Raw genomic sequence first — 144,179 nt, 5'->3', positions numbered from 1 at the left:
TGCTTGCCTTTATTGGTCAGTGCATTGAGTATAGGATCTGGAAGGTCATGTTGCAGTTGTACAGGACATTGGTTAGGCAACCATGAAATACTTCACAAAATTCTGGTCTCCCTGCTATAGGAAGGATGTTGTGAAATTTGAAATGGTTCAGAAAATATTTACAATGATGCTGACAGGTTAGAGGATTCGAGCTGTGGGAGGGGCTGGTGCTATTTTCCCGAGAGTACTGGAGGCTGGGGGGGGCGGGGGGTGACCTTATAGAGGTTTATAAAATCATGAGGGGCAATGGATAGGGTGAATAGACAAGATCTTTTTCCTGGGGTTGGGAGTCCAAAACTAGAGGGTGTAGGTTTAAGGTGAGAGGGGAAAGATTTAAAAGGGACAATAAGGAGCAACATTTTCACCCTGAGGGTGGTGCACGTATGGGATGCGCTGCCGGAGGAAGTGGTGGAGGCTGGCACAACTACAATATTTAAAAGACATCTGGATGGGTACATGAATAAGAAGGGTTTAGAGGGATAAGGGCCAAATGCTGCCAAATGGGATTAGATTTATTTAGGATATCTGGTCCATATGGACGAGTTGCACCGAAAGGTCTGTTTCCCCCAAGACTCTAATTCACCTAATTCTATGTCCTACCTCATGAGCTTTGCATTCAAAGATCCCACAACACAAACCCCCCAAACACTTGCAGGAAGAGTCATATTAAACAGGAAACATTAAATCTATTTTTCTACCCACAGATGCTGACCGACCTCCTTATTTCTCCAGCATTTTCAGTTTTCCATTCAGAACTCCAGCATGTGCAGTACTTTGCTTTTAAGAAAAATTGACACATGCCCCAAAACAAGGACAACTGATGTTTATAATTGTGAAAAGCGGAAATGAAAAGAATTGACAGGCACAGCATTTTAAAATAATTGTGACGTTTAAAATGCACTTTAAGCCATTTCATGCAATTTACATATTTTGCTTAGTTAGCTGAAAGTCTTAGATTACAGCATAAAACTTAAATAAAAGACTGCTGGATAAACTCAAGAGGTCTGGCAGTATCTGTGAAAAGAAACAGAGTTGATATTTCACATCCAACGTATCGTAAAATCTAACTGCACAATTTTAGCATAGTGTGCATTTTTCCGTGTTGGTTATAATGTAAGAATAAAATTGTTTAAAAGCCAAAAACATGTAATGTTGCTGGACTAGTAATCCAGAGGCCCAGTTGAGTACTTGGGTCCAAATTTCAACAGAACAGAACATCAGGAGTAGGAGTAGACCACTCAGTGCTTTGAACCCACTCTGCCATTCAATGAGATCATGGCTAATTCTCTACTTCCACACTATTTTCCTGCAGTATTTCATATCCCTTGACATTTTAATATGTAGAATGCTATCAAATCTACTTTTAAATATACACTCAATGACTGAGCCTTCAGAATTCTCTGGGGCAAAAAATTCTAAAGATTCACTAATCTCTAAGTGAAGAAATGCCTCCTCATTTCAGTCTTCAATGGCCTGTCCCTTATTCTGAGATGGTGTCTCCTGGTTCTGGACTCACCCCAGCCAACAGAAACATCAGTCAATGACTATAAGGATTTTGTGCATTTGAATGAAGTCACCTATCATTCTTCTAAACTCTAGTAAATATCCCAGTCCATTCAATCTTTCTGGTGAGTCACAGAGGTCTACAGCATGGAAACAGACACTTTGGACCAACTCATCCATGCCGATCAGATAACCTAAATTAATCTAGTCCAATTTGCCCAAATTCCACTAAACCCTTCCTAGTAGTAGGACAAGCCATCCATCCCAGGAATTTAGATAACAAAGTGTGGAGCTGGATGAACACAGCAGCATCTTAGGAGCACAAAAGCTGATGTTTCGGGCCTAGACCCTTCATCAGAAAAAGGGGATGGGGAGAGGATTCTGAAATAAATAGGGAGAGGGGGGGGAGGCGGACCAAAGATGGGTAGATGAGAAGATAGGTGGAGAGGAGATTGTGGGTGGGGAGGTAGGGAGGGGATAGGTCAGTCCGAGGAGGACGGACAGGTCAAGGGGGAAGAATGAGGTTAGTAGGTAGAAAATGGAGGTGCAGCTTGAGGTGGGAGGAGGGGATAGGTGAGAGGAAGAACAGGTTAGGGAAGCAGAGACAGGTTGGACTGGTTTTGGGATGCAGTGGGGGGAGGGGAGATTTTGAAGCTGTTGAAATCCACATTGATACCATTGGGCTGCAGGGTTCCCAAGCGGAATATGAGTTGCTGTTCCTGCAACCTACGGGTGGCATCATTATGGCACTGCAGGAGGCCCAGGATGGACATGTCATCTAAGGAATGGGAGGGGGAGTTAAATGGTCTGCGAATGGGAGGTGCACTTGTTTATTGCGAACCGAGCGTAGGTGTTCTGCAAAGCGGTCCCCAAGCCTCCGCTTGGTTTCCCCGATGTAGAGGAAGCCACAGCGGGTACAGCGAATGCAGTATACCACATTGGCGGATGTGCGGGTGAACATCTGCTTGATGTGGAAAGTCATGTTGGGGTCTGCGATGGGGGTGAGGGAGGAGGTGTGGGGGCAGGTGTAGCACCTCCTGTGGTTGCAGGGAAAAGTCCCGGATGTAGTGGGGTTGGAGAGGAGTGTGGAGTGGACAATGGAGTCGTGGAGAGAGTGGTCTCTCCGGAAGGCAGTCAAGGGTGGGTTGGAAAAATGTCTTTAGTGGTGGGCTCAGAGCCTCCCATTATCTCCCATCCTAGGAATTTGATTGGTCAGCATATTAGTTGCAATCTCTCAATGCCAAGCATATCATTCTTTTGTTAAGGAGACCAAGACAGCACATAATACTCCAAGCATCGTTTCACTCAGGCTCTAATCGCAGCAGGATATCTTTGTTCCTATGTTCAACTTCTCCTGTATCAAACTCAACTAACTTTTTGTCTTCTTAGTTGCTTGCTATACCTGCTTGTTACCTTTCAGGTGACTTATGAACGGGGATACACAGGTCCCTTTCAAGTTCAATGCCACCCAGGCTCTTACAATTTCTCACTCGGCTGCATGGGCACTTTGGGCCACAGGGCTTGTTTCCATGCTGCAGACATCTAAAAAAAAATTAAGAAAGACTCCATCTTTATGTTTCTCCTAGCAAAGAGGACAACTTCACATTTCTCCACATTGTATTCCAATTGCCAATTTTTTGCCCATTCACTTAACCTCTCAAAATCCCCTTGAGGTGCCTCCTCAAAACCTCCGACTTCCAACCAGTATTGTCCAATCTGTAAATTTTGAGGTGTACAAGTAGTTCCCAAGCCCAAATCATTCATATTGATTGTGAAGATATAAGATCCATATACTGATCCTAATTTTGTTAACAGACCTCTTGTGTGGAATATTATTGAAAGCCTTCTGAAATCTAAATATGCCACATCCACCAGTTTCTCCTTATCTATTTATGGTCAAGTGACCACAGGAACAAAATTGAACATTTTAAATTGACCCAAAGCAGGAGAAATCAGGCCTGACAGAAAATTGGCCAAACTAAATTAAACAGCAGCTATCAGCGACAGAGAACATCAAAAACCAAGGTAAAAGAGGTCACAAAGATTGAGGGGAACCAGTTACAATCAGTCTGAGGGCTGTGTATTGGAGAAGTTCCAACCAGACATTATGTCACCTTGACTTCCAGCAAGAACATAATGAAGGGTTTTGGTGTGACCCTCAATGGAGGCTTTGAGCCCAGCTCATGACCCCATTGGCTAAAGGCCACAGAACATTCAGGAAGTTCCAGGGTGACAGGGATAAAAATACACACAAGGAAGCCACTCACACTTGAACCAAGGCTCGTGATGGAAGCATGTGCAGCAACTCAAGAAGACCCAGGAGAAGATCTGCCCTGACCTGCAAGACCCACCTCTGACAAAGACAGCCAGCCTGACAGTAGACAGGAAGAGATTTTAACAGCCCAGCTCAAACATGTGGATAACCGCAAATAATATCCTTTCTCAGATAGGTAGAGGTGAATAAAGAATAAATATTGTGTTGATTTGGGAAATGCTAACATCCCATTTTAATAAGGAATATTTTGTTAATAAAATTGAGTTGACCCTCTGTCCACCTCACCAACAAGGGGACTGCGGTAAAGTGATTTTAATACATAAACTGCTCAAAGTGTTCACAGCACAGTCAACATTTGGCACCCCGGGTGGTCTTTGATTATAAATGTTTGTATAACATTGAACTCCAATAACGTGGAAGTGTTGGACATCCAGCCTGAGCCTGATTAAGAGGTCAGGTGCCCCATGTAATGGAGCTGGATGAACACAGCAGGCCAAGCAGCATCATCAAAGCAGGAAATCTGACGTTTCAGGCCTCGACCCTTCTTCAGAAATGGGGGAAGGGGAGGAGGTTCTTAAATAAATAGGGAGAGAAAGGGAGGTGGATAGAAGATAGAGGAGAAGATAGGTGGAGAGGAGACAGACCGGTCAAAGAGGCAGGGATGGAGCCAGTAAAGGTGAGTGTCGGTTGGGAGGTAGGGAGGAGATAGGTCAGTCCAGGGAGGACGGCCAAGTCAAGGGGGTGGGATGAGGTTAGTATGTAGGAGATGGGGGCGTGGCTTGAGGTGGGAGGAGGGGATAGGCGGAAGGACAGGTTAGGGATGCGGGGACAAACTGGGCTGGTTTTGTAATGAGGTGGGGGAGATTTTGAAGCTTGTGAAGTCCACATTGATACCATTAGTCCCCCTCCACCCATACATCAACGAATACTGGTCACGCTTGGACATTGAGCAGTTTTTCCGCCGCCTCTGCACCTATTTCTTTAACCGTGAGCCTAACCCTCCCTCTACTGACCCGTTCTCCCACCTCTAACGCACTCCCTCCTCCTGAACACCACCCCAAGGCCTCCTACCCCCCCACGACTTCTTCATCTCCAACTGGCGTCATAAGATCAATTGCCACAACCTCTCCACCCCTCTCACCCACTCCAACCTCTCCCCCGGCAGAACGTGCAGCCCTCCGCTCCTGTCCCAACCTCACCATAAAACCTGTGGACAAGGGAGGTGCAGTTGTAGTGTGGCACACTGACCTCTACATTACCGAGGCCAAACGCCAACTCTCCAATACCTCCTCCTATCGCCCCCTTGATCATGACCCCACCCCCGAACACCAAACCATCATCTCCCAAACCATCCACAACCTCATCACTTCAGGTGACCTCCCACCCACAGCCTCCAACCTCATCGTTCCCCACTGCCTGCTTCTATCTCCTTCCCAAAGTCCACAAACCTAACTGTCCTGGTCGACCCATTGTCTCTGCCTGTTCCTGCCCCACCGACCTTATCTCCACCTGACTGGACTCCATTTTCTCCCCTTAGTGCAGGAACTCCCTACCTACGTCGGTGACACTACCCATCCCCTCCACCTCCTCCAGAACTTCCAACACCCCGGTCCCCAACACTTCATCTTTACTGTGGATGTCCAGTCCAAATACACCAGCATTACCCATACAGAGGGCCTAAAGGCCCTCCGCTTTTTCCTGTCCCGCAGGCCCAACCAGTCCCTTTCCACTGACACCCTCATCCGCTTAGCTGAACTCGTCCTCACCCTCAACAACTTCTCTTTCAATTCCTCCCACTTCCAACATTCAAAAGGGTGGCCATGGGTACCCACACGGGCCCAAGCTATGCCTGTCTCTTTGTAGGTTATGTGGAACAATCCCTCTTCCGTACATACACTGGCCCTAAACCCCACCACTTCCTCCGTAACATTGATGACTGTATAGATGCCATCTGGTGCTCCCTCGAGGAGCTCAAACAGTTCATCCACCTCACCAACACCTTCCACCCCAACCTCAAGTTGGAACCATCTCTAAGACCTCTCTCTCCTTCCTGGACCTCTCTGTCTCCATTTCCAGCAACCACCTAGAAACCGATATCCATTTCAAGCTCACTGGCTCCAACAGCTACCTAGAATACGCCTCCTCCCACCCACCTTCCTGCAAAAATTCCATCCCCTATTCCCAATTCCTTTGCATCCGCCACATCTGCCCCCAGTATGAGGAATTCCACTCCTGCACATCTCAGATGTCCTCATTTTTCAAGGACCGCAACTTTCCCCACTCAGTGGTCGAGAACACCCTCGACTGTGTCTCCCGCATTTCCTGCAACTCATCCCTCACACCCCTCCTCGCAATAAAAATACCAAAACAGAATCCCCCTCGTCCTCACGTACCACCCCACCAACCTCCGGATCCAACGCATCATCCTCCGACACTCCCACCATCTGCAATCTGACCCCACCACCAAAGACATTTTTCCCTCCCCATCCATATCTGCCTTCTGGAGGGACCACTCTCTCCGTGACTCCCTTGTCCATTCCACACTCCCCTCCAGCCCCACTATATCCGGCACTTTTGCCTGCAACTACAGGAAGTGCTACACCTGCCCCCACACCTCCTCCCTCACCCCCATCCCAGGCCCCAAGATGACTTTCCACATCAAGCAGATGTTCACCTGCACAGCTGCCAATGTGGTATACTGCATCTGCTGTTCCTGTTGTAGCCTCCTCTACATCAGGGAAACCAAGCAGAGGCTTGGGGACCGTTTTGCAGAACACCTACGCTCGGTTCGCAATAAACAACTGCACCTCCCAGTCGCGAACCATTTCAACATCCCCGCCCATTCCACAAACGACATGTCCATCCTGGGCCTCCTGCAGTGCCACAACGATGCTACCCGAAGGTTGCAGGAACAGCAACTCATATTCCGCTTGGGAACCCTGCAGCCAAATATTAATGTGGATTTCACAAAGCTTCGAAATCTCCCCTTCCCCTACCGCATCCCAAACCAGCCCAGCTCGCTCCTGCCTGCCTAACCTGTTCTTCCAACTATCCCCTCCTCCCACCTCAAGCTCCACTCCCATCTCCTACCTACTAACCTCATCCCACCCCCTTGACCTGGCTGTCCTCCCTGGGCTGACCTATCTCTTCCCTACCTCCCCACCTACACTCACCTTTAGTGGCTCCATCCCTGCCTCTTTAACTTGTCTGTCTCCTCTCCACCTATCTTCTCCTCTATCCATCTTCTCTCCGCCTCCCCCTCTCTCCCTATTTACTTCAGAACCTCTTCCCCCTCCCCCATTTATGAAGAAGGGTCGTGGCCCGAAACATCAGCTTTCCTGCTCCTATGCTGCTGCTTGGCCTGCTGTGTTCATCCAGCTCTAAACCTCGTTATCTCAGTTGCCCCATGTAATGGCCAGGATTCAAGTGGATGAAAGAGGGGGAAGGTTTCAGACGAGTTACTGAGCCATACGTCAAGTACTTGTAATGTGAAGAGGACAAACATCGTACGGAGTCCGGGACCCATAGAAAACAGAGACAAGGAAGTTGAATATTGTGTTAGAGGGCCAATGGAGATAGAGAAGCTAGAGTACAGTCAGAGACCCCCAAGGTAAGAGTTGGTGAAAAGGGTCAGGGACTCAAGAGTCACAGAGCAGTGGAAAAGTTTTGGAGTAGATTTGTAGCTTGGGTTGTGGGTGTTGAGGTTTGTTGGTTTGCCGAGCTGGTTTCTGGTTTCACGGATGTTTCGTTACCATGCTTAGTATCATCCTCAGTGCAGCCTCCGATGAAATGCCTGTGTGTTTTCCCGCCTGGTTTTTAAACTCTGGGGTTCGTTGAGATGGATTGCCTCACTTCCGGTTTTCCTTCATAGTGGAATGTATATGGGGTCGAGTTCAATGTGTTTATTAGTAGCATGTTTCAGGGAGTGTCATGCTTCTAGGATTTCTCGTGCCTGTCACTGCCCAGCCTGTGCCAGGATCTTGGTGTTGTCCCAGTCGAAGTGGTGGTTCTCCTTGTCCATGTGGATTGAGATGTGAGAGTATTGGTCGTGTCTTTTTGTAGACTGTTGGTGTTCATATACTCTTGTTGTTAGTTTCCTTCCTGTTTGTTCGATGTCATGTTTCTCACAGTCTCTGCAGGGGATCGTCCCGCCATAGACAGGACCAATGTCATCTACAGGATCCCCTGCAGAGACTGCGAGAAACACTACATCAGACAAACAGGAAGGAAACTAACAACAAGAGCACATGAACACCAACTGGTTACAAAAAGACACGACCATCATTCACTCATCTCAATCCACATGGACAAGGAGAATCACGACTTCGACTGGGTCAATGCCAAGATCCTGGGAAGGCTAGGCAGGACAGGCATGAGAATTCCTAGAAGCATGGCACTTCACGAAGCAGGCTATTAATAAACACATTGAACTCGACCCCATATACATTCCACTACGAAGGAAAACCGGAAGTGAGGCAATCCATCTCAACTGACCCCAGAATTTAAAAACCAGGTGGGAAAACACACCAACACTTCATTGGAGGCTGCACTGAGGATGTTGCCAAGCATGGTGATGAAACGTCTGCAAAACAACAAACCAGCTCAGCGAGCCAACCAACCTCAACAAGTGAAAAAGCAGCTAATGCAGGTCAGGGAGACAGAAAGCAGCACATTGAAAGGAAACAATAAGATAGCTGAGAGTAGAGGGGGTACTAAGAAAGTACCTAAATCAGAAGTGGCCCAGCTGCACCAACCATTTCAATGAGTAAGTATCAGGCACAGAATCCTTAGGACAAATGCTGGGAGTCAGTGCAGAAATTTGAGGGAAAGCATTCTTTAAAACTCAGCAAGGCTGTAGTGACAGATGCATGGAGCAGCTGAAATGTAGAGAATGGGACAAGATGAAGCTAAGTAAGTAGTTGGAGAAAGCAAAGCAGGAACTGGAGAAAGTAAGAATCAAAGCAGCAGAGCAGGAGCAGAGAAACCAAGTAAACGTGGTACGCTCGTGGCAGTTTCAGACCCAGAGCGTTAGTGTGTGGTCAGTGGTTGGAATGCAGCCCAAAAGCTGTAGACAATCTGTCTGCTAAATGCAAAAACCTACACAGTGTGCTGAGGGTCCTGCACCAGGCAGGCAAAGAAAACACAGCCTGTGCTGTGGACCATTCGAAATGCCACTGCGAGATTGAAAAAGTCCCAACTTTGCGTGCAAAAGGGGATGATATGTGCATTTGAGAAAACAGAATCAGAAGGGGACAGCAATTATGGGATAAATTGGAAGAACAAGCTTGTAGATACACCAAGAGTGGCAAAGCTTGGGAACCCCCACCCCTGTTTTCCAGAGGGAGGAAATCCTTCAGAACCCCTAGGATCTTACCCTACCCGATGAACCCACTTAGCACAACCCATCAGGACAGCAATAACAATCCAATTACTTACACAACCCTATTTCTCGTGGTGCAATTGGTGGAGATAGCAAAAAAGATCCCACAAGTGACCACCACCTCCCCTGCGTGTTTTTCGACAGGGCCCATCAACAAAGGGTTCTCCACAGACTCGATGACATCGAGGTGATAAAATTAATGTTAATGTCCCTGAGCCCTGAGATCCATTCGGCCTTCCCAATTCTCGGAATGTGGGAGGAGGGGGGCTGCAGGCCATGAAAATGGCAATCCTACCTGTTGTAGGATATAAAATTTCTGAAGAAGGGTCCACACCCAAAACGTCAGCCCTCCTGCTCCTCTGATGCTGCTTGGCCTGCTGTGTTCATCCAGCTCCACACCTTGTTCTCTCAATTTATCTTTTGAGCCAGCCAATTGTTGTATTTGAAAAAACGCCCGCGCTCGCTGTGGCCTTTACCCAGGGGGGTGAATTGTGGATTTGATCCATTGAAATGCCTGAGGATTCAGTAGTACAGTCAACTCTCATGGAGTACAAGAGCGCGCTTGTGAGTCACAAATACAACAGTGGTCATATAGAGGGCAAGGTAATGATGGACAGACCAGGTCCAAAGCCACAAACACAACACACTTTCCCTAAGCAGGCAGACAGGGAGGTGACCAAAATCATTTGCTGCTTGTTAAAGCACGGAGCAGTGTAGACTTTAGAGTTTACCAATAATTGTCAATATGACGGTCAAGAAGCCAGGTGGCTCTTGGTATCTCACCATTGATAACATGGAAGTGGTTTTGCCCCAGATTTACACCATCACATACTGAACTATTCAGCACAGAATTAAGGGAAATCCAGTTGCAAAGGACTTCTTAAAGGAAAAAAGGCTTTTCTGCATTTTTTTTTGTATCTAGTTAAATTGTATAATGTTAGTATGAAAATAGTTTACAGACCTTTAGAAACCTTGATGACAGGTTTAGAAAACTCTGTGAAGATATTTTATTCCCCCTTCAACTGGACATTTGCAGAGAAAGGTGAGAAGACAACAGCTAGCTGTTATGAAGACACTGCAGAAAGACAGGGAGAGATGTTTTTGATGCTTTCTCTTTGTAGATGTTTCATCTGCACTGACCAAACACAAGCCATAGTTACCTGATTGGGAGCTAACTGAAATATTGCTTTCAAACAATTTTTACTCCATACTTCGGGGAGATTTGATTGCAGTCAATAAAATAATTGGAAGAATTTTACTTCAGTGTCCTAACAGGCTTTTTTTAATTAGATAGGGGAGAGAGAAATAAGGAGGACATGTCCAGTTACTGAGCCAAGGTGTGATGACCCTCTAGAGACTTTATTCCTGGAATCATCACAAATGTGAAAGAAATGTCAAACTTTCAAAGTCTCCAACTGACCTAACAGATAAATGCTGAAAAAATGCTTATCAGGAATCCATAAATAGCTGCAGCTATTTATTACAAACAGATCATTTTTAACCAATGACATAAAGAAAACACAATTGGTAATTTACAACTCTACAATTTAAACTCTGCCAATTTAAAATACCTCTCTTCACGATCAGACAGACTTACAAAGACAGATAAGTCATGAATACTAAGAGTCAGACAAGTGAAAAATGAGGGAAATCACAGTTTGTTAGCACCAGTCTGGACCAAAGAATTCAATTTGTTCTTTTTTTAATGCTTTTGATTCATTGATTTTGACATAAGATTATTTGAACACATACATTTAATCTTTCTTTCACTGATTGATAGTTCATCCTTACAGTGTCTCCGAAGAAATTTTGCTCCTCCTTCAAATGGGCATTTACAGATAAAGGTGAGAGGATGACAGCTAGCTGTTTCTGAAGAAACTGCAGAAAGACAGAGACTTTTGATGCTTTCTCTTCGTAGTCTAGATGTTTTAACTGCACTGGCCCAATGCAAGATATTTCAATGAGGATTAGGAGCTAATTGGAATATTGTTGCCAAGCAATTTTCCCTAATTCAGCACCCATCATCCATTCTGTCTACTTCTGTTCTCACTGTTCCATGAAAAGGCAACATTGTACATTTCTTGCAATGTTCTTTGTATAAACTTGATTTTTAAAACCACAGTCTCTACACAGTCTCCTTGGTTTAAAGCAATATATCCCTTCTTCAGTCCATTTTACAAAACAAAGGAAATAAAAAGATGTGGCCTTTTACATAGGTCAGTAATGGGAACAACAGAACAGATTAATCACAGTCCAATGAAATAGTAGAACAATCTGGAACAGCTGAACTGTCTTTTATTGACGCCCCCTCCACCTTGTGCCACCACTATGTTCGTCACCCTGAAATAACCATGGGGAAGGGGTTCCATGAGCTCTGGGTCAGAAGAATTGCTAAGATGTAGTAAAACAGAATTAAAGTCTCACATGTTCCAGAGGTGTATAATAACATCTCTGAACAGGTAGATTTAAAAAAAATTAAAGTTAGTGGACTGGAAAATCAGGAACTATCACAGTCTGAAGAGGATGGAGTTTTGTGGCACAATCGTAAGGTCCCTACCTCTAAGCTGGTGGTGAGACTTCCAGTCCCATCCACATTGGAGGCATGACCGTGACTTAATTCATCATCTGAGGATACCATTTAGTACCAAGCTGAGAAGAAAATTCTTCATTGGAGTTGTAAATCTTTGGGATTCTCTATCAATGTGTCCTTAGTGGGAGCTAGACAAAGACCAGGAGCTGGGCGGTTGGGGGGAGGCCTTTATTGGTATTCTTGCAGGGTGTTCTGATGACTGCAAGATTGCATCTTTCTATATTCAACACACATTATATAAAATATAATGTTTGGCCTGAAGACAGTGTTAAATTAGGATTTTATTTGTATTACTAAAATGGAATTAAAATTTAGTCAAATCAGAATGTCTTAAGAATCTGCAGGAAATAAATCGAGCAAAAACTGGAACTGATGGAAAGATTTAGCAGGTCTGGTAGCAAGTGTGGAGAGAGAACAGTTTCAAATCCAATGTGACCTCTGTGGAACTGGAGAAGACGTGGCAATGCGACGAATTTTACACTTGAAAAAGTGGAGATTGGCAAAAGGAATGGGGGGGGGGGTCAGGGAAAGATCACAGATCAAAGGCAGGGGTTTTAGATGTCATGGGATGACAGACAAAGGGAGTTGCTGTAGAGAAGAACCGCAGCAATGGTCCCAAGTATAAATAAACAAAAGCAAAAACATGAATACAAGACACAGACTCACAGGAAGAAAAAAATGGACAAAATGAAGGGCAGAGTTGTTAACCTCAGTGTTGACGCTAGAAAGTGTAAAGTGTTTTATTGGAAAATGGGTCGCTGTACCTTCAGCTTATATTTGGCCTAAGACAGAAATCTGAGCATATGTCCACATCTCACCAGTCTTAATAAATTATATTGACATAAAACATTAGCTCTGTTTCTCTATCCAAAGATGCTGCCAAAAATGCTGAGTATCTTCAACATTTTCTGGTTTTTTTTCAGATCTCCAGCATCTGCAGGGACTTTGCATTTGATTTTAATTTAGGAAATAAATGAGACTTATTTTTAAAACAGGGTGCAAGTATTTTTCTCCTTAATTTTCAATGCATTGGAATCACACTGTTTGATCTAATAACGGAGACAGTGGGTCTATGAATATTCATCTTGTAATGTTTGATACTTGCAGAGCTTGACAAATTTGGTTTGACTTCGATCTTCACCTGTGGGTGGACTCTCAATAGATAGTCTCTTTATCCCAGGACTCGGGTGAGGGAATCTTCTTTGCATTGCTTCAAATGCAATTATGTCATTTCTTTAAAAAAAAAGGAAGGATAAAACTGCACACAGTACAAAGGAAAACAGAAATTGCTGAAGAAATTCAGCAGGTCCAACTGAATCCTTGAAGAGAAAACAAAGATAATGTTTCGAGTCCAATGACCCTTCTTCAGAAAAGATGGTCCTGAAGGACTGTTGGTGAATTTCTGCAGTGCATCTTTAAGACGCTGCTACTGTGCATCAGTGGTGGTGGGAGTAAATGTTGAAGGTAGTTGATGGGTGCTAAGCAATTGGGTTGCTCTGACCTCAAGTATTGTTGGAGTTGCACCCATCCAGGCATGTGAATAATTTTCCATCACAATCCTGACTTGTGCCATGGTGAACAGGCAGTGAGAGACAGTAAGTTGCTGCACATGTCCCAGTGTCTGATCTGGTCTTGTTGTCAAGCCCTTAATGACCCAGCCTCCACTATACTCATTTCCAGACTGGCAAACTGTAACTACCGGGTCGTCACAGGAATAAGTATTGAGCCCTGAAGTATTTACAATGTTTAATACTGACTTGGATGAAGGGACAAAGTGCATTATGTCCAAATGGCTGATGATACAAAATTAGGTGGGAAAACAAGTTTCAGCTGAGAAGGACACAAAGAGTGTGCTATTGGATTTGGAGTTGCAAGATTTTGGGATTCATGACCATAAGTTACTAATATGGGGAGGAATTTTCGGACAGTTTGTTAAGATAGTTTAAGAAGCAATAGTTTAGATGTGATAACAAGGTGTAGAGCTGGATGAACACAGCAGGCCAAGCAGCATCAGAGGAGCAGGAAGGCTGATGTTTTGGGCCACGACCCTTCTTCAGAAATGGGGGAGGGGAAGGGGATTCTGGAATAAATAGGGAGAGAGGGGGAGGTGGATAGAAGATGGATAGGGAAGAAGATAGGTAGAGAGGAGACAGACCAGTCAAAGAGGCGGTGATGGAGCCAGTAAAGGTGAGTGTAGGTGGGGAGGTAGGGAAGAGATAGGTCAGTCCGGGGAGGACAGCCAGGTCATGGGGACGGGATGAGGTTAGTAGGTAGGAGATGGGAGTGGGGCTTGAGGTGGGAGTAGGGGATAGGTGGGAGGCAGGGTGCTCCCAAGATGAGGCATTCCACCCTGCTCCTGGGATGAGGCATTCCACTCCAGTACGTCTCAGATCCGGCAACCACCCAGAAACCTATATCCATTTGAAGCCATGGCTCCCACGGCTACCTAGAATACACCTCTTCCCACCCACCTTCCTGCAAAAATGCCATCCCCTATATCCAACTCCTTCGCCTCTGCTACATCTGCTCCCAGGATGACACATTCCACTCCCGTACATCTCAGATCCTTCCTCCTACCTATCCCCTACCTCAAGCCCCACCTTCATCTCCTACCTACTAACATCATCCTGCCCCCTTGACCTGGCTCACCTTTACTGGCTCCATCCCCGCCTCTTTGACCAGTCTGTCTCCTCTCCACCTATCTTCTCCTCTATCCATCTTCTATCTGCCTCCCCCTCTCTCCCTATTTATTTCAGAACCCCCTTCCCCTCCCCCATTTCTGATGAAGGGTCTAGGCCCAAAATGTCAGCTTTCCTGCTCGGCCTGCTGTGTTCATCCAGCTTTACACCTTGTTATCTCAGATTGTCCAGCATCTGCAGTTCCTACTATCTCTGAAACAGTTTAGATGTGATATACTAGTTATTCATACAGAATACATATATGACCCTTGGCAGTTCAGCTGTACCAATTCCAGAGAATGGACAAGTGGGTGTGGTAGAGGTGGCTAAATATTTATTGCTGACACTTCAGTAGTGGCAGTCTTCACTCTCGCTTCTTTACAAATCTTCAAAGTTTGAGATGTGGGGATGTCTTCTTAACTGATTGCTTGTTATTCCCCCACTTTGTGCATACCAGTTAATATAATCTACGTTTGAAATTTGGTAATCCTTGCTGCATTACTCATATGTCTGAATGCTTCTAGCTAACGGACATGGAATGATAGGGAGGTGATGGCATAGTGGTACTATCGCTAGACTATTAATCCAGAAATTCAGTTTATGTTCGAGTACCTGGTTTTGAATCCTGCCATGGCAGACCATGCAATTTGAATTCAAGAGAAAAGTCTCGAATTAAGAATTTGCTGATGACCATGAAAACAATATCAACTGTTGAAAAAAACATCTGGCTCACTAGCATCCTTCAGGGAAGGAAATCTGCCATTCTCACCTGGTCTGACCTACCTGTGACTCCTGAACCACAGCAATGTGATGGACTGCCATTGAACTGCCCTCTGAAACAGACTAGTAAGCCACTCAGTTGTACCAATGTCTAAAAAGTCTCAGCAAAGAAATGAAATGGGATGGATACCTGACATTGGCCTAGGCACCGGCAAAGACAATGGTAGAAACAGCCTAGCCTGAGAGCTAATGCCAAGACTGGGACAGCTATCTCACAGACCAGTCACATAATAGCATGACATAGTCATCCACACAGAATCATACCTTACACACATTGTCTCATATACCACCATCACCACTCCTGGATATGTCCTGGCCCATTGGCAGGTCAGACCCAGCAGAAATGGAAACATTGTGGTATACAGTCAGGACGGAGTTGTCCTGGTGTCCTCAACATTGACTATGGACCTCATGAAGTCTCATGGCTTCAGGTTAAATATGGGCAAGGAAACCTCCTGCTGGTTACTACAAACCATCCTCCCTCAGCTGATGAATCAGTAGTCCTCCATGTTGAATAACCTGGAGGAAGCACTGAAGGTGGCAAGGGCGTAAAATGTACTCTGGGTAGGGAATTTCAATGTCCACCGCCGAGAGTGGCTCGGCAACAGCACTACTGATCAAGCTGGTCAGGTCCTAAAGGTCACCGCCGCTAGTCTTGATCTGCAGCAGGTGGTGAGGGAACCAACAAAAGAGAAAAATGTACTTGACCTCATCCTTACCAATCTGTCAACTCCACGTGTGTCTGTTCATGACAGTATTGGTGAGTGACCAGCACACAGTTCATATGGAGACAAAGTCCACCTTCACGTTGAGAATATTCTCCATTATGTTGAATGCCACTATCATCATACTAAATGGGACAGACTTTGCCCAGATTTAGCAACTCAAAACTGGGCATCCATGAGACACTCTGGACCCGTCAACAGCAGAAGAAATCTACTCCAGCACAATCTGTAACCTCGTGGCCTATCATATCCCCAACTCAACCATTACCATCAAGCCAGGGGATCAACCCTGGTTCAATGGAGAGTGCAGGAGGGCATGCCAGGGACAGCAACAGGCACACCTAAAATGAGACATCAACCTGATGAAGCTACCAAAAAGGATACCTGTGTGACAAACAGCATAAACAGCTAAGCAATCCCACAATGAACAGATCAGTTCTAAACTCTGCAGTCCTGCCACATTCGGTCATGAATGGTGTTGGACAATTAGACAACTCACTGGAGGCAGAGATTCTACACAAATCCCTGTCCGCATTGATGAAAGATCCCAACAAAGTGTGCAAAAGATAAGGCTGAAACATTCGCAGCAATCTTCAGCCAGAAGTCTCAGTCTCCTCCATTTCTCCCCAGCATCCCAAACATCAGTCTTAAGCCAATTTGATTCACTCCATGCGATATCAAGAAAAAGTTAGAGGCATTGAATACCGCAAAGGCTATGGTACCTGACGACATTCCGCAATAGTACTGAAGACTTGTGCTCCAGACCTTGCTGCTCCTCTAGCCAAGCTGTTCCAGCACAGTTAAAACACTGGCATCTACCCAACAATGTGAAAAATTGCACAGCTATATCCTGTACACAAAAAAAAGGACAAATCCAACCCCAGCAATTACCACCATATCAGTCTACTCTTGATCATCAGTAAAGTGATGGAAGGTGTAATCAACAGTACTATCAAGCAGCACTTGCTCAGCAATAACCTGCTCAGAGACTCCCAGACTGGGTTCCACGAGGGCTACTCAGCTCCTGACCTCATGGTTCAAACATGGACAAAACAGCTGAATTCCACACTTTAGATGAGAGTGTCAGCCCTTGGCATCAAGGTTGCATTCGACCGAGTGTGGCATCAAGAAACTCTAGCAAAATTGAAATCAAATAAACTCTGCACTGGTTGGAGTCATACCTGGCATATAGTTGTTGTTGGAGGTTAATCATCTCAGCTCCCGGACATCTCTACGGACTTCCTCAGAGTACTGTTCCAGTAGGCCCAACTATCTTCGGCTGCTTCATTAATGACCCTCCCTCCATCTTATGATCCAGAGGGAAGATTTTCACTGATGTTTACACAATGTTCAGCAGAATTCACAACTCCTCAGATACTGATACTTCAAATGCAACAAGATCTGGATAACACCTAGGCTTAGGATATATGCCAGGCAATAAGATGTCTAATAAGAGACAATCTAACCACTGCTGTTTGACATTCAATGAAATTACCATCACTGAATCCTCACTATCAATGGGTTACCATTGGCCAAAAACTCAACTGGACTCACCACATAAACACAGTGGCTACAACAGCAGATCAGAGGCTAGGAATTCTGTGGCAAGTAACTCACCTCCCAACTTCCCAAAAACATCTACGAGCCACAAGTTAAGAGCGTGTTGGAACAGTCCTCAAGGAGTATTCTTGAAGGACAAGAGCAGCAGATAAATGGGAACACCACCGAGTTATCACCCAAGCCACTCACTATCCTGATTTGGAAATATGAAGAACCATACCTTCAGAGTCATTTGGTCAAAATGCTGGAATTCCCTCCCTAAGGGCATTGAGAATCTACCTACAGCACATGGACTTCAGCAGTTCAAGAAGACAGCTCACCACCACCTTCTCAAGGGCAACTAGGGATGGCAATAAATCCTGGCCAGACAGCTACATCCATGCATCTAGAGTAAATTTTAAAAACAAAGCACAATGTCAAAATAACTATTGATCCCCTCTGTACCCCACTATGGCCTGCTTTATATCTTGATATCCATATTTTGAATGAGGCAGCAAAAGACCCCCAGAGATTTACAGGGGTTTCATTGTAAGCTTACAGTTTAATAAAACATCAGTTTTAACATTTTCCTTTTTGGGCCCCATCCCTGTCCCAAAGCCAACTTTTCCACTTCACAATGAAAATGCTCAGCTCTCTTTTGTAAATATAAATCAACTTCAGAAAAACTAAAACCGTCCACCAGGGGTCCATAATGATAACCATAAGGTAAAAGGGGAAAACTCAGAGAAACTAAAGACCATAAGACAGAGGAGTGGAAGTAAGGCCATTCGGCCCATCGAGTCCACTCTGCCATTTAAATCATGATTTAAAGCAAAATATCAACGGGATGTAATAATGCACTTCAGTCTCTGCCCTACCTATTTGTCCTAAAAAACTTCAAGGATACCAGTGTACACCACATGCTCCCACTCCAAGGGCACCCAGGCACTTTGTGAATGTTTCAGTGGAGTTGAGTTGTTACAAGTGGCAGGATCTGGAGTCTCTGGCTGATGTGGGACTGTGGTCAATCTTGGTGCTAGTTTGGGTGCACAGAAGACGGTTTAGTATTTGGTGATAATGGCAGAACATTCTCCCCAGAATGTCTGGCAGGACAGAATCTGGCCTCTCTCCATCAGCAGGGAGCCACACCACCCTCATACACTGGGGACACTCCAGCCGGAGCTCGTCCACTCCGTATTTTTTCCCTTCCTCCCTGTTTTCCTCCCTTCTCTTGGACTCAGACACCCAGCCATGGCCTCCAAAGTGGAGTCGTCAGAGACCGGTGGCCCGAAGCTGGGATGCCAGTGGTCCAGTGCGGAGCATGGTAGCAACCAGTGGTCAGACCATGTGGAGGTGCCCTGAACTGGTCTGCTGCAGAGAGCCCTTGGACAGAAACTATGATGTTTGTCTTTTTAACCTGCTTCTTGTCCTTCTGACGTATGGTTATCCTGTGTATAGCTGCAATGCAACTATTTTTTCTTCCCTTCTCTATTCTCTAACTAAAGATTGTATCTGGGTACTCTGTACCTAAGATAGCACCATGTGTTGGTAACATTGTTACACTATAAACTAATCCATAACTGAAGAAGCTGTACCTAGGTACCTTTGTTCCTAACATGGCACTGTAAGTGGCCACTTATAAACTTTTCACTGTACTCATTTGAGTTCATGTGACAATAAAGCTAATTCAATTCAATAAAAACGCAGCTCTTTTTCTTTTATTCAGAAGTGTTATTAGACACAACTGAATGGTTTTTTTCTCCACCACCAAATCTGCAACTACTAAATCACCTGTGTCTCCAATTAATTAATTAATTTGTGCGCAAAACCCAGAAAGGGAACTGCAGTATCACCAAACATGTGGGACAGGTAGGTGGAGAGGGAAGGGAGGTAAGGCATTCCATCCCCTGCAGTACCCATCTCTCTCTAGAAGCAGTGAGAGTATTGTACGCCATTTCCTCCCTCTCCAATGAATGTAGCCGTGAAATATGATCCCCTTCCCTGCCTGCTGCCTGGACCTGTAAGAACTCAGCTCTTAAATACAAAATCCAAACAGCATTTACAGCTTCCATCAACTCTGGAACTGTTCTGTTTAAACCTAAAAGGATTTCTGGAATTGTCCACATCCAGCTTGAGGTCAGGTTAACTATGCAAGAACAGACCCTTCAGAACAACTTGGGGCAGTGGGCATGAGTGACCCAGCAATCTTTATCTTTAACTGCATTTTGTCCTTGTTTGGATGACAGTATTCATATTTGGTCACAGAGAGAGATGTCGAAAGCTGTCCCAACCAAATTTGTTAGAATATTTGAACTTGGTGAAAATAAGGTTTCCAATTTCTTACAAGATAACAAAGTGTGAAGCTGGATGAACACAGCAGGCTAAGCAGCATCTCAGGAGCACAAAAGCTGACGGTCAGGTTAGATAGGTTAACTGAGTGGATGATTTGGCCCATAGTGTTTAATTAATACAGGTAAATTTGAGGTTACATTCTATTTTGGTTGCAAGAATGGAAAAGCAAAATATTATTTATATGAAGCAAGACTATGGAATGCAGCAGTACAAAGAAAGCTGACTGTTCTTGTACATGAGTCAAATGAAGTTAATGTGTAGGTACAAAAAGTACTTAACAAAGCAAATGTAATGTTGTTGTTTATTTCGAAGGGGGTGGATTATAAAAGTCGGGGCATTTTGTTACATCTGTCCAGGGTGCTTGAGGGACCACTTGTAGAATATTGCACACAGTTTTGATTTCTTTGACAAAAATAGAGATTGCTGGAAAAGCTCAGCAGGTCTGGCTGCATTTCTGGACAGAAAGGTTATGAGAAAGGGTCATTTGACCTGAAATGGTAACTCTGATTTCACTCCACAGATGATGCCAGACCTGCTGATCTTTTCCAGCAATTTCTATTTTTGTCTCTGATTTACAGCATCTGCAGTTCTTTCGGTTTTTATTTGATTTCTGTTTTTAAGACTTGCCATTGAAGTAGTTCAGGGAAAGTGCACGAGACTAATTCCTGAGACGAAGGGATTGTCTTGAGGAAGAGGTAAGCAGTTTTGGGCCTAATTGATTTGAATTTAGAACAAGAAAATGGTGATCTTACTGAGACAGGTAACATCCTCAGAGAGTTTGGCAGCGTTAATGCGAAGGATTATGTTTACCCTTGTGACGGATTCTAGAACTGGGGTCAAAATATTCAGAACAAGGGATATTATAAAGCAAGATGAGGAGGAATAAAGAAATTGGAGGGATTTAAATGTCATTCCACTTTTTTAAGATCAAAGGTAGGAAGTTAACAAGTACAAAAAAGTGCGATGATCGAGCTGATTAAATATTGTCGTTTGTTCAAAGGGGAAGATGTTAATTTTCAGTAACCCTAACCCTATCACCCCCATTTGCAGCACTGTGCTCAGTTCTGGGCACCACGACAGGGAAAATGTAGTAGCTTTCAGAAAGATGCAGTGTAGACCCTAGAGTGATATCAGGACTACAACTGTCACCCTGGTCCTATTCCCCGAAATTGACCCATGCATACCACACCATAAAGGAGACTCTATGCCTGAGCTCGGTCCAATCAATCCATGACCCTGTGATCCAGAATCAATCATCGTCAATTACAAACACAGGAGACCTGCTTCTTGAAACGATCATACCTCTTCAAGTTTATGAACATATCATTTTCCTTGGAAATAATTGTCAATGACATTCTCACTTTGATAGTCTTTACAATAATTCTTGACAATAACACATCTTCAGCCTACAACCTTGTGCAACTTCCATTCTCGGCCTATTTTACACAAACCCATCCATTCGCCAAGCATTTTGTAGTCATCAGCCTTCAACAGGTGGATCCCATGCCCAGCACAGAGTGCTTCTACCAAATTAACGTCTTGTGCCTTATCACAATTCTTCGCCAGACACTTGTCCAGTACCTTGACAGCTTCCCAGAGGACAACACAAGTCATCATGGATGTATGCAGTTTTCAATACTTCCTGAAGTGCAGTATTCACATCCACAACATTACCTGCAGTTGTACATACCTCAGCCCTTAGGACTGGTAGTGCTGGAAGGTGGGGGTTTCATGCACAAGGACAAAGAAAGGGGTAAGGGGACAAGATGGTAGAGAGAGGACCTATCACACTCTTATCCTACTCCCACCACAGACAGGATCTGATCCTGTTTATCCATTGACCCATAACAGATAGTACCCACCCTGAATAACAACACTTGTATCAAGATTGGTAGAATTGTCCCATAGACTAGTCAAGCAATAGCCTGACACAGGCATTCCCAAGGAATTGTACCTTATAGACAATATTTCAGACATCCCTGGGTATGTCTTTCCTGTCCTGTTGGTAGGATAGGATAGGACGTACCCATCAGAGGTGGCAGCACAGTTGTTTTCATTCGTAAGGGAGTTACTCTGGGATTCCACAACACTGAAGTCTCATGGCATTGGAAACAAAATTTCATCTAATTACCATCTACTCTACACCATCCTAACAGCTCACCCCAGCTTATGAGTCAATACTTTGCTATGTCAAACACCACTTGGAAGACACACTTAGGATGGCAAGGTCACAGAATGTACTCTATCAGGGGCTTCAATGTTTATCATCAAGAATGGCTCAGCCGCAGCAGTCCTGTTTCTGCCGCTAGACTGGGTCTGTTGCAGGTGATGAGGGGAACAACGAGACGGAAAAACATACTTGACCTCATCCTCACCCGTCTGCCTGCCACAGATGCAACTGTCCAGGACAGTACTGTTAGGAGCTGTCAGTGCTGAAAAAGAAGATTTCTTTAAAGGTCAACAAGGCCCAGGGGTTGACTGAGAATGGTTGACATTCATTGGAGTCTGTAATGAGGAGCGAGGTTCTTACATCCGCCACTCAGACATGCAAGGGAATACAGCAGGGAACCCCCGTGGAGAGTGCTCAATGTGGCGTCCTCCCATTTTCTATTGGGACCTCCGGGTGGACAGTCTTGCATGCAGAACACCTTCACAAGCACAGATTGTGGCAGATCGTGCCTTAATTGTTTATTTTGTGTTTAGTGTGGTTTTTTTGTGGTGCTGTGGAGTCCATGGACCATGTATACATTGGTTGTGGGTGATTGCACTCCCCTTTTTAGTTATTTGAAAAATCTTTTGTTGTGTTTATGGTTACACTTCAGTTCTATGTTCCTGATCTTTGGTAATGCAGTGCAGAGGAGCATGTACAGATTGGAGGACCTCCTCACAGATCTGCTCTCGGGTCTCCAGGCTGGCTCTAACCAGGCCTAGACAGGAGGCTGCAGAGGGGATCATATCTGCGAATACCTGTCCCCCTTCTGCAGGTCTGTTCGATCCCTTGGAGAGGGAGCATGCAGTGTCCATCAATGTACTTGATGCCTTTGAAGAGAGGTGGCACCATTAAGATTATAGTATTTTACTTTACTCTCTAACTCCATTTTGATTTAGTCCTTTCCTGGTCTCCCTACACCCCCACACATTTAATGGTTTTCATGGCTCATATTGGGCTTTGCATGTAAGTATCATTTGGCCAGTTTTGTGGTGGTCAGTAGGTTTAAAAAAAATTTAAAAACCCAAAAAAAGTCACATTGATTTTGGTGGTGGGAAAGTGGCCCAGTTATGCATAATAGGACTTCTGACTATAAAAGAATAAAAAGACAATGTTCCCAGAAGGGCTGTTGTGGTGCAGTCACAGTGTCCCTATCTCTGAGCCAGAAGGTCTGGGCTCAAGTCCCATCTGCTCTTCAAATATGTCATAACATTTGAAAATGGCAAAAAAGAGCAAGGTTCTTTGCTCTGGAGCTCTTTAGAGAGAACTGGGCACTATGGGGGAGAGAGTGTTTTACTTCCCACTCCAACTCCATTTTGGGGTCGTCCCTGCCCCCTGTCCCTACCATCCCACTCACCTTTGATGGTTGGCATTGCCCTTAGGTATTTACATGCAAATCTCATTAATTGGCCGAGTGAGTGTTTTATCAGTGGTAGTTAAAAGAGAAAAAAAGTGGTCACAGTAATTTTGGTGGGAAACTCATTTCTGGGCATAAAAGAGAAAAAAGCGGTGTGCTTCTACTCCATCAGCGGCCCTTGCCCCACAACCTGAGCCACTTCACTGGAGTGACCTATGTGTTCTTCCGCCTCATGAAGAGATACTTTTAGTACAGGCTGCTGCACACCTTGATTCTTACGGCCATCTCTCGGACACACTAGGCAACAGGGATCACCAGCGGAGGGCTCTCTGTATGGGACTCCTCCCTCTTTCTATTAAGGACGTGGGGTGGAGGGTGTTGCTTGCAGCAGTGCCTTACCACTGCAGATTCATAGGCTGGAAACAGGCTCTTCGGCCCAACACGTACACGCTGGCCCTTGGAACATCCCACCCACACCCATACCCCCATAACCTACATATCCCTGAACACTACAGGCAATTTAGTATAGCTAATCGACCGGACCTGCACAGTTCTGGACTGTGGGATGAAGCCATGACACCCAGGGGAAACCCACAAAGACACAGGGAGAATGTGCAAACTCCACACAGACAGCCCAAGGGTGGGATCAAACCCAGGTCCCTGGTGCTGTGAGATGACAGTGGTAACCACTGAGCCACCGTGCCACCCCAAACTGTGGTGGTTCACAGACTCCCAGTCCAACTATTTATTTTGCAGCACTTGGAATCTGAAGACCACATATGCATTGGTCGTGGGTGATTGCACTACCCTTTATAGTTATTTGAAAACTCTCTGTGGTGTTTTTGGTTGCACTTCAGCCCCATGTTCCTGATCTTTGGGCATCTGGTGAGGAAGGGTATGGGCAGATCAGAAGGATTTCCTCATGGGTCTGCTCCTGAGCCTGTCCAGGCAGTGGGCTATGGAAGTGCCCTAGTGTAAGTGTCCATACCTCTGAGGAAGAATGTCGAGATTCAAGACTCACCTTCCCACCTGCACCAGAGTTTTGTCATCTATTGTCTGAACATGGTTTTTTGTAAACAAAGAACTGCATTCTCCTGGACTGCATTCATTCCCACAGAAAAACCATTTCGAATGAGTCCCCTCACTTGTTTTGTTCCTCTGGGTGGGCAGAGTTTGTTGCGTGTTAATTGTAAAGATGGCACCTGCAGGACCAGCACCTATATGCTCTGCACCATGTAAAACTAAACATGTGCCGGAGTGGAGGTGATCCTCTCTCTCCTCAACCTCGCCCCTCCCATCCCAGGCACCCATGTCCCAGCCCCACTTTTTACTCTTTCCTGGAGATCCCCCTCTGCTTCTGTCCCAGCCCCAAACCCCTGTCCTACACAACCCCTCTTTCCCATTACCACTACCCCCTCCACCCTCTCTTCTGGACAGGCCATCTGCATCTCTCCCAAACACCTCCATTTCTTTCTCCCACTCTCCCTCTCTATGGGGTCCTCGTTCTCACTCCCACTTGCCCTCTCCCCTCCTTTCTTTTTACCCCCTCTGTCTTATGAACACTCACATTTGCTTTAAAACATTAACTCTTTCTCTGTCATTGCTGCCAATGTCCTGTGCTTCTTCAGCATTTTTCGTTTTCAGATGAGAACACCAGCATCTGCAGTAGAGTACGTTGCTTTTATTTGAATATTCCATGAAAGAGATGGTTCTGAGGGTGACTATGTTAATAACGAATGGCAAGAAAATATTATGTTTGTCATCAAAGACTTAAGTTGACCCAAAAGTAGCTTAGTTGCTGAGTCATTCAATTGTGCGGTACCAGATAGGACTGTAACAGTGTCTGGTGTTGATTGATTGAACTGTTGTTATAAAAAGCAGACAAAAATTACATCAAAGAATATGAAAGCACTACCTGCTTTTGATTAGGCGGTGATAACTCATTACCATCTTTAAAAAGAGTGGTTCACCCCTGCGAATTTGCAGGACACTGTCATCTCATAAGCACTGATGTCATTCAGAATGACATACCATGTTGTAGAATAAGTGTTCGATGAAAAAGCATTATCATTCTCCATGTCCAAACATGACTAAACATTTGTATTCAGTAAAGCTGTAAATTCGCAATTTACGGGATCCAGGCATTACTGTATTCCATTGAGACAATTCAGGATTTTCTCATCAAGGGATGACAGAAGTGTTATTAATATTTGTAGATATGAGTTTGGCAGATAAGATGATTATATGGAAATCAAATATACAATTTGCTCACCACTCTTCACAAAAATTACAGCTACTGCTAAAGGATGTCGGAATTGTAGGCAAAGAACAGGAAACCCTTGTCAAAAAAATCACATTGCATTGTGATATTAGTATTGAATATTGTAAGACACCACCATGCCTGGTTGTAAGCTCCTACAGTCTGAAATTCAATGAAGTAAAAGTTATGGATCTGAAGATATGGGTCAAAGATCAGAACGTCTATTAGATTTTGTAGATATGGTGACCAGGTTTACCATACACACAGTGATAAACAATAAGGGTAGGTGGACGATAGCGTAAAAAGACATGGAAAAGTGGGCCAGTACAGTCCTTGGGTCACAATGGATAATGAAGGTGAATTTGCAGATGACAAATTTGGGGACATGTGTGTGAATACAAATATTGTAGTAATGCATATTGTTGCAGAAAGTCCATTCAGCAACGGCTTGCATGAAAGAAACCATCTGATAGTAATGAGGCTCTACACAAAATATTGACAAATCAGTCAATCAGAAAGTTACAAAAAGCACTGGCAATCAGCAGTAAATGCAAAATGTTCTTTATAAATAGTTGGCAGTTTTAGCTCAAACCACTTAGTACATGCTCAGAATGTTGCCTTCAATACTGCATGATGATCCTAGAATATCTGGCAATCAGCACCAGTGTGAAAGCACTCATTAAAGCTGAAAAGGTTGGAGAGCATTGACATACTGCATCAGATGCTTTGGGAGAGATTTCAAATCCAGTGGCATGGTTTATGATAAGCCAGAAGGACACAGCAAATGCAAAGATCCAGCAAATGTTATTGGATGTGACAGGAGAACTTTCACAGGAATCAAACTATAGGAGTACATTACCCATGGCTAGTGGTGATAAGTTCAAAAAGTCATACAGTATGGAAGCAGACCCTTCAGTACAACAGTCTATGCTGACCATAATCCCGAACTAAACTAGTCCCATCTGCCTGTGCTCGGCCCATATCCCTCCAAACATTTTAAACATTGTAACTGTACCTGCATCCACCAATTCCTCTGAAAGGGGGAGGCAATGGCCTCATACTTTCATTGCTGGACTGTTAATTCCAGTGGCCCAGATAGCATTCTGGGGGCCCAAGTTAGAATCCTGCCATGTGCTCCTGAGATGCTGCTTGGCCTGCTGTGTTCATCCAGCCTCACATTTTATTATCTTGGAATTCTCCAGCATCTGCAGTTCCCATTATCTCTGATGCCATCCTTACCTGGTCTGGCCTACAAGTGACTCCAGACCCACAGCAATGTGGTTGACTCAGAACTGCCCTTTGGTTGATTAGTGACGGACAATAAATGCTGTCTAGCTAGTGATGCTCTCATCATGTTAATGAATTAAAAACTGCTCATTCCATACATGAACCAGTCTCTGTGTAACAATATTGCCCTCGTCTTTTTTTAAAATATTTTTCCTCTCAGCTTAAAAATATGACCCCCAGACTTGAAATCCCCGACTCTACAGAAAAGATAACTGCCATTCATACTGCTTATTATTTTATAAACTTCTAGCAGGTCACTTCTCAACCTCCTACGCTCCAGTGGAAAAAGTCCCACCCTTTCCAGCCTCTCTTTATAACCCAACCCATCCATTCCCGGCATTGTCCTGGTAAATCTCTTCTGAACCCTCTCCAGCTTAATAATATCCTTCCTAAAACAGGGAGAACAGAACTGGACATAGTACTCCAGAAGAGGCTTCACCAACGTCCTGTCCAACCACAATATAACGTCCCAACTTCTATACATAAAGGTCTGAGCAATGAAAGCAAGCATACTAATGTCTGCTTTCTATATGTGACACGAACTTCAGACAATTATTTACCTGAAACCCCTGGTCTCTCTGTTCTACAACACTGCCCAAGACCCTACTTTTAATTGTGAAAGCCGTGTCTTTATTTGTTTTCCAAAATGCAATGTCTCACATTTTTTCAAATTAAACTCCATTTGCTACTCTTTAGTACCCAATGATCTCTTGTAATCTTAGATAACCTTCTTCACTGTCCACTTTACCACCAATCTTGGTTTCATCCATAAACTTATTTAAAGTATTTCATTTATTCAAACTTCGTATTTTATATAAATTTTACATATGCAAAATTAGTATTTCTTCTTGCATATATTCACTCTTAATTCAAAAAAACCTGGTTATATGCACGTTAAAAAAGGAGTCAAGTCCATCTGAAAGATAAAGGGATCCTATGGATCCAAAACCCAGAAGGAGTGGCTGGACAAAGTGAAGCCAAGACATTAAGAGTTTGAGATTATCCAATGTGGGAACTTGCCCAGGATCTGGGCATAACAGGCACCAGGTAACAATGTCAGGATCTGAGAAGATCAAAAGTAATGCCTCAAAAGCACTCAAAATCAGTTAGAATTATTCTTGATATATGACAGTGAGGTAGGGCATTTAACCCAACAGGTCCATACAAACATTTATTCTCTACTTGAGACCCTCTCAACTTCAGTACTCATACAGTTATCTAGTCTCCCATTAAAAACAGCTATCATGTTCTCTTCAAAACTCACAGGAAGATGAATTTTCGGACTCTAAGAACATGGGCAAAGGCGTTGCCGGCAAAGAACCAGGTACTTTATGTACCCGTGAGTTCTACAAATTGGTGCTGAGGGGCAGGACCTAAGGGCTCAGGAAATACACACTGATAAAAGCACCAATCATGATGAACATGAAGAAGTTATCTCATGTGGGGATCATTTTCCCAAAATAAGTTCACAAGTGGTTAACTTGCCACTGATTCAGCTGAAGTAGGGTGCCACAATAGTGGGACGTGAAGGCAAATCTGTGGGAAAATATAAATATTGGCTAAATGGCCAAGACGAGCGACATGATCGATATGATCGGTATGACGGGTCGGCACAACATCGAGGGCCAAAGGGCCTGTACTGTGCTTTAATGTTCTACATTCTATGACATGAGGCTGTGGATTGGTAACAGGCAGTATGAGAATGAGAATGGAGAAACCCAGTTCCAGTTTGAATACTGATTCAGAAAATACATTTAGGAGGATAAAGCCAGATGCAATAATGAGGATTTCTGGCAGACATCCTCATAGGAGTATAGTGCAGAGAGATCCCAATGTTAGAATAGAAACTGCAGCTAAACAAGATGACTGGATAGCAAGGATAATGCAGACCTTCCTGGAACAACAGATAAAAGTCAATGTCCTCATGATCAGAAGATGTTTGCAGCTACAGTTAAATCCCCAAACCCTGACCACCATCTACAAGGCACAAGATAAACTAAACATTGTCTCTTAACACTCAATGGCATTACCATCACTGCAATCTCTACCAACATCTCCTGGGTCACCACTGGCCAGAAACTCAATTGGAGTAAGGTTGTAGGTTTGCTCACCGAGCTGGTGTGTTTGATTTCAGACGTTTTGTCACTCTGCTAGCTAACATTGTCAGTGCACCTCTGGTGAAGCTCATCTGAGCTACAAATCGTCTCAAAAAATTTCAACTGGAGTAAACCCTGTAGCTACAAGGGTAGGCCAAAAGCTAAGGATTCTGCAGCGATTAATTCACCTCCTGGCTCCCCAAAGTCTGTCCAGCACCTACAAGGTACAAGTCAGGAGTGTGATGGAATACTCCCCACTTGTGGATGAACGCAGCTCCAATGACACTCATGAAGCTTGACACCATCCAGGACAAAGCAACTCACTTGATGGGCACCACACCCACAGACATCCATTCCCTCCACCATCAGTGCTAAGTAGCGGCATTGTGCCTTCTACATGATGTTATACAGAAATGCGCCAAAATATCCTTCAACAGCACCTTCCAAATCCACATGAAGACAGACAAGGGTAGAAGATGGATAGGAACACGGCCTGCTGCAACTTCCCTTCCACCCTAACTAAGGTCGTGTTAGCGGGGGGTCGTAGGGTACGGCGCTGCGATAGTGACTGGAGCCCGGATAGGCGGGTAAATGTGGGGCGCAGTCTCCGTGAGCAGGGCGGGCCCAGGAGGCGGTGCCTCATGTGTATTAGGCGGGGCCTATAGCGGGTCGGTGTCCCGGCAGAAGGCGGTGGTCCCATGGGGAATGGGCGGGGCCTATAGTTGGGCAGGGTACCGGTAGAGGGCGGGGCCTTAGCAGGGCGGTGACCCCCGCGGTGGGCGCGGCCCCGTGGTCAGTGGGCGGGGTCTCAGGCCCGGTCCCAGTGGGTGCGGGGGGAAGGGGCAGGCCTCGAACAGAGAATCTCTCGTGTCCGTCATGCCGGCTACTGGGTGAGGTGCCGACGCTGCAGGATGTACAGTAGTGGGGAGCTGGTCGCTGATTTCCTTCGTTATAAACTGTCCCAGAGGGGCCACAACTGGAGATGGCTTTGTGAGCAGAATGGAGCGGCGGGCCTGGGGACACAGCCCGAGCCCGGAGCGGCTGTGTGCAATGGCAGGCCCGAGGCTGAGCGGGCCCGCCAGGCCCTGTTGGATGCCGCTGAGGAGTTCGAGCTGCGCTACCGCCGGGCTTTCAGCGATCTGTCGGCGCAGCTCCGCGTTACGCCGGACACGGCATACCGGCGCTTCGAGCAGGTGGTGGGTGAGCTGTTCCGCGACGGCGTTAACTGGGGCCGGCTGGTGGCTTTCTTCTGTTTCGGGGCGGCCCTGAGTGTGGAAAGCGCCGAGAAGGAGATGGGCGCACTGGTGCCCCGCATCGCCGACTGGATGAGTACCTACCTGGAGAACAACCTGGACCCTTGGATCCGGCAGCACGGTGGCTGGGTAAGAGCTCTAGCCAGCTTCATCCACCAGGTCTCTACATTGCAAAGCCTGGGAATCTATACAGTGTACCTGATTCCTAACTCTAGCCCCACGTCGCTCACCTTTCACACTAGGTCGTTGTCCTGTAGTCCAAGAGTCTCTTTCTATCCACACATGGTATCTGACTCCTTATTCCCTAACCACAATAACCCCTCACCCTCTGATCCTGAACCCTATAAACCCTCATCCTCCACATAGAATCCTGACTGTTAATCCCTAAATCTATAACCCTTCATCCTCTACACAGGAAGTCTGACCACTTATCCCTAACCCTATACCCCTTTCCCCTTAGATACGCCAACCCTGGCTTAACACTAAAGAGCTTTTGGCCCTGACTTCTGTAGAGAGCTGGCAGACACTGGGCTGAATGATCATCCTACTTTCTGTGTGATTCAGAGATTCTACCTCCATGGCAGCGTTGGTCCGAGTTTGCTAATTTCTGGAAAATGTTTAAAATCACTGAATTTAACCGATAAAATGGAGAGACCCCATAATCCTAGCTTGCTGTGATACTCCATCACACTGTTATTTCTTGATGCAGCACATTTGACTTTGCGCACTGTATTGAGAAGGATTTCCACAATTTATTTGGGTAGTTAGCATTTCTTTGAAAGAATATGAGAGCTAAACCTAAACTCTAGCATCCCAGTGAAGTTTGGTATTGAATAGATAGATGTGTTTAATTCTTTAGGGCTTGTGATCTCCAACTTTGTTTTGGTTTTGTGGGCTGTTTTGAAATTGGGTCTTCTGAGCAGCATACCCTTAATTGATGGAGAAATTTTCAATCCATGATCACTTGGACTTTAAATTGGGCCATGAGTGAGAAACTTGCAAAATGCATCAAGACGGCAATGTGCTGGTCAGGTAGTCAAACAGAATTCCATCTACAGAAATGAGAGTTATTAGATTTTGGGAGGGCAAAGAAATAACAACAGCTGATGGGACATTGTGAAGTTTGTGGAAAAAGAGAGACTTTTGAGTACGTTCCACATAATTCTGATTTAAAAAAAACATGAGTAGTCAATAAATTAGCAAAGAATGTGTATGGAATAACTTCCTTATTAGCCAAAGCCTAGAATATTTGAGGGAGGGTGTTTGCTTAAATTGTATATAGCTGTGGTTAGTGCACTGTGTACAGTTCTGTGATCACATTGGAGGGTTACAGAGAAGAATTACAAGGGTGTGACAAGGAGTGGAGAATTTCAGCTATGAGGAAATGTTTCCATTGAATAGAGGCAACCATGGGAAGATTTAATTGTGATGAAAAGATAGACTTGAGGGGTCTAGATTGCGTGGATGGGAAGGTACTATTTCCCTCAACAGCAACTTGAGATCATTGATGTAATTTAGTCAATACAGTGTGGAGTTGGAGGAACACAGCAGGCCAGGCAGCATTAGAGGAGCAGGAAAGTTGATGTTTTGGGTTGGGACCCTTTGCCAGTCCCGATGAAGGACCCGACCTGAAACATCGGCTTTCATGCTCCTCTGATGCTGCCTGACCTGCTGTGTTCCTCCACCTCCACACTGTGTTAACTCTGATGCCAGCATCTGCAGTTCTTGCTGTTTCTCTCAATGATGTAATTTTGTTGGTAAAAGGATTAGAAAGGAAATGAGGAATAATTATGTTGGCCAGAAGATGCTGGGGATTTGGTATTCACTGCCTGGAAGGCAAAGAGGGATAAGCCTTTATCCCGCTTAGGCGTTTGGTTTGCACTTGAAATGCCATAACCTATTAAACTGATCAAGAGCTGGAATGTGGAATCAGGGTGGTGAGCTTTTTTTTTAACAGGACAGAAACGATAAGTCAAATGGCCTTTTGTGCTGTGAATTACAGTCCTAAATTACAGTAATTCTATCTTTTGATCAGAAAGACAGATTTGCATTTCGTTAAAGCCTGCCACAACCTCAGGGTGTCCCAAGCTACTTTACCTCCAATGAAACACTTGGTCATGTATCAGTCAGTTTGAGATATAAGTGAATTAAAGGAGAGAAAAGTTAATTTTTAATGTAGCCCTTGAGACAAGAATGTAACACATCTCTGCAGATGTGAAGAGAGGAACCTCACTGATTGACTCAGCATCTGTGATGTCGTTTGGCCCAAAGTCTGGAGGAGAAGTTGGGCTGTAGTGTGTAAAGATGGAAGTAATTGGTATAATTTGAAATGTGTGTACAATTCTGGTCCGCATCTTTTTGAATATTGATCCATTGTACTCAGAGCTGACCGGTGTGAAGAATGAACCGTATAAACGTTTGTAAGACTGTGTGATTGTTGCGTAGTTTTGAACATGTGAATTTCAACCTCCTTTCTTACACTTTGCTGTTGAGATGAGGTGGAAATTTTCCACTCAGCTGCTACCTGTCTGTGACCTGTCTCACCAGGGTGGCGTTACATTAGCTATATCATTGTATTAGAATCCGGAACAGCAGATCAAGTGGATTTTAAATTCCAAATAGTCCTTGCCATATGATATTTTTAATTCATTACCTCAAGTGCTTCCTGTGCTGCCCAGACCTGTAATCACAAGTGCGTGCAGCAAAACAAAATTCAAATTTCTTCCTCCAAACAAATCTTAAGTTAAAGGGGCAAAATGTGTAATTGTAACTGCTGTGTGCCTGTCACAGTTACCAGTGAATGCAGTGAAGACATTTCCGCACCACTGAAATCATTGACAGTTCTGGGCATAGTTGAAGGACTTCTCAATTGTGTTGACATCAGTGCATGTCAGACTAGATTAGCAGAAAGTACATTAAAGGCTGATGTATTCCCCTTCAACAACAACTTGTATTTATTGGTGCCTTCACCCTTTCGAATATGCAGAACATTTTACAGCAGTGTTGTCAAACAATATTTGACTCGAACTATGTTGAGTAAGGCAGGTCAGAGTTAGGTTTACGCTGCGTCCCAAATGACGATAGAGGGGCAGAGGATTTTTTTGTTCTGTTGATGGGATATGGGCATCACTGGCTGAGCCAGCATTTATTACAAATCCCACAGTGCCTTGAGGTGTTGGTGAGCCTTCACCTCAGACTGCTGTAACCTGTGTTCTGTAGGTACACCCTCAGTGCTGTTACACAGTTTTGAATTTTGACACAGTGACAATGAAAGACTGGTGACATAATTCCAAGTCAGGATATGTGGCATTGGAGGGGATCTTGCAGGTGGTTGAGTTTTAGCTTCCTTCATCCTTCTAGGTACAGTGGGATAGGTCATATCTTTGGAATATGCTGCACTGCACCTTGTCGATAGTACATGTTGCTATTGCTGTGTGTCAGTAGTGAATGGAGTGCCAATCATATGATGTTGAGCACCTCCAATATTATTGGAACTTTGCTCATGCAGGCAAGTGGAGGGTAGTCACCAAAGATATGATTTGTGCCTATGATGATGGATGGATGATGGACTGGCTTTGAGGAGTCCAGAGGTGAGCTACTGTCTATAGGGAGCAAAATGCCTAGCTTGGGGATGAAGCATTTGAAGGGATGTCCACCAGTGGTAAAGCAATTAAAAATCAAGAATGTGAAAGAGCTCTGAATTGTAAAAATGCTCTGATCTCAGAGGAGCCAATGTAAGTCAATGAGCCAGGGTATGATGGGTGAACAGAACTTAATTTTCATTCATACACAGGCTTTTATAGATTGGCACAGGCTTTCAGACTAACAGTTGATTTAGACCTCTCTTCTGCATGGTGAGATAATTGTATTAGCTTTCCTCTGCATGTTGTAATTGAAAGACCAATCGAGTCACGCATGTGCTGATATACCAAGGAATGGCTGGGACCTGAAATGTCATTTGCTTCTGCCAAAGCTAGTTTCTGACCTGCAAATTATTCCAGTTTTCTGTTAAATAGCATCCATTCTTTTTTCCTTATTTTGTGTTTGTGTGTGAATCAGTAGTTTGGATGATGTAAGACCTATCTTTGTTCCTAGGCTAGCTGGTGGATTTGGGAAATTTCATCAGATTAATGACATCTGTCAGCCATTAACTTTACACTTCATTGTCTAATCAGTTGACTCCTTGATTAGAATTCTTTCCAGTGCAATTTGTACTATGAGAGACAAAGGCTTGTTAGGTCAGATGACTTTTCCTGATCTAACATGTAAGAGATGAAATGAGGATACTAAGCCTTTCTTTAAAAAAATAAGCTAATGTGAAGCAGAAGAAATACCATCCTGAGGTGCTGCATCATTGCTCAGCTGACAGCATCCCCTTCTATCTTATTTGTGACAGCCCTCCCATTTTGCTGTTCTGATTTCACTGTGTCACAGATTGCTCAGTTAATTCCAATGCTCCTGATCGTGAGACTCCCATTCATTGATGGCTGAGTTGGTCAGATCATTTAAGCATTTTCAAAGACTGAAGACAACAGTGACTAATGTCCATTTTGCTTCCTTCCTCCCTGAATAACCACTGTGGTGGAACCTCTTTTCCTTTGTTGCTATTCCCCTTCCAATCATGCATTACTATTTGTGTTGTACATGCAGTGGTACTTCTCATACGTTTTGATTTATTTTATTAAGACTGGCATTCTGAGCGCAGCTATGCCAGTGCCTTGCATGGGGATGTTGAAAGCACAGGACCCTAAATGCCTTTTTTTTCAGTCATGGCAAGAGGGCATCGCTGACTGGTCAGCTTGTATTCTTCTCCTAACTGCCCTTGAACTGAGGAACTTCCAAGGCCATTTCTGAGAGCAATTGAGAGTCTTTTATATTTTCATGTATTTGGATTCACGTTAGGCCAGATCAAGCGAGGATGGCAGATTTCCTTCCAAAAGGACATTAGTGAGCCAGATGGATTTTTCCAACAAAAGGCTTTTCTGATGCAGGGTCTAGGCCCGAAACGTCAGCTTTTGTGCTCCTGAGATGCTGCTTGGCGTGCTGTGTTCATCCAGCCCCACACTTTGTTATCTTGGATTCTCCAGCATCTGCAGTCCCATTATCTCTGATCACATTAGCTGAGTTTCCTGATTAATAGTCTAGCAATAATAGCATTAAGCCATCCCCTCCCAACCACCTCTCAGAATTGCACAGAATCACCAGCTTCTGAGATAGTGGGAACTGCCGGTGCTGGAGAATCTGAGATAACAAGGTGTAGAGCTGGATGAATACAGCAGGCCAAGCAGCATCAGAGGAGCAGGATGGCTGACGTTTTGGGTCTGAACCGTTGGAGAAGGGTCCAGACCGGAAACATCAGCTTTCCTGCTCCTCTGATGCTGCTTGGCCTGCTGTGTTCATCCAGCTCTACAACTTGTTATCACCAGCTGCTTCCCTCTTTTTCAGGTAAAATTGACTTGCAAAGAGCAGCTTCCATTTTATACATGACAAGCTCTGCTCTGTATTGCTTAGAATCTTAAAGTTGCTCATCGTCATTGTAGCAGATGTGCATTCTCTATATTGCTTGAGGCAGTGGAATTCCAGGTGTAACTTTGAGGAAGATCACAAATTGGCATCTGATAACAATGAGTTAGCAAACTAGGTAATAATGGAGCAGGTGTGCATCCATTGGAACCACAAGGATGATAATTTAATGAGAGCTCAGAGATTCTTGACTGCCTTGAAGATGTTGCCAATTTGTTCTGAGAATTGTACTGATCTCAACTGGTCAAAGTTAGGGATATTGATTTTTGAAAATTTAATGATTTTGCACGATTACTGTAGTTATAAGCGACACTGTATTTAACTGTGGCATGGGAGGGACAGATTTTATCTAATTTGGAGTGGACCAGTTCACTCGGGAGGCTCCAACACTGTTAAGATACAAACTGTCCAATCATGTAGATAAGTAAAAGTAAATTATTGTCTAGTTTATTATTGATGTTGTGAGTAACCTGCAGTACCCACTAATCCCACCTGGTCCCATAGATACTTGTGGACCCTTGTGATTCCTCCCTAGGACTGCCGGAAGAGAGAGAAGCACTCAAATGATTTTCCTTTCAAATTCATAGCAGCTTCTTGTGCTGATCTTATTTTCTGCAGGTCTGAGTGCCTGTTTGACAATATAAAACCAATCATTGTAAATTTTATACTGTAACCTTATGGCCATTGAAACTGGGCTCAGCATGGTAAAATTAGCCACCTTTGCAAAGACAACAGTTTGTTGGTGGTCGAGTTTGTTGATTGAGTTAGGTAGATTAGCGGTTGTAAGTTAACTATCTAGGATATCCCTGACTTTTATTGGAGGAGTTTACATGCACTGAATACGTGATTTTTTTGGGAATTGTCAATATTGGCTCCTGTGTCATAATGATGTGGTATAATCCTGTCTGATGTCAATACTAGGCAAGTCAGATCCCAGAGTGAAATCTGGTTTCATGGAGCATACTTTTTCTTTTGTTTGCTGTGAAAGTCAGTCGGTACACATATTCACATGAAGCTGACAATGTACTTGTAACAAAAAACAGAAAATAAAGTTCAACAAAAATGAATGGATTATGTTCCACTAAACAAGAAAAAATGTAAATTATTACATTAAGAAAAACACTAGAAAAAGGGAAGGATTTCATGGTAAACATCAGGAAGAAAGATGATAATCCCTTTTATCGCAGCAGCCCCCTTACAGATACTCAAACCTTGGTGAATAGTCACCCCTTTCTCAGTGCACAGGCTCTGTGTTTAGCTTGACACAGTGGTAATTGTTTTTTGTGTTTGGAAAATTTCTAACATTCATTGGATGCCATTCTCTTCAGCTGTGTCACTTTCTGAGATTCTGAAAACAAGCCACTAATTCAGCTCATTGCAATTAAATATCAGCCAAAAGTACTGCGGATGCTGTAAATCAGAAGTAAAAACAGAAATTGTTAGAAAAACTCAGCGGGTCTGGCAGCACCTGTGGAGAGAAAACAAAGTTAATGCTTTGTGTCGAATGGCCTTTCCTGAGAACTTCTTTAGCTGAAACTTTATCTCTAATTTCCGTCCATGGATGCTGCCAGTCCTGTTGGGATTTTCCAGCAATTTCTGTTTCTGTTACAATTTAATATCAATTCCTTAAACTTCAGCATCCTTAGAGGTTGTCTTGCCCTCTGGCACCTCCTTAGCTGCCTCCTTCTGGAGTTTTCTTCTCACCTTGAAGTACCTCAGGGCTTCTCTCCAGCCATTACTGTTTAAACATTGCTAGTAATACCTGTGCTGTCATAGGTCTCTTCCCACTGCGTCCTTCTTTCTCTCCCGCCGGCCCACCTCTGTTGGCCATAGAACTCAAGTCAGCAAACAGCTTAGCAGTTATCTTGTAGGATCAAATGCTGGAATCTGAGCTGAAGACAAAAATGCTGGAGATCACAGCAGGCCAGGCAGCACCCATGGAGAGAAAGCAAACTAACATTTTGAGTAGAGATGAACTAAACTGGCTTGACCTCCTGTGATTGCTACTGAAAATAAAAAAATACTAGCAATTATCTTGCCAGATCATTGCTGATCAGAGCAGCTGAACTGACATGATGACATGAAAATGCTATTTTGACCTCTGGTGTCAAAGGGACTTTTTGACTTTTTTAATAGCCAGATTCTTCTCCACTTTCGAAAGCGAATTCTCAAATAGTGTGAACATTTGTGACAGTTGAAGGAGCAGGAAATTAGCATTGCCATTTCACTTTCTAGTCAATTGCGTCGTGGACCAATTAAGATCCATGTTTATCTTTTAGCTCTTCGCATCTCAGAAATGGGACATGTGAAATGTTTACAGCTGGAATAAGTTCTAACATAGGGATAATATGCATTTGCCAGAATTAGTGTTGTAGTTATTATCTGTGGAATAATTGCCTTTTGGATGCTTAAAAAAAATGTTTTCCTTCTCTTACTAGCATTCTTTTACTTGGCATCCTTATTGTCTTAACTCAGTTATTTTAAATCCATTCATGATGTTGCCTCCTGCCACTCCATTCTCCATAATCATCTTCACTTTCGTAATACCTGCATTTCTGTCATTCTGGCCACTTGAGCATTCTCAGTTCTAATTGCTCCTCCATGTCTTGACAGTACCTTCAGTTGCTTAAGCCCCAAGTTCTGGAATTCTGCCCCGGCAGTTCGTCTCTTCACTTTCCTCCTTCGAGGCACCCCTTAAAACCTACTTCTTGTGCAAACACTTGGTCAGTTGATCTGTTCATTCCATGTGGTTGGGTGTCAAGCTATGTACGTTTCAGTTAAATGTGCTTTATAAGGGTAAGCAGTTGTTTAATTTTGCTAAGTAATTCTGATACCAGCTTAATACATGTTTGAGGCAGTCAATAAATCATCTTAGGCAGTCCCTTTGAATGGAAGATGATTTACTTTCACACTTGCTAGATGGATTCTTAGATAGCTAAAGACTCCAGTGCACCATCTGCAATTTATGCCACATGAAGGGCAGGTAATACTTGAAGGGTTGGGTGGATGGCTTGTTTGCTTCCTCAGACACCCCGGAGTTCCCAGCAAATTTTCTTGACGTGTTCACTGCCTTCCTGAATGAAGTGACTCTGTTATGGTCAGTCATAAGCTAGTGACTTCCCTGAGATGAAGCAGATGTTTGATCTGTTCGGGATGTTGATGTTTTGCTGTTCTGGGAGTTGAGCTGTTGTTTTGGGAGTCCAGTGTCAAGCAAATGATGTGTAACATGTCCTCTGTGAGTAACTCTTGATGTTGTTTGGGAGAGGACTCTGCTGTTGAGCTATTTTTCTTGCCACCAGATTTGGAGACTTCTGTGCCACTGCTGACAATTTTCCAGTGCTTTGAGATGCCTGCTGTAAATTGTCCAATCTCTGACACCAGAGCGTGGGGATCGCTGGTATCTGATAAACCTTGACCTTAATCTTGAATTTGAGAACCTGGTCTTCAGTCTTTCCCTCAGTCAGCTGAAGCTGAGCTGGGACATTGGAGATGACGATGATGAATTTCATTACCCACGTCCACCATTATTAAGACAAGGTTTTGATGGTATGGAAAATGATTCTCAATTGATACCGGGGATGTTGTGCTGTGGCAGCCGGTTAGAAGAAGATCTTAATTTTGTTTAGGGTGTTTGACCCTGGACTTCACTGAGTTAAGATCTGTGGTGGTTTGCTGATGAGAATCACTGTTTGCATGTCATCGTGGATGCGTGGGGGATGGTAACACATTTCTGAGGAGGATACCCTCTAATCTTTGTAGTTGATGGAGCCATGAAGTAGAAGTCCATGATGTTGGTACTGTTACTTAGATTTTTAAAAATAATTTGCCTAAATAACTATTAGCTCTTAAGCTCAGTTTCACATTAGTAATTTATAAAATGGTAGTTTATACATGTATTATTAAAGTGGCCAGGCCAGATACTACCAAATTATCAGGCTAGCAGCCAGGTTGACTCATCCTCCGCTTAAGGAACAGTAAAGCTGAGCAAAGAGAACTGAGCTTTGCAAATAATTGCGCAGTGAAACGTGATTATAGAATTGTTTTGGAAACTGAAATATGTGGATTGTATCAGAACTTCTGGTTCTGAAGAGACTGCTGACTCATTGAGCATGTATCTTACTACTATAGTATTCAGTGTTACTGCTCACTTATCTGTCAGGTTGCTTAGGCTGATACTGCATACTTAGCCAGGCTTCAGTCCAATGTATTGAATGAACTTTTCCGGGATGCTTCACTAAAGTCAGAATATTTACAACACAAAAGGAGGCTATTTAGTCTGTCGTATTTATCAGTGCACAGAGAGAAACTCAAATTAGTTCCAAATCCTCCCTTTTTTCTATAGCCCTAATTATCTAGTTCCCTTCTGAATGCCCTTGATTGAGTCTTCCTCCACCACTCGGTCAGTCAGTGCAGTCTTGAACTGTGTGAAGTATTTTTCATAAAATCCCTACATTAGGCCCAACAAGTCCATACTCACTCTCTGAAGAGCATCCCACACATATCACTCTCCTACCCTATCCCTGCAATCCTGCATTTCCCACCTATCCTGCACATCTTTGGACTGTAGGAGGATAACGGAGCATTTGGCAGAACCCCACACAGACCGGGAGAGAACGTGTAAACTCTACACAGTCACCCGAAGTTGGAATTGAACTTGGGTCCTGGGTGCTGTGAGGCAACATTGTTGACGACTGACCTACTGTGCCTCTCCTTTTGCCTCTGTTGCCTTGCCCAGTTGCTTTAAATCAGTGGCCCCAGCTCTTGACTTGTCTGCCAATAGGAGCAGTTTATTTCCACTTGTCCTGTACCTGTTTATTAAGACTACTATCACTTTGAGGTGTTCACAAGTTGATATTTGATCTGCAGTAAGAATTAGGTAAAGCTGAGAGTGAGTAGCTGAAGACGTGGTCGTAAGAAAAGATTTTGAGAAACTTCTGAAACTTGTGTTCAGGAGGAGAACTGGAGAAAGTAGAACATTGGCAGCTGGAGTGTTTGTTAGTAATGTTGGAATTCTGGTGAGAGATATTAGACCACAAAGCAAGTACTTACCTCAGTATCACGGGGTAACTTTAAGGACAAATTTGAACAAAAGTGACAAATATCAAATAAATGCACAGGTGAGGATAAGGGTACAACTGGAGCATTCATCCACTTTGGCTGCAGGCTTGGATATGAAGGGCAGAATTCTGGATCAGGAGGATAGAGCCTGAAAGGAGATTGTAGGGAAAATCTCGTTTAGACATAACCAAGGTGATGATGAACACTTTGTCATGGATAAAATGGACTTGGAGCATATTATGGAGATAGAAATAAGTGATCTTGCTGATCAACTTGTTGTGAAGTTTGTAGCTGAACAAACAATTGTGTAGAACATTAAGGATGCTGGCCATGGGTTTGAGCCTGCATAGGTAGCCTAGAGATCAAGCCACAATGCCTTTTGTTGCACCTCAAAGTAATTCTGTTCCAGTGCAACAAATCAGACCAGTGCTCAGATAAGACAGCAACTGTTCTGGAGACCAGGGTGATGGTTAGGTAAGGTGGGTGTTGTCAGATTGCATGTGAAAGCTAATCCCCCAGGATTATTGTCGGAATGGAGCCTGGGATGGTGTTGGTGGCCTGTGCAGGGCCAGACAATGCTGATCCTAAAGTTGGAGGAGGGAATCCACCGTAGTTGGGGCTGGCCAGCAATGGAATGTGAAAGATTGAAGAGAGCAGTTTCCACAACTGGAATAGGTGAAAAGGACAGATGTGTCATTGCGGTAGTCACAGATTAAAAAGCTACTGAGTAATTTTGCTGTTGCGGGCTGGATGTAGCCAGATGGAGAGAGTTGGACTGAGTTATTGGGGATGTGGAGTTGAACAGCAGTCAAGACAAGGCAAAAGTTGGAACAAATGGGGTGTTTTTGATGTGGGCGTGGTTGAGAGCAGTATTGCTTAAGGTGGTGTGTCAAATGCTTGTGACCTTGTTGCAAAATCTAGAGTATGTAGTTTGGAAACGATTGGAACTGTGGTTCAATCAGAGTTCAACGTTCTTTCACAAATGAGGAAATGTGTCATGCAGATAGTGGGAAAAATTCTCGATGAACAGATGCGTCTGGGAAAATCAATTAATGAAATTATGCAGAACCTTACCTCAAGTTATTTATTTTTGTCTCTGAGAGCTGAATCGTAGTGTTGCCACCAGCTGTAGGAAGCTGTACTGTAGCTGAATAAATCAGATTGTCACAGCTCTATCCCAGCTACTCATCATGTAACTGCCACTCCTTATTTGTGAAATGGGTTTGTGTACTATGTCAGAATTTTGCTAATGGAATATTTATTTTCTGATCAAAGTCTATGACACAGCCTTCACAGAGTGAAGCTGTTGCTGCTTACCTCTGTCTAGTATTTATAATAACCATGTTTATCAGGTGTTGTTATTCAGGATTGTGTGTGTTCTGGCACGTGGAGTTCAGGTGAGGTACATGCAGGATTTTTATTCTAAGAGCATCAGTCGGCTCAAGTCTGCTCCACCATTCAATGTCATGGTTGATCTGGTTGTAGTCTTACCTGCCCCTTGTCAATCAAAAATCTATTTTTTTGTTGTACGTAGTTCACAACATACGTTGCTGCCTAACAGTCCTCTTCACCTTCACCTGCAGGCATCAGGTTCAAATATGGCTTTCTGTGCACAAGAGATCATTACAAACCCCTGAAGCTTTCTGACTATCGTATACTTCCAAGATATGCCTGTCACATCAGGTAGTCCACACAGAAACCTAGTAAGTGAAAATGCTGTATTTCATCATGGAACCGTCTTGATGACTTTGCCAAAGGAAATCGTATCATTTTTTGCTCTGTATTCATTTGCATCTAGGACCAGTAAGGAGTTAGAGCAGTTTTCTTGGGAAGTGTCAATGATTCATTTTCCTTTTTAACACAATCTGTTGGTCTTTCATGTGGCTTTCTGGTGCCAGCAATATGCCAGATTTACAGAATTTATTTCATAACTTGCTGTGCTGGGAATGTAGTTTCACAGTTTCTAACTTGCTAATCAGTTAATGTAACCATTACAAGACCGTATCCATGCTATATTTGAGGTTGTGTTGCAGTACTCATTGTTGCTGTGGTACTTCCTGACTGTGCTACCGGACGTTTTCACTTAGAGATGTAGTTGTGCCCCTCAATGTCACAACCTCAAGTAAAGCTAGAATTCAGCCCTGTAGGACCTTCCTTATAAAAAACACCTTTTATACCTAGTAAATTGAAATATTTTATATGGCTAAATTTCTACAAGAGTAAATCTGATAATTTTGAAAACAAAATAGATTTTTAATATAAAAAAGACAGAATTTCCTACTTGCAGGTCCTCCTGCTCATCATTTACCTTGCTTCCCTCTTCTTGATCGTTCTCTTTGACCTTCCAACTCAGGTCTTCTCCCTTTCCCTAACTCAGATTTGTGGTCACTCCCTGTGGTGACATCTCTGACAGTAGCGCTGAGGCACTGCTGCCTGCAGTCTATAGCAGGGGCCCTATATTCAGCAGGCTCCAGATTACCTGTTTGACCTGTTGCTGAAGATGTCTTAACTGGCACTTAATAGCATCTTTTTGAGAGGCTGTATGTGCTTTCGTCCTGGCCACCCCCACCTCCAGTATCAGTATTTTCCAGCTTCAGGGCCTGGGCCTTCATTTTCCTCCTGGCCAGTAGAATGCCAGGAAGAAAAAAATCAGTATCTTTTCTCTCAAGAAAACTTGCATTGAAATCCTCTCTGCCCAAAGTCCAGTGCACACTAAAATTAATTTCTGTAACAACCTGTTCTAAGGTATTGTGACACTCCTGTGGAACAGGACTCAAACCTATGGGCACTGTTGCTGCACCATGGGTGAATCCTTAGTATGTCACCTCACTACAGTATCAAAGTCAATTATGTTCCTCTGGAGTGATTTCTCCATCTGTCGAATGAAGTACTTCACACTATGCTTAGAGCTGAGGGTCCTTTGCCTTCAATCCTTCAGTCTGGTTTAACTTTAGCAGCTCTCCCATGTTATTGCAATGACTGTGAGTTTTGTGGTTCTGGGTACTACTTGAGAGAGTGAAAGTCGAGTGGAGGGGAGGAATGGCTGCCAAGCTCGGTCACAACTAATATGCTGCCTGCCAAGTGGAGAGGCAGCAACTCCCAAGCACTCCGCCTGCCAAGAGGAGTAGCTCCACTGTATCTGAGACGATGCTCGGGGTGGTGCTGGTCAGCAAGACGGCAATGTCGGGCAACAGTTACAACATAGTCAGAAGCAATTTGTTTCTCAAACAACTAATCTGGAGCCTGGTGAACAAGAAGCCCCTGATGCAGACTGCGGGCAATGGGGGTCTCAGCTCTGTTCTTGAGGGCTGGGCATGGGGAGAGTCACAAGGTCAAGCTCAGAGACAGGCTGCCTTGGAGAATGGTTTCAGTTTGAGTCAGAAGGCAAACACCCTACGGGGACTTGACCAGGTGAATGTGGAAAGGATGTTCCCCCTTGCGGGAGTATCTAGAATGGGGGTGTCATCATTTAAGGCAGATATGAGGCAACATTTTATTTTGAGGGCTGGGTGCCTGTGGAATTCCCTTCCTCTAAAGGCAGTGGATGCAGAATCTTTAAATGTTTTTAAGGAAGAAGTAGGTAGATTCTTAGTTACCAAGGGATCAGGAAATGCAGAATTTAAGTTTAAAATTAGATCAGATATGGGCTTATTGAATGGCGGAGTAGCCTTGAAAGGCTGTTCTTTATAGGAAGACAAGATACTGCAAATGTTGGAAATCCGAAACAAGCACACAATGCTGAAGAAACTCAGTAAGTCTGGCAGCATCTGTGGAGAGCGATACAGATGAAGAATCATAAAGGTCATACCAAATTCAAAATATCAGCTCTATTTCTGTCTCCACAGATGCTGTCAGACCAGCTGAGTTTCTCCAGCATTCTGTCTGTTATTCTTGTTCCTTATTTATTTATATGGTATCTGCGGAAGGATGTCTTAGCTACAGATGGAGTCCAATTAAAGTCTGTCAGACTGATTCCTGGAATGGCCAGACTGACAAATGAAGAGACACTCAATCAGTTAGGACTCTGTTCACTGGAGTTTGGAGGAGTGAACAGGGTGGGGGGGCGTCTCATAGAAATCTACAAAATTCGGACACAAGATGGTGCAAATGTTGGAAGGATGTTCCTGATGACCAGGAAGTCCAAAACCATGGGCCACAGCCTCAGAATATGAGGTCAGCCATTTAGGACTGAGATGAAAAGAAATTCCTTCACCCAGACAGTAGCGTGTCTGTGGAAGTTTCTGTCACAGGAAGCAGTTGCAGCCAAAGCATTGAATGTTTTCAAGAAGGAATTAGATTAATTTTCAGGACTAAAGGGATCAAAGGGTGTGCAGACGAAGTGGGAACAGGGTACTGAAGCAAGGACCTGGACCCAAAACACAAACTTTGATTTTTCTTCACAGATGCTGCCAGACCTGCTGAGCTTTTTCAGCAACTGTGTTTTTGTTTTGAAAAGGGTACTGAGTTAGATAGACAAAACAAGCAATTGTGGATGCCGAAGATCTGAAACACAAATTGCTGAAGAAACTGTGCAGGTCTGGCAGTTGGAGAGAAAGCAGAATCAACCTTCTGAGTCCAGTTATCCTCCTTCAGAAGTGATATAACTAGGAAGATATGGTATATATACTGAAAACAAGTGTGTGGGGTGGAGTGGAGAAGGAGGAAGGGAGTAAGCAAATAGTTGGAGATGAAATCCAGTTGGGTAGACAAAGGAATGCATGATGGTAAGCCAGGGAAGGAGAAAGGTTGATAATAGTGACAATAAGTCAGTAAAAATGAATTAGCTGTGCTGAAAGCCCATGTCAGGAGGATAAAGCGCATGAAACAAAGTGCTCCTGAGATGCTGCTTGGCCTGCTGTGTTCATCCAGCTTCACGTTTTGTTATCTTGGATTCTCCAGCACCTGCAGTTCCCATTATCCATGAAACAAAGTGTTCATTTTCTAAAATTATTGAGCTTGTACTGAGCCCTGAACATTGCAGCATGCCCAATTGGAAGCTGAGATGCTATTTTTCCAGCTTGTACTTTGCCTTGATGGAGCGCTGCAGTGAGTCCAAGAGTTCGATGTTGGCCATTTTACAGACAGCGATGAGGTCACCTCGTCTACAACTTTTTCTCCACCGTGTAGAGGGGACCATGTTGTGAACACCGAATACAGTAATCCAGAATGAGTGAAGTGCAGGCAAATTGCCGCTTCATCAGAAAGCGTTCAATAGTGAATAGATGAATGAGCAAGTGTTGCACCTTCTGCCGTTGCATGGGAATCTGTGTAAGTGTAATGGGATGCTGGGGGTGGACCAGGCGGTATTGGTCCCTGTGGAATGCCGAAAGAGAGACGAGGGGAAATGTGTGTCTGGTGGTGTCATCCCACAGGAGATGGTGGAAATTGCGATTTATGATTCTTTGGATGTGGAAGCTGGTGGACCGGAAAACGAGGACCAGCGGTATCATATCAATGTTATTGAAAGGAATAGAATGTGTGAGGACAGAAGTTTGGGAAATGGTCCACACACAGCTAAGGGCCCTGTCTACCACAGTGATAGGTAATCTTTGGTTGAGCAGAAAGGTGAACATTTGGTGGGGAAAAGAAAACAATATTAAGGCAAATGCACCATCAGTTTTGAGGGAGGGTCACTTAACCTGAAATGTTAACTCTGATTTCTCTCCACAGATGTTGCCAAACCTCCTGGGCCCTTCCAGCAATTTCTATTTTTGTTTCTGGCTTACAGCATCTGCAGTTCTTTTGGTTTTTATTAAAGCAAATCTTGTAGGTTTCAACAAGGTTACAAGTTCCAGAACCTTACCAATGTTTAAATGAAAGTGTTAAATTGGACAGCTTTAAATGCAGACCTCCAAACAATTTTCTTTAAACTGCATTGAACGTGCCAAAAAATATTGAAACCAATTGCTGCTTTTTCATCGTCAGACCAGAAACCACCTACAGACAGACTCTCATGACTTTCACATCCAGGCTGTGCATGATTCAGTGCCATCCTTGACGCAGCATTCACCCACTAATCTATCGGAAGAGTGAACTTCAATAAAAGAATCAGTGTGACTGTCTAATGGACAAAACAGGCGTATATTGCAGATAAGGTGCTGAGACAAAAGTAGGAAATTGAGTCAACAGATTATTTTATATTCATTCTCCAAACACATTCCCAGTTTTTTTTTAGGCCAGCAGCAAATGAGTTGGAGTAAAATTTAGTCCTGCTCTTAGAATCTACAGAGTACAAAGAGGCAATTCAGCCCATCAAGTCTGCACCAACCCCCGGAAGAGCATCCCACCCAGACTCAACTCCACTGTATCCTGATAACCCCACATTTACCATGGCTAATCCACTTAGCCTGCATATCTCCGGATACTACTGAGCAATTTAGCCAATCCGCCTAACTTGCCCATCTTTGGACTATGGGAGGAAACCAGAGCACCTGGTGGAAATCCGCGCAGACACTGGGAGAACGTACAAATTCCACACAGTCAGCCCAGGCTGAAATCAAACCCAGGACCCTGGCCTTGTGAGGCAGCAGTGCAAACCACTGTGCCACCCTAACCTTTCACTACCTTAACAAGAATCTATCCACCTCTGCGTCATAAACATTCGAAGACTCTGCTACTACAGCCTTCTCAGGGAGAGATCTTATTGAGCGCAATTTTATTGAGCAGCAGAGCAGGCTGGAGGCACTGAATGCCCCCCTTCTCCAGTTGGTAGTTCGCAAGTAAGCTGTCTTGAAGGAACATTACCAATTTATGTTTGGCAGTTAGGGACAGATATGGCTCAGGCCTTGAAGAAATAAAATCAAACTCAAGATAATTTTAATAATATTTCCCACTTCCTACAGACTAAGGGGGTGGCCATGGGCACCCGCATGAGCCCCAGCTATGCCTGCCTCTTTGTAGGTTACGTGGAACAGTCCCTCTTCCGCACCTACACAGGCCCCAAACCCCACCTCTTCCTCCAGTACATTGATGACTGTATCGGCGCCGCCTCTTGCTCCCCAGAGGAGCTCGAACAGTTCATCCACTTCACCAACACCTTCCACCCCAACCTTCAGTTCGCCTGGGCCATCTCCAGCACATCCCTCACCTTCCTGGACCTCTCAGTCTCCAACTCAGGCAACCAGCTTGTAACTGATGTCCATTTCAAGCCCACCGACTCCCACAGCTACCTAGAATACACCTCCTCCCACCCACCCTCCTGCAAAAATTCCATCCCCTATTCCCAATTCCTCCGCCTCCGCCTCCGCCACATCTGCTTCCACGATAAGACATACCACTCCCGCACATCTCAGATGTCCAAGTTCTTTAAGGACCGCAACTTTCCCCCCACAGTGATCGAAAACGCCCTTGACCGCGTCTCCCGTATTTCCCGCAACACATTCCTCACACCCTGCCCCCGCCACAACCGCCCCAAGAGGATCCCCCTCGTTCTCTCACACCACCCTACCAACCTCCGGATACAACGCATTATCCTCCGACACTTCCGCCATTTACAATCCGACCCCACCACCCAAGACATTTTTCCATCCCCTCCCCTGTCTGCTTTCCGGAGAGACCACTCTCTCCGTGACTCCCTTGTTCGCTCCACACTGCCCTCCAACCCCACCACACCCGGCACCTTCCCCTGCAACCGCAGGAAATGCTACACTTGTCCCCACACCTCCTCCCTCACCCCCTTCCCAGGCCCCAAGATGACATTCCACATTAAGCAGAGGTTCACCTGCACATCTGCCAATGTGGTATACTGCATCCACTGTACCCGGTGCGGCTTCCTCTACATTGGGGAAACCAAGCGGAGGCTTGGGGACCGCTTTGCAGAACACCTCCGTTCAGTTCGCAACAAACAACTGCACCTCCCAGTCGCAAACTGTTTCCACTCCCCCTCCCATTCTCTAGATGACATGTCCATCATGGGCCTCCTGCAGTGCCACAATGATGCCACCCAAAGGTTGCAGGAACAGCAACTCATATTCCGCCTGGGAACCCTGCAGCCATATGGTATCAATGTGGACTTCACCAGTTTCAAAATTTCCCCTTCCCCTACTGCATCCCTAAACCAGCCCAGTTCGTCCCCTCCCCCCACTGCACCACACAACCAGCCCAGCTCTCCCCCCCCCCCCCCCCCCCACTGCATCCCAAAACCAGTCCAACCTGTCTCTGCCTCCCTAACCTGTTCTTCCTCTCACCCATCTCTTCCTCCCACCCCAAGCCACACCCCCAGCTACCTACTAACCTCATCCCACCTCCTTGGCCTGTCTGTCTTCCCTGGACTGACCTATCCCCTCCCTACCTCCCCACCTACACTCTCTCCACCTATCTTCTTTACTCTCCATCTTCGGTCCGCCTCCCCCTCTCTCCCTATTTATTCCAGTTCCCTCTCCCCATCCCCCTCTCTGATGAAGGGTCTAGGCCCGAAACGTCAGCTTTTGTGCTCCTGAGATGCTGCTTGGCCTGCTGTGTTCATCCAGCCTCACATTTTATTATCTTGGAATTCTCCAGCATCTGCAGTTCCCATTATCTCAAGATAATTTTAATCTCTGTTTGCTCACGACCCCATGCTCCTATTTTTCACTCAGTATTTCAGAATTTCTGGGATTTTTTTTAAGCCCAGTGCATTCCTGCAATGTAGAAATCGTCAGCCTTTGGTATGGAATGTTGCAGATGTAGCCTAGCAAGTTATCAGTGCCCAGTCTTGTGTTGCCAAGCACCACACTGAATGGAAAAAGATGGGAAATGTGACAGTATTCATATCTTCAGGATATCTGAAAGAAGTTTACACCCAAATAAATGTTTTTGAAGTGCCATTACAGGTAATGTAAGAAATGCAGTAGCTAATTTATGCATAACAGGATTCCATTAACATCAGTGAGACAAATGAGTAGATAATCTGTTTAAATGATAAACTAAGATGCTGGGAGAATTCCCCTTCCTCTTGAAATTAGAATTATGTTTAAGACCTGCAAGGGCTGATGGGGTCTTGGTTTAATGTCTTATCTGAATGGTGACTCTTCTGACAGCATAGTACTGCTTCAGAACTGCACTGGAGTGTCATCCTGCATCCATAGTATTTCTTGAAATCTACAATCTGCTGACTGAGGTGAGTGACTTCCCGTTGTGCCAGAGCTTCCACATGCTGGCTGACATGTTAAAATGCTGGAACTGAATGACCAACATGATTACAAATTGTATTGAGTTCACCAAGTACTGATATTATCTTGATTGTGGAATTCTCTGTGTGCTGCATTTTAATTATGGTGTATTAGTTATTGAATTGATATTCCTGGAGGAGTTTGAGAACTGCCTTCTTTATTAATTCACTGAATTATAATACTCCTAACCTTTCTGTCACTGCAGCAACGTGAATTTCCTCTTGATGAAACAGTTGTCTTGATGATGCCATTTCCTGCAATATTCTGTCAAGCTGCTTTCTGTATCAGAATCAATATCTGAACATTTACAAAATCAATTGTGCTGACAAATTCATATGAGAGCAAAATCCCATGCTACTGATCCAGTCATAGTATCAAATCACGTCATCAAGCATCACTATTAATTGCAACATTGGCCAATTGTCGGATGAAATGGAATGTGCTGAGCAAGCACTGCCAGTGCAGTAGGTTCAACAATTACAGGCTCAAAGTTTAATGAAAGTGGTTGCATTTTGTCCGTCTAAGGTTAGCAGAATTGTCTTGATGAACTTAATGAGCTACTCCTGCCTCTAATGAGCCAACTCTCTAACTGATGTATCATTCTATCCTAGCAATTAGCACCATTAGGTTTATTGCACAGTTTTGGGTACTTTTTCAATCATAGCCCACCTTGCACAGAACAGCTCACACTGTTTTGCAAAGGAAACAGGTGAGATTGAGGTTGGGGACTGAACTGAAAATCATGGATCTAACTTGCTTTGGAGGGATCCAGAGGCATCTTGCTAGGCTATATGAATAATTGGATTTGGTTCATTGTTGTCACAAGTACCAAGATACAGTGAAAAATATTGTTTTGCATTTTGTACAGACAGATCATACTGTATAAATTGCATCAAGTAGCAGAATAAAATGCAGAATACAGTGTTACAGCTGCAGAGAAGGTGCAGAGAGCGAGATCAACATTAACATTGGAGAGGTCTGTTCAAAAGTCGAACAACAATGTGGAAGAAATTGTTCTTGAAGCTGTTCATGCCTGTATTCAAACTTTTGTATCTTCTGCCTGATGGAAGAGAGTATAACCAGGGTGGGAGAAGTCTTCGATTTGTGTTAGTTGCTTTCCTGAGGCAGCAGGAAGTATAGATGAAGTCAATGCCTCTCACCCATCCCTTCCTCCCACCCCAAGCCGCACCCCCAGCTACCTACTAACCTCATCCCACCTCCTTGACCTGTCCGTCTTCCCTGGACTGACCTATCCCCTCCCTACCTCCCCACCTACACCCTCTCCACCTATCTTCTTTACTCTCCATCTTCGGTCCGCCTCCCCCTCTCTCCCTATTTATTCCAGTTCCCTCCCCCCATCCCCCTCTCTGATGAAGGGTCTAGGCCCGAAACGTCAGCTTTTGTGCTCCTGAGATGCTGCTTGGCCTGCTGTGTTCATCCAGCCTCACATTTTATTATCAATGATTGGAAGGCTGGTTTGCGCGATAGATTGGGCTGTGTTCGTGACTCCTCATTGAAGATTAGGGAGGGGTCACGTAACAGAGTTCCGGGATAACTCTTGGCAGAGATGGTCAGGAATAACTAAGAAATTAGATGGCATAGCTTTGTGTGAGTGGGAGAAGCATCATTTACAATACATGTGTTAGGCAGATTACAAGCTTTAGATCAAGTCTCTCTATATTCTTGGAAAAACTCAGCAGGTCTCACCACAGATGCTGCCAGGCCTGCTGAGGTTTCCCAACAATTTCTGTTTTCATTTTCTAATTTCCAGCGTCTGTATTTCTCCGGTCTTTTGCTCACACATTTTTACCGCATGTCTGCAAGAACATTGGGAATTGATTTTTCCCACTGTTTTTCTAAAATGGTGGGAGCATAATTGTCCCATTCCCTCTGTTTGTGGGCTATGACTTTGTGAAGACTGAAACAACAATGTGATAAATTTAGAACAATATTTATTTTGCCACTATTAGACAAAGGCTAACAAACACATATGGGGAGTTAGAATCTGTAACGATAGAGATTATTCAATTAGCAACAAGTTAACTACAAATGATTTTCAGCATCTGCAGATCTTTGGCGTTTTTATTTAGTTTAAAACATGCTTGCTTTTGAGATGGAATTCCAAAAGACTAAAACTAGATTTTAACAATCTGGGGACAGTAAGAACTGCCAATGCTGGAGTTAGATGAGTGTGGAGCTGGAGCAACACAGGCAGCCAAGCATCATCAGAGGAGCAGGAAGTTGACGTTTCGGGTCGGGACCCTTCTTCAGAAAGGGGGGGCGGGGGAAGGGAGCTCAGAAATAAATAGAGGTGGTGTGGGGCTGGGGAAGGTAATTGGGATGGTGATAGGTGAATGCAGGTAGGCAGTGGTGGGGATTGGTCAGTGAGGTGGGAGCAGTGGATAGCTGGGAGAGAAGATGGACAGGTTGTTGTCAGGTCATGGAGACGGGGATGAGAGGGAGGGTTGGTCCTGGGATGAGGCCGGGGGCAGTGAGATTTTGAAACTGGTGAATTCCACATTTAGGCCATTGGGTTGTGGGCTCCCAAGGTGGAATATGAGGTGCTGCTCCTCCAGTTTCCGGGTGATGTAATTGTGACACTGGAGGAGGCCCAGGATGGACATCTCACCCAGGGAATGAGAGGACGAGTTGAAATGGTTCGCGAACAGAAGGTGTTGTCGTTTGTCACAGAGCACAGGCACTCTACAAAGTAGTTTCTGAGCCTCCACTTGGTCTCCCCGATGTAAAGGAGACCACATCAGCAGCAGCGGATGCATTAGACCACGTTGACAGATGTGCAGGTGAACCTCTGTCTGATGTGAAAGATTTGTTTAGTGCCTTGGATGGAGGTGAAGGGGCAAATGTAGCACTTCCTGAGGTTGAGGGTAAAGGAGCCTGGTGTGGTGGAGCTAGTGGGGAGTGTGGCACGGACGAGGGAGTCACAGAGAGTGATCCCTATGGAAGGCAAGTGGGGGTGGGGACGGAAATATATCCTTGTTGTGGGGTCAGATTGCATGTGGCAGAATTGGCAGAGAATGGTGCGTTCAATCCGGAGGTTAGTGGTGATATGAGGACAAGGGGGATTCTATCTTTATTTTTGTTGAGGGGAGGGGATGTGAGAGCAGAGGTGCAGGAAATGCAAGAGATGCAGTCAAGGGCATTTTCAACCACTGAAGGGGAGAAGTTGCCTCTTTGAAGTAAGAGGACACCTGAGATGTTCGTGAGTGGACGCCCCATCTTGGGAGCTGACGCAGCGGCAGGGGAGGAATTAGGAGTAGGGGATCGCGTTCTTGCAGGAAGGTGGGTGAGAAGAGGTGTAGTCTAGGTAGCTGAAATAGATGTCGGATCCGAGGCGTTCACTAGAGAATTGGGACAGAGGGGCCCAGGAAGGGGAGAGAGGTATCGGAGATGATCCAGGTGAACTTGAGGTAGAGGTGAAAGGTGTTAGTAAAGTTGATAAACTGTTCAAGCTCCTCATGGATGGGAAATGCAGGTGTGCAGGGATTGGAATTGTTTTCTGGGAAGGTTGGTTGACTAACCAACAGTTATGGAGTTGTGATAATGGGAACTGCAGATGCTGGAGAATCCCAGATAACAAAGTGTGGAGCTGGACGAACACAGCAGGCCAAGCAACATCTCAGGAGCACAAAAGCTGAAGTTTCAGGCCTAGATCCTTCATCAGAGAGGGGGATGGGGAGAGGGAACTGGAATAAATAGGGAGAGAGGGGGAGAGTCCAAAGAAGTGTGGATAGGTGGATTGGCCATGCTAAATTGTTCAAGGATGTGTGGGCTATGTGGATTAGCCATGGGAAATATAGGGGAGAGGGTTGGGCCTGGATGGGATGCTAAATTGACCATAGTGTTCAGGGGTGTGTGGTTTAGGTGGGTTATGGTTGGATTGGTCTGGATGGGATGCTGAGAGGGTCAGTGTGGACTTGTTGAGCTGAAGGGCCTTTCCACACTGTAGAGATTCTATGATACTATGAATACAAATTGTTGCTACTTTGGCCAAAGGCTTCTTTTTGAAATCTTGCATCGGGGGTTTTGACATTGTCAATAGATGTTGTATGGAGCAGCGCTGATCTCTGAATTGTCTGTGGCTTCAGCATTGTATGTGTTAAAAGGCAGCTGAGTTCAATTCTGGAGCCAACATGACTAAGCCTTTTGGGAAAGAAGCTGCTGCCATTGAGACAAAAGCATGCCTTCAAGATAGCCATCTATCTATGGTCCATATCCAGAGGTTAAGTGGAAAGCCATTAACACATTCTTGTAGGATGGGTGTGACTTAAACTGCCATTATGCGAGGATTTCTATCGGAGCCGATCGTCTCTGCAGCACATAAGTGCACAACAGTTAACAATTCAGGAACAAAACAGAAGTTGCTGGAAAAGCCCAGCAGGTCTGGCAGCAGCTGTGAAGAACATTATTGTTAACATTTTGGGTTCAGTGACCCTTCCTTCTGGTGTTTTTTTTATATTAGTTAATAATTCAGACTCATCAGACAGTATGTGGCTGTTAGCTGTCTGTTAATGGTGCCTTTTGAAAAGCCTCTGGAAGGTTATATCTAGGTTCAGTCACATGATTATAGCAGCCATCTTTGAATGACAATAATGTGAAGATTTTAATGATTTCAAATTCCAGACCTCTGTCTGACTTAAAAGTTGCAGGTCAGACTTCAAGGACTGAACGTTTAGCCTCCTCTCCGCACTTGAGTATATAGACGTAGACTAGGCTGATATTTCAGTACATTATTGAGGCACGCTGCCTGGCTGTCTAAGATGGGTTTAATTTTTCATGTTTTCTGGATGTTTTTATCTGTTTAAAGTTGTGTGATGTCTCTTGGCTGTGGCTGCAGGAAATAAGAGTACAATTGCAATTTGGGCATTTCATTTACAGATTAGTGAGGCCTTCAAGGACTTTCAGATTGAGTCAGTGCAGATTTCAACCAGTATATTGCTGCTGCAATCATTACAGGTCCCCAGTGGTGTAATATTGGGTGTGTAGACAGTCATTAGAGATCTACAGAGTGATTTATTTTGTGGAAGAGCTTAATACAACAGAAGGCGATGTGAGACAACTGGGTCATTATACATTTGCAGCTGTATATTTAGATGGTGCTAAATATTAGCAAAGATTAATAGTGGGACATATTGAATAGAGGCCATAAAGAAGTGTTTGTTTAGCTCACTGCAATTCATTGTGAGCCAGTTCTTCCTTTTCAGTTTGGGGTGTGTCCTGATTTTTACTGAAAGGGTAGCAGGAAATTCCTGAAGTCTTGATAACCAGAGAAAAATTTGTACGTGGTCCCTCTGATTTGAAAGTTCCAAGAAGGGTTGTTTGTTCAAGCAGCATGACTGGTATCAGATGTGCAACACGCCACCTCCCAACAAGGGTTCACCCAATTTTGTCTCTCTGCTATCGGTTTCCTCCAGACTGCTGTTCTGGTTCAGATATACCATTCCTGCCACAAAGGAAAGACAGCTGTACTGCAACACATTGACCCCTCATGACAATTGATTGTACCCCAATGGCTTGCTAATGGTGGGAAGGTTCCCTGATTGCTGAGCAAGCTAATCCAGTGAGTAATGCTACACTAGAAGGTCCCTGTCTGTACTCAGTTAGAAGATTTATTACATGGATACAGTCATTCAGATCATACGTATGGTCTTTTGGCGTATGCCTTTTTGCCTGTCCTTCCTTCATTTCGCCGCAGCAGCATACCAACATTCATACAGCGTAGTTGTACATGTAACCATAACTTTTCAGCACTGAAAGAGGCTCTTCTGCCTATTGTGTCCATATCACTCGTCAAGCACCGATCTTTTCAAGTTACATATTCCAGCACTTGGCCAGTAGCAATGTTTGTTTTTGTATTTCAAGTGGACATCTTAAATATTTCTCAAATGTTGTAGAGGTGTCACCGTCTATTGCGCTTTCAGGCAGTTACTTACACGTAACTCCCTCGCTGTCTGCGACCCTTCTGACTGGTCACCTATTCCTTCCCTGACTTTCTAAAGCTGCTTGATGACTGCATCTAAAATCATGCTATCCAAATAATGTTCAGTCTCATGTATGCATCTCTGTGCCTCAAGCCTGTGGTCAGGCTTGTAAACCAAGCATTTGAGCTGTTAACACTGGTGGCACTTCCTGTAGATGTGGTCCTCTGGACTGCCAGGAGCTTCTGAGATTTTCCGTGAACTGCAGGCCATGAAATATGTGAAACTGGGCTGCACTACCACACCTTTAGTTAAAATATTTACCTAAGTTTAAGCCGATTTGCAAGTTGCTTAAGTTTCCTTTTGTAAAGAAGCTAAAACTCTTACCTTTCCTTAATGCAGCTTAAAGTGGAGGAATAAATTGTTCCAATACCTACTTGTTATCTCTCTGCTTTGTGCTGACGTCAGTTTGGTCAGCCTTTCGGTGCCGCTGATGCTCTGACTGAGCTTGATCTGGGCCATGATCCTCAGGCATTTATTGAGAATCTCCTCCACTACTGCTACTCCAACTGACTTCAAGAAATGACGTTCCACCAAAATTTGAAATCAGGCCTGAGTGCTCATCAATGCACCGTGGAACCCATGCCAAACCAAAGCATCTCCTTGGTTTGCCTCAAACACTTTAAATAGTAGTGAATATTCCAGTCATTGAAGTATAGAAGAAGTTGTTCGGTTTCTGTTGGATTTGTTAGTTTGATTATATTTGCTTGGTTGACCCTTGTATGACATTGTGACTCAACCAACCCATCAGGCAATATGGTCCAGACTTATGGTTTCCTCTGGTAGTCACAAGGTCACCATTCTCACGACTCATATTGTAGATATGCTATTTAATCAGTCTGTTCAGAAATGTTACGAGACACCTCCAGAGCAGGTGGGACTTGAACCGGAGCCTCCTGGCTCTGAGGTAGGGATGGTACCAGAGCCCTACAAGGACCCTTCGTTGCATGTTGTATTCCAGGTTGATTTGATTATTTGAATTAATTAATTGAAACCTAATTGCCTCTGATTTTGGACTCACCCACAAAGAAAAGAGGTATATGTTTAAGTCCTCCCAATTTTAAGTGTAAAAACGTAACAGTGTAATGTCTTTTTTCTGTATTTTTGATTGTAGAAAAGGGAAAAGGGTTGTTTTAAAAATGAAGTATTACTGACGGATTACTTCATGTTTTGAAAACAAGTAACCTGTCACTCATTGTGGGTGCTGTACTGTTTACACAGCTGCTGGATTAAGCATAACACAGTGTGAAGCTGAGGAAGACAGCAGGCCAGGCAGCATCAGAGGAGCAGGAAAGCTGACATTTCGGGTCGGGACCCTTTCTGAAGATGGGCCTCAACCCGAAACGTCAGCTTTCCTAATCCTCTGATGCTGACTGGCCTGCGGTGTTCCTCCAGCTCTACACTGTGTTATCTCAGACTCCGGCATCGGCAGTTCTTATAATCTCTGCTGGTTTAAGAAGTTGTAGAAGGTGCAAACGAGCTGGACCAAGAGCATGTACAAATGGATTGAGCAGCAACAAGTATCTGATCCATGGCCTAGTGACAGTTACGACCATGGCTGCCTGCCTGTCAACAGCTACCAGATTGAATCCCAGTTAATTGAACAGCTTCAGTCTTGAATAGCAAGAGAAGCCTTTAGATCTCCATCAGCTCGAGAGCTCTTTCTGTTGTGAGCAGTAAAAGCCAACTTAAGCCTGAAGAATGCCAATTTATTTATTTTTCCTTGAGTTGCTGTAAGCTGTGAATTTTAATAAACCAGAGATATTTTTGTGTGAACCCGTTATGTTTGCAGGAGCAGGGGATATGAAAGTGCCTCAAGAAGGAAGACCATGAAGTAGCATTAAGCAAAAGAACTACCTTTTATCTATTAACAGAAACCAAGCTTCCTTCCCAGTCTTTCCTCACTTATAAGCACCCATTTAATTTTGTGCGTGTATAAAGGAGAATTTACGTAGGGTTAGAGTTTTAATTTACAAGTACCTGCTGACAGTTCATAACTGTTTACCTGAAGTTAGTCAATTTAGTTAAATAAATAATAATCATAGTAATCCTATCAGAGATAATGGGAACTGCAGATGCTGGAGATTCCAAGATAATAAAATGTGAGGCTGGATGAACACAGCAGGCCAAGCAGCATCTCAGGAGCACAAAAGCTGACGTTTCGGGCCTAGACCCTTCATCAGAGAGGGGGATGGGGGGAGGGAACTGGAATAAATAGGGAGAGAGGGGGAGGCGGACCGAAGATGGAGAGTAAAGAAGATAGGTGGAGAGGGTGTAGGTGGGGAGGTAGGGAGGGGATAGGTCAGTCCAGGGAAGACGGACAGGTCAAGGAGGTGGGATGAGGTTAGTAGGTAGCTGGGGGTGCGGCTTGGGGTGGGAGGAAGGGATGGGTGAGAGGAAGAACCGGTTAGGGAGGCAGAGACAGGTTGGACTGGTTTTGGGATGCAGTGGGTGGGGGGGAAGAGCTGGGCTGGTAGTGTGGTGCAGTGGGGGGAGGGGACGAACTGGGCTGGTTTAGGGATGCAGTGGGGGAAGGGGAGATTTTGAAACTGGTGAAGTCCACATTGATACCATATGGCTGCAGGGTTCCCAGGCGGAATATGAGTTGCTGTTCCTGCAACCTTCGGGTGGCATCATTGTGGCAGTGCAGGAGGCCCATGATGGACATGTCATCAAGAGAATGGGAGGGGGAGTGGAAATGGTTTGCGACTGGGAGGTGCAGTTGTTTGTTGCGAACTGAGCGGAGGTGTTCTGCAAAGCGGTCCCCAAGCCTCCGCTTGGTTTCCCCAATGTAGAGAAAGCCGCACCGGGTACAGTGGATGCAGTATACCACATTGGCAGATGTGCAGGTGAACCTCTGCTTAATGTGGAATGTCATCTTGGGGCCTGGGATGGGGGTGAGGGAGGAGGTGTGGGGACAAGTGTAGCATTTCCTGCGGTTGCAGGGGAAGGTGCCGGGTGTGGTGGGGTTGGAGGGCAGTGTGGAGCGAACAAGGGAGTCACGGAGAGAGTGGTCTCTCCGGAAAGCAGACAGGGGTGGGGATGGAAAAATGTCTTGGGTGGTGGGGTCGGATTGTAAATGGCGGAAGTGTCGGAGGATAATGCGTTGTATCCGGAGGTTGGTAGGGTGGTGTGTGAGAACGAGGGGGATCCTCTTGGGGCGGTTGTGGCGGGGGCGGGGTGTGAGGGATGTGTCGCGGGAAATGCGGGAGACGCGGTCAAGGGCGTTCTCAATCACCGTGGGGGGGAAGTTGCGGTCCTTAAAGAACTTGGACATCTGGGATGTGCGGGAGTGGAATTCCACTCCCGCACATCCCAGATGTCCAAGTTCTTTAAGGACCGCAACTTCCCCCCCACGGTGATTGAGAACGCCCTTGACCGCGTCTCCCGCATTTCCCGCGACACATCCCTCACACCCCGCCCCCGCCACAACCGCCCCAAGAGGATCCCCCTCGTTCTCACACACCACCCTACCAACCTCCGGATACAACGCATTATCCTCCGACACTTCCGCCATTTACAATCCGACCCCACCACCCAAGACATTTTTCCATCCCCACCCCTGTCTGCTTTCCGGAGAGACCACTCTCTCCGTGACTCCCTTGTTCGCTCCACACTGCCCTCCAACCCCACCACACCCGGCACCTTCCCCTGCAACCGCAGGAAATGCTACACTTGTCCCCACACCTCCTCCCTCACCCCCATCCCAGGCCCCAAGATGACATTCCACATTAAGCAGAGGTTCACCTGCACATCTGCCAATGTGGTATACTGCATCCACTGTACCCGGTGCGGCTTTCTCTACATTGGGGAAACCAAGCGGAGGCTTGGGGACCGCTTTGCAGAACACCTCCGCTCAGTTCGCAACAAACAACTGCACCTCCCAGTCGCAAACCATTTCCACTCCCCCTCCCATTCTCTTGATGACATGTCCATCATGGGCCTCCTGCACTGCCACAATGATGCCACCCGAAGGTTGCAGGAACAGCAACTCATATTCCGCCTGGGAACCCTGCAGCCATATGGTATCAATGTGGACTTCACCAGTTTCAAAATCTCCCCTTCCCCCACTGCATCCCTAAACCAGCCCAGTTCGTCCCCTCCCCCCACTGCACCACACTACCAGCCCAGCTCTTCCCCCCCACCCACTGCATCCCAAAACCAGTCCAACCTGTCTCTGCCTCCCTAACCGGTTCTTCCTCTCACCCATCCCTTCCTCCCACCCCAAGCCGCACCCCCAGCTACCTACTAACCTCATCCCACCTCCTTGACCTGTCCGTCTTCCCTGGACTGACCTATCCCCTCCCTACCTCCCCACCTACACCCTCTCCACCTATCTTCTTTACTCTCCATCTTCGGTCCGCCTCCCCCTCTCTCCCTATTTATTCCAGTTCCCTCCCCCCATCCCCCTCTCTGATGAAGGGTCTAGGCCCGAAACGTCAGCTTTTGTGCTCCTGAGATGCTGCTTGGCCTGCTGTGTTCATCCAGCCTCACATTTTATTATCATAGTAATCCTGTTAAGTGCAGAAACCTGGACTGTATTTTGTCATCCGAGGCCTAAAATTCTGTGTATTTGTTAAAATCTTTGTGATGATTCTTAGAATAGTGGGATTTGGTTTCTAGTGAGCAACCCAGCAAAGCATAACAACAGGTTTTAGGTCACCACTCCAGTCTTCTTTCTCGGCAAGAGGCCCAGCCAATTCAACATTCTCCAAAAAAATATAACCTCACAGCTAGTCTGAGGTCTGATGACAAGTCAGGGAGCTGGAATTTGCAAATACTTATCCTGAAGAAAATGGTCTAGGTTTCCAGCTGATTAGTGTAGTGACCCTTGTAGGAAGCATGTCTGTGACTGTGTGTGTCCAAGGCTGCCTTGTGGTTTTATTCTTTCAACAATGAATGCATTTATTGTCCTTTCCTGATTGCCCTAAGGGAAGGTAGTGGTGAACTGACTTGGACTGCTACAGTCCTTTGGAAGTGTAGGAACACCCACATGCTCTTAGGAAGGGAGTTCCATGATTTTGACCCAGCAACACTGATGGAGCAGTGATATATTTCCATGCCAGAATGGTGTGTGACTGGAGGGGAACTTGTAAGTTGTGGTGTTCCCACGTATCTGTTTCCCTTGTCCTTCTAGATGAAAGCAGTTATGGGTTTGGAAGGTGGAGTCTTAGGAGCCTTGGTGAATTTCTACAATGCATCTTGTAGATGATATACACTGCTGCTGCTGTGCACTGGTCGTAGAGGGAGTGTGTATGGATGGTTGCGGCTGGAGTGCCAGTCAAACAGGCTGCTTTCACCTAGCACGTGTTAAGCTTCTTTTATGAACTTATAACCCCTTCACATGCATTCTTGAGATGAGTGTATTTATCACAATCCCTGGAAGTTAGGGTTGAGATTGGTTGTTGACTAAGTGATGAATAATGTGTGGTGCAGTGGAGGTTCAATGTGTGGGGACTGTTAGTGTTGAAGCAGAATGTATAAAGTGGGGCATTGTAAGGGTGCTGTGTGTGGTTGTCAGGAATTTTGGTATGACCAGTGAGTAACAGGGCTGTATGTTTGTTTGTCTGTTGATAAGAGCAGGGTTAGAGACAAAAAAATAACCTGCAAATGCTGGAATCGAAGGTAGATAAACAGGAGGCTGGAAGAACACAGAAAGCCAGGAAACATCTGGAGGAAAGGAGCAGTCAACGTTTCAGGTATTATCCTTTTTCAGGACTAAAGAAGGGTAATACACGAAACGTTGACTGCTGCCTGGTAAAAATGGGGTGTTTATCATTCCTCCTGAATTAGAGAAATTTGGCAAATCTTTATACAGGAAAAATTTAGGATTTTTGTCACACAAGTGGTAGTGCTCCGTCCTCAGGGTCAGAAGCCCTGGATTAAAGTCCCACTGGCCCCAGACTGTTTGATTAAAAGTATCAATAGCAGAAGCGTTAATCTCGAGCTGATGGTTTACCTTTGAAGTTGTATCAGCTGTTTTGATGCAGAAGCAGTTACCAGTTTGTACAATGTGCTGTTCCTGTATGTAGCACAAACAGAGGGAAGCTGACAAGACAATGTGTTTGAGTTGAGTGGTTGGGGTCGAATGTTGGCCAGGATATGGCAGCCTTTCCTCTTTTATGCAGCTGAGCAGACAGTTCAGCATTCTGAAGCAGTGTCACTAGACCCAAAACATTAAACTCTGCTTTGTCAAATCAGACTATACACTCTATACATGCGCTCTTGCGCTCTCGCACTCACTCACTCTCTCACGCTCGCCCCCTCTCTCTCACGCTCGCCCCTTCGCTCGCCCTCCCCCGCCCCTTCGCTCGCCCTCCCCTCGCCCCCCCCCTCGCTGCCCCCCCTCGCCCCCCCCCCTCGCCCCCCCCCTCGCCCCCCCCCCCTCGCCCCCCCCCCCTCGCCCCCCCCCCCTCGCCCCCCCCCCCTCGCCCCCCCCCCCTCGCCCCCCCCCCTCGCCCCCCCCCCTCGCCCCCCCCCCTCGCCCCCCCCCCTCGCCCCCCCCCCTCGCCCCCCCCCCTCGCCCCCCCCCCTCGCCCCCCCCCCTCGCCCCCCCCCCTCGCCCCCCCCTCGCCCCCCCCTCGCCCCCCCCCTCGCCCCCCCCCTCGCCCCCCCCCCTCGCCCCCCCCCTCCCCCCCCCTCGCCCCCCCCCTCGCCCCCCCCCTCGCCCCCCCCTCGCCCCCCCCCCTCGCCCCCCCCCTCGCCCCCCCCCTCGCCCCCCCCCTCGCCCCCCCCCTCGCCCCCCCCCTCGCCCCCCCCCTCGCCCCCCCCCTCGCCCCCCCCCTCGCCCCCCCCCTCGCCCCCCCCTCGCCCCCCCCTCGCCCCCCCCTCGCCCCCCCTCGCCCCCCCCCTCGCCCCCCCCTCGCCCTCGCCCCCCCTCGCCCCCCCTCGCCCCCCCTCGCCCTCACTCTCCCTCGCCCCCTCTCCCTCGCCCCCTCTCTCTCTCTCTCTCTCTCTCTCTCTCTCCCTCCCTCCCTCCCTCCCTCCCTCCCTCCCTCCCTCCCTCTCCCTCGCCCCCGCTCGCTCGCTCGCTCTCCCTCGCCCCCGCTCGCTCTCCCTCGCCCCCGCTCGCTCTCCCTCGCCCCCGCTCGCTCTCCCTCGCCCCCGCTCGCTCTCCCTCGCCCCCGCTCGCTCGCGCTCGCTCTCCCTCGCCCCCGCTCGCGCGCTCGCTCTCCCTCGCCCCCCCTCGCCCCCGCTCGCGCGCTCGCTCTCCCTCGCCCCCGCTCTCTCTCTCTCTTTCTCTCTCTCTCTCTCTCTCTCTCTCTCTCTCTCTCTCTCTCTCTCTCTCTCTCTCTCTCTCTCTCTCGCCCCCGCTCTCTGTGTGGGTGTCTCTCTGTTTTCCCCACCTCCCAACACATACACATTTTCTCTCCCTCATAAATACATACACCCCAATGTAAATCTAAGGTTTGAATTTGTATTTACCGATGCCTTCTATTTAGTTCAAAAATCACATAATTTATAGACAGTCAGTCAATGTGGTGTTATATAAATTCCTGCTTTAAAAATAAAGCCATTCTGACTCCAAACGAAAACACAAACAGATTCTCAACAGGCCTCACATCCAATATGCATCGTCTGACCAGAAATGTCATCACTTCTTTAAATTGATAAAACCTTTAGTTCTCTCAGGGCAGTGACTTGAAAGAAATTTGGGGATTTAAACATACATATTAATCAATAAAAACCTTGCAACTGATTAAAGATTTAGCAGCTTCTTAGATTTGTTTAATACATCCTCATCAGTTGTGTGACTCTTTGATCATTTGTTTATAAACTGTGTTTGGTGCCACCTCTCTCACTAACACTGAAGAAGGAGCCAGACTCCAAAAGCTTGTGCTTTCAAATAATCCTGTTCGACTATATCCTGGTGTTGTGTGATTTTTGACCCTGTCCACCCCCAGTCCAACACTGGCACCTCCACAACCTATCCAAAGTTGCAGCCAAACCTGCTGAGTTTCTCCAGCAACTTCAGCTTTTATTTCAGCCTCACAGCTTCTCTAAAAATGCATCGTATAGTATTGCTTGCCCAATCAAGATTGTTATCAGTTGGAGTTTGGACTCCTACCTGACTTGGCAGGGGGTAGATGGGGAACAGTGCTTTCAATTAAATTAAGATGAATTAAGGTAAGAAGGCTGCTCAATGATCCTGCAGCCTCTCAAATAGACTGGGTTGGATTGTAAACAAACAGGCTGATTTGTCTCATTTGGATTCGGTGCCAGAAGTTCAAAGTTCACATTGATTTTGGCCTTTAGAGTTACTATCCGAACATCTTGCTCACTGTTATGGCCCGTACCTTGTATGATTTATGATCTTAATTGTGCGTGTGGAGAGCACAAAGCTGTACTAGAACTCCAGCATTAATTTCTATAACTATTGGTTTTCAGAGTTGAAACTTGGATTACGTTCATGTGTCCTAACTGTCACCTCTAGCTTTGTGTCAGTGAAGATTGACGAAAGACTGTTTCTTCATATTGTGTAACATACTGCGTAAAAAATACAAGTACATGTGTCCATTCATTCTGTTTAGTAATTGTGCAATTAGGAAATGTCTTAAACTCAATTAATGATTCCTTGTGATTCAGGCTGGAGTGTGTTGTCCAACTACAAGTTTGTATTCATGCATTAGTCATATAATAAGTATTTTTGTTCTATAATAGAAGCTGTAATCAAAGTAAAATCCCCCTCCATCCTTGCTCTGGTTAATCTAATTCATTCACAACCAGGGGAATAATAGGAATTCCATAATTTTAATTAATTTGCTTTCACGGTACGGGTAATGCTGGTAAGGTTGCATTATTTGTCTGCTGGGAAATAACTTAGCAGTTTCCTAAGTCATTTCAGAGGGGATTAGTAACGGCCAAGTAATTTAAGTCAAATCGAACTTGAAACCCATAGCTACTCCAAGCCTGTTCAGTTTCTCCAGCACTTTGGTTTTTATCTCAGATTTTTGGAATCTGCATTATACTACTTTTATTACCCAAGCACTGTGGGACAGAGCAAGTAGAATGCCTGAGGGACACCAGCCAGTTAGTTAGGCTTTCACAATAATCCGACAGCTTTTGATACCGACAGGTATCTCTTCTGGTGCTGTCTCACGAGTTTATCAAATTGAGTGATATATGTTACCAGAGTGAGGTGTGAAATCAAAAAAACCACTGTTCTACCAGCTTCCTCCTCAATCTAACCTGGTCTTCTGCAAACCCAGGTAATCAGACTTCAGCCCGCACACATTAGATGTCCCATGAGCTCTGCACTGTCCCCTGATCTTCGTGCATCCTTTGTGAGCTTTATTACATCACATCGTACCCAATATATATTGAAGAGAATTCATTTTTGAACAACCTCCAAACTTGACAAATTGGCCACCTTGATGGTTCAGCTGTCATACGATCAGAGTCATTCAGCATGGAAACAAGTTTCCCAAACTAAATTAGTCCCACATTCCTGCATTTGGCCCAATATCCCTCTCAACCTTTCCCATTCAAGTTCCTGTCCAATGTACTTTCAATGTTGCAACTGTACCTGGATCTACAACTTACCCTTGCAATGAGACCTATCACCATTCCAAATACAAACCACCCTCTATGTGAAAAAGTTGCCCCCCAGGTCACTTTTACATCATTTTCCTCTCACCTTAAAAATAAATCCCTAGTTTTGAAATCTGCCATCTTAGGGAGAAGACCTTTGCTGTTCACCTTATCCATAGACTTCATGATTTTATAAACCTCTAACATCATCCCTTAACCTCTGACGCTCCAGTCAAAAGAGTCACAGCCTATCCAGCGTCTCCTCATAACGCAAACCCTCTAATTCCCAAAAAGCCCCTTGTAAATTTTTTCTGAACCCCTCCAAATTAAAATGTCCTTCATATAGCAGGGCAACAAGAACTGTACACAGTACTCCAAAAGTGGCCCCACCAACAAGAAATGCCAACTCCTGTACTCGATGGTTTAAGCATTGAAGGCTAGAGTGCTAAATGCTTTCTTAACCACCCTGACTACCTATGACACAACTTGCAAAGAACTAAGTGTGAGACAGAAACCCTCAGGTCACTTTTACATCATTTTCCTCTCATCTTAAAAATAAATCCCTCGTTTTATATATGTATATTAAGGTGCGAGTTCTAAATTTTTGGGAGTTTAGACTGCCCTTGTCATGTGGACACATTTAAAATCCTGCAAGGTAACCCAAACCACAACAGACAGAGCCACACACTAGCTAAGTTCAGAGTATAACTCTATGTAGCTGAGTTTGCTGTTTACGATCATTTGCTCAAGCTATTTCACTGCAGTTTATTGATTTTCCTTTTACTTTGAAGAAATGATTTGGCAGTACCAAGGCTCACTCTGTGCTTAAATAAAAACAGAAATTGCTGGAGAAACTTTAGAACTGGCAGCATCTATGGAGAGAAAGCAGAATTAATATTTTGGGTACAATAACCCTGCTTATTCTATGTTGATTCTTGCTATTATAACAGTAATATACACTTTCCTGTTTAGCATCTTGTGATTGCAAATTAGACCCTCTGGGATACAGTTCTGGAGCTGCTTGCAGCCTTCATGCTTAACTAAAGGTCATTATTATGTATGAAGCTAGCACTGGCTGCTAATTTAACTGGAGGACATCACAGCCTACATTGACCCAGTGCGTTTTAAGGAAAACTATAAAACAATTCTAGAGTAGCTCCCTGGTCTATAATTGGGTCCCTCTGGCCAAGCTCTGTAGTAATAATGGGCAAAGGAGGAATAAAGTAGGATAGTGGCTTTAGTACCAGACGAGCACCTTGGATGTTGTTCAGACTCCACCCTTTTTATTCTTTCCTTTTGAGAGATGTGGATGTTGTTGGCGTTTAAACTCTTCCAGCTGCCGTGGTCACATTTGAGCCCATGTTCCTGGAGAATTAGCCAGTGCCCCTGGATTACTAATTCACAGACACTGCGCCTCCATATGTGATGTTGAGTTAAATAATACATATGTAGAAAATTAGTGGCATCAGAAAAATTACTTTGAACGCTTCCAGATTGTTGTGTAAACCTAATTAGCTGGGTAATGTCCCTCAGTGCTTTACCTGTTCTGTCTTGCACATGTTTCCAGGCCCCCACTACAAGGAGGCTCCTCATCCCCTCTGAACTGGCTTAGGAAACTATGTACAGAGATAATGGGAACTGCAGATGCTGGAGAATCCAAGATAACAATGTGTGGGGCTGGATGAACACAGCAGACCAAGGGTCTAGGCCCAAAACGTCAGCTTTTGTGCTCCTAAGATGCTGCTTGGCCTGCTGTGTTCATCCAGCCCTACACTTTGTTATCTTAGGAAACTATGTTGTTATTTCCAGAAGACAATAGACAATAGGTGCAGGAGTAGGCCATTCGGCCCTTCGAGCCAGTACCACCATTCATTATGATCATGGCTGATCATCCACAGTCAGTATCCTGTTCCTGCCTTATCCCCATAACCCTTGATTCCACTCTCTTTAAGAGCTCTATCCATCTCTTTCTTGAACGTATCCAGAGACTTGGCCTCCACTGCCTTCTGGGGCAGAGCATTCCATGTATCCACCACTCTCTGGGTGAAGAAGTTTTTTCCTCAACTCTGTTCTAAATGGCCTACCCCTTATTTTTAAACTGTGTCCTCTGGTTCTGGACTCCCCCATCAGCGGAAACATGCTTCCTGCCTCCAGATTGACCAGTCCCTTAATAATCTTATACGTCTCAATCAGATTCCCCCTCATCCTTCTAAACTCAAGTGTATACAAGCCCAGCCACTCCAATCTTTCAACATACGATAGTCCCGCCATTCTGGTAATTGACCTCGTGAACCTACACTGCACTCCCTCAATAGTAAGAATGTCCTTCCTCAAATTTGGAGACCAAAACTGCACACAATACTCCAGGTGCAGTCTCACCAGGGCCCTGTACAGCTGCAGAAGGAGCTCTTTGCTCCTATACTCAATTCCTCTTGTTATGAAGGCGAGCATGTTATTATCTTTCTTCACTGCCTGCTGTACCTGCATGCTTGCTTTCATTGACTGATGTACAAGAACACCCAGATCTCATTGTACTTCCCCTTTACCCAACTTGACTCCATTGAGATAGTAATCTGCCTTCCTGTTCTTTCCACCAAAGTGGATAACCAAACATTTATCCACATTAAACTGCATCTGCCATGCGTCCATCCACTCTAGCCTGTCCAAGTCACCCTGTATTCTCATAACATCCTCCTCTCAGTTCACACTGCCACCCAACTTTGTGTCATCAGCAAATTTGCTAATATTACTTTTAATGCCTTCATCTATATCATTAATGTATATTGTAAACAGCTGCGGTCCCAGCACCGAACCTTGTGATACCCCACTGGTCACTGCCTGCCATTCCAAAAGGGATCCATTTATCACTACTCTTTGCTTCTTGTCAGCCAGCCAATTTTCAATCCAAGTTAGTATTTTGCCCCCAATACCATGTGCCCTAATTTTGCTCACTAATCTCCTATGCAGGACTTTGTCAAAGGCTTTCTAAAAGTCCAGGTACACGACATCCACTGGCTCTCCCATGTCCAGCTTCATAGTTACATCCTCAAAAAATTCCAGAAGATTAGTCAAGCACGATTGCCCCTTCATAAATCCATGCTGACTCTGACCTATCCTGTTAATGCATGCAGCTTTAACAGCATTACCCATTACCCAACACTAAGCTCATTAAATCCATCATGGTTCCACTGTTAATTTGGCTGTGACTGGCTGACCTAATGCAGAGTAACAATTGTACCTGGGATCTTTTGCCCTTTATATGGGTCTGATACAGTTTTTGGCCCCTATATTGGGAACTCCACTTTGGCTTTGGCTTTTTTTGTAAGGTTTGAAATAGAGGGTCATGGAATCGTTGAGCTTTTACTGCTATTTGCTGACAAGTAACTTGTGCTGTTTCCTTCCTTTTCCAGGATGCTTTTGTGCAACTGTATGGAAATAACGCTGCTGCTCGTAACCGTCAGTTGCAGGAGTCCTTTGTAAAATGGTTTATGGCACTGACAGCTGTGGGTGCTACATTGGCCATTGCTGCATTCTTTGCCCGGAGAAGTTAACAGCAATGAGACTGCATTAAGAGGCAAGCATTGATCAACAGCCATTATATTGGAAGAATATCTTAGCAGACTGGCATGGCCATGAAAGCTGCACAGATAGATCTCAGCTTACTCCTTGTGTTGGAACTCTCAGCTGTTTGTACATTGCGTATTGTGTATGTGTACTCAGTTTACAATTACAAAGCATTCATGCAGGTGCTGTGACAGAAACGGAGATTATCTGCAAGTAAATGAACTACAACAGTAAGTAAAGCTAACTTTTTAATTCAGGAATATTATAACCTGGAGTGCAGGCGCTGACCAGCAGCTTATACAGTGAAGATCTCTATTCAGTGACATGGCTCTGTGCCATATCGGCAAAAACCCACAAACATAACAGCCCCCTTCGCTGTGCTGTGGTGTTAATGTAAGATGTATCCTGTCTGACATGACTGAATAGAACAGAAGAAAAGCCAAGTCGCTTGGATTCCAGGGGAGGAATGGGGTTACAGTAGCCTGCAAGGAAGCCGCTGCTTGTTCTGGGAATGCCAATGGCTTACTACAGCTCAAAATCAAAGGAAATGGTGGGCAACACCCTCAACATAAAAACTACACCCTCCACTGGAAGCTGCTGGGATAACCTAGGCAATGGAGCTGAGGTTTCCTGAAACTGAAGGCTGACTGACATTTTATTTATACCAAATTTTAAAAAATTTTTGTTACCTGCTGAAGTAGTGGCGTGATGCTTGAGTGGGGCGGCCGCATCCGATGTTGGCGTCAGGCCAGTGCCATCCAAAGCCTCTCTTTGGGCTCCCTGCATTCTGGCACTGTCTTGATGGTAAAAGGAGAATTTTACCGGCTTTTTGAACTGAAGTTGATGCTGCCACTGCTTCTCTGCAGGAGTGAAAAGCAAGACTTTGGCCATTTTGACGATGATGTGAAGTGATCATTTGGGAAAGGTTTTGTGGCACATAGGTGTCTATGTTTCTTGAATGCATCAGAATTATTTTAAGGTTTTCCGCTGTCATGCGTGGATGTTGAAGGTGTGACTACTGGTCACTATTATTCACTGTAATCATTCCCTTTTAGTTTGCTGCTCACACCACATTAGAAGCAAACTACTTTACACAATGTCTTAAAATTTAAATTAAAATGACTTGTTTTTAAAACACTAGAGCACTGCCTTCTGATGTTTGATTTTGCCTTTCCTTTCTGATTCTGTTGATGAACGATTTGCTGAAGAAAGCATCTCAAACAAATTTTACAAAGGGGAGGTTAAAGGTCAATCCTCTCTAATAATTAAACTGAAACATCATCCCCAATCTGTTATGGCAGGAATAGAGATTCCCTTCTAATAATTAAACCTGAAACACCCAGGAACCTCATCTTGCCCCTCGTAATCAGTTAAAGGAGTTAAATGAAAGGAATCCCAGATACTCACTTTACAAGTAACAACTTATTTATTTATCCCTAACAGTGAACAAATTAACAGAATTACTAACAAACTGAACAATTTCTCCCCCCCACCCACCACCCCCACCCCATTACTTACTATTCCCTAACTCAACTAAATTCTACTGGTATGCTGTTCCAATAAACACAGGTCCCACTTGCATAAATCCAACTAATAAGAAAACAATAAATTCAAACTTAGCCTTTCAAAGTTCACGCAGAATGTGTCTTCTGGAATGCACTGCCTTCTGCACCATCTCTGCAGCCTTTCTTCTGCTGATCCTGCTGTCAGGGATATTTTCTCTGTAATTCCTTCTGTGAGGATTCTTAGAAGTGCCGTGGTGCCTTTTTTAGAGAGCTTAGTGATGAGCTGGGTATTTATTCCTCAGATGGGAGATTTACTGTCACCCCTTCAGATGGCAGTTGGGTCTCTGCCGATTTTCCAAATGCCTTTTTTCTTCGTACCCTTGATCCGTCCATTTCTTATACTAGGATTGGTCCCCGGTTGTCAACACTTCCAGATTTAATTTCAGTTGGTTTTCAATTTCTAAGTACTTGGTTTAAGTTAATTGGCTGGTTCACATTAGTTGCCATAACATCAAAACAAGCCCAAGGTTTTCAATCACACAGCCGATTGATACGTGTTTCAATATTTAGAACTGTCTGTAATCTGCATGCGACCCAATTTCTGTGTAAATCTCTAAGATTAGAAAAGCACTTTAGATAGGTGAGCCTGACAGAGGTATAGTTCTCTGGTTTTTCCTTGCTATCTTAATTAGTAGCACCATGTCATCCAACCTCTGGTTTTCCAGCACCTCGCAGGTTGCTATCAATGATACAAACATTTTTACTCTCTTGAAACTTGCTATTGAATCCACTTTCTCTGTTTTGCCTTTTTTTTTTAAACAAACAAGTTCTAGCTTCTTGCCTTCTGTTCATGATCAATCCGCACAATTTTGTAACACAAGCCACGTGTAACAAGTAGCATCTGGTCGGGAGCAGGAGACCTGATTGCTCTGTCTCTGGGTTGCAAACTCTCCCCACAGTGCAGTAAAGAGTCATTGAGCATGGAAACAGACCCTTCGGTCCAATTCGCCTATGCCAATCAGATATCCTAAATTAATCTAGTCCCATTTGCCACATTTGGCCCATATCCTCCTAAACACTTCCTATTCACGTACCCATCCAGATGAGTTTTAAATGTAATTGTACCAGCCTCGTCCACTTCCTTTGGCAGCTCATTCCATATAGGCACCACCCTTCTGTGTGAAAAAGTTGCCCCTTGGGTCCCTTTTAAATCTTTCCCCTCTCATCATAAACCTGTGCCCTTAAGTTTTGACGACTCAACCCTGTGGAAAAGACCTTGTCTATTTATCCTATTCATGCCCCTTATGATTTTATAAACCTCTATAAGGTCACTCCTCAGCCTTCGACACTCCAGGGAAAATAGCCCCAGCCTATTCAGCAAACCCCGAAAACTCAAACGTTCCAACCCTGGCAACATCCTTGTAAATCTTTTCTGAACTTTTTCAAGTTTCACAACATCTCTCCAATGGCACGGAGACCAGAATTGCATGTAGTATTCCAGTATTGGCTTAACCAATGTCCTATACAGCCGCAACATGACGTCCCAACTCCTATACTCATGCTTGCCTTTATGGGTCACTGCGTTACCATATGTTGCCTTCGCTATCCTGTCTACCGGGGACTACTTTCCAGGAACTGTGAATCTATACTCTCAAATCTCTTTGTTCAGCAACACTCGCCAGGATCTTACCATTAAGTGTATAAATCCTACCCTAATTTGCCTTTGCAAAATGCAGCACCTAACATTTCTCTACATTAAACTCCATCTGCCATTACTCAGCCTGTTGGTCCATCTAATCAAGACCCCATTGTTCTCAGGTTAACTCCTTCTCTGTCCACTACACCTCCAATGTTGGTGTCAGCTGCAAACTTACTAACCATACCTCCTATGATCACATTCAAATCATTTACATAAATGATGAAATGCTGTGGACCCAGCACTGAACCCAGTGGCACATCACTGGTCACAGGCCTCCAATCTGAAAAACAACCCACCATCACCATCCTCTGTCTCCTATTTGAGCCAGTTCTGTATTCAGATTGCTAGTTCTCCCTGTATTTCATGTGATCTTATCTTGATCTACCATGAGGAACCTTGTTGAACATCCATGTAGATCACGTCCATCACTCTCCTCTTATCAATCCTCTAATACTTCTTCAAAAAATGCATCATGTTAGTGAAACACAATTTCCCGCATACAAAGTCAAGTTGACTACCTCTAATCAGTCCTTGCCTTTCCAAATAAATGTAAATCCTGACCATCAGAATCCCCTCCAACAACTACCTGCCTACCTGTCAGGCTCACCTGTTTATAGTTCCTTGGCTTTTCCCTACCATCTTGTTATAATCATGTTATCCAACCTCCAATTTTCCAGCACCTTGCTGGCAGCTATCGATGATACAAACATTCTCACTTTCTTGAAACTTGCTGTTGAATCTACTACACTATGTTCCCAATCAGTGCTGTCAAATTCACAACAACTTGTTGAGTAAGTATTTTTGCTCATGTGCATCTAATTCTTCTGTCAAACGGTGGAGTTTTACCAGTTTGGTGCAGAGCAGTGGTTAGGTCTAGACTATGCTGCTTTCTTGTGTTTACATTGGGTATACGTTTTTTGATGAGCTAGACTAATCTGGAAGAGAGCAGTGCTGGAAAATATGCCCTCCGCTTAAATTCCTAACATGGAGTTACCATGATCTCACCTATGGCGGGTGTAAGCTGCAGAAAGAGGAATCGGCTTTGCGGAGAATGCCCATGTAATTGCTTTTGATAGAGTCATAGAATCCCTGCAGTGCAGATGGAGGCCGTTTTGCCTATCGAGTCTGCATTGACCATCTGAAGGGCCTCCTCAACCCTGTAACCCTGTATTTAGCACCTAATCATCATCCACCTGACCTGCATATCTGGGTGGAAACCAGAGCACCTGGTAGAAACCCACGCAGACACTGGGAGAACGTGCAAACTCCACTCGTACAGTCACCCAAGAATTAATTGAACCCGGATCCCTAGCATTGAGAGGCAGCAGTGCTACCCACTGAACCACAATGCTGCTATTTTGTTTTATATCGGAACACTTGGTGCAGTTATGCAAGTTCAGGAAAGCTTCCTCCCAAGTAGATTTTTCAATACTTTGCCCATTTCACAGCTGAAAACAAGGTTCTCAAACATACCAATGAGTATAGTTTGTTGTAAGAGTTATGGGAATTTCTCATCCTCAAACTGTTTCAGTAGTTTCCTAGAAGATCCTTTATTATGAGACAATTAATTTATCCCATCTCATTACTTATTACTAAACCCAGAACAGCCTGCCTCCTGGTTGGTTCCGCAACATCGTGTTCCAAGAAACAATCTCTTATTCCACGTTGTGAACTCCCCCTCGTGGCTACCCCTAACAATTTGATTAACTTGGTCACCCTTGGTTGTTGTATCTTATAAACCCTGAGTAATTCTTGGTTTATACTGTGTCATGCTATGGAACTTCTGCTGGGGGACCTATTAGATAACTGCAGTCAGGGACAGGGTTGGAGTAATGGGGAACACCAGAATGGCAGAGACACAAATCAATACTTTGCCTCAGGTTTTCAGTGTCATAAAGTCCTTTGATGTGGAAGTACCAATGTTGGACTGGGGCTGACAGTCAAGTCACATGACACCAGGTTATAAGTGCAGCAGGTTAATTTGAAATAACGAGCTTTCAGAGCACTGCTCCTTCATCAGGTGAAGTCTGAAAGCTAATGATTTTAAATAAACCTGTCGGAACTATAACGTAGTGTCATGTGAATTCTGATAGAGTCCTACTGCACAGAAGACCACTGAGTCCGCACCAACATATCTACACGAGTCCCACTTTCCAGAACTTGGCCCATTGCCTTGAATGTTATGACACTTCATATGCTCATAAATTTTTAGTTTCTTAGCTTTCCTGCCCAACTACCCTCCAAGTCAATCTATGTTTACATTCCCACAATCCTGTGAAAAGAAAATGCTGACATTATCTCTAAACCGCTTGCTTTTCACCTTGAAAATTATGCTGCCTTGTTTTTGATCCTTAATCTAAGGAGAATGGTCACTTTCTGTCTCCCTGTCTGTGCACCTCATAAACCTATACACCTCAATTAGATCTTCCTAAGCCTTCTCTACTCTAAAGAAAACCACCTGAGTTTATTCAGCCTCTCTTCGTTGCTTAAAATGCTGCAACCTGGGTGACATCTTGGTGAGTATCCTCTGCACCCTCTCCAGTGCAATCACATCCTTCATGTACTGTGGTGACTGGAACTGCACACTCCAGCTGTGACCTAACAAAAGTTTTGCATAGCTCCAACATAATTTCCACGTTTTTATAATCTATGCCATGACTGATAAAGACGTGTCCTATATGCTGCTTTAAGTACCCAATTGACCTGTTCCTGCCACCTTCAGCAATCTATAGATGATCGTGCCAAGATCCCTTTGTTTTTCTGAGCTGCTTCATTCATTGAAATTTCCCTGGACTGTAATTTTCTGGTTTCTCCCTAACATCTTTCAAAAGTGGAACCACTTCAGCTGTCATCCACTCCTCTGGCATATCCTCTTTAGCCAGAGAGGAATTAAAAATTTGAGTCAGAGCCCCTGTAATTTCCTCCCTTATCTCTCACAGCAGCCAATCCTCTTACACCTTATACACTGTGGTTGTCCCAATTAATGTCACAGGAAATCCTGTAACATAACTGCCCTATTTTTGTTTTTATACAGTCCAGTGAATTATCTATATATCTGCTCTATTATTGCCTGTTGATTGCTGCAGCTATATTATAGGTTTCCAAGGAGACAGCCCACCCTTTTATTCCTAAGCTGCTCTCAAAGCCTCATTTGAACATCTTCTGAGAAATTATCCTTACGGCAGTAACTGGCTCCTTAATTAATAAAGCAACACTACTTCTTTTACACCCTCTCTTGAAGATCCAATACCCTAGAATATTGAGTTGCCAATTGCCCTTTTATCAACCATTAATCTCCTATAGCAACAATATCTCAAATCCATGTCAATCCTTACCCTAAATCAAATCACCTTACCTATAATATGGCTAGCAGTACAGGCCATCCAGCCTTTACTCTCTTGAAATCTCAAAATGTCTTAACTTGGTGTCTTGGTTCCTTTATTATAACCTGTTAAATTCCACCAACTGTTCTATTGGGATTTGAACAGGAGTCCATTGCATTAGCCTAAGCCTCCAGATTACTGGTTACCACTGCACCACCCTCTCTGGAAGACACTGAAGCCATCCCAACAGTAACAGATAATGCAGAGCTTATACAAAAGGAGGAACATAAAGCTATCACAATTGCTTCAGAAAAGTACTGAACAAACTACTGGGCTTAAAAGCAGAAGTCCCCAGAGCCTAATGGCCTACATTCTATGGACTTGAAGTGACAGCAGAAATAATGGATGTATTGCTTTTAATATTCCAAAATCCCTTGGATTCTGGAAAGCTTCTAGCAAATTACTAAAATGCTAATATAGCACCTTTATTCAGAAAGTTCTTTGCAGATGTAACAAGCAAAGTAGATTATCAGGGGTCCCGTGGATGTGGTATAATCTGGACTCCGAGGATTCATTTGATGTGCACGAAAGGTTATTACACAAGATCACACAATGTTAGGGGTAATATATTAGTTTGGATAGAGGATTGACAAACAAAGTCAGAGTCAGAATAAATGGGGATTTTGCTGCAACTAGAAAAGGTGCCACAGCGTTTAGACCTCAAACCACATATTTACAATCTATTTTACTGACTTAAGTGCTGGATAGAAATGTAAGAGACCTAAATTTGCAGATCAAATGTAAGGTTTGTCTTATGACAAAAAAAGAGCAGTTAAAGGTTATACTCTCAAGTTTAGAAGATTTAATTGTGGTATATAAAATGCTAAGGAGGGTTGACAGTAGACATAGTCCCCTTGTGGGGCAATCTGCTCAATCTAGAAGAGGACAGGGTTTTAGGCAGTTCAAAAAGGTCATGAATAGAACATAGAACATAGAACATAGAACAGTACAGCACAGAACAGGCCCTTCAGCCCACAATGTTGTGCCGACCATTGATCCTCATGGATGCACCCTCAAATTTCTGTGACCATATGCATGTCCAGCAGTCTCTTAAATGACCCCAATGACCTTGCTTCCACAACTGCTGCTGGCAACGCATTCCATGCTCTCACAACTCTCTGCGTAAAGAACCTGCCTCTGACATCCCCTCTATACTTTCCACCAACCAGCTTAAAACTATGACCCCTCGTGCTAGCCATTTCTGCCCTGGGAAATAGTCTCTGGCTATCGACTCTATCTATGCCTCTCATTATCTTGTATACCTCAATTAGGTCCCCTCTCCTCCTCCTTTTCTCCAATGAAAAGAGACCGAGCTCAGTCAACCTCTCTTCATAAGATAAGCCCTCCAGTCCAGGCAGCATCCTGGTAAACCTCCTCTGAACCCTCTCCAAAGCATCCACATCTTTCCTATAATAGGGCGCCCAGAACTGGACGCAGTATTCCAAGTGCGGTCTAACCAAAGTTTTATAGAGCTGCAACAAGATCTCACGACTCTTAAACTCAATCCCCCTGTTAATGAAAGCCAAAACACCATATGCTTTCTTAACAACCCTGTCCACTTGGGTGGCCATTTTAAGGGATCTATGTATCTGCACACCAAGATCCCTCTGTTCCTCCACGCTGCCAAGAATCCTATCCTTAATCCTGTACTCAGTTTTCAAATTCGACCTTCCAAAATGCATCACCTCGCATTTATCCAGGTTGAACTCCATCTGCCACCTCTCAGCCCATCTCTGCATCCTGTCAATGTCCCGCTGCAGCCTACAACAGCCCTCTACACTGTCAACGACACCTCCGACCTTTGTGTCGTCTGCAAACTTGCTGACCCATCCTTCAATTCCCTCGTCCAAGTCATTAATAAAAATTACAAACAGTAGAGGCCCAAGGACAGAGCCCTGTGGAACCCCACTCACCACTGACTTCCAGGCAGAATATTTTCCTTCTACTACCACTCGCTGTCTTCTGTTGGCCAGCCAATTCTGTATCCAAGCAGCTAAGTTCCCCTGTATCCCATTCCTCCTGACCTTCTGAATGAGCCTTCCATGGGGAACCTTATCAAATGCCTTACTGAAGTCCATATACACCACATCCACAGCTTGACCCTCATCAACCTTACTAGTCACATCCTCAAAAAACTCGATAAGGTTTGTAAGGCATGACCTACCCCTCACAAAGCCGTGTTGACTGTATTTGATCAAGCCATGCTCTTCCAGATGGTCATAAATCTTATCCCTCAGAATCCTTTCTAACACCTTGCAGACGACAGACGTGAGACTTACCGGTCTATAATTGCCGGGGATTTCCCTATTTCCTTTCTTGAAGAGAGGAATTACATTTGCCTCTCTCCAGTCCTCAGGTACGACTCCAGTGGAGAGCGAGGATGCAAAGATCTTCGCAAGTGGCGAAGCAATTGCATTTCTCGCTTCCCAAAGCAGCCGAGGACAAATCTGATCCGGGCCTGGCGACTTGTCAATCTTAATGTTTGACAAAATTTTCAGTACATCAGCTTCCTCTATCTCTATCCATTCCAGCATGCACACCTGCTCTTCAAAGGTTTCATTCACTACACAGGTCGTTTCTTTCGTAAAGACAGAAGCAAAAAACTCATTTAGGGCTTCCCCTACCTCCTCAGGCTCCACACACAAGTTCCCTATGCTATCCCTGATCGGCCCTACTCTTTCTTTGACCATTCTCTTATTCCTCACATAAGTGTAAAATGCCTTTGTGTTTTCCCGGATTCCTTCTGCCAAGCCTTTCTCGTGCCCCCTCCTGGCTCTCCTCAGACCATTTTTGAGCTCCTTCCTTGCCTGCATGTAATCCTCTCTAGCTGAACTTGACCCTAGCTTCCTCCACCTTATGTAAGCTACCTTCTTCCTTTTCACTAGAAGCTCCACCGCTCTCGTCATCCAAGGTTCCTTTATCTTACCCCGTCTTGCCTGTCTCAGAGGGACATATTTACTCATCACTCCCAACAACTGTTCCTTAAACCATCTCCACATGTCTATAGTTCCCTTACCATGGAACAACTGCTCCCAGTCCATGCTTCCTAACTCGTGTCTAATCGCATCATAGTTTCCTCTTCCCCAATTAAATATCCTCCCATTCTGCCTAATCCTCTCCTTCTCCATAGCTATGTAGAATGAGAGAGTGTTATGGTCACTATCACCAAAATGCTCTCCCACCACAAGATCTGATACCTGCCCCGGCTCGTTTCCGAGCACCAAGTCTAGAATGGCCTCTCCCCTCGTCGGCCTGTCAACGTACTGCGTTAGGAAACCCTCCTGAACACACCTTACAAAAACAGCTCCATTCAAATCTTCTGCTCGAAGGAGGTTCCAATCAATATTAGGAAAGTTAAAGTCACCCATTACAACAACCCTACTGCGTCCACACTTTTCCAAAATCTGTCGACCTATGCTTTCTACAATCTCCCTGCTGCTATTGGGGGGCCTGTAGTAAACCCCTAACGAGGTGACTACTCCCTTGCTGTTCCTAATTTCCACCCATACTGACTCAGTAGGCAGATCTTCCTCGACAATGGAATCTATGGAATTCACTACCCGAGTGCAGTGGATGTCTGGACGCTGAATAAATTTGAGAGACCCTGCTTTAACAGGTTAAAGCGTTATTGGGAACAGACAGTAAAGTGCAGTTGAGAACAGCCATGATCATATTAAAATGGCAGAGCAGGCTCTAGGGCTTGAATTGTCTACTCCTATTCTTGGAGCCTTAAAAGGGGTGAGGGAGAATGGTGCCAGACAGACAAGGTCTTCTGGCCAGCAGGTAACTCTACAATCAGTCAGGGGCTTGATCCTAGTCCACTGTAGATGCTAATTCAAAGGCATCTCTTTAGTGGAGGAAATACATTTAGTCATTAGAAACAGTTACATCTTCTAACAAAAGCAAAATGCTGCTGTTGCTGAACATCTGATAGACAGCAGAAAATGCTGGAAAGATTCACTAAGGTATTATTGTGGTTGCAAACTTCAAGTGTCATTGTTCTGAAACACAACTTTCTCACACCACGATGTTTTTTGTGCACCTATCACATGTACTTATTCAGTATACATAAAATCAGTGCAGTAGTGAAAGTTCAAGGTTGCTTCCCAAGGTTTTCCCCCCCTGCCCCCGCAAGAGTTAGTTTCCAGCAATGAGTTGTGCAAGGGACATTTCTCAAACATTTCAAGAGAATAACTTTGTTGTAAGAGCAATCTTTATTATAAATTGCATTTTGTTCAGATGTGTAACTGATTTTAACCTTGAATGTTTGTGGTCATTTCACAATTTAATCACAGACTCAGACAGGTTCAGGATTAACATGAGGTTAGACCATTTAAAGTTACTGATTGTGACACAACACAAGCACTTGCTTAAATACAAACATCACTTCTTCCATTCATTCTTCTCATAGTCCCATTTGGAAGCAAATCCCTCAATCGGGTTTATTTGCATATCCAACATTCTTCTGGCCTGCTTTTCCTTCCATTCCTCACTTAAGGTGTGTGGCCTGGGAGGGTACACTGTGGAAATATGTAGAAACAATGTTTAGTCGATACACAAGTATCATTCTCAGATTTTACACATTGTACAGGCAGTATACGGTCATCTAAAATTGTGATCAGCTATATTTTTAAATCATTCATGAAATGTGGGTGTCACTGGTTATATGTCCATGCTTAATTTCCCATAGGGCAGTAAAGAGTTAACTTTGTCATAGGTCTGGAGTCACATGTAGGACAGACCAGATGAAACAGCATATTACATTGTGAACCAATGTGTGTTTTGGACAGTCAAAAGAAGAAAAAAATTCTTTCACTGAATTCAAAATTTCACCATCTGCCATGGTGGGATTTAAATCCATGATCCCCAAACATTAGCCCAAGGTTGTGGATTATTAGTCTTGTGATGTTACTGTGTCACTACCCTCCCCTGAAGTTATGAACAAACAAAACCTGCTTCTATCACAAGAGGGATAGAAACAAATTCTTGGGTCAGAAAAGGGGGGCAATTGTGACTAGTTTCTTGTTAAAAGGAGAAGCGGTGGTAAAAGAACAGATTTTGAATGTAAAGTTGAACATACAAACATTAATAGGCAAGTACTTTGTTGTTCAATGATATGCTGTGTGGTTTGTGACCCCAGTTCCATTAACCTGCCTCTATCCCATCTCTTAATCCCTATAGTTAAGGAATACCATCCTTGTTTGTGTAATTTTGTCTCATGTATTAATCCCTGTATCATTACTTATTAATCTACACAGCATCCCAAAGTGACCACATGCTTCATGAGCTATTATTGCAGTGAGTTTAACCAGGGCTTTTATAGGTGATGAGACTTCTGCTCTCACGTATTCTAGTTTATGCATCAATATTCCATTTCTTTCTCAATATTCGTGACATTTTAATGATCTGTGTCTAGACTAAAATCTCTCTAGCCGTCCACTGTTTTTAGCTTTTCATTAAAGTACTGTCATATCCATTATGACAGAGGTGGATCATTTTGCAATTTCCTGCACTAAAATTAATTTGCCATCATTCTGACCACAACATAAAATTACAATGATATTAATAGGTTTACTATTTCTATCATCTAAGTTCTTTCATGAACATAACCAAAATCAATAGTCGAGGCCCAATCTAGTTTCTTGCAGAACAGAATTAGTCACATCCTGCCAGTGAGAATATCTGCCCATTGCTCCTCCCTTCTGTCTTTGCCAATCTGCCAATTTACTAATTAGGCCAAAAGGTGTCTTCTATTCCATGACCTTAAGCTAACAGTTTCCTATGAGAGAATACATTAAAATGCCTCTGAAAGCCTCTATAAATAACATCAGAATATTTTCTTGTCAAGCACTGAGTCATCCGAACTATTTAATCAGATTAATCAAGCATGGCCTACTCTTGACAAGTCTATGGTGGCTCTCTCACTACCTGGCATTAACCACTTGTCAGGTGGCAAACTTATAATTTCATTTTTGTTTTATTGAATTCAAAGTCTAAGTGATGACCATGAAACAATTATTGATTGTTATTAAAAAAAAATCTGGCTTTTTAATGCTTTCCAGCATTAAAACTGCCATCTTAACCTGTTTGGCCTACAAATGGCTCCAGATCCACAACAACATGGTTCACAAACTCATTTCTGGAATGAACTAGCTAGCCATTGAATTATAATCAGCCATTAGAAAGTTGGGGGGTGGTGGTGGGAAGCACTGTGTAACTGGATGGACCACCAGGCAACAAACCTAGACAACAGAAATAGAGTTATAAAGATGTACAGCATGGAAACAGACCCCCCGGTCCAACTTGTCCATGCCAACCAGATATTCTAATGTCGTCCCATTTGCCAGCATTTGAGCCATATCTCTCTAAACCCTTCCTATTCATGCACTCATCCAGATGCCTTTTAAATGCTGCTATTGTACCAGCCTCCACCACTTCCCCAGCAGCTCAACCCAGACACACACCACCCACCATGTGAAAAAACTGCCGCTTATGTCCCTTTTAAATCTCTCCTGTCACCTTAAAATCATGCCTTCTAGTTTTGGACTCCCCTGCACTGGGGAAAAGACCTGTCTGTTCACCCTATCTACACCTCTCGGGATTTTATAAACCTCTACGAAAGGACACCCTCAGCCTCTGAAGCTCGTGGAAATATAGCTCCAGCCTGTTCAGCCTCTCCCGAGAGCTCAAACCCTTCAACTGTGGTAACATACTTGTAAGTTTTGTTTTATAAACCCTTTCAAGTTTCACAACATCTTTCCTACAGCAAGGAGACCAGAACTGAACACAACATTCCAACAGTGGCCTAATCAATGACCTATACAGCCTCAATGACCTCCCAACTCCTAAACTCAATGCACTGGCCAATAAAGGCAGGCATACCAAATGCCTTCTTCACTACTCTGTCTGCACAAGACTCCGCTTTCAAGGAACTATGAGTCCCAAGGTCTCCTTAGAACATAGAACAGTACAGCACAGAACAGGGCCTTCAGCCCACGAGGTTGTGCCGACCATTGATCCTCATGTATGCACCCTCAAATTTCTGTGACCATATGCATGTCCAGCAGTCTCTTAAATGACCCCAATGACCTTGCTTCCACAACTACTGCTGGCAACGCATTCCATGCTCTCACAACTGTGTAAAGAACCTGCCTCTGACATCCCCTCTATACGTTCCTCCAACTAGCTTAAAACTATGACCCCTCATGCTAGCCATTTCTGCCCTGGTAAAATAGTCTCTGGCTATCAACTCTATCTATGCCTCTCATTATCTTGTATACCTCAATTAGGTCCCCTCTCCTCCTCCTTTTCTCCAATGAAAAGAGACCGAGCTCAGTCAACCTCTCTTCATAAGATAAGCCCTCCAATCCAGGCAGCATCCTGGTAAACCTCCTCTGAACCCTCTCCTAAGCATCCACATCTTTCCTATAATAGGGCGACCAGAACTGGACGCAGTATTCCAAGTGCGGTCTAACCAAAGTTTTATAGAGCTGCAACAAGATCTAGACTCAAACTCAATCCCCCTGTTAATGAAAGCCAAAACACCACATGCTTTCTTAACAACCCTGTCCACTTGGGTGGCCATTTTAAGGGATCTATGTATCTGCACACCAAGATCCCTCTGTTCCTCCACACTGCCAAGAATCCTATCCTTAATCCTGTACTCAGCTTTCAAATTCGACCTTCCAAAATGCATCACCTCGCATTTATCCAGGTTGAACTCCATCTGCCACCTCTCAGCCCATCTCTGCATCCTGTCAATGTCCCGCTGCAGCCTACAACAGCCCTCTATACTGTCAACGACACCTCCAACCTTCATGTCATCTGCAAATTTGCTGACCCATCCTTCAATCCCCTCATCCAAGTCATTAATAAAAATTATAAACAGTAGAGGCCCAAGGACAGAGCCCTGTGGAACACCACTCACCACTGACTTCCAGGCAGAATATTTTCCTTCTACTACCACTCGCTGTCTTCTGTTGGCCAGCCAATTCTGTATCCAGACAGCTAAGTTCCCCTATATCCCATTACTCCTGACCTTCTGAATGAGCCTACGATGGGGAACCTTATCAAATGCCTTACTGAAGTCCATATACACCACATCCACAGCTCGACCCTCAACTTTTCTAGTCACATCCTCAAAGAACACGATAAGGTTTGTGAGGCATGACCTGCCCTTTACAAAGCCGTGTTGACTGCATTTGATCAAGCCACGCTCTTCCAGATGGTCATCAATCCTATCCCTCAGAATCCTTTCTAACACCTTGCAGATGACAGACGAGAGACTTACTGGTCTGTAATTGCCAGGGATTTCCCTATTTCCTTTCTTGAAGAGAGGAATTACATTTGCGCCTCTCCAGTCCTCAGGTACGACTCCAGTGGAGAGCGAGGATGCAAAGATCCTCGCAAGTGGCGAAGCAATTGAATTTCTCGCTTCCCAAAGCAGCCAAGGACAAATCTGTTCCGGGCCTGGCGACTTGTCAATCTTAATGTTTGACAAAATTTCCAGCACATCAGCTTCCTCTATCTCTATCCATTCCAGCATGCACACCTGCTCTTCAAAGGTTTCAGTCACTACAAAGTTCGTTTCTTTCGTAAAGACAGAAGCAAAAAACTCTTAGGGCTTCCCCGACCTCCTCAGACTCCACATACAAGTTCCCTATGCTATCCCTGATCGGCCCTACTCTTTCTTTGACCATTCTCTTATTCCTCACATAAGTGTAAAATGCCTTTGTGCTTTCCCTAATTCGTTCGGCCAAGCCTTTCTCGTGTCCCCTCCTGGCTCTCCTCAGACCATTTTGGAGCTCCTTCCTTGCCTGCATGTAATCCTCTCTAGCTGAGCTTGACCCTAGCTTCCTCCACCTTATGTAAGCTACCTTCTTCCTTTTCACAAGAAGCTCCACTGCTCTCGTCATCCAAGGTTCCTTTATCTTACCCCTTCTTGCCTGTCTCAGAGGGACATATTTACTCATCACTCACAACAACTGTTCCTTAAACAGTCTCGACATGTCTATAGTTCCCTTACCATGGAACAATTGCTCCCAGTCCATGCTTCCTAACTCATGTCGAATCGCGTCATAGTTTCCTCTTCCCCAATTAAATATCCTCCCATTTTGCCTAATCCTCTCCTTCTCCATAGCTATGTAGAATGTGAGGCAGTTACGGTCACTATCACCAAAATGCTCTCCCACCACAAGATCTGATACCTGCCCCGACTCGTTTCCGAGCACCAAGTCTAGAATGGCCTCTCCCCTCGTTGGCCTGTCAACGTACTGCATTAGGAAACCCTCCTGAACACACCTTACAAAAGCAGCTCCATTCAAATCTTCTGCTCGAAGGAGGTTCCAATCAATATTAGGAAAGTTAAAGTCACCCATTACAACAACCCTACTACGTCCACACTTGTTCAATAACATTCTCCAGGAACTTATCATTAAGCACAAGTCCTGCTGATTTGTCCTACCACAACCCAGCACCTCACACTCATCTAAATTAAACTCCACCTGCCACTCCTCAGCCCACTGGTCCATCTGATCAAGATCCCATTGTACTCTGAGGTAACCTTCTTTGCTATCCATTACACCAATTTTGATTTCATCTGCAAACTTACTAACTGTACCACCAATATTCACGTCCAAATCATTAATATAAATACCAAAAAGCAGTGGACCAAGCACTGATTTTGCAATACACCACTGGCCACAGGCCTCCAGTCCTAAGAACAACCCCCTCACCACCACCCTCTGTCTTCTATCTTCGAGCCAATTTTGTATCCAAATGCCTGTTCTATGTACTCCATGTGATCTAACTTTTCTAAAAAAATACCAACATCTAAATCCTATTCCTCAGAATCCCCTTGGACACAGCGTACCCACTGGCAACGTAAGTCTCACCAATTTATAGTTCTCTAGCTTTTCACTACCACCTTTCTTAAATAGTGGCATCTCTTTAGCAAATCTTGTGGTTTACCAAATCTTCTGGCACCTCACCCACATTGACTGATGACAAATATCTCAAAGGGTCCAGCAACCACTTCCCTAGCTTCCCACAACATTCTAGGATACACCTGTTCAGTTCCTGGGAATTTAACTACACTTATGCATTTTAAAGATGTCCAACACCACCACCTTTGTGATATGGAAGCTTTAAAGATATAGCAAGTTTTGAGCTTTAAGCTATCACTATTTATTTCCACTAATTATCTAGTTCCCATATCCGTCTCCACAGTAAACACTGATGCAAAATACTGCTTTTGTTTCACTCCCATCTCTTGTGGTTCCACAGATAGGAAGCCTTGCTAATCTTTGAGGAGCCCTATTGTCTCCCTGGTTATTCATTTGTTCTGAATTTATTTGTAGAATACTTTTGGACTCTCCTTAACCCTAACTTTGGCAGATATCTCATGTCCCCTTTCTGCCCTCCCAATTGCCCTAGAGTATACTCCTACTGCCCTTATACTCTTCTAGAGATTCAGTCATTCCCTGACATTTGTTTCCTCCTTTTTCTTGACCAGAGCCTCAATTTCTCAGAGATAATGGGAACTGCAGAATTCCAAGATAATAAAATGCGAGGCCGGATGAACACAGCAGGCCAAGCAGCATCTCAGGAGCACGAAAGCTGACGTTTCGGGCCTAGACCCATCAGAGAGGGGGATGGGGAGAGGGAACTGGAATAAATGGGGAGAGAGGGGGAGGCGGACCGAAGATGGAGAGTAAAGAAGATAGGTGGAGAGAGTGTAGGTGGGGAGGTAGGGAGGGGATAGAACATAGAACATAGAACATAGAACAGTACAGCACAGAACAGGCCCTTCAGCCCACAATGTTGTGCCGACCATTGATCCTCATGTATGCACCCTCAAATTTCTGTGACCATATGCATGTCCAGCAGTCTCTTAAGTGACCCCAATGACCTTGCTTCCACAACTGCTGCTGGCAACGCATTCCATGCTCTCACAACTCTCTGCGTAAAGAACCTGCCTCTGACATCCCCTCTATACTTTCCACCAACCAGCTTAAAACTATGACCCCTCGTGCTAGCCATTTCTGCCCTGGGAAATAGTCTCTGGCTATCGACTCTATCTATGCCTCTCATTATCTTGTATACCTCAATTAGGTCCCCTCTCCTCCTCCTTTTCTCCAATGAAAAGAGACCGAGCTCAGTCAACCTCTCTTCATAAGATAAGCCCTCCAGTCCAGGCAGCATCCTGGTAAACCTCCTCTGAACCCTCTCCAAAGCATCCACATCTTTCCTATAATAGGGCGCCCAGAACTGGACGCAGTATTCCAAGTGCGGTCTAACCAAAGTTTTATAGAGCTGCAACAAGATCTCACGACTCTTAAACTCAATCCCCCTGTTAATGAAAGCCAAAACACCATATGCTTTCTTAACAACCCTGTCCACTTGGGTGGCCATTTTAAGGGATCTATGTATCTGCACACCAAGATCCCTCTGTTCCTCCACGCTGCCAAGAATCCTATCCTTAATCCTGTACTCAGCTTTCAAATTCGACCTTCCAAAATGCATCACCTCGCATTTATCCAGGTTGAACTCCATCTGCCACCTCTCAGCCCATCTCTGCATCCTGTCAATGTCCCGCTGCAGCCTACAACAGCCCTCTACACTGTCAACGACACCTCCGACCTTTGTGTCGTCTGCAAACTTGCTGACCCATCCTTCAATTCCCTGATTACTGATAGGTCAGTCCAAGGAAGACGGACAGGTCAAGGAGGTGGGATGAGGTTAGTAGGTAGATGGGGGTGCGGCTTGGGGTGGGAGGAAGGGATGGGAGAGAGGAAGAACCGGTTAGGGAGGCAAAGACAGGTTGGACTGGTTTTGGGATGCAGTGGGTGGGGGGGGGGGGGGGGGGAGGAGGAGAGCTGGGCTGGTTGTGTGGTGCAGTGGGGGGAGGGGACGAACTGGGCGGGTTTAAGGATGCAGTAGGGGAAGGGGAGATTTTGAAACTGGTGAAGTCCACATTGATACCATTAGGCTGCAGGGTTCCCAGGCGGAATAAGAGTTGCTGTTCCTGCAACCTTCGGGTGGCATCATTGTGGCACTGCAGGAGGCCCATGATGGACATGTCATCTAGAGAATGGGAGGGGGAGTGGAAATGGTTTGCGACTGGGAGGTGCAGTTGTTTGTTGCGAACTGAGCGGAGGTGTTCTGCAAAGCGGTCTCCAAGCCTCCGCTTGGTTTCCCCAATGTAGAGGAAGCCACACCGGGTACAGTGGATGCAGTATACCACATTGGCAGATGTGCAGGTGAACCTCTGCTTAATGTGGAATGTCATCTTGGGGCCTGGGATAGGGGTGAGGGAGGAGGTGTGGGGGCAAGTGTAGCATTTCCTGCGGTTGCAGGGGAAGGTGCCGGGTGTGGTGGGGTTGGAGGGCAGTGTGGAGCGAACAAGGGAGTCACGGAGAGAGTGGTCTCTCCGGAAAGCAGACAGGGGTGGGGATGGAAAAATGTCTTGGGTGGTGGGGTCGGATTGTAAATGGCGGAAGTGTCGGAGGATGATGCGTTGTATGTGGAGGTTGGTAGGGTGGTGTGTGAGAACGAGGGGGATCCTCTTGGGGCGGTTGTGGCGGGGGCGGGGTGTGAGGGATGTGTTGCGGGAAATACGGGAGACGCGGTCAAGGGCGTTCTCGATCACTGTGGGGGGGATAGTTGCGGTTCTTGAAGAACTTGGACATCTGGGATGTGCGGAAGTGGAATGTCTTATCGTGGGAGCAGATGCGGCAGAGGTGGAGGAATTGGGAGTAGGGGATGGAATTTTTGCAGGAGGGTGGGTGGGAGGAGGTGTATTCTAGGTAGCTGTGGGAGTCGGTGGGCTTGAAATGGGCATCAGTTACAAGCTGGTTGCCTGAGATGGAGACTGAGAGGTCCAGGAAGGTGAGGGATGTGCTGGAGATGGCCCAGGTGAACTGAAGGTTGGGGTGGAAGGTGTTGGTGAACTGGATGAACTGTTCTAACTCCTCTGGGGAGCAAGAGGCAGCGCCGATACAGTCAATGTACCGGAGGAAGAGGTGGGGTTTGGGGCCTGTGTAGATGCGGAAGAGGGACTGTTCCACGTAAACGTAAAATTCCATTCCCAATTCCTCCGCCGCATCTGCTCCCACGATAAGACATTCCACTCCCGCACATCCCAGATGTCCAAGTTCTTCAAGAACCGTAACTATCCCCCCCACAGTGATCGAGAACGCCCTTGACCGCGTCTCCCGTATTTCCCGCAACACATCCCTCACACCCCGCCCCCGCCACAACCGCCCCAAGAGGATCCCCCTCGTTCTCACACACCACCCCACCAACCTCCGGATACAACGCATCATCCTCCGACACTTCCGCCATTTACAATCCGACCCCACCACCCAAGACATTTTTCCATCCCCACCCCTGTCTGCTTTCCGGAGAGACCACTCTCTCCGTGACTCCCTTGTTCGCTCCACACTGCCCTCCAACCCCACCACACCCGGCACCTTCCCCTGCAACTGCAGGAAATGCTACACTTGCCCCCACACCTCCTCCCTCACCCCTATCCCAGGCCCCAAGATGACATTCCACATTAAGCAGAGGTTCACCTGCACATCTGCCAATGTGGTATACTGCATCCACTGTACCCGGTGTGGCTTCCTCTACATTGGGGAAACCAAGCGGAGGCTTGGAGACCGCTTTGCAGAACACCTCCGCTCAGTTCGCAACAAACAACTGCACCTCCCAGTCGCAAACCATTTCCACTCCCCCTCCCATTCTCTAGATGACATGTCCATCATGGGCCTCCTGCAGTGCCACAATGATGCCACCCGAAGGTTGCAGGAACAGCAACTCTTATTCCGCCTGGGAACCCTGCAGCCTAATGGTATCAATGTGGACTTCACCAGTTTCAAAATCTTCCCTTCCCCCACCGCATCCCAAAACCAGCCCAGTTCGTCCCCTCCCCCCACTGCACCACACAACCAGCCCAGCTCTTCCCCCCCACCCTCAATTTCTCTAGTCATTCAGCAATCCCTACAGCTATCAGTCTTGCCCTTCAAAGTAACAGAAACATACTGTCTCACCACAATGAGCATAACACAAGCCAAGCAAAAAATTAGCTGGCAATTCTTCAGTCATTTCTCTGCTGGTACATCACATGACTGTACAAAGTGAATTACTACGCATTTTATAATGGGCCTATCAGGTATGTACAATAAAAGTAGAATGGAAGATAGGAGGCCAATGAGGGCAGCACTGAGATGATTGGATCAGACAGTAACAAAATGCAGATTTGGAGGATTTTATAACAAATAAGGACAAGGATTTAGGAGCAGATCTCCAGTCTTTCAAGCCTGCTCCACTATTCAGTGAGCACCTGGCTGACCTTCTAGCTCAATCTCATCTTCCAATCATTCTCTAGCTTCCTTAGCGATAACATGTGGTCTGAAACTCAGCTCAAGGACAAACAGGAACCCAAAGTGCTGTCCCATCTAATTCAACATCAAGTCAGTGGCTAGAGATTGAGGTGCAGCAAGTTCTTCCTCATCTAAGCGATCAAACAAGCAGAGACAGGGAGGGAGGTTGGAGTTAGACGTGCCTGACACCAGCATAGCTGTGCAACGTGACCTGATTGCAGATGACATTCTGAGTGAGTGAAGGTAAATAGAAATTGGTGGCATCAAGGATAGATTGCCTGGATACACCGGAAGGAAGGAGTTGCAGCAGGAACAGAAACCAATGCAGGTTCACAACACTTTACTTCTATTAAGAGTACGTGGAGTATTTTCTAAAAAAAAGACAATTTTGTTGAAAATTTTTGTCCTGTGCTCATCAGGACAATAATTGGAAAGCCAATAGCAATGCCTCTATCAGATTGTTTGTTTGGCACATCTAATCAGCACTTTCCTCTCATTCAATACAAGTTCTAGTTTTCCCAGGAGTTAGCAATTTTTTTTTTGCACATTATCCTGACAAGTGCTAGATGAAAAGCTTTGTTGAGATGTATCTTTTGTTCCGCAGCAATAGCAACATTTTGAAGCATCTTTGAAGCATAGTCCTTGTTATGAAATAGGATACATGGCAGCCACTTTATATACACTTCTACTGAAATGCTACAAAGATGCAAAGAGCAGATGATCAGTTTTCTTTGAAAAGTGGTAACAGTTGAGACAGATATTGCCCAAGTCCCTCTCCCTCAAGTTGCGCCATGGGACTGTGGTGAAGAAAAAAGTCGGTGTACTTCATGGTGATGGACTGTTAGCCTGGTCTCTGAACTCAAGTCCCTGAAGCAGGGACTAAATCGTCTATATTGTGAGGGCTACTCGCTGAGCCACAGTCAACACCTTTATACGGCTTAGTCTATATTGTACTGTTTTGGACAAACAGGCAAAATTCAGTATCACCAACCAGCCCATGCTTTTATGGGTTGCCCCATATTTTTCCCATTGTCCTACGTCCCTTATCATTTCTTCCTCAGACATTGTCGTCATGTTTCCAGAGGTTTTCAATGTAATTGCACTGCCTCTGTTGGCCACAAGGCGATGTTGCACTGGAGTTTCTGAGAAGCACATATAGCCACCACCATATTTACAGGGAGTACAGGAGGAGACTCACCAAAGGCCTTCTGCCACCACACAATCAGGCCAGTGAATCCGATAAAGATTAAGGCTCCACCAAGCACTGTCTTCCATTCGTTGTTCGACTGAACCATGTCATGGTAGCTCTGATGAAAAGCGATGCGATACACTAGGATAAAACACAAGCACCAGTAAACAACCCACTGTGTCCCTGCCTATACTCCCTGTGCACTTCACCCACAAATCAAATTGAGTCCCTTACAGGGCTCCCATTAGAATTAGCTATTGTCTGATATGAACCTCACAGCATCTTCTTTTCTGAGCTGTCAAGGAGAGATTTGGGCACACTGCACACACACGTTGTCTGTGTTCATCCCTGAAAATTACAGAGGCAGGACCAGAATCTCTGGAACAAACGTGAGATGTTTGGTAAAGAAATTTCTTCCCTTTTCCAGTTGGTCCCGAGCACTTTGATAAGGTTCCCCATGGCAGGCTAATGGAGAAAGTGAAGTCGCATGGGGTCCGGGATGCAGTAGCCAGATGGATAAAAAAAAACTGGCTACAGCAGGAGTAGTAGTGGAAGGGGGTTTCCCAAAATGGAGACCTGTGACCAGTGGTGTTCCACAAGGATCTGTGCTGGGACCACTGTTGTTTGTGATATACGTATGTGATTCAGAGGAAGGTATAGGTGGTCTGATTAGCAAGTTTGCAGACAACATGAAGATTGGTGGAATAGCAGATAGTGAAGGGGACTGTCAGAGATTACAGCAGACTATAGATAGACTGGAGAGTTGGGCAGATAAGTGGCAGATGGAGGTAAATCCAGGCAAATGCAAGGTGATGCGTTTTGGAAGATCCAATTCAAGAGCAAACTGTACAGTAAATGGAAAAGCCCTGGGGAAAACTGATATACAGAGAGATCTGGGTGTTCAGGTCCATTGTTCCTGAAGGTGACAATGCCGGTCAATAGAGTGAGCAAGGCAGCATATGGCATGCTTTCCTTCATTGGACAGGGTATTGAGTACAAGAGTTGGCAGGTCATGTTGCAGTTGTACAAGACTTCGGTTCGGCCACATTTAGAATACTGCGTACAGTTCTGGTCACCTCATTACCAAACAGATGTGGATGCTTTGGAGAGGGTGCAGAGAAGGTTCATCAGGATGTTGCCTGGCATGGAGAGCATTAGCTATGAAGAAAGGTTGAGTAGATTAGGATTATTTTCATTAGAAAGACGGAGATTGAGGTCTACAAAATCTTGAGGGATATAGACAAGGTGGATAGCAAGAAGCTCTTTCCCATAGTGGGAGACTCAATTACTAGGGGTCATGAGTTCAAAGAGAGAAGGAGGAAAGTTTATGGGAGATATGCGTGGCAAGTTCTTTACCCAGAGGGTGGTGGGTGCCTGAAGCACGTTGCCAGCGGAGGTGGGAGACGCAGACATGATAGTGTCTTTTAAGATGTGTCTGGACAGGTACATGGATGAGCAGGGAGCAAAAGGGATACAGACCCTTACAAAATAGATGACAGATTTAGACAGAGGATCTCGATCGGTGCAGGCTTGGAGGGCTGAAGGGCCTGTTCCTGTGCTGTAATTTTCTTTGTTCACCCTGGACCGGACATAATACAGTGAATTAGACAATAACACTGGGACATGTTTTTCCCTTGACCAATTAAACGTGCATGCCCTTTATCTGCTCCCTGACAGATAGAATGAGCTCATGGAGTGTGAACCTAGCTATGTGTGCATGTGCATTGACAACAAGTATTGATGCCCATGAAATGAGCAGCTACAATTGTACAGATTACAGTAGAACAGCTTCTGGAGGGGAAAAATGACAAACTGATCAAACGAAGCATACTGTTCTCAGCTCAGGAATGAGTAGAGGAAGTTTCAGTCTGTACCTAAACCTGTTTGACCCTGAGTCAGGAACACTCAAATCTAACACTGACTCAAAATTCCTCTCCCAGCAACAAGACACAATAGAGAAAAAGCTCAGAATGCAAAAGACACCCATTACGCTTACGTGCGATTTTCTCTTCATTGGTCAGGTTCTTCCAAGACCCTTTTTCCTTTTCTTTCAGGGCTGTCTGTTCTGTATTCAGCTTCCGTACATAAGGAACATCAGGGAGAGGAGTATCTCTCCGATCACAGTACATGGGCATCGAGAGGTCTTCACTTTTAGCAATCTCTGAGGGAGAAAAAAGGTACAGCCATCAGTTTGTTCATCCACTCATTTATATGCTGTCTTGTCAACTATAAAGTTGGTATTCTGGAAGATTTAACGGATTCACTGCTGATTCGCCTCTGTCATTCTTGAAGTTTCATATTCACTGATCAATCTCTCCTACTATCTTTAACCCATCCAGGTACCAGAGGTATCAGCACAGCAGGCCAGGCAGCATCAGAGGAGCAGAAAAGCTGACATTTTGGGTTGGGTCCCTTATGAAGGGATGTCAGCCTTCCTCCTCCTCCTCCTCCCCCCCGATGCTGCCTGGCCTGCTGTGTTCATCCAGCTCCACACTTATCTCAGACTCCAGCATCATAAGTTCTTACTATCTCTGACCAGAGGTGTCGATTCAGGCAGTGGGTTCCTCATATCACAAGCTTGATTCACACACTAAACCAAATTTTAGACTGAAACTGTTCTCTTGGTGTAATGAATATGGTAATTATGATTGAGGTCTGAGCCATGACAATATTAAACTATTTATCATGAACAGATCATACAAATCTACAGTGTCTGTTTAAGACACATTAAAAATACCAAAGATGCAATAATCACAAGTGGACTTAGCAGCAACCTTCCAGAGAAGTTAAATGCAGCTACAGAAATCAACACATCACTGAACTCCTGATAAGGCAGGAGTTGTTAACTATTGTCCTTTAAATTGCCACAGGGATTTACTCTAAGAAAAACCCATACGTGATAGAATAAGTTACTCCCATCCTGCACGATGATGTTAATAATTTTCCACATAACTTCTAAGGTAGGCCATAGACAGTTGTTTACATACAATGCAAGCCTTCGTCTCAATGGTAACTTAAGCACAGTCACATGACTCTGAACCCACCTGCCTTTTTTTAAGTTCGGAAACTCTGGTAGCATATTCTTGGTGCAGTTTACAGGGAGTTTCACTCTATCTAACCATATACTGTACCCATCCTGGGAGCGTTTGATGGGAGACAGTGTGGAGGAAGTTTTACTCTTTGTCCAATGCTGTACCATACTTGTCCCGGGGGAGTGACTGATGTTAACTGTCTCATTCCTCAGCACTAACATGCTTTGAGTGAGCAGCTCAAATTGAAAACAAAATTGGAAAGTTTGTCAACAATAATTTAATGTGAAAAACTCCTTGCTCATTTGGACTGTTTCCAGTTACATTTTACTGCTCCTGAGTCAACCAAACAGGAGATAAACGTTCACCCCAACAACTTGGCTCAGCCATGAAGTAGCATTGTTAGCTGTGGCCAAGGGGTCTCTGTTTAGCAATACACAACTCGGTGACTTTCCACATGTGCTCTGTATTTCTAGCAACATGGCCGAAAGCACTATCTCAAGGGCCACAATGTCATACCTCAGAATGCCTAATGAGTTTGAATCCTCTATACTCTCTGTCCTGCTTTTAAGCTCACATATGATTCCTCTCCTGATGCCACTTTTAGCGTGATCATTTTGAAACCGCTAACATGTGCCAATAGTCACTCAGGGAGCCATGTTACAAGGCTAAACTCAGATAGTGAGCTTTAGCTGTTTAATTAACCATGGGGGGGGGGGGGGGGGGGGGGGGCAGTCCAGCCTTCACTAGATTGCTATACTGATATACCTAACCACAATAACTTAGTCCTAAACAGGAAGAGGAAGTCTGGTAGATTCTGATCCAGGCTTGGCCCTGTCTCCTCCTGTAGAGACCATTACACCCTATCTGACCCAATACACAATGTGAGCTAACGGCAGGGACTCTGACCAACAGGATTCAGCAGGTGGTCTCTGCAGATACTTACCATGACCATGTGCTGCTCGAACACTGACAGCAGATAAAAGACCCCGAGCTTTCAAGACATGAGAACTTCGAAACACAGAGAGCCCCAACATCTACAAAAGAAACAATACACACAATTAAATACATGAGGAACACAAGGAGATTCATTTAGAACAGCACTGGAATGGAGGTTCACTAGAATTTAAAAGAAAAGTACAGCAATACAAAAGCGTGATGGTTACACAGTGAAGGCGCTGGTGATAAACCAGGTTCCACAGATAAAGCACAGCTTCTTCATTCAGACATCTGGTCTTGCCATCTCCTATTCTAACACTGCCTCCTAGTTTGTGTGAAGCTGATACTTGTCCAGAATTTCTTGGCTAATAATATTATCTAACATCTACCAATGATGTGGACAACATGCAACAACTAACTTGTAACCTGATAGGTCTAGGATCTTCAATGGGGAATTTGGCTGGAGTGGGGGCAGGTATTTAATAATGCAACATTAAAAAACAAATAGAATCAGAGTCATGCAATGCAGATACAGACCTCCCGGCCCAACCAGTCCATGTTCCCAAACTAAGCTAGCCCCACCTGCCTGCTCCTAGCCCATATCCCTGCAAACCTTTCCTATTTATAGACTTAGATAAAAATGTCTTTTAAATGCTGTAACAATGCCTACATCCATCATCTCACACGAGCCATCCTTTGCAGAAAATATTTAATCCACCCTCACTCCACGTCTCCTCTCACCTTAAAAATATGCCCCCTAGTCTTGAAATCCACCATCACAGGAGATAAAGAATCTACCATTCACTATCTATACCCGTCATTATTTTATAATTCTCTATAAAGATCACATTTCAACCTCCTATGCTCCAGTCAAAGAAGTCCTAGCTTTTCTTTATAACTCTAACCTTCCACACCCAGCAACATCCTCCTTAGCTTAAAAATGTCCTTCCTATAAAGAGATCACTGAAGAATTACAGGAAGTCAGGGCACTTTGTTAGCACTGAAAAGGCTGCTTTTCTGTTGACCCAAACCCAACAGCTTCCATGTGAAAGATGCTGGTCACCTTTGCTCACATTTAAGAGTCTCCTCATGTCAGTTCAAATGAGCTAATGGATAGAATTTGGCTCATGTCTTAGGCTTAATCAGACAAGTAATTTCCTGTTCAGATCTTATAAGAACATCAGGAACAGGAGTTGGGCTTGGCTAAAGAGCCCCTCAAATCTACGTCATTCAGTACAAACTTTTATTTAAATTCTCAAGTGGGACACGCTGTCAGGGCCAGCATTTATTACCCATCCCTAGATGCCCTTGAACCACTGCAATCCACATGCTGTAGGTAGGTGGGGCCACAATGCCTTTAAGGAGACAATTCCAGAATTTTGACCTGGAGAACCCAAAGGAATGGCAATGCATTTCCAAGTCAGGGTGGTGACTGGGTTAGGGGAATTTGCAGGGGTGGTGTATCTGCTGCACATATCCTTCAAGACGGAAGTGATTGTAGATTTGGAAGGTGCAGTCTAAGATGACTTGGTGCATTTCTGCAATGCATCTTGTAGATAGTAGCAATAGTATGTACTGTGTTGGTGGTGGAGGGAGTGAATGCTTGTGGATGTGGTGCCAAGCAGGCTGCTTAGTCCTGGATGATGTCAAGTGTCTTGAGCGTTGTTGGAGCTGCACTCATCCAGGCAAGTGGGGAGTATGCCATCACACTCCTGACTCGTGCCTTGGAGATGGCAGACAGGCTTTGGTGAGTCAGGAGTGGAGTTAGTCACCGCAGTATTCCTAGTTCCTAGTCTCTGACCTGCTCCTGTAACACTTCATATGGAGAGTTCAGTTGAGTTTTTGTTCAATAGTTAGCTCCAAGATGTTGATAGTGGGGCATCAATGATAGTAACGGAATGTGGAGGCCACTGAATGTGAAGGCAATTGGTGGTTTAGGGGGGATGGAGTTGGTGGTGGTGGTGGTCAGAGTCATTTGGTGGTAGAAGGGGGACGACATGGATGGGGATGGACACAGGGCCGCCTTGGTTGCAGAGAACTATTTCATGCGCATTGCCAGGGTTTGCGATTTCAGCTCAGGACTAGAGAGGAACGTGTAGATCGGGGTGGGGGGTATTCAGCTTCATTGCCACTAGCACCTACATGGGCAGGGAAAAAAAATGGGTGCAAGAATGGGTCCACATGGGTGCAAGAAGGATCAGGCTCGACATTGAAAAGCAAAAATCTCAAAAAGGCAATGGTCTCTGGATTATTATCCAAGGTATGTGAAAATTGGCACAGGGAAAGGATCAGTTGATAAAATGCATGACTAGGTTTGGCATGGGAGAAGTGGATTCAGATTCACGGGTCATTAGCACTAGTACAGAGGAGAGTGGGAGCTGTACTGCTGGTAGAGATTTCAGCTGGACTCCAGTGAAGGGGCAAATGTACCAGTAAATCGTATAACTCGCAAAGTAGAGAGGGCTTTGAACTACAGGGGCCGCAGGGAGCAGGGTCATGACAAGGAATATTGAAGAAATTATAGGGAAGTGACAAAACAATAGATTAAGCTAGCAATAAAAAGGTAATTATAATCAGAGTATGGCAGTGATTACCAACTGAAGACTGGGCCAACAGACAGGATCAGGGTTTACTAAAACTGTAAAAATACTGGATTAAGTGTTCTGTATCTGAATGCCCACAGCAGGTTATCTGCTTTGTTGCAAGCACCGCTCAAATAAAGGTTCAAGAGAAAACAGAATGAAAATAAGCCAGAAACAAAAGACAGACTGTAAAAATTTGTATAAAAAAACTGTCAAAAGGGGAAACAAAAGCAAAAATAATTGAGCAGTCATGAGCATTGATAATGGGGAAATAAGGAAATGGTAGAGAAACTAAAATTCTGTGTTTTGTCTTCACAGAGGCAAAAACATACTCATGGAAAATATCATGCGACTGGTGTGAACAAGGAGCTGCAAGATATGAAATATTAGTATTAGTTAGAAATTAGTATTCAGGACCTTACGATGACTTAAAATGGATAAACCCCTGCGACGTACTGCTCAGTGCTAAGAGAGGTGGCTGTATAGTATGTGCATCATTGCTCCATCTAACAAATTCTAGTGTCTCTGGAATGGACCCTATTAGATTAGAAGGAGACAAATATAATCCCACTTTTGAAGAAAGGAGGTAAGAGATAACCGGAAACGGCAGGCCTGTTATCCTAACCGTCAAAGGAAAGTGAAAGAATCTATAAATAAAGAATGCACAATAAACAGGACATTTGGAAAAACAGAAGAATTGGGTGGAGTCAACATGAATTTATGAAAGTGAACCATGTTGACAAATCTGTTGGCACATTTTTGGGCACGTAACTAGCAGAATAGTTCAGATAGATGTGGTATATTTAGATCTTCAGAAGACTTTTGGTAAGGTCGCGCAGGGTGTTGGTAAACTAGAGACTGTGGCTTTGGGTGGAATATGTTAACATGAATTAGGAAGCAGTTGACAGATCTCTGGAGAACAGATGGAAGAAGTGTGTCATTTTCAGATTGGCACATTGTGACAAATGGGCTACAACAAGAGTTAGTTCTCGAACAGCAGCTCTTCACAAACTATCAATTTTTAGGATGTGGCAACTAAGCGTAACATTTTCAAGTTCACAGATGAGAAAACTAAGTAGGCGTGTAAGTTGTGAGGAGGATGCAAAGTCAATGCAAGGGCATTTAGAGGTTTAAGTAAATGGGCAAAAATTTGGTAGAAGAAATACAATGTGGAGAAGTATGAAGTATCCATTCTGGTACAGAAAACACAAACAGAGTATTTAATCAGAATCCCTAAAGTGTGGAAACTTTTCTTAAATAGTGAGAGGCTAGGAAGTGTTGGGAGTTCAAGAGGACTTGGTTGCCTTTGTTCATAAATGACTGCATGTTGACATGCAGGTGCAGCAAATGATATGTTGGCTTTTATTACAAGGGGATCTCTGTACAGCAGAAGAGAGATCTTACTCCAATTACGTTGGGTTTGGCAAGACCACACTTCGGGAGTATTGTGTGCAGCTTTGCTGAAGATGATGATAGGAGAGTAATGAAGTTGACCAGGCAGATTTCTAGCATGCAAGTATTGTACTATAGAGTGGTCTCATGTTTTCTGAGTTTAGAAAAATGCGAGGTGATCTCAAACAGTGAAAACTCTCATAGGGCTTAACAGACAAGTGCATAGAACATAGAATAGTATAGTACAGTACAGCACAGGAAGAGGCCTTCTGGCCTCTGGTGTTGTGGCAAACATGATGCCAAACTAAACTAATCTGTTCTGCCTATCCTTATCCTTCCATTCCTTGCATATTTATGCACTTATCTAAAAGTCTCTTGAATGCCCCCATCTTTTCTGCCTCCCTGGCAACACGTTCATGATCCTTTGCTTACAAATGCCGCATCTGATGCCACCTGAAGGAGAAGCAAGACTCTGAAAGATTAGGTCTTCAAATAAACCTGGTTGACTATAGCCTGATGACGTGTGATTTTTGACCCTCTCCTTCCTGTAATGCAGCAACCAGAATCAAAAGCAATACTCTGACTGTGGCCTAACCAAAATTTTATAAAGCTGCAACATGACATCCTGGCTCTTATATTCAATTCCCCAACCAATAAAGGCAAGCATGCCATATGCCTCCTTTACCACTCTCTACTCGCATGTAGACTTTGAGAGCTACAGACTTGAACCTCAAGATCCAAGATGCAATGCACATTCTCTTGTCTGGGCCAGGCAGGTGTTGAGTACCAAGTGGCAACTAGGATCAATCTCAAAAGAGGCAGGACATTTTGAACTGAGATGAGAAAGGATTTCTTCACTCAAAAACTGAAGTTTTTGAATTCTCTACCCCAAAGGGCTAAGCAGGTTCAGCCACTGAGGTTGAGATATTTCTACATATTTATAGTGTCAAGGGACATGGGGACAGTGCAAAACAATGGTGACGCACTAGAAGATCAACCACAATCTCAGTGAATGGCAAAGGTGGGTATAATTACAATATTTAAAAAGACATCTGGATGTGTATATGAATAGGAAGGGTTGAAAGGGTTACGGACCAAATGGGACTATGTCAGATTGGTATCACTGGTTGGTGGCCAACAATTTGGGCCAAAGGGGTCCTTTTCTGTGCTGATGACTAACTGGTTCCTAGTGCATTGCCCATGGCTGTACCTCCACTAGAGTCTGCTTAAACTTGAGAAGAAAAGCTAAAAACTTGGGGATTAACTGTTCCTTAATGCATTCCCCACGTCAACACCTGAGCTATCATACTTGTGCAGTACAAATTGTTCCCTTTGAAATGTGGTATTCTTGCACCTGCCCCAATGACAGCAAAATGAAAAAGTTCAAAATTCCATTTGATCTTTAAAAACCCAATCACTGTCTATACAACAATGTAGCATTCACAACTCAAGGGTAGAAAACTACAGAATTTTTCAACTCTGAGGACATTTTTCATCTCAGCCGTGAATGGCCAATTCTGCAGTATTAGACTATTCCCTTCATTTCCAGGTGGTCCAATCAGCAAAGATGCCCTTTTACAACACAGCCTGCCAGGACTTCTCAGAGTCTTATCTGTTTCAATAAAAGTCACCTCTCACTCTTAAACTTCAGCAAATATAGATCATATTCCCTCAGTTACTTCCCCCATTAGTCAACTCTCTCATTCCAAATCAATCCAATAAACCTCCAATGAAACACTAAGACAATTCTCTCCTTCCTTTGTTTGGAAATCAAAATGGAACAAAGGACTTGAGCTGTCATGAATTGAGTTGGTTCGTCAAAATTCATTCAGATCAAAAAAAGAATTTCAAACTTTGCAACTGGCATAAAACTGAATGGTATGGTTAAGACTGTGGAAGTTAATGAAATATTACAAAAAAAATGACATTAATAACTTGCAGGATGGACATTTAAACAGCAAATTAATTTCAACACAGAAAAGTGAGAAGCAGTGCATTTTGGAGATAAGAATAAGGAGGACACAAGAGTCCAAATGGAGGTGGGGGACAGCAAAAGGGACCTTTAGCTCTGCATCCATAGATGCTTATTATTCAGTCATTGGACGAGGGTGTCACTGGCTAGGCCAGCATTTACTGCCCATCCTCAATTACCTAGAGTCAACCACGTGGCTGTGGGTCTGGAGTCACATGTACACCAGACCCCGGTAAGGATAGAAACAGTAAGGATTGCAGGTGCTAGAAGCTAACGTCAATAAATGTGGTGCTGAAAAAGCACAGAAGGTCAAGACAAAGTCAAAGGAGCAGGGAAATCAACATTTCAGGCCAGAACCCTTCATCAGTCCTGTCTCCATCCTTAGCTGCTCTGGTCGACATTAGACTCCAGACAGAGAATAATGTGGTTGACTCTTAACTGCTGTCTGGGCAGTTCAGTCCTGACAAATGGTTTCAGCCCAAAACATTGACTTCCCCGCTCCTCGGATGCTGTCTGACCTGTTGTGCTTTTCCAGCTCCAGAGGAAAGGATGGAAATTCCGGAAGGACATTAGTGAACCAGACAGGGTTTTCCCTCACCATCAGAAGCGGTTTTATCATCATTAGATTCTTAAATTCCGTATCTTGTAAAACAAAATTGAGTTCAAACACCACCCTCTGCCATTGCGAGCTGTGAACCCAGGGGCCGAGAACATTAGCTGAGTTTCTGGATTAACAGTCCATTGATAATACCTCTCTAATTTTGAAAGATCTCTTACAGCTCAAAATTATTCAAAAGAAATACAGGTTAATAAGTCTGCAAAAATACTAACAGAACTTTGGGATTCAGTTTCAAAAGGAACAGAATTAAAGAATAAGGACATTACTTTAGACTTGTATTAAAGACATTGTTGGACTCTAAATGGAATACTGGGCACAACATAATTTCCCCAGGGACAGGGGAGAAGATGTAATATTTTGTACATGCAGGATACCAGATCAAAAATTATGGAGGAAGGCTGAACAAACGGGGGTTTTTCCTCCAGGCAGAAGACCAGGTGGTGAGCTGAGAAAGCTTTCAAAATTAGCTAGGATGCCAGTGGACTAGACATAACCACGTTTCAACTTAAAAAGCAAAAATCAAAACCAGGGTAAAATGTTACAAAATAGTTAGAAATAAATCCAACGGAATTCAGGAGAAACACTTTACTAAGACAATGTGAAACTCACTTCCACAAGTAGCAACTCAAGCAAATAGCCGAAATGTCTAAGAGGAAACTGGATGTTTTGTGGGACAAAAAAAAGAAATTGCAGGATATCGTCTGGGCCCGAAACATCAGCTTTCCTGCTCCTCTGATGCTGCTTGGCCTGCTGTGTTCATCCAGCTCCACACACTTACCTTGGCAGGATATGTCGATGGGATTGATAGGGAGAGAGGCCTTAAACCCAGGTACAACCGAATGGCCTACTTCCGTTCCGAATTTGATGTGATTGTGGGCTGACAGAGCTTCAGATTTTTGAAACCCAATCTTGACGTGACCTAATCATCACCTCAAACACTTCTTTTGCTTCACAAACTGGCTGACGTGTATTGATTTCACATCAGGGGGGAAAAAAGCTTAAAACGTGCTTTTATAGCCTCAGGTGTTTTCCGATAGTGATGGCGCCAGAAAGCGACATGATTTATCGCAGAAAGGCAAATGTTTTCCTCCTAGAAACGATTGCAAGGCTCCGGTCGACACTGGCCGTCCACCATGCTACTAGCGGATAGATGTTATTCCAAACCAGAGGCCTGATACACAAAACACACACAATCCTCACTCTGCTTGCCCTCTACAATCCCATCCGCTAGATTCTCGCTCTCTGCGCCACAGTCTACAGGTCTTCTAATGCATCGTTTTCTTTATTCCCGCGTGTCCTCATCCTACCCTTTTGCTGATTTAAAAAAAAATCACACACACACGCATTTTCCTCCTTCCCATCCCCCCCTCTCTTCCTCGCTCCATTTCTGCTCAATTTCCCCCCTAATTCCCTGATACCTCTTGGAGTGAACTCGTGGTTCGATTTGTTTTATTTTGGAGGGGGGGGGGGAAAAAGAGAGATTTGATCCCACTCGGTCTTATTTTTAAATAACTAACACTGTCGTAGAGAGACACAAAGAAAGGAAAAAAGGGGAATTTAAAAAGAAACCTGGTGTCCTGTGTGACCTTCCAGAGGCGGAAGAGGGAGGGAGAAAAAAAGGGATATTTGTCCAGCTTCAGAACAGCTCGGGATTTGTCTCCTACCTTGAGAGCTGAGGGTTGGAGTGTTTATTTGCAGGCGGAGGGAAAGGGGGGAGAGAGAAACGGGTCTTACCGTACAGTCTGAGCCTGGACTGGTCTGTGCTAAAGCAGGGCCTTCTCGCTGTAAGAAAGCTGGGCTGAACTGGGCGGAAAACACAGCCTGTCACACACAGGCGTCTGCTGACAACCCTCACCACGGCATCATGGGAACAGCCAGTATTAAACTTTACAATTTTTTTAAATAAACCTTTATCCGCACTCCTCACTGACCCCCCCCCCCCCTACCCTTCCAAACTCGGGACCACTGAAAACTTTCCCAGCCAGCAGCCAAGCTTCAGCCGTCTCCAGATCCCACTGCCCCCGCCCCAACTCGCTCGATCCCAAACTTCGACCCTCCGCCCCGCGGCCTTCCTGGCTCCTCGCCAACTTGCCTTGTGCAGCTCGGCAAGACCCCTCTGCAATCGTTTCGCACTTTAAGTGTTCTGGCTGGGGCGAGGTGGGCTACAGTCAATAAATAACCCCAAGTGGAAAACACTGAACTGGTTCGGGTAGCGCGTCTTCCCTTCTGCTTTATACCATCCCGGCCTCCAAAAAAAAATCAATTGGGCCGGCTCATTTATGGAAGGCCTGCATTCAAATAACGCCCGAACCGGTTTGCAGCCAGTGAAATACTGTACTTGGTGGTGTCTTTGATGCGAAGTTAGAGGTCAGTTGGATTTGAAACAGGTCCCACAGACAGCGATGAAAACCTCCTGTAGTTGTTTGATTGAGAAATGTTGGCGAGCACACCGGGGCACAGTGCCCTTCCTTCAACATAAGGCTGAGGGATCTTTTTAAACAGTGCCGCTCTCCCTACAATAATGCATCGAATGTCAGGGTTCAAACACTTAATTCTCTGGAGTTGAATTTAAACTTTCTGACTGAAGAGAGATTGTTGCTCACCGAACCCCAGCTGGAAAAAAAACCTAACTGGAAAAAGTTGCCAGAAAAATCATTATTCACTCTCTCCCTCGCCCTGGCCGCTTCCCCCCATAATCTCATCTTCAGTCAGATTTCAAAGGCCAATGTTGGCCTGCTGGTTTACCGTCAACTGCCGATCTGTCTGGGCCACAGAAAAGCACCATCAGATCCTGCTGTCATCTGCCAAAACTGCTCACTGCAAGATAAACTTGGGATTCTTTTCTCTCTTACACACTGTCCTCTTAAATATCTCTCCCAACGTCAATTTCATCAATGTCTTTGTCATTAAGATTGACACTATCTGATCAGGTGCTCCCCACCCCGCGATTACACCAGCCAAGCTGGCTAACTTCCTTTAATGCCCTAGGACCAGGCACCTGCTTCTAGTCTAGGTTCTCTCCTATCTCTTCTGATCTTTCTGAGTTCGTCTTGCCTTCTTTCTTACTCGATCCTATCCCAAAAACATTGCTGACCATCATCATTCCCTTCTGTTTGTATTAGGCAATATTGTAAACAGTTCTCTCTCTTCAGGTGTTATCCTTCTCTTTAAATTAGTTGTCATTCATCTCTCTCTTCACAAAAGCCCTTGACCTCTGGTTCTTGCAAACTACCATCCAATCTCCAACTCCAAAAGTGCACCATCAAAATATTTACCCTTTTCCCTGACCTTCATGTTTGAATCCCCCCAATCAGATTTTCACCTGTGCCATGGCATCAAAACAATTTTTATCAGTGTGCATCGCTGCAGAAGATTTTCTTTATCACATGATCAACATCCCGGGAGTTACCATTGACCAGAAACCGAACTGCACCAGCCAAACAAGTAGAGTGCCTACAAAAGCAGGTCAGGGGATTGTAAATCATTGCCTGACTCCTCAAAGGCTGTTCAGCACCTACAAGGCACAAGTTGGGAGTGTGATGGAAGACGCCCCACTTGCCTGGATGGATGCAGCTCCAACAACACTCAAGAAGCCACCCAGGACAAAGCAGCCCATTTGATTGGCACCACATTCTCAAATATCCACTCACTCCACCACTGATGCTCATTAGCAGTAATGTGTACAATCTGCAAGACACACTGCAGAAATTCATGAGGACTCAGACAGCCACTAACCTCTAGAAGGGCGAGGGCAGCAGTTACATGGAAATACCACCCCCTGCAAATTCCCCTCCAAACTATTCACCATCCTGACTTAGAAATATATTGTCATTCCTTCTTGTCACGAGGGCAAAATCCTGGAACTACCTCCTTAATGGCATTGCGGGTCTATTAGAGCATGTGGACTGCAGCGGTTTAAGAAGGCAGCTCACGATCACCTTCTCAAGGGAAGCTAGGGATGGGCAATAAATCCCCTGAATGAATTTTACAAACTGCTGTTTGCAGTGATTAGATTATCTCATGAGAAAGGCAGAATATTCTATAAAGACCATCATAAGGTGATGCAGGGAATAGAAACAAAGTTACTGTCATTCTCAAGCAAAGCAGCTGCTTGTCTAAAGACGGTACTGCAGGATATAAATAAAATGCCTTGTATGACAATATAAAAAGTTTAATTTTGATGTTAAGTTCTCTTCTAAGTACCCCTCTCCTCCCTCCTAGCAGTCTTCTCTCTCTCCGACTCTCCATATGCCTTTAGGTAGGATGTTCCGTGATTTTGACCCAGCATCAGTGACCCACCCAAGTCAGCAGGGTGAGTGACTCGGAGGGGATCTTGCAGGGGGTGGTGTTCCCATGTATCTGCTGCCTTTGTCCTTCTAGATGAAAGCAATTGTGCGTTTGGAACGTGTTGTTGAAAGAAGCTTGGTGAGTTGTTGCAGTACATCGAGAATATGGCACTCCAGCTGCCACTGTGTTGATGGTAAAGGAAGTGGCATGTTTAAGTTGATGTCCAAGTGCTGTGCTTTATCCTGGAAAGTGTTGAACTCCTGTCCCTGATAGACTCTGTCCACTCTGCTGTTTGCAATTCTGATCTCTTGTCTCGCAGTCAAAGAGTCGTTTTGAACATGCAGAGAATCCATTTGGCTTCAAACATCTCAATCTCCTGTCACTTCTCTCAGGTAACCAACCTTTCTGGAATCTCCTGGCCTCTAACCCTCCAACTCCTGACCCAGCTTCCAATGTTTTGTCTTCCTTTGACATCCTCCTTCATCCCTACAAGTCACCTGTGCCGTCCACCCTCTTGGATCTATGCCCTTGCCCCCTCCGATTCCTTTGGGTTGGCACGGTGGCTCAGTGGTTAGCACTGCTGCCTCACAGAGTCAGAGACCTGGGTTTGATTCCAGCCTCGGGTGACTGTCTGCGTGGGTTTCTCTGGGTACTCCAATTTCTTTCCACAGTCCAAAGATGTGCAGGTTAGGTGGATTCGCCATGCTAAATTGCCCATGGTGTCCAGGGATGTGCAAGTCAAGTGAATCACAGGGATAGGGTAGTGGAGTGGGTCTGGTTGAGATGTTCTTCAGGGGGTCAGTGCATACTCGATGGGCTAAATGGCTTGCTTCTGCACTGCAGGGATTCTGTGATAAGTTCTGTGATTTTCTATCAAACCCCTGAACCCAACAATCTTCACACTGACCTCTCATTCCTTTCTCATGGTTTCCCTCCAACCTGCCATCTTTGCTCTGCAGTCTCATGTATGTCACCCCTCTCTAGTGTTTGTTCCTTTCCCATTTCCCTTCAACCGGTCCCCTGCCCTTCTACTCCACAATCTGCTTTCCTCCCTCAGATCTTATTCCTCAATCTCCCTTCACCCCTTTAATCTCCTGAATATGCCCTCCTCTGAGTTCGCCCCTCTACCCTCAATCTCCTCTCCCTCTCCCTGATCATTTCTAGGTAAGCAACAAATGGGTGACCGGGGAGAGGAAATCATAGAATAAAATCAGAAAATACCAGAAACACTGAGCATGTCAGGTGGTATCTGTGGAGAAAGAGTTAATGTTTTAGGTGAACTGTGACATTTGTCAAAACATGATACAAAGCTTCTGAAAATGGAGTGGTGGCAGTCAGGACTCCCACTGGGGTCACAAGCTTACATTTTGGGCTCACGCACTATGAGGCAGCAATGACTGTTTTGGAATTGTGATCGCGTTATAACAGCTGTATTCCTGAAATAGGCATCCACTCTCTCATAGGGGTCTCAACAACCTTCATGCCTCAAATTGGAGTCACAGCGGGAAAATGTTTCGAGAGCATTGACCTAGCTGGTCACAGAACAGAAACCTAAATTCTGTCCGCAGACGCTCCCTCACCTACTGACCACATCCAGTACCTCCTGTTTTTATTTCAGATTTCCAATAGCCACAGTGCTTTACTTATGTAGTGGAGAGGAAACAGTCTTCAGGCCTCTAAGCTCCACTTGGGTGTAGTCTGTAATTGGGTGCAGCCTGAGAATGGGTGTAGGCTGTGATTGGGTGTCATCTGTGATTGGTTGTAGACAGTGATTGGGTGTAGATTGTAAATGGGAGTGCGTAGCAATTCGTTGTAAGGAAAATATGCAGCAGGGTGCAGTAGTATTATTCCCAGTGCTGGGTGAGAAAATGATTAGGCCTAACCCCTAGACAACATGCTAGTAGTTACAGTACTATAAGTATATGGAATATAATCAACTGGGCAGATAATAAGCCAGTGATAAAAATGTCTTCTAATAGGAAATTTGAGAATTATTTTGTAGCTGAACAGCTGACACATGACCTCCTTCTGTGAAGTCCCCACTGAGAGACTATTGTTTTATTACAAGCAGTTAGTCATGGTTAGGTCCTCTTTCAACCCAATGAAATTAGCTGAAGGGCTAATGCAATGCTTTAAAGTCGTGTAAATTTACAGTAATCAGATCATAGCCAGCTACTCTGTGTGCTTCCTGTTTAAACTGTAAAATTGTTTCTATGTTCCTATGAAGAGGAACACAGATACGGCAGCTGCTTCATTGAGGCAGTCCCATCCCACAGAGGTATAACTGCCATAAACCAATACCCCCATCCCACCCTATGTGGACATGCAATCTCCAGTCAGTGGTGAGAGAGGAAAAAGAGGAACCTTTACGCCACTAGACAGCCGTTACACAGAGCTCTGCATTTGGAAATGTCTATAGGAAAGTAACTCATTGCATGAATCAGCAATTTATTCCAAAGGCTGAAAACTAATCCCCACTGTATCCAGTGAGCAGATTTATGATTTGCCTCTGCCATATATATACCTCATGACTAGAAAACAGGATTGTGACATGTCGATAGAATATAATTAATAAGAGGGTTTCTTCGGTGTAGCTCCTGTCTGACATAAATGGAGTGCATGCTCACTGTTTGGAGACCTCTGTATCCCATTTGCCAGTCACTGAACTTTACTTAAGGCTTCTCAAGCAAAGGAAAACACAAGTCATCGATCTAGATGAAGTCTTCAATTTTCTGCTGACCATAATAAGCAGCTCAGCTGTCCTCTTAATTTCAGAATTTTGCCTCCACCCCAACCTACCACTACAACTCTCACTTCATTGTCTCACTCCCCTCAGATTTTCAGCCTAATTTCTAGATACAGGTTGTTGTCCTGAAAATGCTCCATTATCTGAACTCACTGTTCTATTAGTTACCCAATCTTCCAGCCAAACTAATGCACTGTATTAATATAATGGGCTCTTAAGTACCCTTATGTATTGTACATCATTAAATGCTGTTTGGAAATCTGTGTATGTTACATCTACTTGTTTCTCTTTATTACAAAGACTGTATCTTTTTCCCTTGTATTTTTGATTCTGGACCAGGAAAAGGACTGTTTTAAAACCAAAAACTGTGGATGGAATTGCCGCACTTTTGAAAGCAAGTTACTGAAACTCATTCTAAATTATGTTTATAGTCCAAACAGTGGGCAAGACTATAGATAGGCCTGCACTGGGGTTGTGCACAAATTTAGTCATTGATATGTATTGTTAATAGCAGAGGCACAAGCACTGATCCTGTTAGCACTCCCTTACTCAGAACCCGCCAACTCAATGATATTCACCACTTCCAAGCTGCGCTCCTATCTTTATCTGGTTAATATTCTGGAGCACCTTACTTGACAGCTAATGTTGTAGAGTTGGTGGACAACCTGGATTGTAACGATATGACCAGAATCATCTCCTGCTCCTTGCAGCTGGTTGCCTGCCACAAGGCATTCAACAAATTAGTGACAGTTACTTCAGCTCCTGCCCAACATCTAGGCTGCATTAGAGATAATGGGAACTGCAGATGCTGGAGAATTCCAAGATAATAAAATGTGAGGCTGGATGAACACAGCAGGCCAAGCAGCATCTCAGGAGCACAAAAGCTGACGTTTCGGGCCTAGACCCTTCATCAGAGAGGGGGATGGGGAGAGGGAACTGGAATAAATAGGGAGAGAGGGGGAGGCAGACCGAAGATGGAGAGTAAAGAAGATAGGTGGAGAGAGTATAGGTGGGGAGGTAGGGAGGGGATAGGTCAGTCCAGGGAAGACGGACAGGTCAAGGAGGCGGGATGAGGTTAGTAGGTAGCTGGGGGTGCGGCTTGGGGTGGGAGGAAGGGATGGGTGAGAGGAAGAACCGGTTAGGGAGGCAGAGACAGGTTGGACTGGTTTTGGGATGCAGTGGGTGGGGGGGAAGAGCTGGGCTGGTTGTGTGGTGCAGTGGGGGGAGGGGATGAACTGGGCTGGTTTAGGGATGCAGTAGGGGAAGGGGAGATTTTGAAACTGGTGAAGTCCACATTGATACCATATGGCTGCAGGGTTCCCAGGCGGAATATGAATTGCTGTTCCTGCAACCTTCGGGTGGCATCATTGTGGCACTGCAGGAGGCCCATGATGGACATGTCATCAAGAGAATGGGAGGGGGAGTGGAAATGGTTTGCGACTGGGAGGTGCAGTTGTTTGTTGCGAACTGAGCGGAGGTGTTCTGCAAAGCGGTCCCCAAGCCTCCGCTTGGTTTCCCCAATGTAGAGGAAGCCGCACCGGGTACAGTGGATGCAGTATACCACATTGGCAGATGTGCAGGTGAACCTCTGCTTAATGTGGAATGTCATCTTGGGGCCTGGGATGGGGGTGAGGGAGGAGGTGTGGGGACAAGTGTAGCATTTCCTGCGGTTGCAGGGGAAGGTGCCGGGTGTGGTGGGGTTGGAGGGCAGTGTGGAGCGAACAAGGGAGTCACGGAGAGAGTGGTCTCTCCGGAAAGCAGACAGGGGAGGGGATGGAAAAATGTCTTGGGTGGTGGGGTCGGATTGTAAATGGCGGAAGTGTCGGAGGATAATGCGTTGTATCCGGAGGTTGGTAGGGTGGTGTGTGAGAACGAGGGGGATCCTCTTGGGGCGGTTGTGGCGGGGGCGGGGTCACTTCCGCCATTTACAATTATCCTCCGACACTTCCGCCATTTACACACCCCGCCCCCGCCACAACCGCCCCAAGAGGATCCCCCTCGTTCTCACACACCACCCTACCAACCTCCGGATACAACGCATTATCCTCCGACACTTCCGCCATTTACAATCCGACCCCACCACCCAAGACATTTTTCCATCCCCTCCCCTGTCTGCTTTCCGGAGAGACCACTCTCTCCGTGACTCCCTTGTTCGCTCCACACTGCCCTCCAACCCCACCACACCCGGCACCTTCCCCTGCAACCGCAGGAAATGCTACACTTGTCCCCACACCTCCTCCCCATCCCAGGCCCCAAGATGACATTCCACATTAAGCAGAGGTTCACCTGCACATCTGCCAATGTGGTATACTGCATCCACTGTACCCGGTGCGGCTTCCTCTACATTGGGGAAACCAAGCGGAGGCTTGGGGACCGCTTTGCAGAACACCTCCGCTCAGTTCGCAGCAAACAACTGCACCTCCCAGTCGCAAACCATTTCCACTCCCCCTCCCATTCTCTAGATGACATGTCCATCATGGGCCTCCTGCACTGCCACAATGATGCCACCCGAAGGTTGCAGGAACAGCAACTCATATTCCGCCTGGGAACCCTGCAGCCATATGGTATCAATGTGGACTTCACCAGTTTCAAAATCTCCCCTTCCCCTACTGCATCCCTAAACCAGCCCAGTTCATCCCCTCCCCCCACTGCACCACACAACCAGCCCAGCTCTTCCCCCCCACCCACTGCATCCCAAAACCAGTCCAACCTGTCTCTGCCTCCCTAACCGGTTCTTCCTCTCACCCATCCCTTCCTCCCACCCCAAGCCGCACCCCCAGCTACCTACTAACCTCATCCCACCTCCTTGACCTGTCCGTCTTCCCTGGACTGACCTATCCCCTCCCTACCTCCCCACCTACACCCTCTCCACCTATCTTCTTTACTCTCCATCTTCGGTCTGCCTCCCCCTCTCTCCCTATTTATTCCAGTTCCCTCTCCCCATCCCCCTCTCTGATGAAGGGTCTAGGCCCGAAACGTCAGCTTTTGTGCTCCTGAGATGCTGCTTGGCCTGCTGTGTTCATCCAGCCTCACATTTTATTATCTAGGCTGCATTGTTGCCCAGGAAAACCAGTGCCCAGAGTTTTAAGAGTTTAGTGACCAAGAATTAATCTAATGCCCAAAGATATCTTTCAGACCCCACCTGTGCATCTATTGGAAAATACTGTTACTATCTTTAGAGACAAGTCAGAGTTATTCAGCAGTTTGCAGTGATTTTCAGATCTCTGCTGAGCAAATTGGGTGCTTTTTCAAATCCGTCATATCAACTAGATGGTTTCCTTTCTGTGGATGGAGTCAGTATGTGATGGGCAGTCTCTGAATCTTGGATTATTTCCATTATGGACTCGCTTGTAGTCAGGGCAATTTATAATCAATCATGTCTGCTCAAAGACTACATTATTCCAAATAACCCAGCTCTCTTGGCTTGATTTGGTAAATGAGGCATCTTAATCTAGGTTTCAATTTAAATGGCAGCTTTTCTAACATTTTCAGACTCTCTGTCTCCCTCATTATGTGAGATATCATGTGAAAACTGATGAGGTCTGATCAAGGCATCAGACAAAGAAAATCTCAAATGACAGGAGGCTTCTGTGGTAACAGCAGGATCATGTTCTTTGGGAACTACGGGAACTAATTATTTGTGTCCTTTGATGGCAGGTCAAACTATTTGAAATGATACTGTGGATAATTTAGAGGAGCCTGGGTTCCTGCCCAACATTAGGAAGGTATAGAAATGGTAAAAGAAAAGATGGGCACTTGGGAGCAATGGTCATTCCTCATTGCCAGTATCAATCAGGTTATCAGGTGTGAGGGGCTCCCAATATCGCTGTGCGGGTTCACCCCTATCTCCCTCCCTTCTGTACTGTAGTGATATCCAGAGCAATCCTCTGCTTTGTTTGGAAGTCTAAACTGCACCTATAATGTACAAATTATCTGTCACCAGTCACCTTTGTGTATGGTTGCATCAAACTGTACATGGACCCTCCACACAAATGTCACCACGTGCTGACTTTCTATCTGTCCCTGGTGTTGAGGAGGATGGGTTTGACCACATTGCTATAGAATGCTCCAGTCTGTTTGATAGTGTCAGGTGATCCGTCCTTCATTAAAACATTCATGCAGAAAAACCACATTTGACCACAAGTCCATCGGGCAGTGATCACCACATAGTGTCCTCTGGGCCTTGTGGGTGAGGAGAGGGTGGATCCTGTGGGATGGTTCCCTGAACACACTGTCCAAGTCATTTTACAGAATGCACATCTCCAGAAATTTCAGACACGCACTGAGATGTTGCTTTCAGGGCTCAATATCCAGTTCAATAAAATTAAGGCCTGAGCACCTCCCTCTGTGTCCTTTACCCACCCCCATCCCCACCAGGCCCTGTCACAACATGGGCTGTTTGCGGCACAACCGACCCATTTTCACCTTCTCATTGTCCCCATTGTCAGCATTTTTCCTCTTCCCTGGCTTCCCATCAGCCATCCTTTTGTCTGCCCGTCTTTTTCTCTCTCTGGGCTCTGTTTCCACCTATCCACTCACTCCGTTTCCCTTCAACCCCGTGTCATCAGCAGAAATACCACTTTGTCATAGCTGCTGTCAGTTCTGAAGAAGGGTCACTGGACTCTAAACACTAACTCTACTTTGTCTCCACAGATGCTGCCTAAATCATTGAGTTTTTCCAGCAATTGCTGCTTTAGTTTGTGTTTGAGAGATTATTTGGTTGATGGTGAGAAAGATCCACCCCACATTACATCTTCCTGCACACCTGGAGTCTCACATTTTGCCCTCGAGATGACTGTGGAGAAGAAACCTCTGTTTAGAATATGCCTTTGCAAAGGCTTCTTTGACCGTACCTTCAAAACCCACGATCCACACCACATCAAAGGGCAAGAGCAGCAGATACTTCAGAACACAGTTCTCCAAGTCATTCTCCATTCATATTTCCAAGTTCATCACTGTTCCTTGAGTCAAAATCCTGGAATTGCCTTCTTATCAGCATTGTGGGTCTACCTACACACCAGTGATTGAAACAGTTCCAGAAAGCAGCTCATCAACACGTCCTCAATGGCAATTAAGGATGAGCAATAAACATGGCACGGGGTGGCACAATGGTTAGCACTGCAGCCTCACAGCACCAAGGACCCGGGTTCGATTCCAGCCTTGGGCGACTGTCTGTGTGGAGTTTGCACATTCTCCCCACATCTGCATGGGTTTCCTCTGGGTGCTCCGGTTTCCTCCCACAGTCCAAAGATGTGCAGGCTAGGGTGGATCGGCCACGCTAAATTGCCCGTAGTGTTCAGGGGTGTGTGGGTTACAGGGGGATGGGTCTGGGTGGGATGCTTCAAGGGGAGGTGTGGACTTGTTGGGCTGAAGGGCCTGTTTCCACACTGTAGGGAATCTAATCTAATCTAATCTAACACAAGCACAGCCAGCAATGCCCAAGTCCCATGAATGAATTAGAAAGCAGACCTGGAAAAAGATGCAAAGATTTATCAAGGTTCAGGCTAAGTATCTCTGAGAAACAGACTCTGCTCTACGGCTGTTTATTGGGACACATGCTCAGATAAAAAAAAATCAACAGCAGCTGGAGGACCCTCAATTCAGCAAAAAAAGAATGCTCTTCAACCTGGCTGGCCCAAGCTTTTCAGTGCTAAGGGTTGTCTGTAATCAAGTGTTGAAGACAGTCATTTTCCAGGGTCCAGGACTACGCGCTGAGAAGTTTACAAAAACCTGGAAAACCACTGCAAAGTCCTTCACTCTTCATACAGCAAGAGCTGAAAACTGCCAAAAATCCCTAGGACTATATGTTTGACATTTAATGGGCGTTGTAAATATTGACTATAATTGTAAGTGTAATGAGTAACATGCAGTATTGGCTGGAGAAACCCAGCAAGTCTGTCAGCTGTGGAGAGAAAGCAGAGTCAGTGTTTCAAATTCAATGATGTTTCTTCAGAACTGGTTGTAGCTAGGAAAGCGTGGTATATATGCTGAAGGCAGGGTTGGCATGAGGTGGGGAAGAAAAGGAGTAAATGATAGGTGGAGATGGAGCCCAGAGAGCGAAAGAAAAGTAGATTGGGAATGGGCAATGGTTAGCCTGGCAGAATCAATAGCTGCTAATGGGGGACTGTTAGTAGCTGACAAATGGGTTGGCTTTGCTGAAAGCAACAAATGTCATGACAGGGCCAGGAGTATGGGAATGTGTAAAGGACACGGAATACAATACAATATGTACAATATCCTTTTATTGTCATGTGTACTCCATTGTATGAGTACAGTGAAAAACTTTTACTATGTCTGCCTTCTCACGACGACATCTTAGATACATGTACCTAGGTACAATTCTTGGATGCAGCGGAGGAATAAAAGTAGATGCTTAATTACAGTTGAAAATAAATTAAAAATATAAAAATATTAAGGGGTTAACATTATAGTGTTCTAAGGTAGGTTCTAAGGTCAGGATTGTCCCCTTGCAATGGTCCTTGTTCAGGTCTCACTGCCTTTGTGCTGCTCCAGGCTCATAGCCCACGTGCTGCTCCAGGGCTCATGGAGTGTGCCTATAGGCCCCACAGCACAAGGCCATGCTGCCTGTGCTGGTTCTCCTGTGGGACTCGGCTCGTGCTCTCTCCCATCTGCCACAGGACTCGGCCCACTCACCCCACAACTCCACTCTTGAGGCTGGTGAGCCGAGGTTGGGGGAAAAGAAAAGGAAAACAACAGAGAGAAAAGAAAGAGGGGAAAGAAAGTAAAGAGACTGACGGGTAGAGGAGCTTTGACCGGGACATCCTACTCTTCCACCATCTTGCCTTACTGAAATTGTTGAACTTGGCATTGAGTTTTAAAAGCTTAAGGGTCCCTAAGCTGTTCTTCTAGCTTGCACTTGAGCACTGCAACAAGCCTGGGGTAGACATGTCGGCCAAGGAACATGGCAGTGTGTTGACATGACAGGCAACAAGAAATTCAAGGTCATTTTTGTAGATAGAATGTACGTATTCTACAAAGTGGTCGCCAGTTTCATCTCCCCAGTCAGGACGACACCACATTGTGAGCAGTGAATGCAGTAGACTACATTGAACAAAGTGCAGGTTTGTTGCTACTTCACCTGGAAGGTGTGTTTGGGCCCTTAGATGGTGAGGAGGGAGCTAGTCAATGGGCAGTTATTATACCTTCTTCAATTGCAGGGGAAGGTGTCATGGAAGTGTGGGGAGGTGTTGGGAGTGGAGGAGGAGTGGACCCTGGAGGGAACAGTCCCTGCAGAATGCTGACAGTGGTGGGGAGGAGGATATGAATTGGTGGCAGCATCCCGCATGGAGGTGGCTGAAGTGGTGGCTCACGTTCGTTTGGATGTGGGTGCTGGTGCGTTGGAAAGTGGGGGCCAGTTGCAGCTTTTCTTTCATCATCAGCCATTCCTTTGTCTGCCCAAATGTTGTTTTCGCTCTCTTTCTCTGGACTCCATCTCCACCTATCATTTACTGTCTGCCTTCAGCATCTATACTAAACCTTTCCTAGCTACAATCAGTTCTGAAGAAAGTCAATGCACCTGAAACATTGACTCTGCTTTTTTTTTCCCACAGGTGCTCCCAGACCCCCTGGGTTTCTCCAGATATTTCAGTTTTTGCTTCAGAATTCCACCATCTGCAATTCTTTGTGAATTGTTGACTACCATGCAGTATTGGAAGAAATTAATTTATGACCACAGAACATAGAAAATATTTTGTAATTTAGTTTTCAGTTTATGTAATGTCAACTTTGAATGGTCATGTAATATATCTTTCTAATGTTTACGAAAAGAATATATTTTGGCAAAAATGGACATACTGTTATTGCAGATTTACATGTAGGATTTCTTCAGTCCCTTTTCAGTTAACAGCGAAGTTTAACTATTGATCAGCGATTTCTGCCCTTTCAAAACCATTTGGCACTTATAGATACAGACCAGAAATACTCAGAGTTTTTGCATATTCCATAGAATTTGTGTAGCTACAACAGCCAACCTGATGCAGGGTGGTAAAGACTAGACTAAGCTAAGTTGAAGATTGGTGTTTGTCGACTAGACTTGTTTGGTATTCAGAGGGTCACACTGGTGACAGATAGCATGTGGCACAGCAGAATGGGTTAGCAATCACATTTCTTTTAATGGTGAGGGGGTACTGGGAAATACAATGAAAATAAGTCCTAATAGATTCAAAACGTTAACTCTGTTTCCATGTCCACACACCTGTTGAAGGACCTGCTGAGTACCTCTAGCATAAGATAACAAAGTGTGAAGCTGGATGAACAGAGCAGGCCAAGCAGCATCTCAGGAGCACAAAAGCTGATGTTTCGGGCCTAGATCCCTCTCTGATGAAGGATCTAGGCCCGAAACGTCAGCTTTTGTGCTCCTGAGATGATGCTTGGCCTGCTCTGTTCATCCAGCTCCACACTTTGTTATCTTGGATTCTCCAGCATCTGCAGTTCCCATTATCACTGAGTACCTCGAGCACTTTGTTTGTGTCGGCCAATATTGTCTGGCTTACACACTTAGTCTCTTTGAGCACTGTAGTTTGTTAATCTCAGTTTGTATTCAAACTCAGATTTCCCCATAATGAGTTTCAGGTCCTGATTTTTATTTCTACCACTTTCATTACACCAAGCCCACATGTTATTCATAGCAAATTTCACAACTAGGAATCTTACATTCACCTTCACCTTCCTCACTGGCCCCAGCAGCATAAGGTCCATAGTTCAATGAAATATTTGATTGTTGTCTTTCCTTATTTCTCTTAATTGTACAGTTATATTTATCAATTAGGGATGCCAATGATAGCTGTCAAGTCATACACTTCAATCCAATAGTAACGTACCTACCTTAGTAAAATACTCCTTACTTTCAGAATTCAACCATTGAGCCCATTTTCATATCACAGTGTTGTCATATTAGGGTCAAGGTTTTTAGAACTGCTGCAGTTTCATCTCAATGCTCGTTACACAGAACTCTCAAACTTTCTTGACCTGATCAATGTTTTCTCTTGATTATTTAAAACAGGAACACAACTTAATTGAAATCAATCTTAGTTATTGTAGATACGCTTTGCATTAACATACATAAGCAAGTTCCTGTTGCCACTGAAATTTCACCAGTTATCCTCCATGAAATCATCTAGAATGCTAACATTAACCAACTGCTTGCTTATTCTGTTTGTATAGCTGTAGGAGTTGGAAAGCATCTGTCTGTCTCTATGTATGTGCATTTGTGTACTGAGTCCACATGCACACTTGTCCCCTTTACAGAACAGCCACATGCTTAACCCATTCACAGTTCCTACATCATGGGTAAAGCCACAAAATACTGGAACTGAAGTGCAGGTGGAACAAAGTCGAGTAGGTTGTTTTTCCAGGCGTGAGTCTTGCTTGGAACTTGGTCACAACCAGCATTAATGATCTTTCTCCTGCAGAGGTTTGCTGGACCTACCATATGCTTGTAGCATTTTCTGCTTTTATTTCACACTTCCAAACATTCACAGTAACGTTTTGCACTTCACATAAAAGATTTTTCTATATAATATGTTGCCATCAGCTGGTGGTGCCCAAAATCATGAACAGAGTTTATCATCCGTGCTCTGCTTCTGAAAAAGTGAGATACAGAAAATTCAGCTCGATGTAAACCGAGGTTTAGAATGCATTATAATACTTCTGTGAGCAAATATTTCCTATGCATTAACTGAGCGCAAACCAACTCCTGTTCACGAAGGTCACAGGTTCAGTAAATTTCCTGATGACCACATGGATGTCATCTCCACTTGAGGAAATGAGTGAAAGCTCAGTTGCTTCTCTGAGACATTTTGAACCTCAAACTGTCCAAGTTGGCCGATGTCCCTGGGGTGAATTTGAGGGAACAAGAAAATGTGACTCTTTCACAGGTTGACTGGCACAGACATTGAACGTATGAAACTCGAGTTCCCCGGACACAGCCCAGCTCCTATATAGAACAAACACACGTCTCAGGGCATGGAACGATCGGCAGCTGAGGCGTTGCTGTTCCTGTAATTGTTAGACTCTCTTTCTTGTTATTGGCATATTTAGAACAGTAATGCTTGGCACTTCGCAGCCTGTTGTAAGAACGTATGATGGTGATAGTGTAATAACAGTGGCGATCAAGACTAATGGTGGAAAATATCAAAAGCAAAAATTGCTTAATTTTGAACAAAAACTGACATAACACAAAGGGATAAATATAACAGAAAGCTTAAAAACCTTAACACTCCAACAAATCTAGTGTTAAAAAGAGCACTTGTATACACCAGATCAGGATCCCAGCAGTGTACAGGTAATTTGAATAGTCAGCACCAGTGACTCATCAAGATATTCACAGGATCATGTTTTCAATCAGTAACGAGGAGACATTTTTCACTCAAAAAGAGGTGAGCCTGTGGAATTCATTACCACAGGAAGTAGTTGATGCCAAAACATTGAACGTATTCAAGAGGCAGCTAGCTATAGCACTTGGGGTGAATGGGATCAAAAGTTACGGGCAGAAAGCAGAATTATGCTATTGAGTTGGATGATCAGCCATGATCATGTTGAATGGCGGAGCAGGCTCGAAGGGCCAAATGGCCTCCTTCTGTTTATATCGCCTGTGTTTCTACGACAGTGCTAGGGGAGCGGACAGTGCTGGGAGGTGGACAGTGCAGGGGGGTGTGGACAAGTCTGGGGGGGATGTGGACAGTGCCAACATATGGGTTGCATCAACTGTTGACTGGGTGGTGTTTTGGCTGGATAACGTTGTCTCTTTAAACAGGAATGAAACTGCTTGTGGAAGTTCGTGACCCTGATAGATTTTGGCTTGGCTGAGAGCACACATTGGTTGTTTGCTGCAGGGTGATGTGACTGTCTGTACTCACTGGTCATAGCAGGCTCTCCCAGCAGGACCGAGTGCAGCAGCGTCTCCTGAACCGACATGGTGAGGGTCTGCACATGACCCTGCGAGAAGGAATTCTAATTCGCTCAGGGAGCCACTGGAAAAATCTGCAAAACAAACATACGATTCAAGATCAGGAAAAAGTGCACTCCTTAAAATCAGAATGATTAAGCTATGAAAAATCCTGAATTACTGGCAAACCAGATAGAAAGGAAGCAAGGACCCAAACAAGGCACCAGGAGGCCATTCAGTCCAACCCCAGGACAATAGAAACATCTCCTCCTTAATTGTACATTGAATTCCCTCCGGAAAATTATTGACTAATCTCCTTCCCTCACTCTCAGAAGTAAATAAATGAGATATTTTAAACAAGGTTTCTCACATTTCGATTTCACTGATACGGTACTCTCACTTTGGAGATCATTTAAAGAGGGATTTACACTATCTCTACCATTGTTATATACCACAATCCAATTATTTTAAAGAGGGGGTCACAGTGAACCCTTTACAGTGTAGTAAAAGAGATAGTAGGATAAACATGATAAGGTGTGGTCATTGTTGTTCATGGAGAGTCAGCCCTTCATAAATGATGTGAAAAGGTGTATCTCTAACTTCCCCATTGACCGGTCGGATATCTTGTTCAGGACAAAATATGAGGATTTTGGGGAATGTTACAATTTAGTGGATGGGTCAAGGGTTTGCTAATGGACCCAGTGTGTATAAACAAAAAAGTATACAAAGTGAATCATGTCTACTGAACTACATACACTCCCACTTCATATGTGATGAGGGTCAAGCTGTGGATGTGGTGTATATGGACTTTAGCAAGGCATTTGATAAGGTTCCCCATGGTAGGCTCATTCAGAAGGTCAGGAGGAATGGGATACAGGGGAACTTAGCTGTCTGGATACAGAATTGGCTGGCCAACAGAAGACAGCGAATGGTAGTAGAAGGAAAATATTCTGCCTGGAAGTCAGTGGTGAGTGGTGTTCCACAGGGCTCTGTCCTTGGGCCTCTACTGTTTATAATTTTTATTAATGACTTGGATGAGGGGGTTGAAGGATGGGTCAGCAAGTTTGCAGACGACACAAAGGTTGGAGGTGTCGTTGACAGTATAGAGGGCTGTTGTAGGCTGCAGCGGGACATTGACAGGATGCAGAAATGGGCTGAGAGGTGGCAGATGGAGTTCAACCTGGATAAATGCGAGGTGATGCATTTTGGAAGGTCGAATTTGAAAGCTGAGTACAGGATTAAGGATAGGATTCTTGGCAGTGTGGAGGAACAGAGGGATCTTGGTGTGCAGATACATAGACCCCTTAAAATGGCCACTCAAGTGGACAGGGTTGTTAAGAAAGCATATGGTGTTTTGGCTTTCATTAGCAGGGGGATTGAGTTTAAGAGTCGTGAGATCTTGTTGCAGCTCTATAAAACTTTGGTTAGACCGCACTTGGAATACTGTGTCCAGTTCTGGTCGCCCTATTATAGGGAAGATGTGGATGCTTTGGAGAGGGTTCAGAGGAGGTTTACCAGGATGCTGCCTGGATTGGAGGGCTTATCTTATGAAGAGAGGTTGACTGAGCTCGGACTTTTTTTCATTGGAGAAAAGGAGGAGGAGAGGGGACCTAATTGAGGTATACAAGATAATGAGAGGCATAGGTAGAGTTGATAGCCAGAGACTATTTCCCTGGGCAGAAATGGCTAACACGAGGGGTCATAGTTTTAAGCTGGTTGGAGGAAAGTATAGAGGGGATGTCAGAGGCGGGTTCTTTACACAGAGTTGTGAGAGCATGGAATGCGTTGCCAGCAGCAGTTGTGGAAGCAAGGTCATTGGGGACATTTAAGAGACTGCTGGACATGCATATGGTCACAGAAATTTGAGGGTGCATACATGAGGATCAATGGTCAGCACAACATTGTGGGCTGAAGGGCCTGTTCTGTGCTGTACTGTTCTATGTTATATATGTGGGTAATAATTAGGTTGCGTGACCATCATTACCAGTAACCATGCTTTGAGAGAGAAAAGTACGAGTGATTTTAACAGACCTGAAAATGGATAAAGGCAGAGGACCAGGTAAGTTGTATCCCAGGCTGCTGTGGGACCCAAGGGTGGAGACTGCAGAGATGCTGACATTAATTTTCAAATCCCTTCTGGCCACAGGATGAGTTCCAGAGGATAGGAGGCAGTTAATGTGGTTCCATTTTTCAATAAGGATGGCAGGGACAACCAGGAAACTACAGGCCAGTGACTGTAACAACTGTGGTAGAGGAACTATTGGGGAAAACAATTGTGGGTTAGAATAAATCTCCGTTTTGAGAAGCAAAGTTTAATAAAGATAGGGGGAGATCATGCCTAACAAATTTGGTTGATGTTTTCAAGGAGCTAACTGGGTATGTAGATGAGAATAGTGCAGTTGATGCTGTCTACGTGGACTTCAGTAAAACTTTCAACAAGTTCTCGCAAGAGAGACTGGTGAAGGAGCTAAGAGCCCACAGGATCCAGGGAAATTTGGCAAATTGATTGATTTATTGTTGTCACATACCACAATACAGTGAAAAGTGTGGTGTTGCATGCAGCACAAATTGTACTATACAAAACGCATCAGGGTAACAGAAGACAGTGCAGAATAGTGTTACAGCCACAAAGAGAGTGCAGAAACGAGATCAGAATTAACATTTGAGAGGTTCTGTTCTAAATTCTGATAACAGTGGGAAAGAAGCTGTTCTCGAATCCAATTGGATCCAAAATTAACGGCAGAAAACAGAGGGTGATGGTCAAAGGGTAGTGTTGTGACCGGAAGCCTGTGTCCAGTGGTTTACCACAGGGATCAGCGCTGGATCCCTTGCTGTTTGTAGTGTACATTAATGATTTAGACATGAATGTAGGAACTATGACCAGTTAGTTCGCAGATGACATGAAAATTGGTGATGTGGTAAACAGTTTGGAGGAAAATCTTAGAGAATAGATGGGTTGAACAATGCAATTTAATCCTGAAAAATGAAAGATGATGCATTTTGGGAAGACTAATAAGGCAAAGGAGTACACATACATTGAATGGTAGTACGCTAGGAGGTACTGAGCTTGAGAAGTGTGCATGTCCACAGATCCTTGAAGGCAGCAGATTAAGAAGGCATATGGGAGACTTGCATTCAATAGTCAAGTCATTGGAGAGGGTAGATACTTTTACCCTTAGTAGAGCAATCAATACCTAGGGGCACAGTTTTAAGATAGGAACTTGAGAGTTAGCAGGGATTTGAGGAAATATTATTTCACCCAGAGTTGATGGGCATCTGAAACTCGCTGCTTAAATAGGTAGTAAAGGCAGGAACCCTTAAGACATTTAAGAAATACTTAGTTCTACACTTGAAATGTTGTAGCATACAAGGCTACAGGCTAAGTCCTGGAAAATGGAATGAGAGTAGATGGTGGTTTAATGACTAGTACAGATACAATGGGCTGAAGGACCTCTTTCTATGCTGTTAAATCTCTATGATTCTTGCAGGAGAAGGTGGCACACATCCAGAGGGAGCGGCCAACTGGTGAGTCAGGAGTCAGGCACTGCTGCCTGTCTTTGACCTTTGGGAGGTGATGGTGCATCCTATCATTACAAGAGGCCCTGGCTGAGGCCAGAGCCACAGATGCTGAAACCCTTGTGGAGGATGGTACTTCAAAGTTAGTCTACTTTCTCATATCCCACTTGCCATCATGCTGAATTACAAGCTGCAGCGGGTGTAAGCAAGCACCTCTTTCCTTCCACTTCTGCCCTCACCTGTAATTGTGCCTTTCTCATCAGAGATAGTGGGAGCTGCAGATGCTGGAAGATCTGAGAAAACCAGATACAGAGCTGGATGAACACAGCAGGCCAAGCGGCATCAGAGGAGCAGGAAAGCTGACGTTTCGGGCCTAGACCCTTCTTCAGATTCTGAAGACGGGTCTAGGCCCAAAACATCAGCTTTCCTGCTCCTCTGATGTTGCTTGGCCTGCTGTGTTCATCCAGCTCTACACCTTGTTATACCAAAGAACTGCAGTCCAGCCAGGCAGTGGATCATGTACAGAGACAAGCCAATAATAAGAAAATCATAGAATCCCTACAATGTGGAAAAAGGCCATTCAGCCCATCATGTCGACAAAACCCACAAACAGTATCCCATCCAGACCGAACCATCTACCCTATCCCCATAACCTCTCTGAACAGCATCCCACCCAGACCCACCCCACCACCTTATTCCTGTACCCCAGTATCTCTCATGGTCTAAGGCAGCTCAAGACCAACCTCCCCGAGTGAAAGTCAGCAGCTTTCAAAAGTTGTAGGAGCACTAGGACAGGTAATAGCACATGAAAACTTAAGGGAATGCAGAACAGCGAATGGTTGACTTGTGTGTGAGGTCTTGGATGGCTCACAATACACGCATTGTATGACAAATGAGATTTTTTGAATGAGCAATCGTTCATTGGTACCACAGTTGGAGGTGTCAGTCATGGAGAAGTTGGTCAGAAAGGGGACATGCTCCCCTTACTTCCTCCTCCTTCATCGGCTGCTTATTGTAAACCTAGTGAGAAAGATGTGCCTACACATGTTGAGGTTCTGCAGAATTCAGAAAACAAATGGTCTGGTGGATAATGAAGAACACCTTCATTTTGGTTCAGGCACAAGTCGTGCTTAAATAGCCAATGACTTGAATGATGGCATTTTGTACGGGCAGCATTACTCCTGATATATCTACATTATTGCGTCCTTGGGCTGCACAGTGATATTATAATCCAGATAGTCAGCAAACAGACTTTGTCACCCAATAGCCCCCTTCCAATCTCTCGTCATGATTAAGGTTCACTTGACTGATTCCTGGAATGAAGGAGATTTGTTTTATGAAGACAGATTGAGCTAGTTGGATCTGTACTCGTTGGAGTTTAGAAGAAGGAGAGGGATTTTGTCAAAACATACCAGATTTTGAGGATATTTGACAGGATAGATGCTGAGAAGATATTTCCCCTCATAAAGGACACTGTTTCAAAATAGGGAGTCTGCTTTTTAAGATAGAGATAAGGAAGAATTTATTCTCTCAGATGTTTCTTAGTCTTGGGGATTCTCTTCTCCAGTGAGCAGCAGATGCTGAGTTAAATATAATAAATATACATAAGGCCAAGTTAGAGAGATTCTTGATTGGCCAGGAAGTCGAGGGTTATGGGATAAGCAGCAAAGAGGAGTTGAGGCCACAATCAAATCAGCCATGATCGTATTTGATGGTACAGCAAGTTAGAGAGGCCCAATGCTGATTCGAGCTCCTGTTTGTTATGTTCTGCGGTACAGCAGACTGATGGAGAATGAAGGTGTCATGACTGCTGCTAGTTTACTGGGCACTGACCTTCATGATTCACTGAACATGGTCAGAGCCCGCGATGCACCATGAGTGAATAGAATTCTATGGTTCAGGTAGATTTCAGAATATAAATGTGATTGCCACAGAGCAAAGTGTGAGTGCTCAATGGTGCTCTACACCACTGGGAAGCCCACTATTCTGAAGAAGTCACAGACACATTCCCTCTACTACTCTACGCATTTTTCTCTTGTTGCCCATGGTGTCTCCATCACTGCCATTATATAACACCAAATGATGAACTGTGAGGTGTTACTGATGTCTTCTTCTCCAAGTCTGGGAGGTGGCCAATATGAACAAGTTCAATTCCTCTGTTCATTCTCCTGTTGTGCTACAAAGGAGATAGAAACTGCACAGCCCATGTCAGGGAGTAAGTGGTGTGATTAGAACTGTTAAAGTCAGAGCCAAAGACATTCATCACATGCCACTGGAGCCAGGAGAGATCCACTTTAAGGTAGCTGAGGAACTCTTTCAGGAGCTTTGATGGGCTTGTTCCTTTCTGCCGCCAGTATCATGTTCAGCTTTGTGAAGTTAAGGCGTGCTGCTGGGAGGGCATGGATGTTAAAAAGGCACCACTATAACTAAATCAGCACTACCTGCTCACTGACAGACAACATGATGTGTCTGCTCTGCATACTTCAACAGTATGCTCCCAATATATATGCTAACAACTTTGTTACAATGCTAAGTACCAGAAATAGAGTCATAGAGGTATACAGGAAGGAAACAGATCCTTCAGTCTACCTTGTCCATGCTGACCTGATATTCTAAATTCATTCAGTCCCATTTGGCCCATATCCCTCTAAACCCTTCCTATTCATGTACCAATCCAGATGCCTTGTAAATGTTGTAATTGTGTCAGCTTTCACCACTTCCTCTGGCTGTTTGTTTCATATTTGCACCACCCTCTGTGTGAAAACGTTGTCCTTTAGGTCCCTTTTAAATCCTTCCCCTCTCACCTTAAACATATGCCCCTCTGGTTTTGGAGTCTCCTAGCTTAGGAAAAAGAAATGGGATTATTGACCCTATCCATGTCCCTCATGATTCTATAAACCTCCATAAGATCACCTCTGAGTCTCTGGCACTCCAGGGAAAATAGCCCAGACATTTGCAACTGAAGCAGCACCCTTAAATGCTGGAAATATAAGAGTTATACATTCTAAGTTTGCATCCAGGGTGCCCATAGATGTTTAGATACAATTGTCACCGCTTATGAATGAACCATCTACACCTTCCCTTGGGTAAACACTTCACTGAGATTTCATACGTAGATTGGAATCCATCCCATTGCATTTCAGTTTGCTGAAAACTGGTGGACGGAGAGCAGAAAATTCCACATTACTTGTCCTCAATCTAATGTCTTAGACTGCTCTGCCATGCTACCCTAAACAGAGCGCATTTTCATGTCTGCAACATGAACAGAATTCGACCACACAAATGCTCAGCATGACAGAGCAAGAGTACAAGTGGCAGTGGCGGGATTTGAATGGTGGAGGCAGACACGATAGGGGGCATTTCAGAGACTTTTAGATAAGCACATGAATATGCAAGGAATGGAGGGATATGGACTAACAGCAGGCTGAAGGAATTAGTTTAACTGGGTGTCATGTTCGGCACAACATTGTGGGTCGAAGAGCCCGATCCTGTCCTGTGTAGTTCTATGTTCTGTGTTGTCCGACTGATGAGAATCTATGAGTTGTAACATTTTAAGTATACCAGCAAGGTAGCTGGACAGACTGGATGCAAAGAGGATGTTTCCTCTGGCTGGGGAGTCTAGAACCAGGAGTCACGGTCTCAGGACACACAGTAAGCTATTTAGGATTAAGATGAGGAGACATTTCTACACTTAAAGGGTGGTCAATCTGTGGAATTTGCTACCACACTCAGAAGCTACGATCATATTGAATCTGGCTCGAAGTGCTAAATGGCCTACTCCTGTACCTGGTTTCTGTGTTTCTAATCCAGATCTACAAGAGAATGGATCCTCTCCCTCTCCCTCTTTTGTCAATGACACTGCTACATTGATGTATTGGGATGAGAAGCTCTGGCCAATCAACTATGAGCATTCTGCCAAGGCCCCATGTTCATCACCTCAATGCTCAGGGATCAAAATGACTGATTTTTAAAAAATGAGGATTCAGCAGAAGCAGAAGTCATTTCATATTATTTCAGTAACAATATTGAAGAGGACATGGGTGAACAAATTTTCTTGTCAAACCTTCTGGATTATAGCTTGGAATTTAAGCTATGGTAAAACATTTAACTGTAATGGTACAGAAGGCACATAAACAAAGTAATGAGCCAAAGTACCTTTTACAATCTCTACTGTGCAAGATTATTTGAGTTTTTTGTAAGTATCTGAATTTAACAAGGAAAGAAAGAGAAGTTACAGGATATTCTGCTAAAGGAAACTTCAAACTATTGTTAGATTTGAAAAGATTTGACATTGAAAGAGTTATAAACAGAATGAATATAACAGCAACAACAGCTTGCCCTCAACACCGAAAAATGGTTAACCCCAGTCAGGGAACATATATTCTATGAGGTTCACATGGCTGACCTCATTACAATCACTAAAACTACAAATGCTGGAAATCTGAAATGGAAGCAGGGAGCCCAGTCCATCACAAAAGCCAACCTTCCATCCATTGACTCCATCTACACTTCTCACTGCCTCAGGAAGGCAGCCAACATCACCACCCCTGTTATAATCTCTTCCAACCTCTTCCATCAGGCAGAAGATACAAAAGCTTAAACACATGTACCAACAGGCTCAAGAACAGATTCTTCCCTGCTGTTATAAGACTGCTGAATGGACTTCTCAAATTTCAAATCTAACATTGATCTTGTTTTTTGCACCCCTTTCCTACAGCTGTAATTTTGTATTCCTCACTCTGTTCAATCGCCCTATGATCTTTGTATGTTATGATTTGCCTGTACTGCAGCAAAACAAAATTTTTCACTGTACCTAGGTACACATGACAATATTAAATCAAATAAAATCAAAAAAATGCTGGGAGTACTTAGCAGGTTCTGCACCATCTACAAAGATAGAGTCAATGTTTCAGTCTGATGACTAGATTACAAAAGCAAAATATTAGTGTGTGCTGGAATTTTGAAATAAAACTGAAAATGCTGGAAGTGCAGTTCTAAATTGCTGCCTTCCCCTCTGAGTATTTCCAGCATTTTTGGATTTTATTAAAAAGATACTAAGATAGGTGACCATAACAGGAGTCTAAGAGCTATGTTTAAAGGAAGTCAACTTTAAAAAACAGAGAAACAGGCCGAGAGTCTTAGCGGAGGGATTCTAGAGATGTGTAAATGAATGGAATGCTCAGATCATTTTAAGATAGTGAGGCAAAGTACTGCAATCATCTCCAGATTCATACATATTTCCTCAGTTCTGAGGAAGGATCACTGAACCCAAAACGTTAATTCTGATTTCTCTCTACAGACACTGTCAGACCTGCTGAGCCTTTCCAGCAATCTCTGGTTTTGTTTCAGACATACTAATCCATCTCAAATCTGTTCTAAAGAATGAAGAAAATTGGTAACATTCATACCTCTGGGGGTCCGTTAGCTGACTCTAATCTATATGTTTATCTCTCTGGGAATAATCAGCATGACATTAGTAAAAGGTTTTGGATACACAAAATGGGATCAAATTAATATTCACCTCAAAAGTATTGGTTATCTGAAGGCAGCCAGCACATATTTGTAAACATTAAATTGTCTTATACGTTCAATGGTGGTTTTTGAGAAAATAGCAGAGTGCACCGATAAAGAAAATGTATTGGATGGTGTTAATGTATTATTACAGGTATTTGGTAAAGAGACATGTAGGGGGTTTGTTAATAAAGTTAAGGCATTTGATGGGAATGAAATAGCGTAAATGGAAAGATAATCAAAGAATAAAAAGCAGAGAGTCATAGTTAGTAGTCATTTTGCAGACTGTAAATAGTGATGGAATCATTGCTCTTCTCTGTTTACGCAGATCATCTGAACACAAGTGTCAGAAGCACAATATTAATGCGTCCAGATAACACAGATATAGACAGTACAGACCATAAGACACCTCAACCAGAATGGATTTGATAAAATTTGTTGGATGTACAGATTGATGTCAGATGCAGAGAAAGATTATACATTTTAGGAGGAAGAATAAAGATAAGAAATATCCATTAAATTGTTAAATGCCTTTGGAAAGAGATGTTTTGTCAAAGCTTTTCATCTTGCACTTGACAGAACAATTCATTTGAAATGCCAATGCAAAAGGAGAAACAGCCTTATTTATACCTTAAGGGCAAAGGGTGCAAATTGTTTGGCAAGTGGTATGTGATTGGTAGAGGCACTGCCATACAGAAATGCACCAGTTGGATTATGACTGACAGCTAACTGTCAATCCTTGTTTAAAATTAAAGCCAGCAAATTGTCTCTGGTTGGTCAAGACACTGCCCTGGGGAATGAACCAGAGAATGGCCATCCTCTGTTTTGTCAAGTTGGAACAGGAACAATGCATGTATATGTCATTTCATCATTTAAGTTTAAATAAACACTACCAAATGACAACTTGTTAACTGTTAAAAGATGGAGAGAGAATTTTAGGTTCAGATACATAGAGCTTCAGGATGGGCAGATATGTTGACACACCACTGTTAAAAATAAATAGATTCTACATTGTAAAATTTATAGGAGAATCCAAAAGCAACAAGGAAATGCTGAAGTTATATAAAACACTGCACATTAGGAGTAATCTTCCTCTGTATTTTGCCTGGAGAATGAGTTGCTTTGTTCTGCTCTGAGGTTACCTGGACCTTTTTCAGAAAGCATTGCTGAGAGTAGATGCACATATGAAATGTTTACCCTGATGAGGCTGAAGGGTACTTCGGACCCATGTCTCATCTCTCATGGACCCACATAGAAATGTTCCTGAACATCTGACATTCACAGCCCTGTCAAATGGGGGATCAGAAGGAATAGGCTGAAGAAAGCATATACTAAACTGCAGTTTTAAGTCTTTGGCCTGATGGATTTGAGTCACTTGTAGCTTTTCCTTTCATTATTAACGATGACTTTAAAAGGTACAAATGTACATAAATGGAATTAATTTGTCCTCCTTGTCACTGCTGTGACGAGGAAACTATCATTTTAATCACTATTCTAATACATGTTAAATTGCCCGTAGTGTTCAGGGATGTGTAGATTAAGTAGATAGGTCTGGGCAGGATGCTCTGTGTGTCAGTGTGGACTTGTTGGGCCAAAGGGCCTGCTTCCACACTGTAGGGATCCTATGATTCTGTGATGATTGAGGTACAATGGAGAGATATAGAGTCAATGTTTAAACCGACTGTTCTGTATTTTACAGACAAAAGAAACCCAACTGTGTCAATTTAAACTGAAATTTTGTAAGTTCTAATTGATATCCATTTGCAGACAGCACCCTTTATAACCTCAATTCATATCAAATTCCACAATTCAAAGTCACCAAATTACTTATTGCTGTAATGTAGGAAAAGTAGCAGCGTATTAGAACATGTGATGGTCACACTATTAGTGATGAAATAAATGGTCTGATGATGTCTTATGTGTTTGTTGAAAGATAAATATTGGCCAGGACATTAGACATTTGCTCTTCTTTAGAAATGCCAAGACGTCTTTTGCGTCTATCTGAGGGCAAACTGGATCTCGATTAAAATCTCATTCAAAAGACACCTCCAACAGTACAAGACATCCCCAGTAGTGCACTGGAGTTCCAGCCTTGATTATCTGCTGAGGACTTTGAAGTGGGTCTTGGATCCACAACCTTCCCATTCAGAGGCCACTGAAACATAGCTAAGAGCTTTGTAAGTCAAGTGTGCAGCCCTTTAAGAGAGATCATGTTTCTCTCTAGTGGGTAAAATTGTTCCAAACATTCAAATAAACTATTTAACCTCCAAAAAGTTCAAACATCTGTTCTGAAATCAACCATTTTAACTATGGTACTATTCTTTTCTCCCTTCCTCACCTAACAGTAGTGAGGTATTGATAATAACTGATGTCCAAATGCAGAAGTTTCCAACTCTCGGTGACTACTTGTTGCAGGAGGAAGAGTTTTTCATTCAAACAATTAAGCATTCGCAATATGTTTAGGTCCCTGCGTATCTGCACAGATCACAGCAAAAGTCATTAGCATTAATTGTGCAATGAATGGTGGGAACATCACAGATTAGTCCCAGATCCAAGTCCAGAATTTCCTCTGCTTACTGTCTGATCTGTATTCAGGCAATATCCATGTGGGCAAGAGCAGGATGAGAGGAGCAAGGCTTCTTCCATTATTTCTGGAAGATAATTTTGTTCATGTGGCGAATATAAAACTGGAATAGGGTTATGAATTTAAATCACGTAAAATATTTTAGGACATGAGAACATGTGAAATAAGAACCGGCGTAAGGCACACAGTATAATCACAGCTGATTTTCTACCTCAATTTCCATGTCTTTCACTAATCCCAGAATCATTAAATTCCTTAGTATCCAAAAAAGTCTATCAATCATTGTCTTGATACTCAACAACTGAACATCCATAGCCCCCTGGGGTAGTGCATTTCAAAAATTCACAACTCTTTGAGTTAAGCAATTTCCCTGCATTTCAGTCTTAAATTGACCCCTTATTTTGGGAACATGACTCTTATCCAGTTTGAGATTCCCCAGCAAACGAAAATATTTTTCCAGCAAAAGCCTATCAAGCTCTTTAAGCAGGTTATATATTCCAAGGAATATAGTCCCAGTCAATTCAATCCCTCCTTGTCAGACAAACACTTCATCTCAGGAACCAGTCCAATGAACCTTCATTTCACACCTTCTGAGGTGAGTAGAAGCTTGATTCAGTAAGGGGAACCAAAACTGCACATATTGTTTGAGGCATAGTGTCACTAAGGCTGAATACAATTGCAGCATTACTCCTTCATCCTTATACTCTAATAACATTAATAAAGTCTAATATAAAAGTTAAATTTCCAAATTGTTGGTGAGCTGGATGTTCATGTTCTGTAGTGATGTGCAAGGAAAATGTAAATCTCTTTGAATACCAATGTTTCCCAGTTGCTCAAAATTTAAAAGGAAATTTCTGCTTTCTCATTTTTAGTTCCAAAGTGAATTTCATACTTTTCTACCCCAAAATCCATCTGTTATTTTCTTCTCCATTCACACCACCAATGATTATCTTTGTAGTTATTTCATGCTCTTAATTTCTCAACTTACTTTATATCTCTACAAAACTTGAACCTATAACACTCGTTGTGCGCTGACTTCAGACAAAATAATGACACCGAAATCTGCTGAACACTGTCATTGTCACAGACTCATACAGCATTAAATAAGCCCTTTGGCCTGCCATGTCTGTGCTAATCGACAAAACCAACCTACACTACTCTTGCACTTGGTCCATTGCCTACCACACCCTGGCTTTTTAAGAGCTCATCCTGATGCTTCTTAAATGTGGCAGAAGTACATGCCTCCACCACCCTCTCAGGCAGGAAGTTCCATATTTCTACCACCCTCTCAATGAAAAAATGTTTCCTCAGATCTCCTCTAAACCAATTACTCCTCTTCTTCTGCTCTCTAGACTTAGAAACGTCTACCATGGGGATAAGATTCTCATGATCTACCCTGTCTATGCCCTTCATAATTCTGTATACCTCAATCGGATCCTCCCTCAGCCTCTTCTGCTCCAGGGTAAACAATCCCAGCCTGTCCAGTCTCTCCTTATAACTGAGGCTTTCCATCCCAGGCAATAATCTTGTGAATCTCCTGTGTATCCTATCCAGTCCTGTCGGTGTGACTTAACCAATGTTTTATAAAGTTGCAACAAGATTTCCTTGCTCCTCTATTTCATCCTCTGGCTAATGAAGGCAAGCATCCTGCAAGTCTTTTCCCTAACCTGTCTGCCTGTGCTGACACCTTCAGGGATCTATGGACTTGTACACCAAGGTCCTTTTGTTCCTCAGTGCTCCATAGGGGCCTACTATTCATTGATCATATTCTTCCCTTGTTAGACCTCCCAAAATGCATCACCTCACACTTAGCAAGATTAAATTCCATCTGCCATTGTTCTTCCCAATTTACAATCTGACATTAGTGCTAGGAAAATTCTTGTAAGCCAATTTTGGATCCTATTTGCCAACTTACCTTGGATCCCATGGGCTCTTACATTTTGGACCAGCCTTCCATATGGGACCTGGTCAAAGGTCTGTCTGAAGTCAATGTAAAACACTTCAACTACACTATTCTCATCAATATATTGAATCGCCTTTTCAAAGAACTCAATTAGTCAGGCTATCCCTGATCAATCCCTTCCTATGTGTTGATTAATCCACTGGCTCATCCACGGAAACTCCAGGCTGATGACAGGCTTCGTTCCCTAGGTTTAGGCCTCGCACTTCTCCGGCTCCTGTAGGACTATCTATGCACGGGCACAAAAAGTTCTCCTGGATGCATTTTAAAAAATCCTGCCCATCTAACCCTTTCACACGAAGGCAATCCCAGTTAAAGTTAGCTAAGTTGAAATCCCCTGCAAGTATAACCCTTGTTTCTTTCACACCTTTCCGTGATTTGCCTATATATCTGCTCCTCCATCTCCCCGATTCTTTGGGAGACAGGCAATGCAATCCCAGGAAAGTAACCGTCTGTAGGGATTGCACAATATCCCATTCACCATTATCACCATCCCTCGGGATGTCTTCTCCCACCTGCAGACCAACCCACCACAGGTGGCAGTGTAGAGGCATACAGTCGAGATGGAATTGAACTGGGAATCCTCACCATTGATTCTAACTCCATGAATCTCTTGGGCACGGGCAAATGGGCATGAAATCCACCTGCTGATTACCATGTATCACGCCCTCCTCAGCTGATGAATCAGTAGCTCTTCATCATTGAACAACACTTGCAGGAACTACTGAGATTTGTAAGGGCACAGAATGTACTCTGGTTGGGGGACCAGAGTCACCAAGAGTGACTTGGTAGCACCGCTACAAATCAAGTCGGTCAAGTCCAAAAGGATATAGCTGCTAGACTGGGTCTGTAGCAGGTGGTAAAGGAACTAATAAGAGGGAAACATCTAATCAGCCTTGTCACCGATTGCAGATGCATTCATTATGACAGTATTTTTTGGTGTTACCATCGCAGTTATTCTGCAGATGAAAGCCTGTCTTCAGGAGAGCATGTCCTCCATCATGTTGTGCAGTACTACTACAATAATATATGGGACACACTCCAAACAGGTCGAGCAATTCAAAAATGATCATTCATGAGGTGCTTTGGGCCATCATCAGCAGAACTGTATTCATCCACAATCTGTAACCTCATAATTTGACATATCCCCTTTTCTATCATTACCATTAAACCAACAGATTGAGCCTGGTTCATTGAAGGAAGGCATGCCAGCACAGGCATACTTAAAAATGACATGTCCACCAAGTGAAACCACAATATAGGACTACTTAAATGACAAAAGTAGTAATCAGCATGTTTCTAAATGATTTGGAGGTAAATGTAGGTGGCCTGATTAGTAACTTTGTGGATGACATATAGATTGGGGGAAGTGCAGACAGTGAGCAGGATTGCTAAAGGAATACAGCAAAATATAGATAAGTTGAAAACTTTGGCGGAAAACTGGTCAATCTGTTTAGTCTGGACAAAAATGTGAGGTGGCACATTTTAGAAGATGTAAAGCAGGAGGGAAGTATACAGTAAACAGCAGAATCCTTAAGAGCAATAACATACAGAGAGATTTAGGTGTATAGATCCACAGTTCACTGAAAGTGGCAACACAAGTGGATAAGGTGGTCAAGAAGGCATGTGACATGCTTGCCTTCATTGGTCGGGCATAGTGTACGAAAATTGGCAAGTCATGTTAGAGCTGTCTAGAATTTTAGCTGGGTCACATTTGGACTATTGCGTACAGTCTGGTAACACATGACCAAATAATGTGGAGGCTTTGGGGACAGACTGAAATAGTTTACCAGGATGTTGCCTGGTTTAGAGGGTATTAGCTATGAGGAGAGATTGGACAAACTTGGTTTGTTTTCACTTGAACATCAAAAAGTGAGGGGGTGACCCGATAGAAGTTTGTAAAATTCTTAGGGCAGAAATGTCAATTACTAGGAGGCACAGGTTTAAGGCAAAGGGGAATAAGTTTCAAGGAGATGTGAGAGACATGTTTTTACATAGAGGGTGGTAAGGGCCTGGAATGTACTGCTAGATGAGGTGGTGGAGACAGATACAACAGCAATGTTTAAGAGGCATCTTGATAGGCATATAAAGATGCAAGGAATAGAATGATACAGCCCACATAAAGGCAAAAGGTTTTTAGTTTGGAAAAGCAACATATCTTGGTGGGTCAAAGGGCCTGTTCCTGCACTGCCCTGCTCTTTGTTCTGCACACAGATCAGGTCTAAGGTCTACAGTCTTGCCACGTCCAGTCATGAACTGCAGTGGACAATTAACCAATTAACAGGGGGTGAAGTCACCACAAAGATCCCCATCCTCAATGATGGGAGAGCGCAGCACCATTGCAAGAGACAAAGTTGTGGAAAATATTGCATCTCATTGGAACTAACAGAATAATTTACAGAAAACTGAGAGGCCTGGATACATTGAATGTTTCTCCACTAGCAGTAGAGAATAGGACCTGACAGCATAGCCTCAGAGTGAAGGTACAATCCTTTAAAACTGAGAAGAATTTCTTCAGCCAGAGAATGGTTAATCTGTGGAACTCATCGCCACAGAGGGCTGTGGAGGGCAAGTCATTCAGTGCATTTAAGACAGAAATAGACAGGTTCCTGATTAGTAACAAGATCAAAGGCTATGGGGAAAAGGCAGGAGAATGGGGTTGAGAAACATATCAATGATAATTGAAAGACAGAGCAAAATCAATGGGCAATGAATGGCCTAATTCTGCTCTGGTATCTTATGATCTTATACGCATCCAACTTCAGCCAGAAGGGCAAGCAGATGATTAATCTCACAGCCTCTTCCTGTGGTCTCCAGCAACACAGATGCCAAACAATTTGATTCACCCCATGTGGCATCTAGAAATGGCTGAAAGCCATATTGTAAAGGATATGAGCCCTGACAATATTCTGGCAATAGTATCAATCATAGAATCCCTACAGTGTGGAAACTGGCCTAACAGGTCCACACCGCCTCTCCGAAGAGCATCCCACCTATCCCCCTATCTCTTCGCTGTAACCATGCATTTCCCATGTCTAATGCACCTAACCTACATATCCTGGGACACTACAGGCAATTTAGCATGGTCAATTCACCTGGCCTGCGCATCTTTGGACTCTGGGAGGATACCAGAGCACTCGGTGGAAAACCACACAGACACAAGGAGAACATGCAAACTCCACACAGCCAATCACTCAAGGATGGAATTAAACCCAGGTCCCTGGTGCCATGAAGCAGCAGTGCTAACCACTGAGCCACCATGTTGAACTGCAGACTTGTGCTCCAGAACTAGCTATGTCCCTCACCAAACTGTTCCAGTAAAGCAATAACACTGGCAAGTGCCTGACAATGATAAGGTCCCACATAAGAGATTAGCATGAAAAATTAAAGCTCATGGGACTGGGGTATAGTGCACTGACATGGATAGAGAACTGGTTTCAGACAGGAAACACACAGTAGGAACAAAAGGATCATTTTTCCAAATGGGAGGCAGTTACTACTGGAATACCACGGGGATCAGAGTTTGTATCCGAGGTATTTGCAATATATATTAATGACTTAGATGAGGGAATCTAAATGTACTATCTTCAATATCGGACAATACAAAGCCGATTGGAAGGGTGAGCTGTTAGGAGGATGCAGCAATGCTTCAGCGTGATTTGAACAAGTTGAGAGAGTGAGCAAATGCATGGAAGATGCAGTATAACTAGATAAATGTGGGTTATCCACTTTAGTGGCAAAACAGGAAAGCACATTATTATCTGAATGGTGGCAAACTGGGAAAGTTGCTGAAAGTACGCATGCAGATGCAGCAGCTGGTGAAGAAGGCTATTGGTATCTACAGGAGCCGGGACGCTTTACTGGAGTTATATAGAGTTTTGGTGAGATTGCATCTGGAGTGTTGTGTGCAGTTTTGGACTGCTTATCTGAGGAAGGATGTTCAGGTCATTGGGGTAGTGCAAAGTAGGTTTACCAGACTGATTCTTGGGATGGCAGGACTGATGTATGAAGAGAGAATGGTTAGGACTATATTCATTGGTGTTTGGAAGAAACAGGACCAGAAAGCATTAAAGCAGGAAGAATGTTCCTGATGACTAATTAGTCCTGGGTCACAGTCTACAGATACATCATTTAGGACTAAGATGAAGAGAAGTTTCTTCACCCAGAGAGTGAGAACCTGTGGAATTCTCTGCCATAGAAAGCAGTTAAGGGCAAAGCATTTTATGTTTTCAAGAAGGAGGTGAATATAGTTCTTAGGAGTAAGTAATCAAAAGATATAGGGACAAAGCAGGAATAGGGTATGAAGTTGGACGATCAGCCATGGTCACCTTGTATGCCACAGGAAGCAGGAATAGGGTATGAAGTTGGATGATCAGCCATGGTCACCTTATATGCCACAGGAAGCAGGAATAGGGTATGAAGTTGGACGATCAGCCATGGTCACCTTGTATGCCACAGGAAGCAGGAATAGGATATGAAGTTGGACGATCAGCCATGGTCACCGTGTATGCCACAGGAAGCAGGAATAGGGTATGAAGTTGGACGATCAGCCATGGTCACCTTGTATGCCACAGGAAGCAGGAATATGGTATGAAGTTGGACGATCAGCCATGGTCACCTTGTATGCCACAGGAAGCAGGAATAGGGTATGAAGTTGGACGATCAGCCGTGGTCACCTTGTATGCCACAGGAAGCAGGAATAGGGTATGAAGTTGGACGATCAGCCGTGGTCACCTTGTATGCCACAGGAAGCAGGAATAGGGTATGAAGTTGGACGATCAGCCGTGGTCACCTTGTATGCCACAGGAAGCAGGAATAGGGTATGAAGTTGGACGATCAGCCATGGTCACCGTGTATGCCACAGGAAGCAGGAATAGGGTATGAAGTTGGACGATCAGCCATGGTCACCGTGTATGCCACAGGAAGCAGGAATAGGGTATGAAGTTGGACGATCAGCCGTGGTCACCTTGTATGCCACAGGAAGCAGGAATAGGGTATGAAGTTGGACGATCAGCCGTGGTCACCTTGTATGCCACAGGAAGCAGGAATAGGGTATGAAGTTGGACGATCAGCCATGGTCACCGTGTATGCCACAGGAAGCAGGAATAGGGTATGAAGTTGGATGATCAGCCATGGTCACCGTGTATGCCACAGGAAGCAGGAATAGGGTATGAAGTTGGACGATCAGCCGTGGTCACCTTGTATGCCACAGGAAGCAGGAATAGGGTATGAAGTTGGACGATCAGCCGTGGTCACCTTGTATGCCACAGGAAGCAGGAATAGGGTATGAAGTTGGACGATCAGCCGTGGTCACCTTGTATGCCACAGGAAGCAGGAATAGGGTATGAAGTTGGACGATCAGCCATGGTCACCGTGTATGCCACAGGAAGCAGGAATAGGGTATGAAGTTGGACGATCAGCCATGGTCACCGTGTATGCCACAGGAAGCAGGAATAGGGTATGAAGTTGGACGATCAGCCATGGTCACCTTGTATGCCACAGGAAGCAGGAATAGGGTATGAAGTTGGACGATCAGCCATGGTCACCGTGTATGCCACAGGAAGCAGGAATAGGGTATGAAGTTGGACGATCAGCCATGGTCACCTTGTATGCCACAGGAAGCAGGAATAGGGTATGAAGTTGGACGATCAGCCATGGTCACCGTGTATGCCACAGGAAGCAGGAATAGGGTATGAAGTTGGACGATCAGCCATGGTCACCTTGTATGCCACAGGAAGCAGGATTAGGGTATGAAGTTGGACTATCAGCCATGGTCACCTTGTATGCCACAGGAAGGTCAAAGGGATGAATAGCCTACTCCTAATATTTTCTGTGTTTCTATATAACGTAAAAAATTGCCTCAGTATGTCCTGTACACAAAGTGCAGGACAAATTCAATCCAGCCAATTACTGCCAACAGCAAAGTGATAGGAAGGATAGTCAATTGCAAAGCAATAACCTGCTCACTGATGTTCAATTTGTGTTTCACCAGGGAGCACGTCATCTCACTACAGCTTTGATCCAAACATGGATAATACAGCTGAACTCCAGAGGTGAAATGATAAATGACACCTTTAACATCACTTGACTGATGTGGGATCTAGGAGCTTGAGCAAAACTGGGGTCAATGTGAATTGGGGGTCAATTCTTCATTGGTTAGAGTCATACCTATAAAAGAAAATAATTAGGGGTTGGTGACTCAGTAGTTAGCACTGCCACCTCACAGTGCCAGGGACCCGGGTTCAATTCCAGCCTCGGGTGACTGTCTGTGTGGAGTTTGCATGTTCTCCCTGTGTCTGCATGGGTTTCCTCTGGGTGCTCCAGTTTCCTCCCACAGTCCAAAGATATGCAGTTTGGGTGGACTGGCCATGCTAAATTGCCCACAGTACCCAGGGATGTTTAGGTTAGGTGGGTTAGATAAGGGGAATGGGTCTGGGTGGGATGCTCTTTGGAGGGGCGGTGTGGACTTGTTGGGCTGAATGGCCCATGAAATGTTTGGGGAGATACTGGCCAAGCACAGGCAGGTGGTACGAGTTTAGTTTGAGATTATATTTAGTACAAACTGGTTGGACTGAAGAATCTGTTTCCGTGCTGTATGGCTCTATGATTCAACCTGGCACAAAGGAAGATACTTGTGGTTGTTAGAGGGCAACCATCTCAGCTCCAGGACATCACTAAATGAGTACTTCAGTGCAGATCCTAGGCCCAAACATCTTCAGCTGCTTCTTCCTACGGTCTGAAGTGGAGATGTACAATGCTGATTGCACAGTGTTCAGCAATCTACTGTTCATGCCCATTTGCAATATTTAGTCATTACTAATAAGTAAGATTTGTCCCAGGCAAAGACCATCTACACTAAGAGGCAATCTAACTATTGTATCAAAGTTCAATGGCATTAGCATCACTGAATCACCCCACCACCAATATCCTGGGAGGTTGTTGCTGACCAGAAACTAAACTAGACTATCCATATAAATACAAAAGCAGGTCTCAGCTTGGCAAGTCTACAATGAGGAACTCACCTCCTGACTCTCCAAAGCCTGTACATGTGACACAGGTCAGGGACTGTGATGGAATATTCTCAACTTGCCCAGAAAGAGTGCAGGTCTATCAATACTCATGAGCCTTCACCATCTAGAGCAAAGCAGCCTGCTTGACTGACACCCCATCAGCCACCTTACCCTTTCCACCAGCACTCAATGGCAGCAGTGTGTACCAAGCTACAAGATACACACAGTAATTCACCAAGGCTCTATAACCACCTTCCATGTCCACGTCCACTACCTAGGGAGACAAGGACAGCAAATACATGGGAATACCACCAACTGCAAGATTCCCTCCAAAAAAGCCCCGATTTCAAATTATATTGCTGGTGTTTTAGTGTCGCAGCGTCAAAATCCTGGAACTCCCTCTCAGACAACACTGTGGGTCTACCTACACCTCATGGACTGCAATGTTCCAAAAAAGCAGCTAACCATTACCTTCTCCAAGGCAATTATGGATAGGCAATTAATGTTTGCTTGGCCAGCACGGCTGACATCTCAACATGAATAAAAAGGTCAGAGGCCCAGGATAATACTCTGGGGAAAGGAGTTCAAATCCTGGTGGAATTTTAATTCAATCAATAAAGCTGGAACTGAAAGATCATGTAATGGCCAGTATTGCTGAGAAATCATTGACATCAAAACTCTTTTGGCTCCCTAGTGGCCTTTAGGCAAGAAAATTTGCTATCCTTACCTAGTCTGGACTATATGCAACTTCAGAACCACAACAATGCTCATACATCTTAGGGATGAGGGTGAGAATGGGGCCTGGGGACCAAGGGTGGGAATTTGGTGTGGAGGTAGTTTATTGGAAGGGAGGGCTGGAAATAGGGTGGGGATGTTGCTTTGATCTCTCCTTTCTCCTATTTTTGGTGTTTGAGATTGGGATTGGGAATGGGTTTGGAGAATGTGAGTATGGGGATAAGCATTTGGTAGTGAAGGGAATGTTAGGGCTTTGTTAATTCCTGCAGTAGTTGAAGTTACTATGAAGGAAACTCCTTGTCAATCTCTCCCCTCACCTGAGGCGTAATGAACCTCACGTTCAACCACCACCAGTCGTCTCTCTTCACTGAGGCAGCAGCTCCATGGTCCAATAGGACAATGATGACCTTACCTTTAAACATCACCCCCAACAACCCCCAACACATTCCTCCTCCAGGTGTAGCCATCAGGATGTGTGTACTTGCATGTATGGGATCGGATATTTAGGGGAATCAGATTGTTTATGGGCTAAATGGATGTGTTTGGCAGTATAGGGGAGGAAGTATTTGAGGGATTGGCTAAGGGGTATACAGCAAGGAGGTATTTTGGGGATGGGGTATTTGGTGGCATGTTGATGGGTATATTTAGGTGTGGGGGGTATTTGTTTGTTGGGGTATTGGAAATGCAGGGTATTTGTGTGCATGGGTATTTGGGATGTGGGAGTACTTGGGGAGTAGGGGTATTTGGTGAAGGGGTAGTTAGAATGTGTGGGGTATTTGGGATGTAGGGGTATTTGGTGGAGGGGCGGTTGGAATGTGCAGGGTATTTGGGATGTGGGGGTATTTGAGGAGTGGGGGTATTTGGTGGAGGAGTAGTCAGAATGTGTGAAGTATTTGGGATGTGGGGGTATTTGGTGGAGGGGCAGTTGGAATGTGCAGGGTATTTGGGATGTGGGGGTATTTGAGGAGTGGGGGTATTTGGTGGAGGAGTAGTCAGAATGTGTGGGGTATTTGGGATGTGGGAGTATTTGGTGGAGGGGCAGTTGGAATGTGCAGGGTATTTGGGATGTGGGGGTATTTGAGGAGTGGGGGTATTTGGTGGAGGAGTAGTCAGAATGTGTGGAGTATTTGGGATGTGGGGATACTTGGTGGAGGGGCAGTTGGAATGTGCAGGGTATTTGGGATGTGGGGGTATTTGAGGAGTGGGGGTATTTGGTGGAGGAGTAGTCAGAATGTGTGGGGTATTTGGGATGTGGGGGTATTTGGTGGAGGGGCAGTTGGAATGTGCAGGGTATTTGGGATGTGGGGGTATTTGAGGAGTGGGGGTATTTGGTGGAGGAGTAGTCAGAATGTGCGGGGTATTTGGGATGTGGGGGTATTTGTGGGGAGGGTGTGGTGATGTGCCCTCCTACCTGTCTCAGGTGGTTGATGTCCTCCCAGTATCTTGCAGGGTCGATGAGGTTCTGGGAACAGACATCACCCTGAGGGAAGACAAGAGCAGAGTCTCAGGTCAGCACCGGGACCGGGACAGCACCAGGACCGGGACAGCACCGGGACCGGGACAGCACCGGGGTCGGGCCGAGCCGACACCTCCCTCCCCCTGGGGCCGCACCTACCTGTGATGCCGCGGGGCTGGCGGTCAGTTGCGGCGGGCTCTCCGCCCCAGACCCCGACATGGTTTCAGGCTGCGGCGGGAGCTGAGGGGGTGTGGGGCCCATAGCCCCCGGGACCGCGTCACAAACTCCCCCCCTGTGCGGGGCCGTGAGGTGGGCACCAGCACATCCCCCCCATAACTATCCCCATCACCCCCCCATAACTAACCCCATCACCCCCCCCCATAACTAGCCCCATCACCCCCCCATAACTAACCCCATCACCCCCCCATAACTAGCCCCATCACCCCCCATAACTAACCCCATCACCCCCCTGTAACTAACCCCATCACCCCCCCATAACTAACCCCATCACCCCCCCATAACTATCCCCATCACCCCCCCATAACTAACCCCATCACCCCCCCCATAACTAGCCCCATCACCCCCCATAACTAACCCCATCACCCCCCTGTAACTAACCCCATCACCCCCCCATAACTAACCCCATCACCCCCCATAACTATCCCAACCGTCCCCCCATAACTAACCCCATCACCCCGCATAACTAGCCCCATCACCCCCCCATAACTAACCCCGTCACCACCCCATAACTAACCCCGTCACTCCCCGTCACCCCCCCATAACTAACCCCGTCACCTCCCCCATAACTAACCCCATCACCCCCCATAACTAACCCCATCACCCCCCCATAACTAACCCCATCACCACCCCATAACTAACCCCGTCACCTCCCCCATAACTAACCCCATCACCCCCCCATAACTAACCCCGTCACCTCCCCCATAACTAACCCCATCACCCCCCATAACTAACCCCATCCCCCCCATAACTAACACCGTCACCCCCTCCATAACTATCCCCATCCATCCCCCCATAACTAACCCCATCATCCCCCATAACTAACCCCATCACCCCCCTATAACTAACTTCATCACCCCTTCACCTCTCCACAACCTCCTCACCCACTCATCACCTCCACCCCACCTTCACCCCCACACCCTCTCACCCCCTCATCACCTCCACTCCACCCTCACCCCCCCGCCCCCACATCACCTCCACCCCCTGACCTCCATATCACCTCCAAAACCCCCTCACCCCCTCATCACCCCCAACCCACATCATATCCACATCACCTCCAACCCACCCCCTACCCCCACATCACCTCCAAACCCCACCCCCTCACCATCACATCCCCCGCACTCTATCCCCACACCTCCTCACCACACTCCCAACTCCCAACCCCTAACCCCCATTCCCTTGCCACCATATCACCCCTAGCACCCACATCACTTCCAAACCCCACCCCTCACCACCACCACCCCCAAAACACCTAAGCCCTCACCACCCCCACACCAACACCTATCCCCAGACCCCATCATCACATCACCAAAACCTGTCCCCTTCTTCACCCACATCCCCCACCCCATCCCCACCCCTCACTACCCCCATACCAGCACCAACATCCCACACCC

General features: G+C 44.8%; 2 protein-coding genes across 4 annotated transcripts; one reads left to right on the top strand and one right to left on the bottom strand.

The window, feature by feature from the left end:
* The first annotated feature begins 29,759 nt into the window (after positions 1–29,759).
* On the top strand, positions 29,760–70,284 carry bcl2l1 (BCL2 like 1). Its single transcript, XM_048550072.2, has 2 exons — positions 29,760–30,452; positions 68,991–70,284. Exons 1-2 carry the CDS (start codon positions 29,982–29,984, stop codon positions 69,129–69,131), a joined length of 612 nt encoding a protein of 203 aa, XP_048406029.1. The 5' UTR covers positions 29,760–29,981; the 3' UTR covers positions 69,132–70,284.
* Positions 70,285–79,926: 9,642 nt separating this feature from the next.
* Positions 79,927–104,294, bottom strand: LOC125461600 (cytochrome c oxidase subunit 4 isoform 1, mitochondrial-like). 3 transcript variants are annotated; one of them, XM_059652873.1, is made up of 5 exons: positions 104,176–104,294; positions 95,280–95,370; positions 93,301–93,465; positions 91,314–91,445; positions 79,927–80,251 (listed from the first exon to the last, which is right to left on the bottom strand). In XM_059652873.1, exons 2-5 carry the CDS (start codon positions 95,368–95,370, stop codon positions 80,115–80,117), a joined length of 525 nt encoding a protein of 174 aa, XP_059508856.1. In that variant the 5' UTR covers positions 104,176–104,294; the 3' UTR covers positions 79,927–80,114. The 3 variants fall into 3 exon arrangements, with proteins under 3 accessions (XP_059508856.1, XP_059508857.1, XP_059508855.1); XM_059652874.1 differs by lacking the exon at positions 104,176–104,294 and adding an exon at positions 103,930–104,066; XM_059652872.1 differs by lacking the exon at positions 104,176–104,294 and adding an exon at positions 103,572–103,774.
* Positions 104,295–144,179: the final 39,885 nt, after the last annotated feature.

Source organism: Stegostoma tigrinum, chromosome 19 (genome assembly GCF_030684315.1).
Source record: "Stegostoma tigrinum isolate sSteTig4 chromosome 19, sSteTig4.hap1, whole genome shotgun sequence".
Classification (NCBI taxonomy): domain Eukaryota; kingdom Metazoa; phylum Chordata; class Chondrichthyes; order Orectolobiformes; family Stegostomatidae; genus Stegostoma; species Stegostoma tigrinum.
Note: the sequence above shows the minus strand (reverse complement) of the source record. Positions and strands in the feature narration are given on the sequence as shown.

Bases quoted from the DNA above. Each gene is read 5' to 3' on its own strand.
- bcl2l1 (XM_048550072.2), top strand. From the start codon at position 29,982: ATGTACAGTAGTGGGGAGCTGGTCGCTGATTTCCTTCGTTATAAACTG. The intron at 30,453-68,990 runs GTAAGAGCTCTA...TTCCTTTTCCAG, and splicing joins TCCGGCAGCACGGTGGCTGG to GATGCTTTTGTGCAACTGTA.
- LOC125461600 (XM_059652873.1), bottom strand. From the start codon at position 95,370: ATGTTGGGGCTCTCTGTGTTTCGAAGTTCTCATGTCTTGAAAGCTCGG. The intron at 93,466-95,279 runs GTAAGTATCTGC...TTTCTCCCTCAG, and splicing joins TCGAGCAGCACATGGTCATG to AGATTGCTAAAAGTGAAGAC. The intron at 80,252-91,313 runs GTGAGTCTCCTC...ATATTTCCACAG, and splicing joins GTGGTGGCAGAAGGCCTTTG to TGTACCCTCCCAGGCCACAC.